This window comes from Fringilla coelebs (assembly GCF_963513975.1).
Source record: "Fringilla coelebs genome assembly, chromosome: 6".
In the NCBI taxonomy this organism is placed as follows: Eukaryota; Metazoa; Chordata; class Aves; order Passeriformes; family Fringillidae; genus Fringilla; species Fringilla coelebs.
The window spans coordinates 49272751-49416390 of NC_140034.1; the positions used below are offsets into that span (position 1 = coordinate 49272751).

General features: G+C 41.1%; 3 protein-coding genes across 5 annotated transcripts; 2 read left to right on the forward strand and 1 right to left on the reverse strand.

Annotated features, from left to right (window-relative positions):
- Nucleotides 1–431: 431 nt before the first annotated feature.
- NUCB2 (nucleobindin 2) lies at nt 432–24019 on the reverse strand. Its single transcript, XM_084208556.1, has 13 exons — nt 23837–24019; nt 13783–13926; nt 13059–13166; nt 12230–12356; nt 9735–9838; nt 7973–8158; nt 7267–7357; nt 5661–5719; nt 4432–4524; nt 3341–3430; nt 2648–2818; nt 2258–2339; nt 432–580 (listed from the first exon to the last, which is right to left on the reverse strand). The coding sequence occupies exons 2-13, from the start codon at nt 13924–13926 to the stop codon at nt 468–470; spliced, it is 1368 nt and encodes a 455-aa protein (XP_084064682.1). The 5' UTR covers nt 23837–24019; the 3' UTR covers nt 432–467.
- A 17323-nt stretch (nt 24020–41342) lies between these two features.
- On the forward strand, nt 41343–90601 carry PIK3C2A (phosphatidylinositol-4-phosphate 3-kinase catalytic subunit type 2 alpha). 3 transcript variants are annotated; one of them, XM_084208419.1, is made up of 33 exons: nt 41343–41430; nt 52832–54006; nt 59452–59558; nt 61137–61294; nt 64175–64295; nt 64938–65049; nt 65611–65690; nt 65799–65862; nt 68152–68295; nt 70295–70337; nt 70426–70639; nt 70740–70862; nt 72277–72444; nt 74680–74788; nt 75526–75668; nt 76299–76487; nt 76943–77036; nt 77288–77382; nt 77714–77894; nt 78435–78539; nt 79548–79640; nt 79891–80020; nt 81450–81586; nt 82224–82393; nt 82660–82816; nt 83236–83345; nt 84530–84737; nt 86533–86657; nt 87054–87171; nt 87264–87345; nt 87768–87877; nt 88111–88236; nt 88799–90601. In XM_084208419.1, the coding sequence occupies exons 2-33, from the start codon at nt 52897–52899 to the stop codon at nt 88979–88981; spliced, it is 5109 nt and encodes a 1702-aa protein (XP_084064545.1). In that variant the 5' UTR covers nt 41343–41430; nt 52832–52896; the 3' UTR covers nt 88982–90601. The 3 variants fall into 3 exon arrangements, with proteins under 3 accessions (XP_084064545.1, XP_084064547.1, XP_084064546.1); XM_084208421.1 differs by having other exon boundaries at nt 59458–59558; XM_084208420.1 differs by lacking the exon at nt 41343–41430 and adding an exon at nt 46390–46463.
- Nucleotides 90602–91992: 1391 nt separating this feature from the next.
- On the forward strand, nt 91993–95990 carry RPS13 (ribosomal protein S13). Its single transcript, XM_084207403.1, has 6 exons — nt 91993–92082; nt 92334–92382; nt 93692–93770; nt 94635–94804; nt 95155–95255; nt 95913–95990. The coding sequence occupies exons 1-6, from the start codon at nt 92060–92062 to the stop codon at nt 95944–95946; spliced, it is 456 nt and encodes a 151-aa protein (XP_084063529.1). The 5' UTR covers nt 91993–92059; the 3' UTR covers nt 95947–95990.
- Nucleotides 95991–143640: the final 47650 nt, after the last annotated feature.

Sequence of the window (143640 nt, forward strand, 5' to 3'; positions counted from 1 at the left end):
GCCTTTATCTATGGTCTTTGTTTCCCCATCTTTTGCTTTTGAGCATTTCTGGAAAGAGTTTCTACATCAAACTAGACCTAACTTAACATCCAGGCCTGTTCCCTGTTTCCTCTCTGAGAAGATCCTGATTCATGCCTAAACACAGAATGGCAGACATCCCCCCCTTCTTTGTGAGGGGAGGGTTCAACAGCTCAGTCCCCTGGCCATAAAAACCTTTAGTATTAATGGTTTCCTTATTTTCCTTCTCTGTTATAGCCTCTACCTGATCCCTTTGTGTTTCTTACCGATGCATTTGAGAGAAAATTAATTTAACTTAAAAATCAAATCTGACTGATACTTCATCTCTAACATTCCTGATGATTTTACACTCTGAGGGAAAAAGTTCATGTTTCACTCTGATTTCCTGTTCCCCCCCCACCCCTCCCTCCCCAAATAATAAAGATGCTATAAAGTTGAGGCACAAGTGGTTAAGGGTGAACTGGATCAGTTCTGACAGCTGGTTCTTGGACGTGTCCTGGTGGTAAAGGCTGATCTCCTCCTGCTGGGTGCTGTGGTGCATCTGCAGCTTTGTGTTCAGCAGCTGGAAAACAAGCAGAGAACCCTTTGTAACATCTCAGTAAATTCGCCCCAAATGTGAAAATTCTCTAAATGGAAGTTTCTAGCATAGGGACACTCAAACAAAACCTTGTATTTCCTGGTTCATAAGTGAAATTTAGAATTTTTGGGATTGAGACCCAACAGACTGCACTATTAGTCAGTGCTACCTCTTAGATTACAAATTGTTTCTGCTTTCTGTGAAATATTCTCACATAACACATTGTTCTTTCTGAAATAAATCATGTTTTTATGAGACCTTTAATTCCAATATGGGAAGCTTGAAAAAGAAATAATTAACAACTTGCTCCTGTATGTTCCTCCTCAGTGCATCAGTACTTACAATGTTCTCCATTTGCCTACATTTGAGTAATACTAATTTTCATAGTTTGATGAAGATTTCAGCTCCATTTCTGGATTTTTTTTTTCCTCAAATTCCTCTTAGTAGCTGCAGTGGCCTAGAGATTTAAAGCAGTGTCTACTTGGACATCCTTGATTCCGTGAATGAGTTCTGGCTAATATAATGAATTCTCATGACACCTAATTAAATGACTTTGCAGAATGATTTTACATAAAAGAATACATGTGTTAAGAACAGTATCTGCTCCACTATTGCCAGTGTTGAAAGACGTATCATCTGCAATTACACACAATGGTTTTACTGAAGGTGAGGGGAATTTAGGCTCTGGGAATGAAGGATCATAAAATGAAGTTACCTTCAGGCAGTTTTAAAGCAAATAAAAGGCAGAATTAAATAGGTTCTGAAATCTCCTCACTTCCCTTCACAGAACGGAGTGGGCAGAATTTCAGGGTACCCAACAAGATAAGCTGTAATCACTGAACACAGCTCCTGAGGTTTGAAATCCCACTGCTGGCCCTGCAGGAGCTGTTAAGAGCTCCTAGTTCTCAAAAAGCTGCCTAGATAGACCTAAAGCTTCTATTTGACATCAAGGTCAAGAAGTTCTCGAGCTTCACTGATGATGTCAGCACATGAACATGGAAGCCAATAAAGCCAGCATAGTTTCAGCCTTCCAGAAAAGGCTGATTTAGGATGCATGGGGCAGCAGAGTCCCTTCAAAGCATAAAGGAAACCTGGGCAATCTGCTGTGGTGAAGAAGTGCTAATATATAAGTGACTTTTGCTGCCACCAGTGATGAAATGCAGTGATTTTTTTTATGCCACTGCCTTCTCCTGAGGGTGTTGAAGCCTTGGGCAGTATGAATGACCAATTGCTAACTTCTTGTGTCATGCTACATCCAGTTGCTGCCAAATTGGCCACTGAGGATTTTAAATGCTTTGATTTGTTCTGCAGCCTGAGACTGCAATGCAGCTGTAGAGCATGGGACCTTGTCTTTTCTATGTCCCTGTTCTTCCCTGGAAGCTCTAGATCTCTGTATTTCAGACTAATACAACACAATCCTCCTTCTCTGCCAGTTAGATGCCTTGTGCTAGGACTCTGGTTTCTTACTACAGACTTAAAAGCAGTGAGCTTTCAGGAGTACTTAGTGCTTACTTCCCTCTGAAAAATACGTTAGTGAACCTCTCTCCAGAGGTCCTTAAAGCTGCATTAAGTTAATAATTTTAACAGCAAATATGGAGGTAATGACTTTTACGTTGTAAATCTTATTTTCAAGTTTGCGTATCTACACAGAAAATCACGTACGGGGTTGGATTTTCAGTTCTCCACCCGGCCCTGCAGGAGGACTTCCTTGCTGTAGTTTCTTTTGTTCCATCTGTTTTACAACCTGGTGAAAAATAAAATACAGCAGTTGAAAAACTTGAATTTGCCAGCTTTCTCTGATGTGACATAAATGAATACACCTAAACCAAATGTTGCAGTTATGTAAGGTCTTTCTTAGTGGGTGTAGTGCTGAGTTGCTTTAATTTGGAACACCAGGCTATGTTTTGCTGTGGTACCATCAGTTTACAATTCAGCCTGGGACTCATATGAGAAATCAAGGTAGATCTCCAGAGCTGGGAATTGTGGAGAGCCGTTACACATAGAAGGACAGAGAAAAGAGGAAACAGATATATGCTGTCCTCACACATGTACCTGCTGAAGCTCTTGTTTCTGAGCCTGAAGCTGATCGTGCTGCCTCTGTAGCTCTTCCTTCTGTTTCTGAAGTTCTTCTGCCTTCTTTCTAAGTTCATCTTCCTGCTGGGAAATGTGATTTTCAAATTCCTTCAGCTCATCCTCAGTGAAGAGCTGCTGTTGATCTAATGTCTGCAAGAAAATACATACCAGCATGAATACTGAGCCAGGAAAGCATGGGGTTTTTTTCATTATTTTCTTATTGAAATTCTTGCACGGTTCACTAAAAAACCCTCAGAACAAAATAGTCAGACATGACACTGTGTATACTCAATGAAAACAGCCATTTCTCAGCTATTTTCTCAACAAAGCTCTACTAGGAATTTAGATGCAGGAGAAAAATATCCTCTTTCTTCCAGCTGAGCTCTTATCTTTCCTTTGAAGTGATTCATAAACAAAATGTGCATTTCCATTTGAAAAGCACGTGTGAAAAGCCCTTCCGAATCCCCAGGGTGGCGCCAGACCTTTTCCATTTGTGGAATTCACATCTGCATTACATTTAGGCAGCTGAATGCTACCTTCAGCTGAGGGGCTTAACAACACACATACCAGAGCAGAGCTGAAAAAACCAAAGGTCACAGACATGCCGTTTGGTTTCCTGCTCAAGTGCTGGTAATGGTGCTGCATGTTGTACTTGGAACACATTTTCATTACCTCCCAGCTATCTGGCTCCAAAAATTCCTTCTTCTCTGTAGCTCGAAGGAACTCTTCCAAAGTCACTAGCCGGTCCTTGTTGATGTCAACCTATTTGAAGCAAAAAATTAAGCTCAAGCTAAAGGACAGGTTTTGGAGAAGTTAATGTTTCTATTTCATCAATCAAAGATAACCATTTTTCATTGTTTATATGGCCCATTTTTGAGGGAGTGCCCAGAACATTTTCTGAAAACTCCTCTCACAAGCTTATGTATCTTAACAAAAATAGAACTACAAAGTAATTCCTGACATTTTACTTCAAAATTCACTGGCTTTATTGGAAACACTTGTGCTCACAGTCCAAACACTAATAGTGGAATGCATGATTTTTTTTTGAGAAAGATGTTTTGTAGCTTTCTGGTAACTACTCTGACTCACAGTTACAAAATTATCTCCACCGTTGGAGGGGGAGGTTTTGAAAAACAAAAGTCCCACCCAATTGAATTGTGCTGGAATCCTTTAAGGTGAAGGGAGGAAATGCTTCCCTTTATGACTAATAGATGACCAGGCTTGTTCTGTTCCTCAAGTTTAAGGAATACAGAAATACTATGGGTGGAAAACACAATGGTTCAACACACCCCCTCTCCATTCCTGTGTCTCCTGAGCTGAAAACCCATCAGACCCAGACCCACTGTCACAGGTGATGGCTTGAGCTCTGAACCCCCTTTTAAAGGCACAAAGCTGAGCTGTATGAAAGAGAACATTGCTCTACTCCCTCTTCTCACACCTGAATCTTACTCATCTGCCAAATACCAAAGCAAATTTAGAGTCTTCCTCATTTGACACACAACTCACAAGGAATTTCTGTTGAATCTCAGTATCTGCAAACAACCAAGGCTATAGAACAATCCCTTCTCTGGAAGTCCTTAAATGAAAACTAGTCAGCAGGCATTACATCAGAACATAGGGACAGGGTTTGAGAACTCTAACTTGGCATAATCCCAGCACAAGCAGCTCTCAATGTGACAGGACATCCCTTTCTGCTGCATTTGGACAACACTTCATGGCAGGAGAACTGTATTTTGTGAACACAGAAGGGAATCAGCCCCCACCTCATTCATTACATGTTCTCTCATTCTCAGCCTTTCTTCTTCCATTTCAACCATGTCATCCTCTTCATTCTTGGGATCATAAACTTTTTCTAACTGAAATTTAAAATTAGTACATGTCAGTTTGAAGAAAAAACTGCTCATTCAAATGGCAGAGCATATCTGGAAAAGTGGTGTGAGATGTTCTCTGTGTGTGCAATTTTCCTCTTTCAGCACAGTATTTAAGCAACAAGTGAGCCTTTCTTTCCTAAGAATGAAGTTTTCAGTTAATTCATGTGGTCTGTTACAATTCAGTGCTGTGGATGTCACAGTCAAGTTGACCTCAGTGTGCAAAGTCTGATCCTACATTTGATTCAAAGCAGGCAGAGGCTCCATGTGGTTTCTGGAATGGGAGAGAGTGGCTTTTTCACCAGGGCATGCAGCTGACCCCAGAAGCATTCAGAGTATCACAAGACAAATTCAGTGCCAAATTTAATGGTTCACTTCTCTTCTTGCACAATGTCTTCCTGGAGAGTTCATGCTTATGTGGTTGTACTTGGCTTTCTCAGGCATTGAGCTTCACTTGTCCAGCCACAGGTAAGTTTAAGGCTCCAGACTATTAGTTTTTACACTACAAAACTATAAAACAGTGAGACCCCTGTAAAAAAGTACTGCACTGTATCGTCACTGTAGTGAAGGGGATTATCGCAAATTATTGTACCAGAGTTAAATTTTCAGACAACAAACCAAGGCTCAAAGAAACTACGAGCCTGTCTACTTTATCAGATGTACATGTGCTTCAAACTAGCTAGACATAAAATATATTGTATTTCTGTAGCCATTTCTACAGTGCTGTCCCTGAGCCAGGCACACAAGTGTGATCCTTTTTCTCATCAGACTTGTTGATGAACACCCATTGAGCACAGGTGCCCAGCTTTAGAACCTTTACCAGGCTGCATCTAGGGAGAGCAGCTCTCTACATTGCAATTTACACAGGTAATACCTATCCTGCAGATTAGTTATAGAATCTCCAGCAAGCCTGGGGCAGAAAAATACATGAGCACCAGATTTCTGATGTCTGACTCCTATTCTTCAACTACTTTATTTTGCCTGCTTTTTACACTTTTGTAGAAATATTAAGGATGCATTAAACTTGACATGAATACTCTATTTTGTAGTCCAAAGCTGCCAAATATCCTTGGGAAAAACAGACATCCCTGTAACACTCAACTGAGAGAAGATAATTTTTTTACCTCTTTAGTAAATAGCGCTTCCAATTCTTGCTCATCCAGGAAACCATCATTATTGACATCTACAAAAAGAAGTTTTAAAAATACAAAGTCATAGACGTAATAGATCTCCAGGAGTTAAGGATCAGTGTACACATTTAACAAGAAGCTGGTTACAGAGGTTGTTTCTACTGTTTAGGCTTTTTAGCAGGCATTGTCTGGAGTGTCACTTGTGGTTGGTTGGACAAGTCTGCAGCAATCTCTCTACTTTTTAGATTAGCAACTGAAATAGGTCACCACAGGATTGCGCAGACTTCAACTGCCAAAAAATATTGCTGAGAACAAGTTGTCCCCATTTAACCACTAAATTTGTAATTAGACTCAGGAGCAAGCAACAAGATTCTGCAGAAGAACTTTAACTGACAACATGACTCCTTAAAAACTTAAAGAATTACATGAAAATCTATATAAACATGCAGCACTTGAGATATGTGTAAGATGACTTTTCATGACAAATGCAGAGAGGAGAATACTTGATAATTAATGATCCATCTTTTATCCTACATTGTGCTCTGAATACTGTTACATTACCTCTGAAATTAAAAGAAAATATCCATTTCAAATTATTACCCAGTATTTTTGTGTAATTGCATCAAAGTTTTCTATACACGAAGCTCTAAGGCAACAGGTGATTTCAGCTGTTTTTGTTTGGTAAGTTTTGCACAAACAAGCTACCAAAAAATTTCAGAAAGCTATCTTTCAAAATCTCCTGCTAGAAAGAAGAGAGAAGATTTAATAACTCTAACTAAATGATCGTTAAGGAACCAAACCATTCTATGATTCTGTAATAATAGCATGCTTATTATAAGTTATAAACTGAGATAAAAGTTTGGGCTCAAACTAGAACACTTTTCTTTAGCTGAATCATCATCTTTGAGATTAGTCAAATTCTATGTACTGCTCAACTCTTTGCAGCCTAGTGCCAGGCAGGATCTACTTAGGGGCCCTTTATGATGAAGCATTTACCAATATCAGAACATAAAGTTTTGATAAAGTTGGTGACATCATGAGGTGTAAAGCAAGGTGTTCATTGACATGCATCCTTATCACTGCTACTGCTTGTTGTTTCTAGCTGCCCATTCCTCAGAAATCTAGGGGCAGGGTTAGAGGGTTTTTGTTTTATCAAGGGAATATTGCAATTTCTGAAGAGTCTTGGCCCTTCTATCACCACTCCAAAGATTGGGGGCATCTGGTTCTTATCTGCAGAGATGATGAGAAAGCAGGCTTTGCCCCTACACAAATCTTTGAGGATTTATTCCCAGTACCTACTGTGCAAGCAAAGTTGTAGATATGGACAGCCCATACTTCCCCAAGGAATCCCTACTGGGTTTTGCCTGTATGATTTTAGGAGTACTTCAACAAAATTCTGAACGTTTTTAAATTTTAAACTCCGTTTCAAACATTGCATGAAATTTACAAACAGTAACAAATATTTTCTCCTCGGCACTATTCAGATTCATTCAAGTTGCTTGAGGTGTAAGACTTCATCCTAACACATGACAAACTTGTCCTCAGCAGAATGTAACAAAGTCACTTCACTTGTTCATGAAATTAAAACTAAACCTCTTACCGTGCAATTTGAAAAATGTTTTGGGGTCAAATTCATTAGGATCTAGTCCATCTGCTTCTTCCCACACCTCTTTCAGTTGATCTTTGCTTCCCTATAGATTGGTTACAAAGAAAAACTATTCAAAAGACAATTTAGTGTAATTTCCCTGCATTACCTTTGCATTATGGTTTCTCTGAAAGGATTGCTTTATTTGCTGATTAGTCATGTGGCAAATGGAATCACTGGCATTTTCTTTCCTTCCCTTTTGGTCAAGTCTAATACTTTCATTAGACAGAAAGGCCCAGGGAAAGAGGGAGTGTAAAGGAAATGCATATTTTGTGGAAAGGAACACCTCTAATGACCAGTCGTGGCCACACAGCCCCATCTAGAAACAATAGCTGAAGGGAGCTGAATTATTTTACCTTTCCTAGAGCAAATGTTCCTTGCAGGCCAGGCACACCATGCAGGCATCCCTACAGTTTTGAATACTGTTCTGGCTTCTACCTTATGAATTTCTGTGTCTGTATAAGAATTCTGGCAGCAAATAACACATCTGTACAGAAAGAATGGGAGTTTATACAGTGGGGTTTGTCACGCTCTCAGCAGTGTGCCCATGTCAGTAAGAGGAGGCAAATGATGAGAACAAACCAAATACACCCTTCAGTGTATGAGCTTTTTCTCTCTGGACAGGAAAGCTCACACTCAGTCAAGTAAGAACAGGCCTTACAGGATGGTGAACTTTAGGGTGATCTCCATGTTTTTTCTTCATCTCCTCAAATTTGGATTCTTCTCTCTTCCTCTTTTCTTCATCCAGTGTTTTTAAATACTCTCTCCTCTCATGTTCTTTCATCATCTCGTATTTCTTAAACTCCTCATGGCGAGTCTTATCGTAGTTTTCCAGGTCACTTGTAGCCTAAAAATAGGGATGTGTGCAGACAGATGATTATGTAACATAATCTGACATTAAAACCACTGTATTGTTCAGATCTGTGGGCAAGGCTGGCCATGTTGCCATTCAGGGTAGACTGGCTGGGGCTGCCTTTCACATGACAGTGATGCAGAAACATTTCTCCTCCCTTGGTCATTTTCACAGAAGTTAATTTCTAATGGTTCATCTGTTGGACAATTTTTGCAATTACATGGTTCTGTAAGAAGGCTTCAAGGTGTCCTTTCTCATCAGTGAGTAATAAATGAACTCAAGTTAATCAAGTCCTACACTAACAGTTCCATTAAGTCCTTGATCATTTCAGAATAAGAACATTTGTAGCTTATTCTACAGTTTAATGACAAATTGGACTTAGTTTGCAGCAGCTTAATACAGATTAAATTTAAAAGCCCCAAACAATTAAATAGAGAGAAAGTCTTCTCTCATACCCTTTCTGACAAGTTCTTGTATAGAGTTTAAAGTTGTGTTATTTTCATACAGGCCAAAGTATCAAAGGATGTTTTGGTAGTGCTTTTCAAAGTAACATGTTTTCACCTGATACTGTCTCTCTATTATTTACATTTTACTTTTCAGATCCACTGTATGTTGTAAAAAACAATTCCAAAGCTAAGACCACCTTAAGTATCCATTACACCCTGTCAGTATCTTGGTTGAGAAATGAGAAGACAAAACAATACAATATGTTATGAAAATGAACTGCTCTGTTAAGGGTATGCTTCTCCAAGCCAACCAGAATTTTCCCAGAAGAGATGTTTAGAAAAATTGTAATATCTCTATAAAAAATAATTCTACAGAAAATGGAGATAAAATCTTCCACGGGTAAAAAAGTTATGCACAAATTATCTTTCCATTTATTTTGAAAGTATAAAAACTATTCAAATTCTCATATCAGACATGCAGTGCTCTCTAAAGTATATCTGAGACATTCTTCCCCCTGGGAAGTCTATTTTTCTCTAGTAGTTGAAAAAAGCCATGCCCTGCTCAGCTTAACTGCATCCCCTGAATAAACCCCACACACCTGTGACTGATACTGAATCTGCTGACCAGACACTGAATGCCATCCCCAGTATAAGCAACTTCTAATATTGCTGTCTCAAATTCTACTCTGCTGTGGTTTTGCAGCTTGATGTATATACAGGAGATAACAAAATTCATATGGCTAGGCTAGGGATGATTATTTACATCATTCTGTGAGAGTCCTATATCATTTAGAAACAGAAATCAGAAAAAAACATTTGGGAAAAATGCACCCCTATCTCACCTGTATTAAATTTAAAGGCTCTCAGAAAGGTGTGTTTTATTCCCAAAGTTGCTTGTACTGGCATAAAAAAGGTGACATCCCAAAATTTATGGACTCTTCTGCATCATGCACACTGTCAGCAGTTTTCAAGTGTGCATGAAGATAACTGACTTTTCTCTGAAAATGAAAACTGCATGTCATTTATAAAATGTGGTGTATAGGAAAGGACTTCCCTTTACCAGAGGTAAAAAGCATAATAATTAAAACTCCAACCCCCACAGCAGTTCAAATCTGGCAACTCACTGCTTTGATCAGCATGTCCAAGTCTTTAGGTTCAAAGGTGTCAGGATTCTGATGGTTCAGGTGCTCAAACTGCTTAAGGAGAGCCTGATGGTCTATACCAGTGTCTGGAAGAACAAGGTATACATGTAAAACATAAAAATAAATTTGAAATCCCAAAAAATCAATAAGTCTTTCATATGGGAGCTTATGCCTTGTAAGTACCTGAGGTTCCCTGAGGACTGAATAATTTTTTCATTGTTGGAGGAAACTACAGTAACATATCTAAAGCTGCTTTTCCTGGAGCAGGTTGACAAACTTGATGGCAATTTATTGGCACTATATTCCTACTAACTTGATGTAGTGCCATCAAGTTTGATGGCAAACTTGATGGCACTACATTCCTTCTGATGGGTCAGTGTTGCATTGCACCCAAACATTTTACATGCACAAATTACAGTTTCTGTTTCAGCAAGAGGAAGTATGATCAATTTGAGCTTTACAAACTAAAAAAAAAAAAAAAAATTATTCTCTTTTATATAAATGAGATAGTTGACATTACCTAAGCTGCATACTTTTCCTGCATGGGAACTGCTTTGGAAGTTTTGCAAATGACACATCTGGCCAAAGATTTATGTGTGTAAAATTGTATCAAATCAAATAAGCAGATGTTAAAATTTCACTTAGAAAAAAGAGAAGTGCAAGACAGTGGAGAGTCAAGTATTGGGTCTAAAAGCTGGAAACATTTTCTCTTCCTTGTGACAGGAGTGATACCCACCAATATCAACACACAATGCATTAAAACTAAACACATTTCTACCACAGCTTCTCTAGCTGTAACCATGGTCTCTGAACACGAATGCTTACTCTCTTATGCTTTGATATGTTAAGTACAACAGTAGTGACAAGCTGTTACTAGATTGCTTAGCAAAGAATATTTTATTGTTTAAAAACAAATTGGAAAACACATTTTTGAATATACTGTTTTTTCACAAACTCTCTGCTTTACAATCAATGCTGTGTTTGTATTAACACAAAACAGCAAACACTGGCCAGGGCAGATTTCAGCCATCATTCCTCCCTGGTGAGATCATCATTTCTGTTTAAATATATGTGCCTTTGTCTGTGTTTGAAACATTTTCAGAAGCATAGTAATAGCACTAAAAAAAAACCAGCCTCCAAACCCATTTTTCTCAATTTCTTACATTAAGGGGAAAAGATTATTTCTATTTGACACTATTTACTTGCCCCATTACTGTATGATCCGAGACTCAACTCCTAACATTCTTCTGGCCTGTACTGATCAGTCAAGGAGCTTGGTGAAAATGTTTACAAACACATCTGGATGAGGACTGAATTTATGCTGAATATAATCACAGGTCTAGTTGTCTGGAATTTTTTAACCTGATCCAGCTGAGAGGAAAGAAAAGAGAAGGGGTTTGTGTGCCTTTTTTTTTTCTTTTGTAGATCAGACAGAACTAAGATACTAAATGGTGTTATAGGGAAAAGATTACAAGAGCAAATAAAAGGAAATCAAACCACTCTGCCTGTTGCTATTTTAATGCTCTTTGTGCATATTCCAAGATGTTGTCTAGATGTGCAGATGCAGCTGTATCTTATAGTTAATCTGGCCATACTTGCATATGATGTGAAGCACTCATGGGCAAAGCTGACTATAGACTTTGCAAAGTCTTACATCTTAGTACTCATCTGAATATTCTGAGCTGCAATAATCTGTTCCCAAATGTAAGATCTCACACGGTAAGATCTGAGGTGCTGGGGGCAATTCTTTTTCTAAAGCACACTCTGTTAGTTACTATTGATTTATGTAGGCAGAGGGGATAGAAGTAATCAGTCCATTAAACTTCACAATACCTAAAACAACTGTGTACACACCCAGGTATCATTAGCTGCTGTCACCTAGCTGTGAATGTCACCATGATGTCACTGGACTGCTTGTCTGCAACAGGAACAACACCCCCATAAACATTTTTTTGCCACATCTAAATTAGCTTAACCTGCAAGACAGATCCTAATTCTAGGAGTATTTTATTTGATGCTTTATGTGTTCAATTCCTTGGGATCCCCCTTGAAAACTTGCAAACATCTTACAACAATAAAATACTGACCAACAAATTCATTTTCTACCCCCTAAGGATGTGAAATACTGTGTCATGGCTCTTCTCTTACACACAGTCCTACTATGTTACTGGTTCTCTGCGAGTAATCTATGAACTGATGCATTACAAAAATAAGAGGCTAAAAATAAGAGGTAGAAGTATCTGAAAAAATCCACTGACAAACAAGTTCAGTAATTTATAAAACAGAGATGGCTTTTCTCTTCTCGCCAGTTTCCTATAAAGACAAGTCTTTAATGGCTCCAGGCCAGCTCAGAAAGGACACTCACTCTCAGTTTAGTCATTACTGGTGACAACAAACAATGCACAACTGCTGGACTTTGACATTTCTCTAAAACAATTCCATCTGTTAACTCACCTAAATAAATTCTGTACTCTTACCTTGAACAGAATCCATTTTAGCTTTAATTAGCATTCTTAATCTTGCTACCTCTTGTCTTTTTAGTTCATCCAGGCGTGTTCTCACATGGTGGCTTACTAAATCAAGCTCTCTGCTTAGCTTTCCACTCTGTCAAAAACCAAAAAAGTCATACATAAACACTGGAAGAAAGAAGCCTTTAGGATTCCCATTAGACATAAACTGCAAAACAGCAGACTAGTGGCAGTCTCTGGCAATACTGTAGCCCACACTCTAAGAATCTCAACATTTTTTCAAAGAGCAGATTCAAATTTTTTATGCCTATGGTTATGGAAACAGAGAGAAATCCTAAAAGCTTTCAGAAGAGAGAATTTCTCATTATCTTGCTCCTCCAAAGAGCCAGACCATGACCTTGAAGGAGCAATGCCTAATAATATGTGACAAATTTCCTGATCAAATATTCTCAACTGAGTTCAGAAGAACTGTGAGAAGCCCACAAAGGGCCTCATCCTCTCAAGGCTGTTAGGCTTGAGGGAAGGTACAAGGCAGCAGCAGCCACTGATGTGTTCTGCAAGAACCTGGAAATGGAGAGGAATCTCCAAGGCTGACCTTAGATACAGCACAGAAAGAAAAGCTGCCAACAGCAGCATGAGGGATTAAAGGAAACACAAAAGGCAGGATGTCCTCCTAAAGTCTGTCACTTTAGACTGTTTCCTACTCATCCCTTCCTAAATTTCTAGCTCCTGAAGGGGCAATTCACAAGAGCCACAGGAAGAAAGAATACAACATACATGGCTCATGATTATGTATTTAATTAACCTCAATTTAACTCTTTTTTTTTTTTGAACCTACCTTTATTTCTTCTATGTCAGCAGTCTGGAGTTTCTCCCTGAAATGCTTATCAGTTTCCAAGACATCTATTACTTGCCTGAGATACTCATCATAATAAAGTCCTGTATCCTTCAAAAGAAAAAAAAAAAAAAAAAGAAATTCAGGAAAGACTGACAATAAGTTAATTAGTTTTGTTTAAATACAGTTATTAAACTGTCACTCCAATCTTAGCAACACAGGCAATATGCTGTCTTACATATCTTTGTGTTTTCAGATTTGCATCATTGCCCTATAGCAATTTATGATCCATTTGTTTCAGCAACTGACAAGGAAGAGGAGAAAAGTGATTAGGAATCCTTGCAATACATAAGCATCTGCCATGTTAATATAGTGTGTAGCTTTTTTAAAACAGTGCAATTCATTTGTTACTTTTCTATTTGAAACACTGAGCTGGGATCAGTGAGTGCAATTTCCTAAGGCACCACCCAATCACTTGAAGTAAATCTCTGTGGAACAGTTCTGTGCTTCCTGTTGTAAGCTGGGAATTCCTTCCATGTGCCAGCTCACCTTTAACAGCTCATTGAAAAAAAAATAGAGAACAAATTTAAACAGAACATCCCCACAGTGATGGCACACACACTGACAATACTATTGGGGAATATTAGTTTCTTTCTAAAGGAGTTTGCTATATCCAGATTACTAACAATTAGGATAAACAATCTCAGATCAGTTGCTTTATACTTACTGGATTTTCTACCTTCTCTCCTTCTACAGGGCCTTCTGCTTTGACTTTTGTCTTATCTATGTCTATAGGTACAGCTTCCAAGGCCATTAGGAGACATGTCATCAGCAGAAGACACTGCTGGGGCAGGACAGATAACCACTTCATCTGAAATGAGACCAGGTCACAAAAATTAACATACATCATGTTAACCTGCTGTACTGAGGAAATTTTTTTTACATTCTTTCATAGATACCAGTAATAACCTACTTTTCTCACCATGTCCTGCTCTCGAGGAACACAAAAACTCAAGGAAGTAATACAGCCTTAATTTCTGAAGGCCATTCTTAGGCAAACAGATTTCCTGAGATTGGCTTCCACTTGTGTGCCAAACCTAAGCTGTAAATGGTGAGGGGTTTGTAACCTGCTGAGGTCTTATCAATAACAGATGGCAACACCTATTTAGGATGTTCAAGTCTCACATAACTAATACTGACATTCCTACTTGGATCATGCCTTTGCTGAATTTATTGGCCAACTCCTAAAGATCATTTAGGGACATTGAATCAGATTTTAGTGTAGTAATGCCAGTGGACTTTATGTTTCAATACTGCAATACTTTGCCTAATTTGGAGTCAAGATCCCCTCCAAAATTTATTTGCAGGAAAAATATTTTATAATCCATGTTATATCCATATTTCAGGTGGGTAGAGATTCCTGAAAAGTGGTATTCACATGGCCTGAAATTGTTGCTGAGGCTGGGGCTTTATTAAGATGGTTTCCTCTACCCTTTCTTTAGTGTCTTATAGGTGGAGCTAACTCACACAAGCTCTTGAGACAATCTGGCCAGTTCAGACTGTGACACTCCACTATCTATGGATATTCTATTGGAAGTTTGAGCAAACTCTAGTGTTACATTGGTAATATAAATCACCTCCTAGGAGGTGAAAGTTGCCAGTCAGTGTCTGTCTAAAATTAGCTTAGATATGCTAAAGAAAAAGACATAATATTGAAGAAATGTGCAGTCAAATAAATCAAAAGTACACCTGCTACAAGAGGAATTTCTGTACAAGTGCTTTAGCAAGTCATGCGAGGAATTCTGTCAAAAGTATTTATGTCCACCACCAACAAATCTCTTTTTAGTGGGAGGGGAGAGAGGGACAAACTAGTTATGGTGTCAGTGCCAGTTTTCCTGGCTGCATGATCTGGTACTTGACAGAGATGCATTGCTTTTGCTTGGGTTCAGCTGCCCTTTACTATGGCAATAAATGTTGATAGTGGTACACACTTAATATTAAGCATTGTTGACACCCTTTATTCCCCCTTATTCAACTGCTAGAAAAATAAAAGCACTCTTATACCAAAAAAAAGAAAGGCACATTCAAGATGTCTAGAGATATTATTTCTTTTGTTGGGGATGAGGAAGTAGCTGGAGATAAGAGTATATCCACCTATCCATCTATTGTTTTATATGTCAAAGGCTCAAGAATTACAAAAAATCTGTAAATTCTTTAAACTGTTTTTTCTTAATCACATCTTCAGCAAAAGGAGCCTAAATGGATTATGCTCTACAAATACGTGTTACTTGCATTTTTAAAAATAACTAATATCTGACCATTACTAGATGTGATAGCAGGAGCTGCCACACTGAGCATTTGAAATTGGATGTCAGCACTACTGTCAGACTTAGAAATCTGACTAGCCTTGCCTAGGTTATGCCCTTAAAACAAGCAAACAAACACACAAAGAAACCAGATCCAGACTGATTTGCTGGAACTGGTAAGTTAATTTCTGTACCCCTGCACAAACTGTTGGCTTGCAGGGACTTACAAAGCTGATGAGTGAAAAGGTTGGTTATTCACTACTGCTTTTAAAAATGCCAAAGTTCCAGTATGTTGGGTGTTTTTATTTACAGAATATTGTTGTATAAATGCTGTGCCTAGGTTTGTAATTTCAACAGGATTTAATCACAGGAGATTATGATAATAACTAACAAATACTAGGTCTTCAAGTCTCCTAATCTTGATGTAGATGTCAAGACTCAGATTATTTCTTGGTACTACAGGTAAAACAAAAACCCACCTAATCCACCTGGTTGAAGTTCTTGCAGAGTATGAATGGGGCTGTCTAGTAATATCTAAGTGAAAGGATGTAAGCATACTTCAAGTCTAGGAAATGCATGTGAAACAAAAATAATAAACCTCAAAATACTTATCAAGTATATAATAATTATATATATAAATATATATATACACTCTCAGCATTTTGCAAAACATTTTTAAAAGGTTATGTATGTTTGAAGTATTCATTTTAAAACAGTATTCACTGATAATACTAAAAATCTGGAACCTGATAGATGGGTATTTTTCCAACCAAAATATTTTCATATATACAAAATTACAGTAATAAAAATAATTTAGTATTATTATACACTGCTCTAGTTATGTGTGTAAACAGTGTTTTAGAAAATCATTATGAGGCTAGGAAATGAGCATGCTGAAGCCCATCAGGTGATGGCAGGGAAGGACAGAAAGCCAGAACCTCAGGTGCTTCCCACAGGTCTGGCACTGACTCATTCTTTAGTGCTAAAGCCAACACTTTCACAATGACACCTGGTCTTTGATCCACTTTAAAGACATCTCTTAAAGCTCCTGACCTACAACTTCTAGTGACATGAACAACTGTGCAGACAAGGATTGCCAGTTTACGTTGAAGGGGGCACACTTGGATTTTTCAGACCTTTTCTTGGCTCCTGAGGAGCACTGACAGATAAAATGTCCATGCTGAGCTGAAGCAACAGAGATATCAGTAACCATGCTGGTCTGCCAAACCCCATGTGAGGGAGCACTAATCACTCCAGATTTGGGCTGGGCAGCTGGAGCTGTGTCATCTTGAAGTACCTCTGCAGTATCAGCAGAGTTAATCTATCAAAAGGCCTAATCAAACCAAGTTCCACTGGCTCTGCTGACATTCTGTGGAATTTGTGCTCATGGGCAATGGGGGTTTTTTTAAGCTTTGTAATTACAAGCTGTCATACATCATGGGAAAACTGGATGACACCACAGAATGTTCTTCACATCTATGTGATGTAATAGGCTGCTCAGAAGACTTAATCAGGCAATTTTGCTTCAGGTTGTGCAGTGGATGTTTATATTGTAGCTTTTTTGATTAAAAAAGCCAAATAATTTCACACATAATGGGAAGAATTAACAGCAGAGGAGTCTCCAAAATGGGTAAGTAAACAATATCTCTGTCATCACAGCTGACTTAGCAGACAACTCTGCCTAACACAGCATTTCCCACAGTATTTTGAGGAACCCAACTGTGATGTAACAAGTAAATTGGAAATACATTTATTAGAATAAAAAACAATTACCTAGTGAAGACAGAGTTACTGTATTTAGGTATCTACTAGTCCAAGCCTATGCTCACCAAAATCTCCTTAAGAAAAGCAGGTGACTAAGACATGAGTCAACCTTTAGAGTGTGCCAGGGTCACCTGAGTCACTGGGCACATTATACTCTGACGTGTACTAAAAGAGAGAAACCAGGCCCATTGCAAAATCTAACATTAATCACCTGCCAGAAAAACTCAGCACAATTCTCAAATTCAGCAACTGTAGGGAAGAGTGAGAAAAGGCTGGATGAGAAGAAAAGTGGGAGTTCCCCTTTCTGTTCCTCCAAGTGAGTTCATTCTACTCTCAGCCCGCTACCAGCTGCTTTTAAGAGTTCTGGACTTTTGCAAACCCGTTCCTGGATGCCCATCCCTTCCCAGGCATTTAGAGTGCATCCATGTCAGGGAAGCGGCTTTCTTCTGTACCAGAGCCACCAAGTGAGCAATCACAGGGGGTGCTGCAGAAGAGGAGCAGTGTCACTTTGCTCACTGCCATCAGCAATATGTAATGTACACTATACACCCCCCTGCCCTGCCATGTTATTATTATTATTCATACTTCTGTAAGCTTTAATAGAAATATAAACTGGATCTGCCCAGCTGACTACTTTCTCAAAGACAGATGGAGAGAGTTAATGTTACAATTGTCATCTGGAAATTAAGAGATTTCAGTCAAAGAGAGGTAGTCTGCCTAGATGTAAAGGTAGCATAACTGTAATCTGCTGATATGAGAAGTCAATCTTATCTTTACAAGAGGGATAAACAAACATTCCCACTTGTAGTACATAAAGGGAGCTAATCATAAAAGTATTGTAGTTTATAAGCAAAGCCAATATCCTAAGCTTTCAGGAAAAAGGAAAAATAACTTCTCCAAGTACTTAAAAAAAAACAGAGTGAGAGCTAAAAGAATGAGACAGTCAGCAGAAAACAGGGCCACCAATGTACTTGCATGAACAGAAAAATACAACTGGAAAAGCTGCAGGCTGCCTGTCAGCAATCTTGATTATTTGTTAATCACAAATTCCTATCAACATCAGGATTGAACACTTGAATTATTAAGAGCTACAGGCTTTGAGAGGTAACTTCAAAATGCTACTTTTAAAGTTTGTTCTAGCAACAGTAACACAAGCTGCTAAACACCTACTTTATACAGCTGTCAGGTGTTCTAATACAAACCCAAAAATTACTTTTTATTAATATAGCACCCATTGCCTAGAAAACAGCATCATGCAGGTACTGGTATTTCCATCACCTTCCCAGCAAAGCACAAGTATTTTCAAAGAAGTAACACCCAGTGTCAAAGTTTCTAAAACTGCAATAGGCAAAATGATATAGTAAAACCAGGATGCAGTGTCCGCACATGTAGAAGCTCAGTGGATGGTTATGATGCAAGACAGCACAACACTGTAAATGTCACATCACACATTTGCACTTGCCAAACCCATGTGTACAATGATGGGCAATGAAAACATAAATCTGGACTCACATAATGCACAATAAACCTACCCATTCAGAGATTTCACATATGCCTGCTCTATCTGATATGGAAGTAATTAAACCTGTGTGAGACACAGTGCAGATGTGCAGGATAACAGTAATGTTCTCTACAGTCATGACCATAATGTGACTTTCTATTTTTATGCTGTACACTGGAGAAATGAATAATCTTCACAGGTATTGCTGAATTTAAAAAAAAAAAAAAAAAAAGCCAGGAAATAGATAAAATATTTCTACTGATTTTTATTTTTCTAAGAATATTCCATCCTCAGTACTGGAATGAAATGTAAAGTATTCCCTCATCAGTCTGCTCCAGTCACCTAGAATCTTCAATTGGTTTTCACCTCTCTGAAACAGCAATATACCTGTCCATGTATCAGTTTAAATAGAAAATGTTTCATTCCATAGGCTTTTTCCATTTCTTTAAAATTTATTTGCAAATCTATTAATTGATCCACTTACAGAACCCTAAAAACTACATTAAATTTTGAAATTAGGCAGAAACACATTCTTCTGCCATATTCTGTTTGGAAACACCAGTGTTAGTTCCCCCAGTCTTTTTCAGGAGCACTTGCTGCACAGACACCTAAGCTATCATGCCTAAGCAGGGTATGAAAATCCATGAACCAACAGTTATTGCATCTTCCTCACACTGTTAGTCCAATGAGTTAATCTGGCATAAGCACAGCTGACATGTGGCAGCAATTTTGAGAAGCAAGTGGAAAAACCTGTTTGCACTCACTCTGTTAAGGTATAAACCTCTGGCTGTGCTGAGGGTTGGTCTCTGCACTTGGCCACCAGTCCCCCACACTGGGTTTGTCCCTTGGAGACATGAGCAGGAAATGATATGCCAAGGGAAATGGCTACAAGCAAGAGTTTTCCCCACACAAGTGAATGTTCCAAACACAAGAACACCTGCACCCTTCCCTATTGCTATATAATTATATATATATATAAAGTTTCATTATCCTTTAAGTATTTTTCTTTTCTCTTCTGTCAATGCTGTTCACTAACTGTATGATTCAGATGTTGCTTTTTTTTCCCCTGGCCAATATGCAACAGGTTTCACACTGGTCATGCTGTCCTAATCTTTTGTTAGAGCACATCCCACTCAGTTCTCTGCACCAGGAGACCTTCCTTATTTTTACAAGAACCATTTTAATCTTGTGTGGAAATAGTTCTTTATTAAACAGTATTATTTAAGTACATAAAGGCAGCAGAATCCTTTTTTCCCCCATCCTGTTTACTTGACTTAAATTCTTTTCAGTTGTATTTGTTACCTTTGCACTGCACTCAAGCTGCTTAATTCTCTTTACAACTAAAAGCTGGCTGATAGAACAGCTGCTTTTTTCAGCTTCCCAGAAAACACAGCATGCCTCAACTGTGCCTAGTACAACATTTGCTGAAAGAACCTCCTTTTAAAAAACGCACTTCAGCTGTTTTAATAAATGAGTCATCCTATAGTAACACAAACTATGAATGCTCGAGTGGGAAAGAGCAATTTTATGTTCAAACCACACATAGTATAGGATAATATCATAAAACAACACAAGTGTGTCCAGAAAGAAAGATGGCAAAGAAGCAAATTGTATGGCTAATGCTACACACATGCATAGCTCTGTCCTAAGTGAAGCCTGAAGACTTTTCTTCTTGTTGCAATGCTAATGGTTCAATTTAAAAACCTGTGTGCACACACAAATATATATACATATTTATAATATTACCTGCCTCCAAGGAGTTTTCTTGTCCTTGCTTCAAAAAATTAAATACCTCTGTCTAGAAAGCTACCTTACTAATGGAAGAATGTTGAAATATTAGCCTTGTTTTTCAAAGCAACTTGCTTGGTTTTAATTCTTTCCAACAAGGTTGCTTCATAAAAAGATTTATGAGGCCAATAGTCAAGCAAAAACTTGTACTGAATTCAATGTATACTTTATAAAAATCTTATCAGCTTCAAAAGGAAATGAAAAAAAAGAATACTGCTACAACTATAGCTTCCTGCACTCTAATTTCAGTTCCTACACAGAACATAATACAACAGTACACTTGGAGTCTCATAAATTCATTTTTCATAAATGCAAATGGCAATATTGTCAGTGCTGACGTAAAAAGCAACCTCAAATGTGCTACTACATGCAAACAATGAATTAGCTTTAACTCATACTCAAATCAAAAAGTATTTCAATTATTCTAACAATGTGCATTTTGCTCTAGTCAACCTCAAGTGATGATGCTACAGTAAGCCTTGAATGCCCCAGGAGTCCAAGGTACCTTTTTCCCCCCTTTGAAGAAAAAATACAAAATAATTATCCAGAATAAATCTAGATGTAATGATGTGGAGCCAGATTTAAAAATACTTAGGCACTTAAAGACCTCTGCTAAGGAGATTGATGTTTACAATTTGCTAATTCCCATTGATTTCTACTAGCTTAGAAACAAAAACACGTATCAACATCCTATTCTACTTTTATAAAGACAAGCAGGACAAATGCAGTCATGAAAAGGGACTACACTTCTCTTGAATTACCTATGTTGAAGAATAACATTTACAACTGAGTATGATTTAAATGGTTTTAATGAAAGGTAGTTTCTTTTGCCCTTCCAATTGTCAAATCACACACATAAGGAACCTGACTTTTGACTGAATACATTTGGCTTGGCATTAGCACCTGGTCATGTCTTTCTCTACATAAAAGCACACCCCTGTGCAAAGGGCTCGTGTCTGGTGTCTGCTCCTTATTGACAGCAACTTCAGAGGGATCTTTTCTGCATACTGAGCAATCAACACTGGGAGCACAAAGCCTCACTAGATCAAATACCTCCACACAAGTGCTCAAGTCATAGGAAGCCCTGATAGTGGCTTCAAACTTCCCAGTAAATGATTTTATCTTTCTTATGTAAAGCGCACTTGTTTAGTCAGCACAGCTCTCAAACTCCTGCGTCAATATTTCCACACCTCTGACAGTTAAGTCAATATATTCTACATTTTTTATTACCTGAGAGAACTACTGCTCTCCACTTTCATTGCTGCAATTTCAGTTAGGTATGTATAATGGGGGGAGGCACAGTTTTTGACAGAAAATCTTCAATTTGGCTTATATGAACAGAAAGTTTAGGTCAGCAGCACTACCAGTACTGCAGAGCCAAGGAATAAAAACTTTGCCTTCGTATTATTAAAAAATAAGTACTGTTGTTGTTGCTGCTTGGTTTTATTTGCCCAGTGGGGTTTTCTGAATATAACTTCAGACACCAAATAATGGGATCTCAGGCAGTGTGATAACAAACTTAATATCAGATGCCTTTGCAACCAATTGTTAATGTAAGTTTTAAGCAGACCCAACAGGCAATATGAATTTATAATTTTATTTCCCCCTTTTCTTTGTTTGTCTTGGTTAGAAGTTAATGAAATTCACATTGCTCTACATCAACACAATTTGTTTAAACTTATGTTGGTTTTTTTTAACAGAATTGTCTTTCTTATTCTGAAATAAAATGCTGCCATCATCCTGGAGATTACAGAAGCAAGTAAAAGGGAAAATAGATGATGACAGTTAGGAGGCAATGAATGTAACCAGGTTAGTAATCTGTGGCCCATGGTGGATGTAGCACTGTGACTGTGCAAGATGATTGCAGAGTAAATGACAGTGAGAAACATAACAGGATCTTAAGTGCTCACAGAAATGTGGGCTTCTCCCATAAACTTTCTGTGAGTTTTTAGCAGAGGTCCATAAAGGTTACAACAAAACCTGGTTTCAAAGTCTTTGAGTGGCTCCTATCCAGTCTCTACAGTAGGAATCTTCCCTGTGCTGCTTTGTTTGGTTGACAGGGACAGTCACTTCAGAATTCAGAGTAGACGTGCACTAATATTGAGTCAGCTACAGGACTTGAAACTGAGAGAAAACAAAATGACAGAAAACCACAAACCTCCACACTGAACTTGATACCATGAGTGTAGAGGCATTTCACTGTTGATACTGTGATGGTTTCATGTTGAAACTACTGGATGTTATCTTTCCTTAGCAAATCCTTGTAAGTCAAACAACAAAGGCTTTTTTCTCCTACGGGCTTACTAAATAATGTTGCCAAATGCAATCTCTTTTGAAAGCCTTAGCCGTGTTCATTTCAGCAAAAAACATTATCTCTCTACAGCCATGTCCACTTTTGGAGTTGTATCTGAGTGCAGCAGCCAGCCTGGCACTGGAGTACCTCCCAGAGCTCCTCCGGGGGGTACCAGAGTAACAGCACAGTAAGATGTGCTCAGCTCTGGGACAGGAGGGACAGCGACCTGCTGGAGTCAGTCAAGAGGAAGCCACCAAGCTGACCGGAGGATGGGGCACCTCGCCTCCAAGGAAAGGCTGAGAGTGGGGATTGTTCAGCTTGGAAAAGAGAGGGCTTCAGGGTGACCTAATGGCAGCTTTTCACTACATAAAAGCAGCCTTCAGGAAAGATGAAGACCGGCTATTTAAAAGAGCATGTAGTAACAGCACAACGGGGAATGGCTTCAAACTGAAAGACAGTAGGTTTAGTTTAGATATTAGGAAAACTTCTTTCCTGGGAGGGTGGTGAGGCCCTGGCACAGAGGCATGCCCAGAGAAGCTGTGCATGCCCCATCCCTGGCAGTGTTCAAGGCCACGCTGGATGGGGCTCTGAGCAGCCTGGGATAGTGGAAGGTGTCCCCGCTCATGGCACAAAATTATCACCAAGGTCCTTCCAACCCAAACCGTTCTTCGACTCTAGACAGTAATGCTCGAGAGCTGTGCCCTTTCTAGTGAAACCCGTCGAGTCTCCCGCTCAAGTTTTCCCTGCGGTTGTGCAATTACGAGCCGCTCCACATTTCTGCCACTGCTGCAGCTGCCGCCGCTGCCAGCTCCGCTTTCATTTCTGCCGGCGCTCTACAGCCCGCCGTCACCTCCCGCACAGCCGCGGGCCAGACGGGGGGACGAGCGGAGGGGACACGGGCACACAGCCCCGCACCTGGAGCCGCCTTCCCGGCGGGAAAACTTCAGCTGCGTCCCGCTCCCGCCCGGCAGCCCCGAGCCCCGCGATTCCCCCGCCAACCCCGCGTCCCAGCCTGGCCGGCGGGAGCGCGCCGCGACCCCCGCGTCCCGCCGCGACCCTGACAGCGGCTGCCCCGCCGCCAGGCCTCCGCCCGCGCCGCCGCCGGGGGCACAGGGACGGGCGGCGCTACCTTTGGGTCCCTCTGCGGCAGGAGAGGAGCCGCTGCTGCTCGAGGGCGAGGTGCGCGCCGATGGCGGGTACGATGCGGGCGGTCCGGCGGGCGCGCCGCGGCTGCGGCTCCGGCTGCGGCTCCGGCTGGGCTCGGCGCGGCTCGGTGCGACAGCCCCGCGGCGGCCCCGCGCCCGTTGCCATGGGCACAGCGCCCGCCCCCCGGCGCGCGCCCATTGGCCCGCGCCGACCGGCGGCGGCCGTCGCGGAGCGCCCCGATTGGGCGGCGCGGGCCCCGCCTCGCCGTGACGCGCGCTCCGCGGAGCGGGGAACGTGGCGGCCCCGTGGGGCGGGGCCCGCGCGCGCCGCTGGCGTCACCGGCGGGGCGGGGGGCGGGACTCGGCGTGAGGGCGGTGGCGGGCGTGAGGGCGGCAGCGGGCCGTGCGCCTGTCCTGCTCCGTGCCGTGCTCTCCGTGCCCCTGGGCCTCGGTGACAGCTCGCTCCCTGTCCCCAGCAGCGTTCTCTGCAAAGCTGTTCGCTGCGCCGGGCACTGCCCCGTGTCCGGTCGTGGGCTGCCGTGTGGGAATTTGAAAATGAGTTCCCAGGCGTCCTTCCCCGGGACTGCTCCTTCCTGTTCCTAACTCTTTTCGCTCATTTGAGCTTTAGCTGTGTTCAGACCTGGTGTTTGCTTCCCTTTAGAGGACAAAATTCTTGGCCCCCGTGCAGGTTTAACAGTTTAGGAAATCGTATTCGACGTTTGCATTTGTTAATGCTTGGTGTAAGCTTGGGGTTTGATTTGTGGATTTCCATTCCCACCTGGTTTCAAGGTGTGGTACCTGGCGGGTTTGGCTGTTATTTTCTGTGGACATTGAGCATTTATTCAGCACTTAAAGGACTCAAAAATACAATTTTTTCTTAGTGGACAGGTAAGTACTAGCTGTTGCAGCAAATGCACGGCACTTCCTATAAAATAGTGATTTCTGGAGTAAGCATAAATTCTACTTGTAACCTCTTATGCTATCTCAGTACTGTAAGCCTGTACTCCTCTTTAAAGAGATGCACTAATGTACAAATCATGCAAAACTTTTATCACTGTGCATTTTATTTCTGTTACTCTGACTTACAAGATAAGTATGTACAGGGTAAGGTTTGGGCTTTTTTTTTTAGGAAACTATTGCAATAGTTTATACAATTTAGAGATAAAAATAAATTATTGAGGGATTTGCTCAGCCTAGGGAAGAAACTGAAAACTTCCACGGGGTTGAGGATTAATTATAATGAGGGCAAAGTGGTGCTTGAAACTGTAGCTTCTGCAGGTGAGAATAAAATGGGGATGTTAGCTGACTGTGGTGACATCTGTGGTTACAAAGCTGTTAAAGCAATAGGGCTGGCACTTCTTGGAGCTTTTCCTTTCTCTCACAGAGATACTGCTCTAGGTTAGAAACCCGTTTTCCTACCCTGCAGTTCACTGTAGAAACAGAGTTTTGTGGTGGTTTAGCATTCTTTTCTAATTTGTGCCCAGATGTGGGAGCAGGGGAGGCTGGTGGGGATTGAGGGCCCCTCTCCTGGGGCTCGCTGTTTGCACGGAAGGCCGTCCCTTGGGCACAGGGACTGTTCCCCAGGAGCCTCCTCAGCCTTTGGGGTCCCCTCAACAGCACATCAAGTGTGCCCTCACTCTCTGCTCATATGAAGAACAAAGTTTCTCCCTGTTTTGTGGCCTCCTGTTTACCCATTCCTGCTTTGCAGGAAGAGCCAGAGGCAGTGCCTGTACTGGAGCCTTCCCACAGGTTTCCAGGGAGAACCTGTCCTCCTCAGACAACTGCCAGAAGGTGGCTGGGAGGCACAGAAGGATGAGGTGACATCATCTGTGAGGACAAGCTTCGGTGGGACCAACGTGAGCCTTGCCTGGAGGCGGGGAGTGTCCTCATGGGACAAGGGAAGAGCAGTGAGGGCCATTTACTGCAATTTTAGCAAGGCCTGTGACACAGCCCCCCATGGTATCCAAGTGGGTTTGGCACAGACAGGAGAATGAGACTCCTGTGCAATGGGCCTTGTGCTCAGCAGCACAAATCCTTCATTAGTATTCTATCCTCTATTGGGTATTGATTTCTCACTGCTCATGCTAATTAGTCCATAATTTTAGTCTTTTTAGTATCCTTTTCCTCCATTAGGGACTTTCCAACACTGAGTCTTTGTCAGATTTTCTTTATGCTTTGATTTCTGCAAAACATCTGTGTAGTCTATAAATTCTGTTCTGGTCACAGCACTGTGCCTGGCAGAGTTCAAGAAGCATTTGGACAATGCTCTCAGGCACATGGTGTGACTCCTGGGGATGGTGCTGTGCAGGCCCAGCAACTGGACTCCATGATCCTTGTGGGTCCCTTCCAACTCGCTTATTTCGTGTTTCTGTGTTTGTATCCAATTTAAACAATCCTTCACTCTCTCCCTTGCTCAATGAAGCATATCAGGGTCATGTGCTGGCTAGAAGTGGTTTAAGACTAGCATGCTGCTCATAATTAATATACTGATTATGACTGATTAAAACAATTAATTAAAAATTGATTAGAAAATTTGTAATTTTCAACAAGCACACATGGCCACTGAGGTGCAGGTGTGCAAAGGGTTGGTGTGGTGCACATGTGTTCATGTCCAGGCAGAGGGTGGGTGTGGTGAGAATCAGGGCAGCTGTGAGTTGGTTTCCCTGGAGCTGCAGCTGTTTTCCAGCTAGCTGTCTCCTCTGAAATGGCTGGGATTGCTCATCCTGAAGAGAAGGCTCCATGGAGATCTTAGAGCACCTTCTAGTACCTAAACGACCTACAGGAAGTCTGGAGAGAGACTTTTTACAAGGTCAGGTAGTCATAGGACAAGGGATATTTGTTATAAGCTGGAGGAGGGTCAATTTGGATTTGAAAGAATGTGTAAGGGTTTTTTTTATTCTATGATTTTGTTGCTTTAGAAACAAGTAGACAACAGCTGGAAGATTTAATTTCCGTTTTCTTCTCACACGCCCCATGCTGTTGTCAAGCCTGCTGCTTGGACTGGAGGAGATTTCCATCGTAGCTTTGACTGTTTCAGGGTTGTTTTGATCCCCTCTCAATCACAAGCTGATAGTTGTGCCACTTATTTTTCTCTCTCCGAATACTTACATGGTTTTTTCATGTCAGGCTGGAAACGCCTTTAACTGAAGGGTGGAAAACCTCTGGTTAGGTGCATCCCCAGCTTTCTGGGGCTGTGTCAATGACCCCTCTGACAATGGGGATTCTTGAACTATGCTGAGGCACATGGAAAATAAGGAGGTGATTGGTGGTGGCCAAACAAATTGGCGATTCACCAGAGCACATCATGCCTGAAAAATTTGCTTTAGAAACACAGAAGGACATGTGTTCAGAGAAACAGGCATGATGTTCCCTCCAAAATAAGAGGGAACTGAGAGTTAGGGCTAGAACTGAGGTAGGACCTATAGTATATTTGGAGGTAAGGAGTAAAGTTGAGGGAGAACTGTTCTGAAGGTGTAGAAAAGTATTAATACTGGTACAGGACACAAGGATAATTTCAGACTTGAAGCCACATGAAAAAGTCAGAAAAAGAAGGCAGAAGAGGAGTGATACTTTGTGTAAGAAGGAGGTAAGACATCTAAGTTGTTCTGATCAATTTTGGCACTTTTAACTGAAGAGAGGGTGCATTGAAAATGAGATAACAAACAGCAAGAAAAACAAGAAGTAAAAGATACATTTCCTGCTGTGGTTGCAGCAGGAAGTGTATCACAACAATTTTTTGGCTTCTCATTTCCAGTAATGGAAACATTTTTTAGAAGTAGAACAAAAGGCTATATGTGGTAACATATAGTGCATGTGTATCACACAAATCTCACATGCAAAAAGAAATAATATAAGGGTCTCATTAAAGGAGAGTGTAGCACTTGATTCCTGATGCAGTTTTTATTTGATTTCTCATGCAAGTCAATATTTTATTACTCTTTTTTTTCAATTTATTTACAGTTTATAAGTGCCCCTTTCATCATAAAGCAAATAAGTAGCATCTGAATATTTGGCAGAGGCTAAGCATCCATCAGATATTTACGAGATTGTGGTAGTAATATTTTAAAATGCCTTTTAAAATTATACCAGGTTCTTTCTAGTCATAGCTTTATGCATGTGATTATCACCCAGTTATTGATGGGCAAAAAGGGGCAGTCAGCATGTGGGCTTATTTTTGTGATGTTTAGGGGTTTGGGTAAGTTTATTTACTATTATTTTTTATAAACCTTGGACTAATGGCAGGGGGAGTCAGCAGTGGTATTTCCTAGGAATTTATACCTGGCCTCTGTGCTTCAATGTTATAATAAAATTCCCAAAGGGGCTACAAAATTATGTGAGAAAGTTTGCTGATGACTTAGAATTAAGGAATTGCTTAGAGGAACCACAAGGAAAGAAAACCTTTTTCTTCATATCTGCAGAGTATCTCATGATATTCAGTAGCTGGGTGGTGAAGCAGTAAATGATATGTCAGTAATGTAAACTGACTTGCCTTGAGGAAAAGGCAGCCTTGGCTTTTTTAATCTATTCCTCTTTTTGCTCAGATTGTGTATGTGGAATAAAAAGGTTCTATGGTATTGTTAGTGCAAGGCTTAGTGGAGATCAAAATAGCAAGTGCTAGGAATAATGGAATTGCTAGGAAAATAATAGAATATCATGAAAGGAATTGTTACATTGCAGCATAAATCCATTGTATATCTGTATGGTAAGTATGATATGCAGGTCTATTCCCATGAAGAGTGGCATGCCGGAAGAAAAGAGAAATGGTCACAATTTGTCATAACAAGAAAAAAAAACAATGAAATCCTGTGGCAGATTCAGTGGTACATGCTGAACATTGGTCCCTGTCTTTCCTTGCATGTTGAAATTTCTCAACTCTCCTGCTCTGTGAAGACTTATCCCCCCTTTTGGGCTGGATTGCAAATCAGAATTAAAGTATAAGCTTGTTAACTGCTATGTGAGGAAAGATGAGGTGGAATCTGATGTATCTTTAAGAGATTAAAGTTCAGGGCACACTTTTCCTATGTGTATTGTGAAAGGTACCGTTCTGCTCTTTAAGCACTGTGGATGAAAACTGCCATTGCCTTTCATTGGCATGAATTGTACAAGCCAAAAGTCTGCCTTTCCCTTTAGGTTTTTAAACATACACCCTCTGTAAAATAAGAAAAGGGAGGATTCAAACCAGGATTCATGGCCTTTCATTTTTCTGCCCCTCAGAGCTGTTTGAGCAGAAGTGGCTCTCACTCCCCAGTCCCCTCCCTGTCTGAGTCATTTTCCCCTGCTGCGCTTCCATGGGGAATGAAGTGCTGAAGACTGAATCTTTGAGTCAGAGGGTAGTAAGAGTATTTTGGTCTGGAAGCCATTTCCCCAGCCTTTCTAGACTGTCCCTAGACTTCTAGCATGAAGTCCTTATGTCCACTGTTTCATCCCATTGTGCTGAAACATGCCTGTTTGTGGACATCTGTAGACCAGAGCTGACAATATCGACAGTTTTGGAAAATTGAAAACAAAATACCCAAAATATATCTGTGTGCTCACTGGAACAATAAGTTATAGACTGGATATGGTTTTGTTTCTCACACTGAAAAAAAAGAGCAGTATAGCAGTATTTACTAAAAAGTATTGTTGGTGTCCCTGTTGGACCATAACACTATCTTATTCCTGAAAAACTTGCTGAGGAAATTTGAATGTTACAAGAATGGGAGGATATGGTTGTAAGCTCTGCTCCATCCTGTGTTATTTTGGACCCTGGCCATCAGGAAACATTTAGTCTATCTCAGACATGAAACACTTTCTCTTCAGAAGTAGTATTACGAGCAAGATGTGTAAATAATCTGTGACAAGCAGCAACTTTGTTACAGAAAGGGACATCATCCCAACTTTTCCTTTCTTTGATGAAATTTTAAAGGGAGATTTCTACAAATGATGTGCCAGAGGGGAATTTGCAAGGTTTGCATTGACCTACATAAACCCTAGTTGAACATAAAAGCAGATTAAAAGTTGTTGTGCTCTGCTTCTGTCACCCTTTGTACTTTATCAACCACTGATCTTTATTGTTTGTTAATTCAGATATGTTTAATGCAGCATTGCAAATATTTTTCGTCATGTCCTAAAGTATTCATAAAAATAAGGCTGGGTGAGAATATTTGAAAGAGCAATGTTTGTAATTTTCTTGTCTCTGCACAGCTGTGTGTCTAGCAAGTGGAAACACAGGCTTCTCTGTGCTGCTAGGAATGGAAATAAATCATAATGCAAACTCTTTCAAAAGAAATTATGTATCCCAAAGTATCTCAGATCAGGAAAACATTTTGTTGCACAGCTTGAATTATAGTTCAAAAGATGGATTCTATATAGACACTTGCTTTTGTATCTTAACTAGTTATTTTACTGAATGTATCTAATTTGGATGAAAAGTTATATGGTTGATCTGATCAATTCCTGCCATGGGTGGGTGGAGGGGAAACAGGAAGAGGACAGTTTGAAGCAAAGGGAGCAGAAAACCTTGTGGAGGAAGAAGACCAAGATTTCCACATAATCCTATGACTAATTATTCTCGAGAATATATTTTTGCAGAAGCAGGAATGCAATATGATATCAAAGGCAAAGTAATACCTTTGAAATAATTTTGGAAGCCCGTCATCAAATCAACTGTGCAACTAAATGACCATCACATTATAATTATTCAGACACTCTTTCTTAAAGGCAGTTTTAGTATGAAATATTTTATGGTGGTTAGTGTTCATACTTATTCTGTGCAACAGAGAAATGCTAAGCCAAGGTTTCCATAGATTGTGAAGCAGGGAAGTTCTTCCGGACTGTGGAGCAGCAACAACACTGGAAATAAAAAGCCAGTCAAATTTCAACTTGTTGATACAACTTAGAAGTGAAAAAGCTGCCCTGTGAACCAGCAGCTAAGAACTTCCTAGAATTGGTTAGCCACTTGCTGCCTGCTTTTCTGGTGTTGATGTTGGATTAAAGGTAGCTAATGCTGCCTTTCTTTATGGTATTTGCTGCAATTGCTGCAGTGTTTGCAGTCATGGGATGTAGTGGAGATGGAAATGAGGGACAGACTGAGTTATAAAACACATCAGGACAACAGCAGTTCTTCTGTTCTTTATTCTTCTGTTCCTAACAGTTCTTCTGGACCTTATTTTCTTTGCTGAGGTCATCTCCTGGCCTCATTCCCACATCCTTCCATATTTTATATCCTCCTCCAATAAAAGTGCAACATATGAAGTAAAAGCTTTTATCAGGCTATCTGAAAGTGCTCTGCAATTGTTCCTTCTTGTAAAAGTGTTATCAGACTCTACAGGCTATAGGTGTATAATTGCATTTTAGAAACAGGGTAGGCTCAGTTGTCTCATCACAAGGAAGGCCTGTCTCACAACAGTCCCTTTTCATCTCTCCATGTAAGCCTCTTCCCAAAACTTCTCATCCAAAGGAACACAGGCACACCCTGCAAGTCCTCCTGAAGAGTCATTCTTCCCCAGCCTACCCAACAAATTATGTGGTCTGCATGCTGAATGGATTGCTTTACTTGCACAGATGGAAACAAATACTGCTTCCTGAGTTATTTTAAAATTGATACCATTTTCTGAGCTTTTAAGGAACTTTACCCCTTGAAATGCCTGCACAGATTTTTCTCAGATATTCAGTCTTAAGGTTTTATCATCTGGCCAAGGCAAAACTCTCTTCACATTAACGACTGCAGGCACTGCGTCCCTCATAGGACTCAAATTTGGGGGCAGAACTGATGTCTTGCATCAAAATATTCTGATTTGTGTACCACTATGGGAGAGTAGTAGACAGCAGTCAAGTTATTGAATTATTTCAGAGTTTTCAAAGCAAGAAGATATCATTGTCAGATTCTTTTAAATCCTCCCTCACTACAACAGTCTGAAACATTCATTTCCAGTGCTAATGATCACAGTTTAAACATGGGTTTTAAAAAAAAGCTTTCAATACAAGCTTTACCTCTGTCATCACATCTGTCTGCCTTTTGCCATTAGGAGGCAGTGTATTTATCTTTGAAGTCCTGTGTTTGCAAAGGTGCCAGTCATGCTCTATTAGTCCTCTCTAATCTCCATGTGTGCACTTAGGTGAGAGTGTAACACAATATTTGTTCTTTAATTTTAAATTTGTGGTTTCTAATGAGTTCCAGGGTTTTAGTCTGTTTTCTTCCTAAACACCTTGGGCTGGGTCCCTGAAACTGTATATGGTGACATAATCTATCAGGCTTATTTGAGTTTCCTTAACCTATATGCTTATTTAAGAAAGGGGGAAAGGGCAGCTGTAGAAGAATGTTATTCACTAACTCCAAAAGGTTAGTGAATTCTCTGAATTTTGGTGTCTGAAAAGAAATTAAACCATTATTAGTATTTGTAAAGTAACTTAGTGTTAAAAGGGACTTTCTGGAAATAATCTCATAATTATGGTAAAGCCTGTGGTAAGCTGGATACTCCAGTTCTGGTCTTAACCACATCCCACCATGTGGCCTGATTTTCAGTGGCTGAAAATACTCCAGGGCTTGCTGGAAATCCCCTTTATTCAGGGGTTGGATGTCATGTCAATAAATTGTATTGTGGTACACACTGTCACAGAAACCCTTCCTTCCTTCCTTCCTTACTTACTTCCTTCCTCGCTTCCTTCCTCCCTCTCTCCCTTCCTCCCATTCCAGGCTCCCAGGGATGTTTTACTCATCCTTGAGATCACCCCTGTTAATTTCAGTGCAAATAGAACATGAGTTGAGTAAAGCTTAATTTCCACCAAAATCAGATTAAAGAAGGATTCTTTAAATGCTTTCAGTGTAAGCTCTCTACAGCTGTCAAGCTATCTGTCCTTTTCCTCAGAAAACTGTGCAGTGGCTGCAGAGCTTATGAAATTGTGATATGAGAAAAAATAAGGATGTAGAAGTGGTATAATTGAGAATAGGATTTTTAGCCTGATTGTTCCAAGTTGTAGGATTTGTGATACCAATCAATTTATTAAAAAAAAAAAAAAGAACCCCATCTGTTTCCAATCTGTACTTTCCCCCTTTAGTGAAAGCTGTGTGCATCCTCAAAAATATCCAGGGAATTCTCTAAAAGGCTGGGAATGTTTCATATATTTTCAGAGTTGAAAAAAGTGTACTTCTGTCTGTCCTTAGAACAAGCTGTTAAAGTATCTCTCAACCTAAGAGAGAGGTCAGGGATGATCAGTGTATTCTCTGCTGCTTCAGGAAAATGTAGTTAATCTTTATTCTGGTTTTAAATATTACAATGACTACCAGGTTTTAGAAAAATTCTCGCTTAAACCTTGTGGATTTTCAAGGTTTTTAATATTACATGGGAGGTGGGCATTTTATATCATAACCTAATGACCAGGAGTTGGACTTGTTTTTAATGATGTGAGACTAAGGAGGACAGGATGCCCTTGCTAACAGAGAATGAATAAATAGCTGGAGGATGTAACTTTTCATTAATGTGGTATTTTAATGTGTAGCTTCCATGGGTTAAGTATTCAGGCAGGTACCTTTGGGGATGCCAAAACACTGCAAGTGGATCCATCCACTACTTTTTGTGGAATAAGGCAAAGATAGTTTTGTTCTTTTTATGCTACTCTTTCAGTGAAAAAAGAGCACAACTTCCATTGATTTAAACACAAAACCAAGATCATGCTTGATGATGTGATTCCTGACTTGGATAATGAATTTCTGCTCTCCCAAAAGACTAGGCAGTATTCTAGTAGAAGTAACATTTGAAGGTGACATATACACAATTTAATTTTTTTTTTCTGAAAAGCCTGGGATTTAGTTAAAACAAGGTAGCTAAAACTGATTTGATTTAAAGGCTTCTAAGAGTTGTTAGACCACTCTGTACTTTCACCACATACACACATAATCTTGAATACTTGCTTCAGTGTGGCAAACTAGGTACCATAGAATCATAGAATGGTTTGGGCTGGAATGGACCTTAAAAATCATCTAACTCCAACCCCCTGTCATGGGCAGAGACACCTTCCATTAGACCAGGCTGCTCTATCCCACCTGGCCTTAAATACTTCCAGGAATGGGACATCCACAGCTTCTCTGGGCAGCATGTGCTAGTGCCTCACCACCCTCACAGTAAAAAGTTTTTTCCTAATACCTAATCTAAACCTACTCTCTTTCAGCTTGAAGGTATGCTATCATGGGCAGAATTAGCCAATACTGTGGTTTCATTCCCTTATCCATATCCTCTTACACATCCTTCAGCTACTCTTCAGTATTTATCTCAAGCAAAGGACCATTACTATTTAATGCAGTGCATTTATGTTTGGAAAAGAAGTAATCTTCCTAACATTAATATTTCCAAATGCTTCAGTATTGTCTGTGTTCTTAGGAAAGGGCTGTATTTCTCCACAGCCTGATGTGTCACTGCTTCATTGCAGGAGGATGACCGTGGAGCCCAAGAAGGTTATATGACGGGTGATTTCTCTGGCACCCTAGAAGATCAGAAGGGACATTCCCAGTGTGCTCTGCACACCCACACTTGGCTGTTCCAGCTCAATCCAGATGGAGTTCCTGCTACACTTGGTGGAAGTGTTCTGTTGGATGGCGTATCCACAAAGATGGGGTTTGTAACAAGGCCAGAACTCTGTGGTACATTCATCAGCTGTTGCCCCTCCCTTGAAGTTTCTCAGTGAGCTGTGCACACATGACCGCACACTGCTTTTTTCCCCTCCCACGCACACAAACTCTGTGGTAAGTTGTTCAGTGAGTTGTGACATGTATTAATGCTGTTGGCCTCTGATGTTATTTGGTTCCTTTTTCTGGGGGCTGACCACAGCAATCCTATCTGAAAAGTTTTCCACCAAACTCAGATCATTTTCATTAAAGCTCTCTCCAGTTTAGTCCCTCAAGCATGGGTGTCTTTCTACTCATGAATGCAAGCAGCAGAGGAAAGCAATAAATCCCTTTGAATAATGTGCCAGTGCTCCACTGTTACATAACTGTCATCCCTAAGTAGAAGATGCCTATTTAGCAACTAAAGAATACTGGCAAGGATTTAAGGCATTTAAAAATAATTTTGCTGCTTCCAGAATTTGGATCATTGACCCTTAACCTGAAAACTGGTTTTACAAATGTCCTCCAGCGAACACATTGTGTACTTAACTTCCCCTATGAAAAGTACAAAAAAATTGTATACCAAAATACAAGGATTAAGAGCCAGAGCCATGACATATTTAGCCTTGGACAGGGATATGAAAACACCTTGATGAATGTACTTGGCAGGATAATTTAAATTTGCCATATACACTGTGTGACTACAAGTAAAAGCATAACATAAGGAATGGTTCAATACTTTTTTAATACTAGAATATTTCCATGGGCTTGCAATGCTTAAAGAACTGAAGTTTTTTTACTGAGGAACATAGGGTAGCTAGAAGGAGTTCATGCAATTAGTTTGTACCAGAAAGGAAAAAACAGATTTTGTTGGGAAGGGCTTTGATCTTTCATGGAGCTCCAGGAATATGGGCAGCTGGGAGAAGACCTTATAACCCCTTTCTTAGCCTGTGGAAATCTCCCTCCTGTGTAGGACTCCTACTGGTAGTGCTGGTTGGTTTGTTTGAACTTCTCGATATGGGATAATTCAAGTGAGTACTCAATATGAAGCTTTATCATCCTCTGCCTTTGGATGTCTGATTAAGCATGACAGGTTGTGATTGGGATTTTAAATACTAGCAGGCTTCCCAATTGCCTCAATTATCTTTGCCCCAGGAATGATTGCTATTTCCAGGCACGCATCCTGTTGCCCACAGTTTCTCACACAGGTTTTTCTGGCACCTTTCTTACAGTAATAGCCCTCAGCACAGCACACTACAGACTACAAACTGTCCCACAGTACCTCCTGAGTACACTGCAGCATTGACACACTTTTTGCATGCATTTTCTAACTCTTCTGCTTGCAGTCTATTTTAGGAATATTCAGAAATTTCATTTTTTAAAAGATTTATTTAAAATTATAGCAGTCGTCCATACTGCTTAGAGCACATTCTATCCAAAAAGCATTTCTTACAGTTTCTTCTCTGTGTAAATAAACCATCTGCAAAAGGGAGTTTATGAAAATTTAAAAGAAAAAAACCTCCAAAACTATAACAAACTATTTACAGTAAAACAATTTTAGTGACATGCAAAATTATTTCTGTTCAGGTCCCTGTTCTAGTGACTCTTCTGGACATAACTTGCCTGCAAAACTATGGGTAAATATGAAAAATATTAATTTCAAATGTATGCCCTGTTATGTCTTTTTGTAGAGAATATTGCCTAAACCATATGAGACATATCTTAGCTTCTGTGCCAAGATCTCTAGTAATATTTTGGCTTGTAATGCCTAAATTCTCATTTCCTGAAGCAAGACCTGGGTCCTAAGAAATTAACCCAAGAGAACATTTTACTTGCACTTGAAACCACCAGGAGTTGTTTTTGTGATTTTTACTTTAGAACAGATGAACATAGAACAGAACTTGCTTCTTATATTTAGTCTTCAAATATGGAACTCATATGTAAAGCCAGCTGAAGTTATTGTTTAGATTTTGAGAGCCATATGCAGACTTTAGACATGCTGCAAACACATGCAAGCTGTTGCATGACAATGAAACAACAAAAACAAAACCACAGCCTAATTTTTTTTTCAGTCATTACTTACACTGATATCCCTTTTCTCCCTGAGAGAAATCCATAGGGAAGTATTAATAAGAACATGCTGTTGGCTAAACGTCTTCAGATGCAAGCAATAACCTTTTAACCTTGGATAAGCACTAAAAAAAAGAAAAGTGAGTAGTAATAATAGAGTTCAAAATGACCAAGAAAAGGCATTACAAGCCTAAGATAGGAAATTATAGTGAATTTTCAGAGGGTGTCATTTTTAAAGTAATACAATCTTCTGTTTTCATGCAGAGTAAAATAGAACCTGTCTCCCTCTGCTGGTCTTCAGAGAAAAAAAAAGTTTATAGATACTAAAAAACCCCTGACTGCAATTTTGATACAAATTACTAGTTATTCCAAAATTAGCTCTTAAAACTTGTTGCCTTTAAATATTTAGAGGTCACCTTGAGGCTATCAGTGTCTTGATTACCTAAGGATTGGTAGATTTTTTTAGTGTTTAGTGTGGTTAGGCTTAGTTTCTCAGCATATTTAACATGATTTAAGAAAATATAACAAGATAAATATAATAAGATAAAAGCTGTTCTTTCTTTAATTCAAACATCACTGAATCTAGCAGCTATGCTAAGAGCAGCCTCCTACTGAACTTGTAGATGTAGTTGTATCATTTTCTTTTCCTGCATGGTCTGAGTCGGTCTACTTTCAAATCCAAACTTTTTGTTGCAGTCCACACCCCAGTGAACAAAATCCCAGGAATTTCCACGCTGCACAAAGTGGGCATGGGTTTTTTATCATGTTCTGGTACATGGCATGGATTCTGCGAAGAGGTCTTTGTCCTTGGTAGGATATGCTCTGTCTTCCCATTGTCACAGGAAGCACATTTGTCCTTTAAATAATCCCTGTGCTCCTACTAACAATTTGTCATTTACAGAAAGGACCCTCTAACAATGGACATCAAGTTTATTCCTTCCAGTTAGTTAAAGGTAAGCAGCAATTCCAGTAGCTCAAGGCACTCACCTATTAAGTTTGGGGGGCACATAAATGCATTTTTTGTTCAGAAGAAAATTAAGGGCATTTTGGCTTTAAAGTGATTGGTTTTGGTTTGTTGGGGTTTTTTTTATGAGGGTGTTTGGTTTTTTGGGTTTTGTGTGTTTTGGTTTTGTTTCGTTTTTTACTTCCCCTGTGTTATAGTCACCACAACGCATTTGTTAAGCTTTGTTATGTGTAGGCGTCCTTTTGATCTTGCTATATTTCAGGCTTCCTTGTATCCTGGATATTGTTTAAAAAAGCATCTACCAGTGACAGATTGTCATATTTCCAGTTACTACCAGTGTCAATTTTGTTAGTTACACAAGCTGATTTGGTCTTTACATATGCTGTGTGTCAGTTCTTTTGGGATGTTTGACTATCAGCATAGCAAGCACCGCACTTACTCTCTCCAAATATTTAACCAAATTCTCTCATTTATTCTGTCTGTGGTATGCAATTTAAATTGTCATTAAAATGTTATGTAATAAATTGTAGAGGTTTTTTACAAGACATAGCTTTACCAAGTGAGAATATCATAGTTTTATCTCCTGAAAACCATCTGGGCAACTGTGGCATTTGGTCTGTGTATCACAGAGAAGACACACAGGAACAAGACAGTGAGGCTGCTGAGACATGCACTTTGTGCAGTGCTTTTACATAGGCACATTAGTAACTTCCTGTATGAGAAATACTTTAAAGCTGGCATCATTTCTGCATGTGGGAATGGCTAACTTGTAATCATCCATTCCTAAGCAGGTCTGCAGGCTATGCCATTGTTCCCTTCTCGACTCAGCTCTCTCTAGGGAATAGTGTCACTTTGCCTGGAAGCTGAGCTTCCAAGGCTAACCAGTTGTCTTTCTTGAAGGAGATCTCCTGTGGCTGCCCAGCTGTGGAGAGGCTATGCGGCATTTGACACACAAATGCTGTTTCTAAAACTGGCTGGTACCACTTCCCAAGTGCACCTGATAATTGGTATTGGGTAATGTGGATGTAGCTGAGAAACAATGAAAGCAGAGGCAAAAGTGCTTGTGTTGGAGTTGCTCTGCAGTGCAGCGTGCTGGCCTGTATCACAAATAGTGTGGCCAGCAGGATTAGGACAGTGATTGTCCCCCTGGAGCCCACACGGGTGAGATGGCACCTTGAATCCTGTGCCCAGTTCTGAGCCCCTCAATTCAGGAAAGACATTGAGGCGCTGCAGCTAGTCCAGAGAAGGGTGAGGAAGTTGGTGAAGGGTCTGGGGAACAGCTGAGGGAGTGGGGTTGTTTAACCTGGAGAAAAGGAGGCTCAGGGGAGACCTTATTGCTGTCTACAATGCTGAAAGGAGGTTGTAGCTAGGTGAGGGTGGGTCTCTTCTCTCAGCAACGGGACAAGAGGAAATGGCCTGGAGTTGTGCCAGGGGAAGTTTAGGCTGGACATCAGGAATAATTTCTTCACTGAAAGTGTTGTTGGGCACTGGAAGTGACTGCCCAGAGAGGTGGTGGAATCACCATCCCTGGAGGCATTCAAGTGCCATGCCTGGCCATGGCAGAGTGCCATGGTCTAGTTGACAGCGTGGTGTTCGATCAAAGGTTGGGCTCAGTGATCTTGGACGTATTTTCCAACTGTAATGATTCTGTGACTCTGGGAAAGCAAAGGAAGAATAGCACACTCAGTTTGTATTCAGTGTGATAATATGAAATCAGTGCCTATTTAACATGAAGTACCTTCAGAATACCTTGCAAAAATGAGATAGTGCTAAAAAGGATGGGCTTAAATTATTTTTTTAAAATAACTAATAGCAAGAAAATTTGTTGACAAGAAGGAAATCATTTCCAAGTAAAGGCATAGACAGTTCTTACAGTTAGAGTGACACTGATAGACAGGCTTGATAATAGTTTAAAATTCTTCACTAATCCACGGAATGAACCAAGTAATCTTTCCTATCTCAACTAGAAGGATTCATATTTGACCTACTGTCACATATTATGTAATTACATGGTGGATGTTGGTCAGTCAAATAGCCATGATCATGGAATCATGGAATCATAAAATGGCTTAGGTTGGAAGGGACCTTAAAGATACCTCATTCCAACATGATCTTGTTGAAACTGTTGGGTGTGGCAACTGCCTTTTGTTCAGACTAAGCAGGTTAATGCTCCTTTACTTAGCAATGGATGAAACACTGACAAATGGTTATCCCAGCACTAAGCCCTGTGGCCAGTGAGTCATAGGTGCAATTGGGAGCAGTTTAATGTGACCTGTGCGTGAAGGGGAAAGCAGCACAAACACCATGGAACTGGTTTGCAGCAGGATCCAGCAGAAAGACATTGTGCCTCTGTAAAGCATCATTTATGTGGGTCACTAATTGCTCCAAGTACAGGTCTTTCCTGGCCAGGATCACCACAGGAGCCCAGCAGAGGAGGTGGCCAGGAGACACGACTGCCAGGACAAAAAGTCTAAAATGCAATCTGAAAAGAAGGTGGATTTGGACAGACCATCTGGAAAGGAGCCTTGAGCTTTCTTTTTTTGAGTAGATTTCTTCTACTGATGCCCCACTCTGATCAAAATCGGAGCAGAATTTGCTTATTGATTGTCAAAACAGGAATGGCATTAGAAAGGATTGATTTCTACTCCTAATAAGAGTCAGCGTGAAAAATTCCTGATGGCTTAGATCACAAGGGTAGTAAGAACTCTGGGAATTTTTTGTAATCTATGAAATTACAGTCATGTCTGTGATGATTCTCCAGGAACACATTTTGTGTCAGTCTTCCAACTCCCCATTTTGCTCATCTTGAAGTCACCTGCAAGGGCTTTCATTGACCTTAATGGTGTCAAGTCAAGACCTATCCAATAGAAAATGCTTAGATACTAAAATGATGGTTATATATATCCACAGTGAACATGTGACTGCCAGCAATGTATTCCTGACTAATTTTTGATAGTTCATTTATATTGTAGCTTCTAAACTGATGTGTCTTCTTTTCATGTGTCTTCTATGCTTCATTAAGTGTTTGTATTTTTCGGAATTTCAGTGTGCTAAAAGTGCAGAATAAAGTACCAATAGGCATGAACGGAATACTTCTCTTATTTTAAGTAATCCTTGAGGGGATGGAATATAAAGTTATTCCCTCTGGAATTCTTTTACATCCACATTAAAAATAATACTGCTACGTTTAAATGTCCACGACAGCTTTTAATGTGATCTTATGAAAGGCCCATTGTCTAAACTTTGTATGAAATCCCACATGCAATACTTTAGGGCATACCCAAAGCATTTCGTTCTTTTGAAGCTATTGTGAAGGTCAAACCAAAATATTTGGTCTTTCTGAAACGTCTTGGTATGTCAGGAAGGTTGGAATTGACAACAGGAATCTGCCCTTGCCGGCCAAGTAGTTTCTGAAGTTAGTTAAGCAAAATTCTCTGTTGCTCCAAACCACCGGGGTCGCAAGCGCCGGAGGTGTTCATCCCTGCAGCCCAGCCCCGTGCTGGGGGCTCCCCGGCTTCCCCAGCGTCACCGCCGCGTCCCGGCCCTTCCCCCGCTGCCGGCGGCTGAGGAAGTCCATTGTGTCCGCGGCGCGGCTCCAGCCCCCCCGACGGACGTTTCTGGTCCGTTGGGCAAGTTCCCAGTCATGCCGAGCATTCTTGGGAAGATCGGGCGATAAGGGGGGGAAATGACGGAGAGTCACCCCAGCGCCACCCGGCCCCGCGGCCCCCCCACGGCCGCCCCGGCGGGACGGGCTCCCTGTGCGGGCCGGGGCGCGGCGGCAGCGGCGGCGGCGGTGCGTGCTCAGGTGAGGCGGCCCCGGGGCCGGGCCCGGCGCAGCGCCCGCCCCGCCCCGCTCCGCCCCCGCGGCCGGGCGGAAGTGAGCGCAGCGCGGCGGATCGGGGGGAGCTGCCCGCAGCCTGGAGCGCTCCCGCCGGGAGCAGCAGGGACGAGGGGAAATGGCCGAGGTAGGCGCCGGGACCCCGAGGGTCGGGGCGAGCTGCGGGCCCCGCGCCGTCCCGGCCCGCCCTGGCGGGGGCCGCTCGCTCCGCTCCCCGCCGTGCCCCGCTTCGCCCGCCCCTCCCGGGGGTCGCCGCCACCTTCGGCCTCCGGGCGCTGCCGCCGCCGGCGCGGCCCTGACGCGGCCCCGGTGCTGCCCGCGCTGCCGGGCGGCACCTGCGAGCGGCGGGCCCGGGCCCGGGGCAGCGCTGTCCGCACGGCCCTCCCGTCCCGTCCCGTCCCGCGGCTCTGCCGGGCGGCGGCGGCGCTGCCTGCGGGAAGCGCTTCCAGCCTGGAACTGCGCGTCTGGAGCGCTGGAGCGGCGCCGCTCGGGGCGCGGAGCCGTCCGGAGCTGCTGCCCGCGCTCCGCAGGTGCCCGAGGTGCTTTTTGGACCCGGGGGTGAAGTCTCCGGGGTGGCGGGGAGCTGTCACCGGCACGGAGCTCGCGGCTCGGGAGGTGCCCGGCGTAGGGGGCACCTTGGCGGTCGCTGCAGAGACCCAGCAGGTTTACGTTTCCTTTTTGTTCATCACCTTGTTGGCTTTGGACAGGGTTCGCGTGTCCCGGGTTGATGCGTTGCTGTGGTTCCAGAAAAATAGGATGTTTACAAAGCTCATCCCTAAACAGCTCTGCTGTTTCCTCCGGGAGCTTTGCCGATATTTCTAGTGATACATGGAAGTTTGAGAGTGCTTTGCTGTTCTTGGCTCCGTCTAGTTTATTATTCTGTATCAACACAATAAAAAAGGTATTCCTGCACCTTTGTTAGCACAAGTAACCTCCCACTTCGACTATGCTGTTGTTGGGGAAGGATGTGGTAGCAAGGTGCAGTCAAAAGCATTTGGAAGAAAAGGAGATTCTGGTGGTTTTTCTACTCTTTGTATTACTTACTACAAGCCTGAAACTAGAGCATAGCACAGTTAAACTGATTTGGAGTAGGGGAAAGATGCAGAAGTTTTAACTGATAACATTGCATGTTTAATGCATATCTTTTCCCAAAGGGAACTGAAAATGTAAGAAAAAAATGTCTGATGTTTGTACAAGATGTTGTGCAATACTTTCTTTGAATATGAGCTGTGTTCAGGAGTAGTAGTGATGGGTGATTTATGAAGAATCCAAAGGGGAAGCAGAAATGGGGCAGGGGAAATGAAATCAGACAAAAGTATTTTTTTATGTGGCTTTGTTGGCTTTGAAGGCAGTTGTGTGCTTCATTTTCCCAACGCTGAGAGTGGTCCTGTAAAAAATTTTATGTATCTGGGAGAAAGAGAAATTGCTTAAATTGGCCTCACTTGGCACATTTGTGGGAGGGGGAGAAAGGGATTATTATTCCCACCAAGTTCTGTTTGTTTTTTGGGGTTGTGTTTGTTCTTTTGTAAAAGCAAGTTGGAGCAAAACTGGTAAGAACAAGGGGACAGTGAAAGAAAGCTGTGTAGAAGATAAAGGCAGAGGGAGAGAATTCAGGCAGAAATGACAAATACTGGAAGTTAAATGACCTTTTGGGGAGAGGATAACAAACCAGACAAGCAATAGATTGTTTTAGAGTCTCATCTTCTTAAATGGTGTGCTGTATTTGAATATTAATTTACGTCTCTTAGAGATGCTTGTTTATGAAAAATACAAAGGAGATCTCAGGAAATATTTAATATTTTGATTGATTTAATAAAATAGATTTGTCTTCATTACAGTGCATTAGTACTGTGATTTATGTACTTGAGATTCCTCTTTCCTGTGGAACCTCAGCTACTGCTGTCATCTCTGAGAACTCAAACATAAAGCTTCATGAGGACATATCATCATTGAATGGAAATTGATGATTTAGTGATTTTTATCTGATTTGAGTCACTCTCTGTGCACTAACAAAGAGAATTGAACCCCTTAAATGGAAAATGATGCATTTCAAAATGTCAAGTAAAAAAAAAATTACTTTCTTATTCTGTGTTCCTTTATTTCTTGCTTCTCAAACCAAATTGAAACTGGTGATATTTCTTACTCATTGTTGCTGCTGTATTTGCTGCCTAGCTGGAGACACTTGGATTAAAATGTTGTTTAAGGAATAAAAATACTGAGGTGATGTTTTGGAAGGCTTTTTGTTGTTGTTGTCTTAGGCTTTGATGTTGGACCAAAACCAGACGGTATGGGGTTATTTAGAAAAATGAATGCTAGATTTGAATTTTATTAGAGCAGGATTGCATGTTGTTTGTCTTTTAAACTCTTGAACAATCTTAAGGCTGCCTTATGGGAGCTTCAAAAATTGCAGTGAAGTAGCACTGGTGGGTAGGCCAGTTGAAGTCCAACACTGTAAAATTGATAAAATATAACATCAGCCTTAAAGACATTCAGTTAAAGATCTTCTAGGTTTTTGTTTTAGAAGTCTTGTCTTTTAGTGTCTGCAGTCAGTACAGAAATTATTTGGTGTTTATTTGTTTTCAGGATAATACAACAGGTTTAAAAATGAGAGAGCGATACAGAAATGTAAGTTGTTTGCTTTATGGATGTGTAACTGTGTAAACATATAGTTCTATTTTAAGTAGAAGATGTGGATGTGTAATTAATTACCAGAACCAGGGTTCAGTCTTTATCATCAATGAAATTAGTCATCTAATACAGCATCATCCAGCACCCTTGTAGGTGAGGAGGTTGGTGTGATGTAACTTTGTGAGAATGGTGAAGTTTTTTCCTGACTGGACAGGGAAGGGAAGGAGGAAGTGTTTCAAAGTGTGCCAGTAATAATAAACCTCACTTAAACTATAAAAATTTTAGAATGAAATGCTTTCGTCAGTGCTCACATAAAAAAAAAGTTATGAGAAGCATTACTTCAATTTTTACAAAGTTACCTTTATAGAAATGCAGCCTGAAAGTATTTCCTTAGATTAAGCTGTCCGAGTGATGGTCACTTCAGAGGGAAGAAATGCAAGTAGAATGGAGAAGGTATGTCTGCATGTTTCATATAACTTGTAATTTGGAGATACAAACAAAACATCACTTACAAAAATCCAGCCACAACTTGCAGTGAGGACCTTGTGGTGGTTGTGCTAGGAGAATGTCACTGGTTCAGATCTGGAGGTTGTTTAGTGCATGGTGACCCAGAGGAAATAATTGAGGTTGTAGGCTTCAGTGTTGTAGTTGATGTTTGTAAGGGACTGATCAAGAACAGGTCATCAATAACTGATCTGATCTTCTGTTTAGGTTGGAGTCACAGCAGAGGAACAGAGTGTGGTGACAGTGCTGTTATAAGGTGGGAGCTGGAAGTTTATCTGAGTTCAGCATCCACCTGAACAAATTCCTGATGAAAAAGTTTGTCAAGAGTCTTCATCTTAGAGAAGTTACCTCAGGATTCAGGAAGTACTTGAGTGCCAAATTAGTAGAGACTAGGAGGGTATTTTGAGGAAGTGTTTGTGTTGGTTTAGCTTTTTCCTATTTGCATTTCCAAAGCCACCTTTAGAGACAAGATAAGGATGAGATGAACCTTTGGTCTGAATGTAGCCACCCTGTTCAGTTCTCTCTGTGTACTGTAAAAAAAACCAAACCCAAACAAACCCTGTAATTGTTGAATCAATACGTGTGATAAGCATTTAGTATTTTCTAATGGATAAAGCCCAGAGGTACACGTGAATGGTGCATTTCTTCTGTCAATTAGTAATCAGCAATTCTGCTCGATCTCCTGTGAATATGAGGTGTGTGACTAAGAGGCATCTGCTGGTTATATCTGAAACTGTGCAAGTTTCCTGCCTGAGGGGAAACTCAGCTGCTGAAGCAAGTGGTGGAAATAATCTGGCTACTGCAGCAGAATTGCATTAGGTTAGACTGGTAGGGTGATGCTAATACAGTGATACAGAGTTAAGTCTGGGCCACAGCTGGTGTCAAAGTTGTGTTTTTGATGATGTTTTGTTGAAGGTGTATATTGTGCACTGCTACACAGCGAGTAAAATAGGATCTCTGTGGGGGAGGGTTGTTTTCATCTCCCTGTGCTAACAGCCTCTTGCATCATGAGCCTCCTGCATTTTGCTGTGCTTTCAATGTTTTGTGACATTAGGAGGATATCTGCAGGGCTTACTTCAGGCCCATGATTTAGGAAGAATTGGGATTTTAACATGGTTCTCTCCCTGTGTTGCAGAATATTACAGAAGTATATGGAAGGTGTTTGGGCATCTCTGTTGTAGTAATTAAAGCAGACAGCACAGATGTTTTTTTCTTCTTTCTCTGTTCTACCTACACTAGACACTTTCTGTGGTTTTGATAAAATTGGATATGTAGTTTTAAATGTTGTCTGTCTTCAGTTTAGTTCCACTGGGATCAGGATTAATGCAAGTATTAGTTTATCTACATGTTCCAGGTAATTTGTTATGCTTTACTGGGGTCAGGCCCCACACTGCATGAATAACTAAGGTCCCTTCCAGCTTTAATTGTTCCATGAAAGTGATATTCCAGAATAAAATTACTTTGCAAGTCAGGAATTACTGCACCAATTATTCAGCTGGGGAATCAAAATATTTGGGACAATGACCTCACTTAAAGAATAGGAAAAAGCCTTCCCTTAAGCCAGCAGCTAATGTTGATTCTGTGTGAAAGTTTGTATGGCCTGGGTGTTTTCAAGTAGCCTTTGAAAGGAGGGATTGGTGGAGGGATTGTGTACGTCAGAGTGACGTGGAGAAAAGCACCACTTAAAAGGTGTCTGTAGAGCAAGGGAACCAGTACAAAGGTTTTAAAAGCAGACTTTTGAAACAGGAGGAGTGGAATTGAAAGCATTATTCTGTAAGGAGAAACATTGCAACAGAACTAGAATTCCTAGCCTTTGTCAAACAATGAGGGTAATAAATTTGGCTGTAAGGCATGGAAAAAACTATCTTGGCCAAGTGCATCGGAATGAGACAGCCTGGGATGCCATCAGTTTCATTCTTGCTCTTTTCTGGTACCTGCATCTAGAAAATACTGGGCAGAAACAGAATAGGAGGATGCTGTTAAAGAGCTGAGAACAGGATAGTGAGAAATACAGGGATGCAAAGTTTGGTGAGTAGTTCTACAGCTGATGAAACCCCTACCACGCTTCCTTTGATTTGTGTCTTCTGCTGATTGGCTTTAAGGACTTCTTGCCTTGATTCAATAATTTGTAAAGTTTATCCTGCTGATCAATCTGCAGTGTCCAGTTATATGGGCTCATGCTGCAGTTTTCTTTGAGCTGTGACACCCAGTATTCTTGGCAGGGTCAGGGTTTGGTTTTTTTTTTAATGAAACTTACATGGAATTCTATTATCTTTATGACCCCCATCTCTTACCAGACCTAAGTGGAGTGGTGGTTAGGTTCAAAATTTGAGGGGAGGAGTATAATAGCAGAAATGTGGTGAGTAAGCTTGCAAACCTGCTGTACCAAATCTGCATGTACCCACATCTACTGATGGATGGGCTTGCAGTGGCTGGTGCAGACCATTGCAGGGAAGAGTGTGGCCATGGGAAACACATGATCTGTGAGTATCTGTAGCTGCCCTCACTGAGATCTGGCTGGAATATCATTACAGATCCATCCATGCTTTGTGTCTCTTGAAACATTGATCAAAACCTGAAGATTCAAATTTAGCAAGACCTACAAAGTGTGCCACATCTACTAATGATCCTCTGCACGGTGTCTTGGGTGAAAATTGATTTCAGTAGTTCATAAATTTTTATAACCAGTGAAACAGCTGGGGTTGGATTTTTCAAGGGATTTGTTGCTGATGTTGAAAGACCTTAAAGGCTGAGACTTCCTGTTCTAGTGCTAAAAACATCCTATTCTTGCCTAGCCCTTGAGATCAAAGGTTTTGTGATGAAATTGTACTTCTTAGGTGTAAATGAAATTTCAAAATCAGACTGAAGAGCTGCACCAAATAATTCAGATCATAAATACCTAAGCAGGAACTTAAGTTCCTGCTTAGGTATTTATGACCTGAATTATTTGAGCAAAACAAATGAAATGAGTATTGGTTCAGGGTTTGCCCCTAATTAAAAACTGCAGCTGTATTTGAGCTAGTGAAGTTGTCTTTGAAGGCTCTGTAGATATGAGCTGAAACAAAATGGATTCAATTTTCTGGTTAACTGTGTTAATCTCATTTGTAAGGAGGCACTTGCTAATTTTAATAAAATGTCTGGATTAGAGAAGCTACCAAGTTTTTAATGGAAAGATAGTGTGATAGAACTGTATAGCTTTAAGACTGACCTTTCAGAACTGTTTGTTATTGGGAAAACCCCCAGTTTAAACCCAACATTATTTAAAAAGAATAACAGCTTTACTTCAAGAAGTCATGTCATGAGTATGTGCTCAGTTTTTTTCAGTTTGTAGCAATCTGAATGCATCTGGCAGAGAGGGCTTCTGAACATCAAAGTTCCTCTGACTTTTTTGTTTCTTTTTTTGCTAAGGAGTTTTCCTGCTGTGGCAAATGTCTGGCTATGAATTCCTTTGTAGATGATTAATATTTTCCACAGTATATTATTGCTGTCATATTTTGCTAAGTTTTCCCTGGTTTCCCATAAAACTGCTACTGTCTCTGGTATGCAGGCAAGATTTGTTAATTCCTAAGTTAGCTATGATCCAATGTGAGGCAAATGCTTCAAACATTTTTATTTTTGGTTTCTTTAATGGCAAAATAACCTCAAAGTTACTTTGAAAATTGCACTTGTTTTGAGGAAGCGCTGGCTACTCTATGCCAGGGCCTTACTTTATAAGGAATGCAGGAAATGGCCTGACTTGTTATCATTGCTTCTGTATTTAGTGCTTGGACTCCAGGGAATTCATGTGCACTGATTTCTGATAGCTATAAAGTACTTCTTGTGAAGAAATTAGCAAATAATATGTTCTGTGCTTGCGTAGAACAAATTATAAATAGGGTATTACAAGCCTTGGGTGCGTTAGAAAAGAAAGCTGTGCAACTCATCTGGAATAGAGAAGAATGGTGACATGTACATGAGCAGATGGTGAGATTACCTCTGCTTAAGGTAAAACGATTTATGTCTGCTGAAGTCATCCCTTGCTCATTAAGATAGGGAACTAATTTTGATTTTGGGAATCTTTGTCCTGGTAGAGATGTAATGTCCTGTACTGGTTCCCTGAAGCTTCTTACCAGAAAACTATAAATTCCTTATTGGAAAGAAATTTCTTCCTGCTTTCATTTCATATATGTGCTAGACTAGTGCATATCTATTTTTTTTTTTTTTTTTAATTTAAGCCTAAGTGAAAATCTGTTTTACAATTCAGTTCCATTCCATGTAGAGGCTTTGTTCTGAAGGAAATGGTCCGGCATCTTGCAGTTTTGTCGTTCTTGAGTATTAATAAGTTTTCTTGCTGTTTTTTGTTTTTTTTTAAAGAGTATTTTACTCATCTGAAAGAATGAGTGATGTGCAATACTCACAATTGCATGACAATGCACAGGTACTTGAGTGATCAGATTAACTTTAGGCTCTAAACACATTTATATAAAATTGTTGCCAGGGAAGTGTTGCTCTTGCAGAAACTCTGCTAGACCAGAGCCAAAGGGATCTGCAGACTCCTGTCACATCACAGCTGGCTGAGAAGGAAAAGACTGCTCCAAATTAGTGAAATGTGACTGCAAGAGACATTACCCTTGGTCAGGGCCGTAGATAAGTGTGGTTGAGGTTTTAGACCCACTTTTAAAGGAAGCAGGTGAGGTTCTGCTAGAGCAGTGGAAATGTGGTGACTTCACCCAAATACGCATGCGTCTCTTTAATTTCAAAATTAGGGGACAAGTAGGTAGTGAAGGGGATTGTTTTATCTCTTCTGAATTTCTGTTATAATCTCTTTAATTGCTTCTGGCTTTCCTTTAAAAATAAATGAAATGTTTCTCACATTCTTAGAGTGCTTGGCAAGAGGAGCGCTCTTGAAGGTGAACAGATTGACAGCTGAAAACTGATTATTACTGTTACTTAAAATAGTGTGCAGCAGTTCAGATGAGAGCAGTCCTAGCTCTGTAAAGATCACTTCTGGGTCTTCAGTGACCTCCAGTTGTTGCAAACTTCTGGTGAGTTCCTATAGCTCTGTCAGTAATGGTTCAAGATTCCAGGATTTGAATTGAAACTTACTTTTCTGAGTGTTGAGGAGTTCCCTGCTGCTAGATGATCCTGATGGAATTTGCCCTTCTCTTCATAAATGTTGGAGAAGTTTAAATTCTGCTCACTCTCTGCCTTTGAACTTAAATGGCTGCAAAGTAAGAGGTTCAAAGGGAAGCTAAACTTATGTGAAAAAGTTAACTAATGCTGCATGGTTAGCATTTAAAAGGAGGTCTATCAGTATTTTAATCCTGCTTATGCCTAGGGAGCTTTTCTTCTGATGTGTTATATGAATTTACTGCTTAGAACTGGCATGCAGGATGAAGTTTCGCCAAAACTATTGCAATTTCATGAGATTTTTTGTATCAGGTTTTTTTTTAATGTCAAGCTGTTTGAAAAAACCTGCAGTCTGCTTATGAAATTTGATAGACATTTATGCACTGACTTTAGGAGTTTCCCAAGGACAGGACTTAAATACAGCAATCATATTATGTGTATGTATGCTGTTGAGGCTGTCTTACAAAGAATAAGGCTGAAATTCAATTTTTCAGATAACCACTAACAATAACCTTCTATCTTGAGTGCTGGAAGTCACTGGATTTGTCAGTGCAAGTGTGCTGTCATAAACTGACCAAAATACAGCACTGTAATGTGAAATTGTGAGATAAACAAGCAGTTACTGCATGATTGGGATTCTCTAGATGTTGTGAACGAAGGTGCTGTGGTGGCTGTGCACCATGTTTCTGAGAGCTGAGGAATGTGTGTTTATCTGTAGTTGTGACTTCGTGGAACAGTGACTCTTCTTGTGACCAGGAGACTGCTTGGTGATATGGATATCAAAGCCATTGATTTCAGCAGAAAAATAAGGCTTTTTTTTTTCTTTTAAGAGCTGGCTGTTGTTTTTATATAAATACTTTGAAGATCATATGATTTTTCTTTTCATCTGCTAAAGAAAAAAATCACTTGTAATTATTAAGCAGCACCTGAACGGATTGATAATCTTGTAAGTTGTAGCCCAAGCAGTTCTGAATGGTTTTGGAAAGTATGATTCTATTTTATTTTTTTTGAATAAAGTTCAGGAAAAAGTCCAGCTGCTCTTTAGAATCCTTAGGAAACAGCAAGACACTGAAAACTGTAAACTGCACTTACCTCAGGCTGCTGCTTTTGGAAAAGCCAAGTAGGAATTCTTGAGAGAACTTTGTAAGTCAGGGTGTTCTTGCATCTAGGAATCTGACATAGCAGTTTAAACCAGCTGTAAGTTAATGAAGAGATTAAAGCCAGCTTAGCTTTCTAGACAGTCTGAGAAGGTGGTGTCAAGTATATGAGACTTCTTATTAGGGTATTATCTGTGGCTGTAGGCTTAGACCATCTGCAAAATTCTCAGTACATCTTCAGGAGAAGTTTTAGTATGTTTGTCCTGCTAACAGGAGCCTGGTAAATAATTTGTGCCAGTAATGGGACCAGAGACCTACGTTGTCTGTAAAGGAACCCAGCCAAGTAGTTTTGGGTTTTTAAAATTTATTTCCTGATTATGTTTTATGCTGAGCTCTGTAGATAGGCAGCAGACAGGACAAGACTTCTTCCTAATGGCAATATTTATGGCTTTAATGGGTGTCAAACTCTGCAGCTTCTTATACTGTACAGAAGAGGCTCTGGTGTCCATTTTTTTCTGTAGACTTCATCTTTGTTGAATATTTGCATTATTATCCTGTGGCTTGATTCATACCTGTAACTTCCAAAGCTCCTCTGTAAGACTTTATGCCCCAGGACTTGAGTTGTGTGGTTTTCAGGGTTTTATAATTCTGTTAGTCTGTCACTGCTTCAGTCTTTCTGAAGACATCCTCTTTTGTGTAAATCTTGTCTTGGTAATTGTAGCATCATTTCTGATTTAATTTTGCTTTGTGAAGGGTTTCACTTGGATTTGTCTTCAGACTGAGCTGAAATGTATAGAACCTCTTATAAAGATGTCTGTCCTTCACACTATAAGCCATTGAAATGAAGTAGATAAAACAAAAGCTTGGCCAGACTTAAAGAATTTAAAGAATCTGTTGTAAATCTGCTAAGAATCTTGCTGTCTGTGTGGGGAGTCCAGAGAAATACAGTTACTTTGTTTGAAGCACATCTCACTGGTTTGATTCAAGGAGGGGAAAAAAAAAGCCCTGTCTAAAATCCAAACCTTTCCTAATGGGTGTGAATTGAAAGAGAACATAAAGAATTTTGAGTTATCTGCCTTATTTGCTGCAGAGAATTCTTAATTTGTAGATTACTGCATGATTTAAACGCTGAATGATTTCCATGTATAAGGCTCATCTAGTTCGGTGCAACCGTGTTTTAATGAGGATTGCTGATTATGTAAGCCTCCTAGCAGAAACTCATTATTCCTGATTTTTATCTTGCTGTTCAGTGTGCATACGGGCTGTTGCTGGAAGACATCTTATCTCCTGAGCTCAGACCCTGCTGTGTGCAAAAAGCTGCAGAATAAAATAGATATAATGCTGAAAAATAACACAGTTCTTGTGGTAATCTCTTGCAATATTATTTTAATAAAGAGGCTGCATAGATATTGATTGTGGTGAATATGGGAAGTTGTATCATAGTCCTAAACACAAGACTGGAGTTGGAGAAATGTAAAATACCATTTTCTTGGTGGTGGCCTTAAGCAAAAGTGACCTTTTGGAGTTTCTTTCCTTACCTAGTAGTGAATGACACTTCCTGTAAAGGGCTGCTAAAGAGATTAGTCAATGAGCAGCTGTACTTAAATAGCTTATTTTGCTTGTCCAAGAAATATAACTTCATAGATATTATTTTTCTTGTTAAGAGGGTAAAGTACAATATTTTCCAAAGGAAGAGAGGTCCTTCAGTGTCATTATGACTGTTACAATCATGGTACAGCAGTTTGAAAGGTCTGGTTTTGTAATCTAGTGAAGTAAGGTGGAAGTCCTCTTGATAATGTGCTTTATCAATGCTATATTTGTATAGTTTTTAGAATGACTTCTACTCCCAAGATTGCACCTGTGTAATTGCTCAAGTCTGAAAACCGCTACGTACCTGAAGGTGCCCTTTGTGTGTCTTGGGTCTAGTGGTGCAAAAAGTAGCCAAGTGTTACTAGCACCAGTGGGCAGAGTAAGAAAAATAAATGGGTCTTGCATAATTCAGTGACCGTGAATTTATTCGTGTGGCTTCTTTTTATCTTTGACACCCCCTCCCCTCAAATAAACAAAAATTGGCCTCTTCATCCGTGTTTTCTGAAGGACACGTGCAACTCTGTCAGCTGGTGGTGTGTGACAGTAGTTGTCCATGTATGATTTGTTGCATGTGTTTCTAATGGTTCATTTCCTTTTCAGGTCTGCTAAATCCGCTCTGAAGCCAAGGGTGGACAACCAGCGCAAGGGAAGTGTTGCTGCTTTACATGGACATCTGCTCCTGCGGCATGGCCCAGATATCCAGCAGCAATGGATTCAAACAGCGCTCCTCACCTTCTCTGTCAGCCCCAAGGTCAAAAGATGTGGACAAAGAGGAGGCACTGCAGATGGAAGCTGAGGCTTTAGCCAAGATGCAGAAAGAGAGAGGTATAGCTGGTAATAAACAAACCTTTCATTCTTTAAGCAGCCCCAGACAAAAAGCACAGACTCATAGCAAGCAGGACCATGATCTCATGGTGTTTCCAGAGGCTGATGCCAAGAGCATGGAAGATAAACTAAGTACCATTGACATAGACAAGCTTACTCATGCTGAACTAGAGAAACTGCTGCTGGATGACAATTTTGAATCTAGTAAAGTACCTACGTTACCAGCAAGTCCTATTTTGAGCCCATCTGTGTCTTCACAATTTTATCTTGGGCCCATGGGTCAGAGGAGACAGTGGACACCTGGAATACCAGCACCTGTGACATGCACTTTACCTGCTATTTACACCTCAGCTTCTTACACGAAACAGACTGGTGTATTTCAGAATGGATTCCATCCAAGTATGTCATCCTATCCCCCTAGAGAGCCTATTTATCTTGGTCTTCCTAGACAGTCACAATACATTTCCTACCCCCTGGCAGCTACCCCACCTTTCCATCCACATGGAGGCCTACCTTTATACCCTCCAGTACTCACACCAGAAATGGCAAAAGTATTTGACAAAATTGCAAGCACTTCAGAGTTCCTGAGGAATGGGAAGTCGAGCACCGACCTAGAAATGACTTCCATAAAGTCTGCAGTGTCCAGCCTGCCCGCCCCGGAGAGCTGTGGGGATGTCAGTAAATTTGACTGGCTGGATTTGGATCCTCTGAGTAAACCAAAAGTAGACACTGTGGAGGCTCTAAACAAGGCAGAGGGTGATGGAGAGCGGCCTTCAAGTATGACTGCTGAAGATCCGTGGGATGCTGTTCTGTTGGAAGAAAAGCTGTTACTAAATTGTCATCTGGAAAGAAAGGTTAATGGGAAATCTTCAGGAGCCACAGTCACAAGGAGTCAGTCCTTAAACATGAGAACAACTCAGCTTGCAAAGTTACAGGGCCAAACATCACAGGTATGTCAATCAGTATCTTGAAATTGCAGTATAACAGTTAAGATTAATGACTGTATTTAAAGACACTTTAAGGTCTGTTATGTATTTTATGTGTATTACTTGGCTTGAGCAGTGACCAGATAATGTGATGTTCTGGCATATGTATTAGTGCTATTCAGAAAATTGAACAATACTACTGAATTATCTCCCAAAATACCTTTGCCCTTGTGTAATCCATCCATATTTACTGGGGAGATTGCTGGTTTTCAACTCAACACTCCCGTAAGAAATAGAAATAATACTCAGCACAATAAAGTGTCTAAATCATATTGATAAATATTGCAATTTTATGAGCAATTCACATGATACTGTGAAATAAAAAGGTGTCAAGCTAAACACTGAAACTTTTATCTTGCCTTTTACAAGACCACAGTAATTTTCTTTAGCGGGTAGAAAGCTTTCCTTCTGTGTAGAAAGGCCAGACAGAACTTTTGGTTTTGTGCTGGGTGGTGGAGTGGCTGTTGGGTCAGAAACACTGTACTGCTTTAGGGGAAGGCAAACTTTGTCTGATGTTACTTTTATCAGGCAGAGCAAAAAGGTGTTTGAGAGATTCTTCTCTAGGATCACTTCAACGAAACATTCAAAACCAAACTCTCAACAGGGGCTTTATTTATGGCACTCCTGTTATTGAACATGAAGCACATGCAGTTTGTGTCAAAAGCAAACTGTGCAGCAGGTGATCAATACTGTCACAGTCTCACCTGCTTGATACACCCCATTAGGGCATCCTATTTTCCCAAGTCCAGTAAAAGAACTGTAGGTTATTTAACTTTTCCTATACATTTAATTCTTTCTGTGATAATTCCACCAAAAAAAAAAAAAAAAAGGCAAACCACATTTGTGTTTCAAAATATTAGTCAGCTCACTAGAAAGTGGATATGAATACTTCTGGGTTTTGGGGTTTTTTTTGGAGGCGTGCAAAGACTAAAAGAGAAGTTTTCAGTGGAAAAGCCAGCACCGTGACAAGTGTGATAATGGCCAAAGAAATTGTATTTGTAGAAACTGGTTAGAAAATGGGAATTGAACAATTTGTTTGCTTTGGAGACTTTGGTTTACAGCTGTTTTAAATCTTAGGTGTTGTTTTTCTAGGTGTTTTTAATAGGCTAGGGACATGCCATAAAAAAACAACTGTTATCACTCAAGGATATTTTCCAAATAATTCCTTATATCTTCCCTCCCCACCCCCAAACTGGAGGAAGTTCTTTTCTCAGAAATAGGAATATTTACTAGACTGTAGCCTAAAGGGCTGTCTAAATTTCCATGAGAGTGAAATTTTTGGCCCCTCATTTGAATGATTTCCTGTTTTTTCTGGATTAGGTGTCAGGATTCTGGCAAAACTTCAATAGAAGGCCAGTGGAGAAGGAATAAAAACCACCCTGAAACCCAAAAATTCCATTTATCTCTGGTTTTGTGCCATGTGTACAGCTCTTGGGTCTGACTTAATTTGTTTCTCCCCGCTTGCTGTTGAGCTGTGATACTTTAACTCTGTTATTTAGTAGTATTTGGAGAGGCGTGTAAATATGGGCTCTACAGCAGTTTGCTTCTCAGTTTGCTTTGTCACCTGGTGATGTGTTTGTCAGTTTTTCAGTGCTGGTTGGTTGGCTGTAATTAACTCCTGACTAATAACTGGGCTACAGTGGATCAGTGCTTCTCAGGTGGTGTCTGTAGGAAGTAATGTTTGACTGTGGCTAAATGAAATCTGGCTTTATACATTCCAGGTTTTTTCAAGAATGTGGGATTTCAAAGGGTCTTTCCTGTTGATAAGGTCCAGTCTCCTGCTATTTGCATGTCATGTACTGACTACTGGTTCATAAATGAAGTTCAAGGTCTGCCTTCACATGTGGTCTTTTCTTCCTGCCACTTTTGATTTAAAGGCTGTTCCAGCTCCTCCTCATCAGTCATCTGATTTTCAGCAGAACACATTTGTTACCAGCTCTTAGCAAATGTTCTTCTTTCAGGATAGAACAGCAGGTACTTAAGATGAAAGAATCATCTTGATATTTACCTCAACATGTTACAAGAGATGGTGACTTTCTGTCAGCTTTCACTGCAAGCTCTGTGTGAGAGCTTCTCTTTGCTTTTTTTTTTCTTTTTGAAGATGACTTATGAGAATTTTAGCTCTCTGTGTGAGAGCACAGGGTACCTCGTGCCTTGTACATCAGCAATAAACCCTCATGACAGGCAGGGCCATCCTGCTTGGTGCTCTTTTATTTATGATAGCACCACAACATCAGTTCTGTAGGCAATTAATTTTTAAGTCACCGTCTTTTTCAAACAAGTTCTTAATTTGTAGCAGACTTCTGCAGTGAATGCCCAATTGGAGGTTTGAGATTTACTTTCCACTTGTGCTCCTCCAGTCTTGTTTTGACATCACACTCCAGTTCTAGCCTGTGTTATGAAGGTAGGTGATGATACAAGACTGTGAGTTACCAGGGCTGTTTCTGCTGAGTTATTAAAGAAATAAATACATTTAAAGATGAGTCTCTCAATCAGATATCCTTGAAATATAACCTAGATAGTCTTTCTTTTGCCTATCCTGTGTTTCTACTTTATTTTCTAGTTGAAATAATTTTCTACATGGTATAATAAGAAGCTGAGTTATGTAGCCTCTATTTTTTGGTGGTTTTCTTGTATTTTACCCAATTTACCCCAGGTTCTTATGTTTTTCAAAGTATATTTTTTAAGTCTTATATCTTAACAAGTTGGGATCATTGTCCCCAAACTATTCCTGAAAAACTCAGTCTTGCTGCCCCTTTAGAAAAAGATATTTTGATTCTAGCAAAGCTTATGACTATCTGTTTAATGCCTGAGTCAATAGGTTGCTTTGTTTTGGTGAAGTATCTATTTGTATCTATTCTTATTTTTGCCTATTTTATCTATATATTCATATTTGAAGTAACTATACATTTAGTGTTTCCCCTTAAATACTTCAGTGTTTGTCACTCATTTCTGAAAGCAGAGGCATAACACATCATTTTATCTTTTTTCATTTGTGGTTTTCTCTTGCTTTCCACAGAGCCGCTGAGTATTGTGACTTTGTATACTCATGGAATTTTATTTAACTTGACTTTTGTTAGTTTATTGGGGTTTGGGTTTGTTTGTCATTGTTCAGATTAATTGTATTTACAGATCACTTCTATTTTTGCAGCCTGTGCTGACATGAACTATTTATCTCATTTGGCCTGAAGTCTTTTCTTTCAAGTTATTTCCTGTTTGACTGATAGCTTTTGCACCTCCTAGATTGGCCCAAGTGCAAGTTAAAGAAATTAAAATACTACTTGTTGCTCAAAACCCATCTGAGTCCATTGGGTTTAAATAGAATTCTTAGTTTTTCAGAGCTTGTTGTCTTGAAAATATTTTCCCAAAAGTGATGAAAAGTTAATGTTCAAGTTCAGCTAAGGAGGTGTTTGCTGTTCTTAATTTTCCACCAGGAGGTCTTTCCCATCATTACATATTTTTAATAACATGAGGTTTCTCTCCTTAGCCAAGTGTGACCCTGAGGTGAACCATGGTTAACCAAATCTGTTTTTTTCTTTGCTCATTAGATTAGAATTTATTATTTACCCTGGCTAAGCTTTCATGTGTTGACATGCCTTGCTAGTTCCCCAAGCTTTGAATTTAACCTGCAAATTTTTCTGTAAGGAATTAAAAAGTGTCACACAGTGGTGTTTCATCACTGATGTGACTTTATTTAAGTAGGCCCCCTGTTTAATGCTTTCATCCTATTTGTAGTATTCCTTAAAGAGTTTTTAAATAGAATTTAGCATCTGTACATGCAGCTTCTTGAGTGGCTGAGATTGGTGTTGAGTGCCAGCCAGCAGGTGATTACCCTCCATGGTTATTGGCCTTTCCCTGGGTATGTTCCCTGCCTCTTTCCTTGTGATTTTGGTGGGGATGGTGTGCAAGTGCTCAGAGGGTGTGTTTACTAGATACAGTTGCACAGGTTAGCAGGTATCATGAGGTTGCCCGGTATTTTTATGCGATAGAACTTGTCTGAGATGTTACAATAGAAGAACCTGATTAAATGTAAGGAATTATGCATGCTCCTGCAGCTCAAGTTTTGTAGCTTTACAGCTTCCTGTTCTAAATGTCTCCTGTGGTATGGCTAATCCTCAATTACACAGAATTTGCCCTTTTGACTGATCAGTGCTCATGCAACCAGTATTTTAGCTGAAATAATTAGGTTTAAGTGCAATTCAGGTGGCAATTATAGGTTGTATCTCTTCCAAGTTTATGCTGTACAGCTTAAAGAAGTTAATTTGAAGGGGAAAAAGTTCTTAAAGGAAAAGACCTGACAGTATGAGGCTCTCTCAGATTTGACCCCTTTTCTGAGAGTCTAATTTAACTACATTGTCTGATAGACTCTAATGAAATTAGCTGACTACTTGGGCTAATAATAAATAACCCGCATACTTGTTAAGTAGTTAATCACTACTTCAAATATGAATAAATTGTGGTGATTTTCAGAAAAACCGTAGTGCAGTTTGCTTTTTCCTGGCCTTGTGGTTGGATTAAAGGTTTCTATAAGCATTATAAAATCTTGGGGTGAAAGATGTAACTGGTCATGTCACTTATTCCAGGGAGGATTTGGCAGGAGCTTCACAAATCCTTCAGGCTAGGGGTGGCTGCTATACTATGGACAGCTGAGTTCTACTGATTATTCCAACTTTTCTCTGCTTTTTGCTCACTCCAGCTTTTGTGTGGATGTGTTGGGAATTGTATCAGAAAAGAGATACAGATTTAAAATCTGCTGCAGTTCTGTGTTTGTTGTTTTGGTTTTTTAAGTTTATTAGAGTTTGCTGTTTGAAACTGCAGCTCTCTCTTAGCAGTTGCTTTTTGAATTGGAGACCTTAAAGATTGTGGTTTACAGTTTTGGGAGGTGATGGGAGCATTCGGCATACAGGATAAAAACAGTGGTAAGTTGATTCCATGGGGTTTGTTGTAAGTTTCATGTTCTGAATACTATTTTCTTCCAGTGTTGGACTTGTATTTTCCTGCTTTGTAGGGAGAGAGAATCATGGGCACCAGTGATATGTAGTGGTTCTTTCTGGAACTACACTGAAACTGAATTGCAGAACTGGAGGAAAAATAGGGGTTTTTCCATCTGTGGTTCAGCTGAATTTAGCCAAATCCAAATGCAAGAGGTCACTGCTGAGAGCTCAGGAACTGCTTGCAACTTAGTATTAACTGATAATGATGCTGGCGAATAAATGACCTGCTGTCAACGAGTCACTGCTCCAGTGAATCTATACTTTTCAAGTAGTAGTGATACATGGTTTTCTCCATGTAGAAATAGACATAAAACTAATAGTAAACCTCAGGCTCATGAAAATCTATCATCTGCATGTGGCTTTGCTGGCTTTAGGAATATGTTTGCAGCTATTTAAATCCTGTATTATCTTTGAGTTGCAGAAAGACAATGGGACCACTGGCACGCTGACAGAAAACGTGCTTCTCCAAGCAATTGAAGGGCAGAATCAAGAGCTGTCAGCTTTTTCTGAAGCAGTTACAAAGTAAGAAATGGCTGAATATGAATTAACTTTCAGAAGAGGAAAAAAAAAAAGCTAAATGATTCATTTACAGTTAGCTTGACAGGAGCAGTCCTATTTTTTTTTTTTCTTGATGGGATAGATTTCAGTATGTATCCTTTTTCCTTTTCTTACCTCAGTTTTTCCTGGTTTTGTCCTGGTTTGTTTATTTTTTTTTTTCAAGAATGCAACTGAATTGTTAAGATCTTCAGTACTAAGATTATTATATTATCATATGTCCTCTTTCTTATTTTGGTCTGAAAGAGTTTAAAGAGTTTGAAGTCTTTTTTTTTTTTTTCTTGTTAGCTGAGACACCTCAAAATGTCCTATCACTCTGTGAATTCCCAACCTTTAAATGCTTTTATTTTTGTTGCTTCCACAACTAGAATTCTCTAACATAAAGCCTTTAAACTTGTCTCTGCTTTGATCCCTAAAGATCAAGTGAAGTTTCTTAAAGATTGTGTGGGATTTTTTTTCTTACTACCACAATTTAATGAGATTAGTTTTTTTGGTGTTTTTCTTACTACAAACTACTCTTGCCTTTTTTACTTTTGAGATCAAAATTAAAGAAATAATTGGAGGAAATAGAGATCTTTGAATCTCAATGATAGCATCTATTTTTTTTTAAAGCAGGACTGTTTATGAAAAGAAAACTCAAAAAAACAATGAAAATTCATATATATGGGAAACTTACTGATGATGATTAGGACAAAGCTCACATAGGATAGGCCTGTTGCAACACTTTCTGGTTAAATCTAATTGTTACCCTTTCTGTTAAGACCCAGTGTTTAAAATACTGATGGACTTTCAACTGGACAGCTCTTGCTGGAGCATCTTGCTGTTGTCCAGAATCGAGATGATGAAATAAATTATCCTTACAGAGTAGTTCTGTTCTTAATTCCTATAGTATTACTTTAATATTGGCAGAAGTTTAAGGTTAAATTATTTTATCCATGTGAAATAGTAGAAGATTGAAAGCAGCTTTCCAAGGATGGTTTATTCACTTGTAGGTAAACAAGGTTCTATACTGCTTGGGTACTAAATAAAAGCCTTTGCCTCAATTAAGGCCTCCTCCTCACATTCCATAGCTTGGAATAACTACCTTCTGCATGGTATCTAAGTTCAGATTAGACTTCTAAAAGTTGAAATGTGTGAAGAGGCTTGTTGTTTTTTTGGGTTTTTTTTAGGTTTCTTTTGTTGTTTTTTTTAAACTAACTTTTATAAAATGCTGTGGATTACCTTTTTAAGAACTGTTTTAGAGCTTAACTTCTGCAGAAGTTGGATATGTCCTGTAAGAATTGACCTATTAAGTATTTTAAGCTATGTGGAAAACCTGCCTAATTATACACTTAAGATTTTTTTCCTGTCTAACTACTAGTTGTATAATTATTGTGGGCAATGTCCTGTTGAGAGTAGAAAAATTAAATGGTGTTTTGCACATGCAGTTTAAGTAGAGAGCCAAAGGTAGTCTTTACTGTTCTGCTTTGTTGTTATTACCATGTTATTTTCCTTTAGTCTTGGACTTCTCCATTGCAATGTTTTTTAAACCTTCTCTTCTTCCAGACTGAGGACCAAGTTTCCTTATACTGATCAGCAAACAAACCCAGGTTTTGTGCTGAGTCCAATCATGCTGCAAAGAAATATAAATGGGGAGAGTGCCAGTATCAAGGTTTCAATAGAAATCGAAGAATTCCAGCAACCAGTAACTTTCACATGTGATGGTATGTTCCTGCTTCTTGAGTTGGAGTTTGCTTGGGAATGACTGTACACTCAGCCCAGGACAATGCCTTTCAGTTTTTGTAGTCCCTGGGTCTCAGGGGCAGGAGTTCAGGAGCTGTTTGTGGGAAATGTGGAAAAGGGAACTGAGCAAAGGACTATTTCTGGGTCAGTGCCTCCATCAGAAAATATTTAGAAGTTAACAAACTGAAATATTGACTCTAAAAAAGGAAAGTCCAGCAAACCTCGTCTGTCCATAGCTGGATAGAATAAAACAGTGTTTCAAGACTTTTTACTTTATAGTATTGAGGGGATAATGACACTAGGACTGAGATTTTTAATGTTTAATTATTTATTTCAACACTCTAACATATTTTTAAACAAATTTTTGTAGGCTATCTGAAAATTCAGGCAAACTGCTGCTGGAGAATAGGAATAAACACTAAAACTATACTTGCCTTCAATACATGCTTATGAACACAAACACTAAAATAATACTGTTGCATGTGCCACAACTGGCTGTCCCAGTTTTGTGGGTAACCAGGAATATTGGTTTGGGGTGGACCTTTGAGGTTTGCCTGGTTGTACTACATAAATTCAGATTCTCTGTGCAGTCTTGACTGCACAGTGGTTTTATTTGTAACTGCATGCTGTCAACTTCTGGCAGTTCAGGCTGATAAAATAACTGGGAATAAACTTTTTTGCCTTTATACTTCTGTCACTTGTGAGGGTTATCATTTGGATCTCAACTTCTCACAGTGTAGATGCTTCAGAGCTGGTTGTTCTCAAAAGATCTGGAGTTTTTCTGTTACTCACATGAACTTGGTGCTGTGTTGGAAAAACAAGCTCCCAGTGCATCAGGGTTTTCATTCTATATTAATTTGCTGGATCTTACATTTATTCTGTGGTGACTTAATAATCTTTTGTTAAGAAAAGAGGTGGATTGTTGTAAATATAGCCTAGGAAGGGTTTCTGCACTTAATCCTTAAGACTATGCTTTGCTGATGTTACAGTCTTAATCCTGTCCTACAGAAGGCTTTGGTAGGGTAACCAAAATGTTAGGGCTTCAGCCCTTTATTTCTAGTATTTTTTGTGACTGGCTTGGAATGTGTTTTGTGTTCTAACCCAACCTGCTTTCTTCTTTGCACTTTCTACTCCCTTTTTGCTGAAACTAATCACAGTTAAACTACTTGTCTTCCATAGCTGGTGAAGGGTGGTTATGTGACTAGTAATGAGGATATTTCAAGTTATTCTCTACCTTCAGTTCCTTCTCTTCTTGGTCAAATTGTTACATACCTTGGCATCCTGATGCTAGAGCTGCTTTCATTCAGTGTGGCTTTCAGTCTTGCTCAGAAGGAGCTGCAGCCTCTCAGTGCTCTGACAGCTGTTTGTAGAAGGGACTCAGGAGGGAAATGGATGAACTTTAAAGCTTATTTGGATTCATTTTGCATTCATTTGTTAGACTTTGCATGGAGGTTTGCTCTGTCTGAGCAAACATTGTGTGTCAGCAAGAAATTAATGTCTTTGAATAAGATGTAGGGCAGGGGAAAGGTGGTAACTTTGTAGTTTTCACAGAGCTGGCAGACCTTTGGCAGTGCAGCCTGTGACTACTGCACAGAAACTATCCCTGCATGAACTATCACTATTTCTTTATCAGCTCCCAGATATATTCTCTGCTGAAGGTAGTACAGCCGTTTCACCCAATAAGAAGTTAAACAGTCTTAATGACTTCAAGTGTTTCTGAATTCATACTTCCCATCATTGCTTGTTCTTGAATTTCACACAGTCATTCTTCATATGTGCTCATATACATCTGTGCTTGTAATAATCAATCATTTGTTAATGAGATGAAGCACATGTGTTATCTTATGGAAAATATTGTGGCATTCCCTCTCTGTAGCTACCATAGTAGTAATTTTTCTATCTTTAAAAAAAATTGAGAAAATCAGGAAGGTCCCTGGAGTGGGAAAAAACCCCTGCTGTGAAGGTACTGGCAAAATATAAAATTGCTTTTATACAACAGGTTTTTGACAGAATTTTGAGGCACTTTGATATTATTTGCAAATGATTTGATTGAGATAATCAGAAACTAGGTAGGGAGGGCTACAGAGCATTTTGTACTTAAGCATTTGTTTCATTCAAACTTAACTGTATTTTTAGTCGGTGACAGCTGGTGGCTGTGGGGGAATGGATTTTGGGTTTGACTGGGATTATCTTTTTGCTCTGTAAATACTGGATGGAAGAGAGACTATTTTCCAAAAAGCATTTGGAGCCTGATGCAAAAGTACTGGTAGCTAAGAGTTGCATTTTGCAAAGGCTTGGTGATGCTTACTGAGATCTGCTCTGTACTAACTAGAAACATCCCTGGGCAAATGGAAAGGAAAAAGGGGATAAGGACTTTGAGTAGGATTTGGCTCAGCTGCAGCTGATATTCAGTTCCTCAAAAGCCAAACAAAGAGAGGAGTTCAATCTCCAAGTCTTCAGATAGTGTTTTTTAAACTGAAACTGCCTCTGGGATCACTTACCTATTTGCAGTCCTTGCTAAATAGGGCAAATTTATAATAAAATAAAAAAAAAAAAGAAAATATCTATCCTCAGTCCTGCAGACTGTGTTTGTACTTCTGGTTAAGTGACTACACTGCATCCTAATTTTTAAAGATTTTTTTGGGCTTTTTGTAATGGCAGTCAAATTTCATGAGAGACCTTTGTGGGAGAAAAGTGAAGATGTCAGACAATGAAATTTAGGTGATAATAGAAATATCAAAGTCTTCTCTACAAGTATAAAAATCAATTTCATTAAATAGCCACAATTTGTGAGTGAACAGTAGTTAATATCACTCGCTATAGATTTGTATTTAACTTTTAGATATAATTTCTTTAAACAGTGAGTTCCCCTGTTGAGCTTATAATAATGCAGGCACTTTGCTGGGTGCATGATGACTTGAATGAAGTGGACATTGGCAGCTATATCCTGAAAGTCTGTGGCCAAGAAGAAGTTTTACAGAAGTAAGCAAACTCTTTTTCATTAATACTTAATTTCATGATTTTTTGTGACACAGTTACTGTAAAGTCTATCTCTAGTGATTAAATGTGTGAAAGAAACCTTAAAAATGTAAGGGAGTCACTCTGCGCAAAGTTCAGAAGTTTTTGGAGTTGCTCTGGGATACAACAAAGCAGGTTGTCATCAATTCTGTTCTAATGCAGATGCATGTTTCTAGAGCATTTCTGTATTGTAGCTTTTGACCACGCTTCAAATCTCAGAGACTGAAAAAAAAATAAACTGTTTTCTAATAAACTGGGGGAGTTGTGGTTTCTAATAAACTGGGAGTTGTGTTTGTTTCTTGGTTTGATTTTTGGTTTGGTTTTTTTGTTGTAATTTTTCTCCAAAACCAAATGTTTAAAAGGCCCCATTCTGGGTTTAGAATATTTGGTTTCAGTGTTAACCACTGTGGTTAAGAGCTTTAGCATGAGTACAGATATCTGCAATAGTGTATAAAAACTTGTGCAGAAGTAAAAATCAGGCCAAGGATGGTATGAAGGTTGATTCACCATTTCCTTACTTCACGGCAACAGGTTGCCTGGAATATTTGGTGTGATTTTTGGGCAAGCACTGCTTTGGGTGTGACTGTGCTTGCTTTTGTTTCTCAGCAAGCACTGCATAGGAAGTCACGAGTACATCCAGAGCTGCCGGAAGTGGGACACGGACATCAGCCTGCAGCTCCTGACCCGCAGCGGGATGTGCAGCGACCTGGCACGGACAGTGAGTGCTCCTGGTCTGCAGGGGACTGCTGGGCACAGGCTCTGACCTCCTGGTGTGATTGACAAATTAGCATGCCTGCCTGCTGCGGGAAATGCTATCCTCTTATCCTGCCAGGAAGTGAAATACATTACTGAAATTTTCATAAGGCAAATTACATAAATATGGGTAATGCCTCTTCCTACAACTAAGTATTTTATACCTGGAAAAGGTATGCTAGCAGTGGGACTAAACTTGGGACTCGAAAAAGAAGGAACAAATTTAGAGTTAAATAAAAGTTAGGAGCAGTTTTTGACAAGAGTTTAATTATGTATCAGACCATCAAAGAGGAAGGAAGGAGTAGCTGGTATCTGCATTGCTGGGCACTTGATGGCTGTTTCTTCCCTCTGTCCCCATGTGTACACATTTCACAGGCTATTAAGTAGTTATTTCTTTTTCCCATTGAAGAGATCACCTTACATGTTTCCCCTTCAACACCCCAGGTGTTAGTAATTAATTTTCTAAAACAGTCTGTATGTTATAGAAGGGTGTGAACTTGACTTAGTACCTCATATTTTATTGCAGGAAGATGATGACAGGACGCCTGTACATCTAACCAAACACCTCTACAAAGTAGAAAAGCCTTTCAGAGAACCTATCATAAGGTAGTGTTTTGTGGTTATTTTAATAATCAAGTGCTGATCACCACTGAATTCCTGACCAAGGTGGTGTTCTGTTCTGTTCTTGTGTCCAAGAGCTTTTATTTCTTGCAGGTCTTCCATTGAAGAGCTTCTTGAGGTGTATCACAAGCAAGTTAACATAGCCCTTAAGAATGAGGTAAGATTTATTGCTGAACCAAAAGTAGCATGACCAAAGTCACTGGTGAGATAGCTGGCAAAAAGACTTGCAGGTTTTCTTGGGGAAACTGTGAGCAAGCTGTCAAATGTGAAATTATGGGTATTTAGATTTCTGTTCTTCTTTTCTTCCTGGCTTTTCTTGCAAACCATTTATTACCTGATAATCACAACCAGAAATGTATCTTCCAAGTCCTGGGGTGCAAAATAATCTCTGCCCCAAACATGCTGAAAGAGGTTAATTCAGGAGAATAGGGAAGAGGCCTGAATTCTGACTATGGCTGTTGTTGACTGCCATGAAGGATGTATTTACTAACAGATCAAAATCTGCATGATAGAGAGCAGGAATGGTTGTGTGCAATGGGAGTTAGAACTGAAGCATGTTTGGAACATACAAGGAGGTTCTACACAAAGCATAATGATTTTTTATTCTGCATTATTCAATTAATTTAAAATATCCTGTAAGAAAATGTGTCTGTATGACAGGTAGCTTAAAGCAGCTTGGATATTGAATAGTTTAGAGTAATATGCCATCTGCAAAAGCTTATGGATATAACCTGCTCATTTCTCAAAGGAGAAGCTGCTTTTAACTGCTGATGGTAATGTAACTTGGAGTCTTAAATGCTTAAACACTAGATAACTGTGTTTTTTAACCAGTCTTGAAATGAATTGCTTAATTGCAATACTTTTCATTTCCACTATGTTTGTTTGCCTCTCCAGGAATGCAGGCCTGAACAAGCTGCTGTCTGCTATTTCCATACTCCCTTCATATTATTTAATTCCCTTGGTGGTGATTCACCATGTTTTCAAGGGTAGTTTTGAACACAACTTTTTTGTAGAAGAGTGAACTGTTACTGCTCCCTCCCATGATGGTGCTTTTGTTGCTTTGCTCTTGCAGCTGCTGCAGCTTCTTTGTTTAGCTGTGATTTCACAGGCTGAGATGAGGAATGCAAAACATCTTGGTTCATATTTGTGTTCTACCCTTTGTTGAGCTTGTAGGAAATTGAGCTTTTTGAGGTTGGGAGATGTAGTTTGTAGGTGGTGATGATTAGGTCCAAATAGCAGCAGTTCTGCATTTGAATTTTTTACTTCATGAAGTGAATTCCTTTACATATTCAGGAGCTGAAGGTTGCTAATCCAAGTGAAGAAGGGTAGTCCATAAATAATTTGCACGTGGGCTTTGATTTCACATTGTTCAATATTCTGAAAATTATCAATTGTCTTTTTATTGAGATTTGAGAGCCTGTGAGGAAAATAGGAGTAGAAATTTCTCTTTCCATGTCACAAAGAAGCTGTTACCTTCAATTTGTTAGCTTTGGAAGAATGGCTTAAATATTTACAGTGTCTTCTGACTTCTGTGGCTATTTTCTTACCAGAACAGTTAATCGTTGCCAGGTAGCTCTCAATTTAAAAATTTCTGATTCAAATTACTTCTTGGCTATCCATTTGTAGGAAGGCCACAAGTATATGTCTGGGAATCAATTTACATCTCAGTGAGAGAATTTTGCAATAGCTATTCCTCTTACTTAGTTGTAAGTGCTCAGAAGTTATTGTGAAAGAAACCTTCTTTAAAAAGTAAACTATTATTTTGAAGCAAGTATTTTAATTTTCTACATGTGTTCTTTAAAATTGGGTGAAGACTTTCCTTACATTAAAAAACAAACCCCAGGAAACCTAGGATAATTCAGATTTCACTCGAGTGGCTTTACTTCTTTTGAAAGAGTAGAAGGAAGAGAATATTAGGAGCAGCTCAACTTTGTCTTAAGTACCCTTTAAAAGTAAATTAAAAGTGAAGTAAAAAAGATTAGTTCCATCCTAGAAGCAGTACTGTAGTGTAAGTAGTCGAAGTGTCAGTGTAACTTCAACCTGTGGGCTGAAATTGAAACACTGCTTCTTTAGCATTGTTTTCTCACACTAATTGGATATTCTTTTTTGAATTGCACTTTCTTTTTAGTTCATGAAGGAAATTGAGCTTAGTATCTCATTAGAAAATAATTGTTTGCCAACAGTTTAATAAAAAAATGCTTGGGAACCTCCTAATATTTCCTGGCACCCCATTCCAGGATCTGTCCTACTGTATTTTTGGCATTCATAAGGAAATTCTCAATATTGAGGTTTTTCTTTATTCCAATCATTACACCAGAGTTTAATATAATGGAGATGTGCATCTCATAGTGATGTTTTCTTGGCAATTCATTAAAAAACATTAAAGCAATACTGGGTTTCACAATTGTGATCAGATCAATGTGTTCTCTCATACATTCCTTATTAGAACCAGCATAAAGCAGTAGATCATGTAATTAAGACTGTCAGAAAAATCTGTTCTACATTGGATTGTGTAGAGACTCCTGCAATAACGGAATCAGTGAAGAAGCTCAGGAGGGCTGTTAATCTCCCAAGGATTAAAAATGCTGAGGTAAACTTTCACTCTATAAATTGCATGTTTTAACAGATAAATTTTATTTTGCAGTCTTTAGTAGCTGGAAATACCAGCAACAGTTCTATCAGGGTTCTGTTGGCATTTTTTGTTGGGTTTTATATATTTTTTTATGTATTTTACTTGACATCTTCCATTTATTTTGACATCTCTCTGCTGCATTAATAGCTTGCTTTGGGAGTATTTTCCTTTTCTAAATAGTGACTGTTTAAAAACTGGTTTTAAAGTATTGTTTTCTGGTTCTGTAACTAGAAACTTGTGTCACAGCAGATGCCACTAAATCTGACTGAGGGGAACTGACAGGAGCTCATGCTGTCTAAAATTAATGCAGTTATGCTTTAAAGGAGGAATTGGCATCATTTATTTTCCTAGTAGTGTTTGTGACTAGCAATAGCATCTTAAAACTCTTAACTGTTCATGCTCCTGCATTCCTGAGCATAAGGACAAACCCAAAATCTCTCAAACAGAATTTCGTGATGCAACTGCCTTATAATGAATGGTTCAGTTGAGCAGGACAGTCTCAAGTCATGTTGTCAAAAACAGTCATTAAGTGGAGAAGTGTGCAAATAAAAAAGCTAAATAATCTTACAATGCTATTTCTGTTGTCCTGCTGCCTTACCAGAGTGGCAACTCACGTGATGCTCTATTTGCTTTTGGCTTCATCAGTTCAGTGATGTGTTTGTAATACTGAGCAGAAGACAGATAAATATAGTTGTCACAAGAACTAAAATTCTTACAGGGAGGTGCAGAAGACATTAAGACAACATAGTGAAATACAGCATATAAATATTTTTTCAATGTTTGCTTTTTGGTGGGAGAAAGGTGTAGAAATAATTAGATTACAGCGTACAAACAGCTCCCAAAAATAACATTGCTCCAGTAGAATTTGAAAAAGGTGGGATTTTATGAATAAAACCCTGTGATTATTTTATAATGGACATTGATCTACACAATAATGTGTAGGAAGGCATGTAGGACTGCTTTCAGAAACAAAAATGCCATAAGTATTGGAGACTGTTGCATTGTAATCTTTTGTAAGCTATTGTTGATTTTATTTTTTTCAAAGTAATCTTTGTGATTGGAAGAAGTGACCGTGTTTTTGTAAGGATGTGAAATTTTCTCATAATCTAACTTTAGGTTGAAGATGCTCAATTAGTACACTAGAAGTGTAAGGAGAGCTTTCATCTTCTGCAGCGCTCGTGGCAAACTTTGTAGGAAGTTAGGAATTCACTGGGGTTTGATTTTAAACCACTAGCTTAGTTTTCATTAAAAATTTTAGTTTTATCAGGACTTGAATTGGGCATGAAACACTTCCTGATTAGAAGGGAGTGAATTCCCATGATTTGTTTGTCACCTCTTGGTTCCAGTGTTGTCTTTGTTGAGACTAGACATTGCTGTGATGTTGCATCATGTTGAGACTTCCATTTTAGCAGACCAAGAAGCAAACAGAGATAGTAAAAGTAATAGTCCTTACTGTCCATTTTCTCAGTTGTTTAATATTTTTTTAATTTGGTAAATTTATAACTGTGCCAGCAAAAGGTACCTTACCAAATGCCACAAACAAAACAGCAAAAAAAAAAAGCTGTTTAAAGCTGTTCAGATTAAATTACTGGTCAATAAGCTAATGACTTCTGCTTTCATCCATAACAGCCCTGAGCAAGTTTTATCTCTGCCTAGAGAAGTTAGATTAGCCTGGGTAATATTCCAATGTACTTTCTGGAATTCATATAAAGAATGTCAAAGCAGTTGACTTGACAAAAAAATGAGCTTTTGAACTTGGTGAATAGTTGCTGCATCATATGGAAATTGTGACGCTGTTAGTTAACTCTTGAGGAACTTTGAGTGAAAAGATGTGTTACATAAACTTAAATATGAACCTAATTCAGATAGTTCAGAATTTCTGTATAAGATACTTAATAGCCATGGAAAACCAATATGGATTTTCAGTATTGAAATTTCCTCTGACTTTATTGTATAGGTATCCTTAAAATGTGGTGATGACAATAGCAAGAGCCCCTCTGGTGAGTAAAGTTCTTCAATTTTTATTTAAAAACTGTTTTGAGGTGGCTAATTTAGGAAGAAGTGCATTCAAAATGAATTATCATTTAGGTTCCCTGCGGCCTGAACACCCTCTGAAAGTGAGTATAGACCAGTTAACAAGAGCAGTTGAGGCCCTTCTGCAGCTCCACACAAATTCCTGTAGCAGTTCAGCAGTAATTTCTCCAGAAGAGAGTAAGAGTACCAAGGAAGCTTGGACTGCTACAGAACATCTCCAGTTCACAATATTTGCTGCTCATGGAATTTCTTCTGGTTGGGTGTCAAAGTAAGTGACTTACTTATTGTAAAATTCCTCCTCTTATATATATATATTTAATATTTGTATGGGTTTTTATGTTTTTATGTTTAAATTTTTCCTTGTCCAGTTATGAAAAATACTACTTGATTTGTTCTCTGACTCATAATGGGAAAGATCTCTTCAAACCTGTTCAGTCCAAGAAGGTTGGCACATACAAGAACTTCTTCTACTTGATTAAGTGGGATGAACTGTAAGTGACTTTAATCTGTTAAAACTCAATAAAATGTTTTCTTTTAGCTAGCTGCTGAATGCTGTCATTCAAACAACTCTTGGCTCTAATTCCATTTCAAGCATCCAAAGAACAATTTGCTGATCAAAATCTGAAATATTTTTCCAAATGGTATTTCAGCACTCATGGTAAAAGGGGGAATGGAAATGCTGGACAGGTGTCAATGTGCCCTGTGCTAATGTGTTTGTAGCATAAAATTACAGGGAGATGGGAAGATGGTAGCATTCCTTGCAATGGGAATGGTTTGTGCTGCTGTAAGAGGGATTAAAGAATGAAGCTTGCTTGTATGTACTGCTCAATTTATGTAAATGGAGAGGAAAAGCAATGTCTCACTTTTATTAACATGAATGCTGAATCAGTTTTTATTCCAAATACAAAGGGTAGAAAGGAAGAAGGAAGGGCATACAGAGAAAAGACAGAGAGATCATGGCAGGTGGTATCTGCTAACTGAAGGAGGAATATTTTTCATTATTTGTGCACAGCTTAATCTCTGCCACTTGAGTTATCAGGCAGCCTGTCATAGCTGAGGCATCATGTGAGCTCCATGGTGCCCCATATCTACTCTCCTGACTGTTTTTAAAGGTCAGAGATAGACCCTAAGGAATACCCTAAAAGTTTGTGGTGAACAAATTATTTCAGATCAGCACTGAGAGTTTCTAGAACACCTGCCTTCAGAGAGTACTCCTCTGAGAGTACTTTTTTTTCTTCTGGTGATGCAGGGGATTAATTGTCACATCTTTTGCTGGCAGGTACTAGTGTATTGCAGTGAAAGGTCTGCTAGATTGCTCAAAAGCTGTTGGCAGCAGTGTAGTGCTTTATAATGCAATTGTCAAATCAAGCTAAACATTTTTAGGCAGTAAAAACAGCATAAACAGAAGTGGAAGCTTGAATAGCTCAGTGATGTGTATACTCCTCAGCTGCTTGTTTTATGGGTTTTGTTCTATTTAGAATTTAACTTTTAGTAGTTCTCGATTCTTTCATTTGGATGGGAAACTATTGGCAGCTGACCCTTTCAATCTGAAAAATTAGGAGGTGGCTAACATGGAATTCTGTGTGCCCTTCCTAGTGAGTGGAGTGGGAAAACTGGTTATGCTGGATAGTCAATTCTGTGCAGGGAGTGTGATTTAACAGACAGAGATTAAAAGGGTTGTTCCAAATCTGACTATAGTGCAGGAGTGTAATTTAGCAGGTTTTACTAACCATTGGTGTGGGAGATGGAGTGAAATATGATTGCATGGATATTTAGCACTTGTTCTTCAATGTTAATTGACTTTTTGAAAGCAAGAGGCATAAATGGATTATATGGATAAGCCTGTAACTTACTAACTGCTGCCTTTTTTCTAATTGACTGATTTTTAATACTTTTATTTTATAGAATAATTTTCCCCATCCAGATTTCACAGTTGCCTTTGGAATCAGTCTTACGTCTGACTTTGTTTGGAATCTTAAATCAAAGTAGTGGGAGTTCCCCTGACTCAAATAAGCAGAGAAAGGGCCCAGAGAATTTGGGTCAGGTTTCTCTACCTCTGTTTGATTTTAGGCGGTAAGTATCCAAACCATGGGTAAGATTATCAATATGATTTGCTCTGTGTAGAGCTTCCTCCACACCCATAACTATAGAAATTGACTCTCTGATATTGAATATAGTAGGCCATGATAAAAGTAGGAATTGTAAACTATACTGATTCAGAAAAAATACATTTCATTAAAGAGAGGACAAAACGTTGTCTTGTGTTGTAGGATTTCCATCTAACTAGATGAAAAAAGCTTCGCTGCTGGAATATTGTTGAATATTGCTTGGATGATTATACCCCAGAATATTCTAAAATTATTCCTTTTGATTTAGAGCTGGATTTATTTGAAACAATTAAAATAAAGGGATAATTAGCAAGTGTGTTAAACTTGTGGCATGTTTCTAGTTTGAACTGACTTTCCTTCAAATACAGCTGCTGGATGCTGTTACATGTTTTTCACTAAGAATGAAAAGCCTGCTGTAACTTCCCTAAGCTGAGTGTTTCTGGATTGGTTCAAGTTGCTTTGTTCTTCCAAGTTTGATTACAAAGCTCATTCCAAAACACTTATCACTGGGGCAGCTACTCAGTGAGACATTAACCAGTAGGCTGGAACCACAGTGCCCAAATTAGACATCGTGGTGCAGAAGTGATCACACCACTGTAAAACAGCCTCTACATTCATACTTAAGGTTTCCTATTTTTGTGTGCTGCTGACTTCCAGGTCCTACTGGGAGTTTAAATTGTCAAGCAAGGCTGCAGAAAGGCAGCCAGGTCTTTCCTGGACAGTTACTGCTGTCTATTGCTTGTGCCTGTTTCGTGTGCTTTGTGTCCTCTGATTCTGGGTTTGAGTTTACTTGCTCTGCTTTCTCTTTTGTCTGGTGATGATTCCAACAGCTTGAGGGTGTCACAGAGTTTAGGATTTCCAGCATTGTAAAGATGGCCTGCAGCTGCTTTCAGTCTCCACCAAAGCCTGGATTTCTTTTCACAAACGATGCTTATTTCAACCTTCTGTTTAAATGCTGCATTTCAGTCTCCTATCTAAATACCACATTTCACAGTATTTGAAAACACAGCTTTTTATTTGAATTGCAAATTTATCTTGTGTTCATGGTGTTCTCATAGGAGTTAGTTTGGGGAGAAAACTGTATTTTCTTTTTATGCAGAGCACTACAATGGTGTGTGTTGTGCCGGAGCTTGCTGAGTGGCCTGTATGTAAGAGCTGTAGAGATGCTTCGTGGTCTAACCCACTTGTAGTCCACATAAATTAAATCCAGACCTAGGTAATTAAAACTGGTAGCCAAATACTCCATTTACAGCTGAAAATAGCATCAGTGTCAGGCAGGAGCTGCAACTCGAAACTAACTGAAATATGGGGAGAACAAAACTGGTCATGTATATGTTTTGGAAGAATCCATGGCCAAGTTAGAATTCCTTCTGCTGAAGTGCATGTGGAGTGGCTTAAGTCATCATTACTTGTAGATGAGACAGAAGGCTGTGGCAACTGTATTAAATTGGAGAATTATTAAAAAGAATAAGCTGTTCAGTTGTGCTTTACTGGCATGATTTGGTCATTTTTATTGGCATGACAAGCTCCTAGTTAATCAATATTTACATATAACAACCTGTTCTTTATTTGAAATACTTATAAACCCTAAAATGTCTTGCAAAATATACTTAAGCCTTGGCCTTTAAGCAGTCTTTTGAGCAACATTTTGATTTTGAAAGACTGATAGTTTTCTGTACCTAACATTCAACACTTAATTGATTTATGAAGTGTCTTCAGTTGTGCCCTACTACAGCTGGAAATGGTTTTAATGTTGGGAATACACTGGCAAATGCAAATGTCATTTTATATGCCCTTGCAGAATCTGGTAATGTGAGAAGTCCAAGCAAATGGTGATGCCTGTAAGATTCATATGCCTGAGTCTTTTTTCTAGAAGCTAAGAAAGAGAGGGGGTTTGTGTGTGTGTGTGTGTGTGTGTGTGTGTGTGTGTGTGTGTGTATTTTCAGTTTTTCTCAGAGGCAAAAGTATTCCTTTTCTGACTTAAAGAACAGGGAGCACCTAATTTATCTGTGTCAACTAAATCAACACTGAACTTTTTCTTTGGCCTTTTCCACCTAAAAGCTGTGTGCATCCCTTTAAAGGACTTAAAGTACAGATGACAGCCAGTGAAACTCAGTAAATTAATTTCAACTAAACAACTAATATTTTGGTGAAGCAAACAGGCTGTGATGCTAATAACCTGTACATGTTCTTTTCTCAGATTGTTAACTAGTGGGACAAAGCTGTTGCAACTGTGGACCACATCACATCCACATCATGTGTCAGGGATGACCAGTAAGAAAGGAAATATGGACAGAATAGTATTGCAGGTTGTACTTAATTTTGATTTACTCTGTGCTCTGTTTGAATATTGTGATTTGTAAGTCCTATTAGGTGAATGTTTTGGGGAGAGGGAAAGTACTGTTCATTAATATTTGAAAGTCAGTATAGAACAGTGATTACTAAACTGTAAGGGCAAAGAATGGGAAGCTCCTGGAAGTCTCTGCAAATCTGTTTTTGAATAACTGTCTGGAAGTAAGAGAAATCAGAAGTGCTTTGGCATGTCATGCTGGCAGGACTGGGAGAGAATGTTTTTGAAAGCAATCCATAGAAACGTGTGCCGAGATGGAAGTGGTCTGGACACCAGCAGGAGCAATTCCAGCTCCTTTACGGAACACAAGCACTTATCTTTCTCAATTCAATCTTCTCTCCAAAGAGAAGGTGCCTTACTAGGCATGGCCCAAAACATGGCCTGAGTGGGTGGTTGGGTGGAAACCACTGGTGTGGGTTTGAACACCTCTGGTTATCTCTGCTCTAAGCATTCTCACTTCTCTTCTGAGGAGTGTTCCAGCCACTGCGTTGTGCAATAACACAGCTGTACATTTAGGAGCTGTAGTCATGTAGAAGAATTGAGATGGAAAAAAATACTCAGCAAACAGTATCTGAGGACTGTTTCACTTGTAGAACTAAAGATTTCAGATACTCAAACATCTGAGATTGCTGGAAGGGTGAGCTTTGTCTACTTCAGGACTTGCATCATCTATCTTTTTTTTTTTTTTTTTTTCAGATTGATTTCCCATCCCATACTTTTGATATTGAATATAAAATTCCTCAAGCTGCAAAGACTACTGTGCATCATTCTGTAGAAACATTAGAAAAACCATTGAGAGAACGTCTCCTTGCCATTCTCTCCAAGGATAGCACCATTGGGTATGTTCATCTCCTCTTCAGAAAGAGCTGGGCTCTTTTTGCACATGACAATTTGTAACTAGGGCATGGAATGCTTATATATTCTTGAGTTTCTGTTAATTTTTTTTAATATATCTTGAAGACCTGTAGAGACTGAAACAAGAGATTGAATTAAATGTGTGAAATCATGGTACTACCTGACTTGAATTTCCTTCTGTTTTCCTTGGCTGGTGCTGTTAGTTTTTTGCTACAAGACTGCTGCCCCTTTGCCTGCCTGTTATAGTCACCTGTTCCTACTTGGCAGTTTCTCAGTTCCAGGGTGTTCCAGCAGTGGCTGTTCATGTGCCATGGGAGCTTTTCTGTCAGCTTTTCCTACTCATCTGCACCAAACATTAATGGTTTTGGTTTATTTCAGATTATACTAAAACTTATTTTTGTCCTGCCCAAATTATAAATTTGAACAAATGTTTCCTTAATGTTTGAGGCTTTATTTGGCTTCTTATTTTGACTTTTGTGGAGGAAAGAGTAATTTCAATGTAATTCCATTTTGTTTGTTAAATTATCTGTCTGAATACAACAATCAGGGGCATTGGGGTTATTCAGGTGATGGTTTGTGATGTGCATTATCAACTGAAATGCTCTTGTCTGCAGGCTGTCGAAAGAAGATAAAGAATTTTTGTGGGAGAAGAGACATTATTGTCATAGCCATCCTAATAGCCTACCAAAAATACTGGTTAGTGCCCCTCACTGGGACTGGGCAAGTCTTCCAGAAATATATTCATTACTTCAGAGGTGGCCTCCTTTATCACCCTTAGCTGCACTGGAACTACTTGATTCAAAGTAAGAAAACTGTAGTAAAATCTCTTGTGTTTTGTTCAGCATTAAATGACTCTTCTTTGGTAGAAGATCCTGGAATGGTGTTCTGTGGGAAAATACTGCTGAATTTCTTGCAGAAAAAGTTAAATGTTTTTAAAATTTTAAAGAACCCCATGCTTACTTTATTGATGTATGTTTAACCAAGTCATGTAGTGAAAGCACAGCAACTGTGGTTGGGGTTCTGAAGTTTAACATGCAACAGGACAGGAGTTTATACAGCCAGCATTTTGAGAGGGTTTGAGTGTGCTTGTCCTAAACATGCACATGTGGTTGCATCTTAGGTGATGAAGGGCCTTGTAGGTCCCTTATTGAGCTTTTAAAGACTTTGTGATTGCTTTTCTATCTAGCTGATCTCAAAAAAAGAAAAAAATCCTACATGTACAGAGAAAACTTGATGTGGGTTTGTGGTGACTTTCTAGGTTTGCTGATCAGGAAGTACGAAATACAGCTGTGAGCTGGATAGAGACATTGAGTGATGACGAGTTAACAGATTTCCTCCCTCAGTTTGTGCAGGTGAGACTTTCTGCCTACACAGAGGTTTGAATTTTTCTGGCTCTTGAAAACCCAAAGGAATTGCTTCTGACCAGTAGCAGAAGTGCAGTTGTGTGCCTCTAACTGTAATGCACAGTAGGGGAAACAATTTAATAAATAATCTCTTTGTGACTGTCCAAAGTATTTGTGGTAACTCTGTGCATTAGTCACAGAATATGTCTTAATCATGAATTAAGTGCAGACCTGATTTATGTAATTTCCATTGTATTTAGGCATTGAAGTATGAAACCTACCTTGACAGTGCTCTTGTGAAATTTCTTTTGGCTCGGGCACTGGGAAGCATTCGGATTGCGCACTACCTGTACTGGTAAGGGGTTCTTTGTTCATTGCTCGTGTAATGTGTGTGCCACAAGATTAATATTTCAGATAAAAAGGTCCTTCTTAACATCATCATTTAATAACATAACAAAGGTTGTTATGAATGGTGATTATACAGAATGTAGATCCTGGTTGTCGGTTTGTTTTTTTTAATGAAAGATAGTGCCATTACAAAGCACAAACTTCTTGTTTTTTCTATCCTTTATATCAGTAACTTCTGACATACATAGTACTGATTCACTAAACTATTTTTATGTCTTAATATTGCATTGTTTGCTGTATTTTTCATAGGAAAATTTAACTTATATCCTTTATTTCAGGCTTCTTAAGGATACACTGTATGATACAAAGTTTGGTGTAAGGTATGAGCAAATTCTGGGAGCTTTTCTTTCAGTCTGTGGAAAAAGGCTGAGGGAAGAGCTGGAGAAGCAGACCAGGCTAGTGCAGCTCTTTGGAATGGTAGCAGAAAGAGTAAAGCAAATGAGTGGATCTGCTCGGCAGGTGTGTATATTTTTTAATTCAAAACAAATCCACTTAATTGTCTTTTTAGTCTAAATTCAAAATGTTATGTAAATGTATAGGAAGTTTTATGAATCTATTGCTCTGCAAAGTTTGATGAAGTTGATGCTCTTGTCAAGTTTGTCACCTAAAACATATGGTGGTGAGGTGGTAGGGCAAGAAAGTATAGGATGGTTTCTGTGTATGATCAACTGGAAATTAGTTTAAACCTATTACTGCTGAAGAATGATCTCATCATGCAAAGGAATGGGATATCTGTTTTTGTGCTGATGATAGAACATAGAGTTTGGTAGAGTGGGATGCTGTCATCTGGTTCAGTCAAAAAAAACCCCACAAACATGTGTGATGAGTGTTACATTGCTAAGCTTAGGTATTTGTCATAGCTAAACCAGGAGCTGTAGTTTCTAGCATTGCTTTGACATTGAGGAGTTGAAATAGTGCCTTCAGGGTAACTTTGTCCAGAAGTTTTCTGTAGATGATTCAATAAGGAAAATGTCAGCTGAATTTTCTTTCTGTCTGCAGGCTGCCTTGCAAAATGGCATGGAGCGTGTGCAGTTATTTTTCTTGAAGAACAAATGCCGTTTGCCTCTCAATCCCAGTCTTGTGGCAAAAGAGTTAAATATTAAGGTACTGCACATTCAGGGTTTCAAAACCCTTTTGTAAAAATTTCATCTAGGTACAGCTTTTACAAATGAAAAGGACCAAGTGCTTGATGGCTCTTTATGCTGTGGAGATGGGGTTTAATCAAAAACACTGATTGAATAAGGCAGCAAAATTCGGTGAGCAGAGATAAAATGTGTGCAAATACAGTGTAAAACCAACAAGGGCACTTGTGTTAAAAAGCATAGACATATATCTGTAATAACTTACTACATCTTCAGACCCTGTCTCCTGAGACCAGCAATTCTGAAAGTGCATGAAAATGTCCTGTGTGCATTAGTAATCAAAAGAGGAAATTGACCACGCATATAAAGTTCAAGCAGCGAGTAACTACTGTGAAACACGTGAAACTACCTGATACTGATTGTGTTCAGATATGCTGGAGAGGGAGGCAGTAGCTTTATTTAATTGTGAAGGTCCAGCAAGTAATAATGTAGGAGAAGCAGGTAAATTATTTTTCCAGAACTCTGCAAGGTTTGACAATATCTGTTCAACCACAGTCTTGATTATATCATCACGCATGACTGAAAACCTAAAGGTTTGCTAACGCTTGAACTAATCCTGTCTTTGAGAGACAGCTCATCTCATTTTCCTTCTCTACTGTAACTATTAAATCATGAGCAGGGACTTGAAAGCAGATAAATGAGAAGGTACTGTGAAACACACAAATGCACATTTTTAATACATCTTCTAGGTTTCAAGAAAAAGCTGCTGATAAAATATTTATTCATGTTTTATTCACTCTTCAGAATGTTTGAAACATCACTGTGCAGCACTGTTGGCTTTTGTACAAGAATTCAACAAATAACAGCCAAAGGGCTTGTTATTCAAAGGAAGCACGTATTCACCACAATGGAAATGTTAAAAGTCTGAATGGACACATTGTGTGTCAAACCTGCTTGTTGTCAGAATGTCTTGTTTTCTGGGCTTGCAGGAATAGTCCTTTCTGACCATTGACATTAAATCTACTTGCAGGCCTGTTCTTTCTTCAGCTCCAATGCAGTACCACTCAAAGTTGCACTGATAAATGCAGACCCACTGGGAGAAGAAATTAATGTGATGTTTAAGGTAGGTCTTATTATGTGTATTGGAGAAAATAAAGAAGTTGAATGATGATCACTATTTCATTGGTATCAATTAATTTTATCATAGACCAATAAGCTTAGTTATTCCAGGAGTTTGCTCCTGTGTATCTAGAAAGCAACAAGTGAACAGTTCATAAAACATAAAAATCTACCACATGTGAAAGTTTAATTGTAGCCTGTTTCTCTTTCAAGTTTGTTGTGTCACTGGTTAACTTTTTATTTTTCTATTTAAGGTTGGAGAAGATCTGAGACAAGATATGTTGGCTTTACAAATGATTAAGATCATGGATAAGATCTGGCTGCAGGAGGGACTGGATCTAAGGATGGTTATCTTCAAGTGTCTCTCAACTGGAAAAGACCGAGGTGCTAAACCAGATATTGCTTTTCATCTTTGCTTCCCCCCTTCAATTTCTTGTCACACTGATAATGAAAAACCTCTGGGCAGAAGGTGCCAAGGAACAGTTCCACTGCAAGGAACTTCAGTACTTGAGAGTATAATAAGTTAGATTGTTCTGAATTTCCTGATGGCTGAGTGGCATCCAGATTTGTTTTTTTGAGCGTTTTGTTGTCACTGAACAGTGGGACAAACAAATACAGTGATAAAAATCCAGGTTGCTCTTACTGCAACACAAGGAAATAATGTTGTTACAGCAATCCTTATTCTGAAAGTTTAATTATGGTGAAAGTATTCCAATGCGAACCAAAATGCTGAAGTATTTGGAATCTGCTGCAGTTGAGTCAGGGAGTATCATTCTGGTACTGAAACGTGCAAAAAGAAGAAAAATTTGAACCAGCCCTCGACACGCACGCACACTGTCTGTCCCCCAGCATTTGTGTCATATTCTGGTGAAAGTTCCTTGGCAATATGAACTTGTCTCTGGGGCTTGAAAGTAGGTCACAGAACTCTGAGTGCAAATACTGTGCCCTGCACCTTGAACAAGCTTTTTGCTAGAGCTAGCTAGTAGAAACCAAAGACATTTAAGATGATAAACAATAAATTAAATATTTCTTTATTCAGATGGACAGCATGACTAAAACTCTTAAATACATGGAAAAGATGGAAATTTAGTTTGGCAAAACTAAGCAAAAAGCTTCTATTTATGTAAGACTTGCTTTTTAGAGAAACAGATGGCTTTTCCTCCTACTCTGAATGATGACTTGATTTATGTAGCTTTTTTTTTCTTGTTGCTAATATTAGTGTCCTTAAAGTACTCAAAAGATTGAAGGGGAAGAGTCAAATGGATGTAAATTACAGATGTACCTTTAGTGGCTCTTGCCAAAACAGAAGTAAAATTCTGTTAATCAACTAAATGTTTTCCTTTTATGATTTAGCTGTACAAATATTTTTAGTAAATTACTTCTCCAAAGTAAGGCCACATATGAAGTCCACTGTCTGGTCTGTTTCAATACTTGACAATAAAGATAAAGTTACTAGATTAATTCACTATCAGTGTGTGGGAATTCCCTGCATCAAAGTATTTTGCCCAATTTAGAGTAAAAGTTTGTGTGGTAGAAACTAATTATTCAAAGTATAACTTAAGTATATATTGTAGCAACTGTAACTAGTTGTAGTGAAGTAATCTAAGTTGGATTGCTACATGTTTCATGGTTTACTTTGTAACATAGTCTGTGGAAATGCTTAGGGGACTAATAGAATTTTTTTTACACAGAACCAGGATCTCAAGGAGGTTGGTCTAAAACTGTAAGATTCATCATTGTTAGGAATGAATAATAAAAATGCAGAATTACTTAAGGAGATGGCTAAATACACTTTATTTTATTCTATATCAAGGCATGGTAGAGCTTGTTCCTGCTTCAGATACACTTAGGAAAATTCAAGTGGAATATGGAGTGACAGGTTCTTTTAAGGACAAGCCTCTGGCTGAATGGTTGCGGAAGTATAATCCTACAGAGGAGGAGTATGAAAAGGTAACTTTTCAGCACTGTTTTTTGTTTTTAGGATCTTATAAAAGGGCTAAGTGCAATCTGATGAAAGAATGACATTCATATTCCAGGTCTTCCATTGAAACGTTTGGTTTGTGTCTTTAAGAAACTTAATTTTTTTCTATACTTGAAAAAGAGCAAATTAAAATTCCCCCCCCCCCCCCATAAATAGGAGCCAGGTGGATTCTCAGGATTCTCATCAAGAGTTTTTATTGGATATAGAAAAAATGTACGTAAAATTTAAGAAGGCTGCTCTTAATTGTAGTTAGGAGCAGCGGCCTCTACTTGTACATGTGAGATTCAAAAATTAACATCCTTTTTTGTACTATAATGCCATTACAATACATTGGAAATACAAGTCTTGTACCCTTTTCTTTGCTAACTCCTATTTTCTCTTTCATTTATGTTAAAAATCAAATAAAATAACCATTTTTGCTGGAAAGTGGGATATCAAGAGATTTTGGCAAAGGTAACTGTTTGAAGAACAGTATTTGGGGAAAAAAAGGAAGTTTTTTTTTGCCTGGGTTGGATTTTGCACTCATTGAGGTTGACTATTGAATACGTGAATTACGTTTTTCCGCTGATATTTGACCTCAATTCACTTCTTTTCTCTCCCTCCCAGGCTTCAGAGAACTTCATCTACTCTTGTGCAGGATGCTGTGTAGCCACTTATGTCCTGGGAATCTGTGACCGCCACAATGATAACATAATGCTCCGGAACACCGGGCATATGTTCCACATCGACTTCGGGAAGTTTTTGGGACATGCACAAATGTTTGGTAGCTTTAAAAGGTATTTTCTGTACCTAAGCAATGTAGAGACTGAAGTGATTTTCTTTCCAAGTGCTGCTCTGGGGATCTGCTGTAGGTCCAGTACCATGTCAATGTGCTGTGTACCCTGGGCCAGCATTTGGAAGAGGAGCCCAATCCAAACCCATGAAATGGCATTAATGGAATATTTAATATCATTACCTCAGGATGGGGATGGAGGGCAGCAGGAAGCACATGACAATGAAGAGACCTTATGATGAACTCATGAATTCTGTGCTTTTTGAACAGGGATCGAGCTCCTTTTGTGCTGACATCAGATATGGCTTATGTCATTAATGGTGGGGAAAAACCCACAATTCGCTTTCAGCTGTTTGTGGATCTCTGTTGCCAAGCTTACAACTTGATAAGGAAACATGCCAGCCTCTTCCTTAACCTACTTTCATTGGTAATCATTTTTCATATTCAATTGAATTGATAGATCTGTCATGCTGGGTTGTATTAAAAACTATGCTTTTTATGCTGCAGAAATTCATAATGCATGCCTTTTTTAAAAGCCAGAAACATCTGATCTACTTTTTGGGAAAGCTTCATTTGGAATCTTTTAAGCTTTTTTACTGCCCACCTCTTTCTTGAAAATTTAAAAATAATGTACTACCACAAATAGCACTGCAAAGAGTTTTTAACTGTTTTTAATTCAGCAGAAATAGTGAATAACAGCTGATTATAAGTAATTGGTGTCTATTGCTGTTAGTATTAAGCAAATTAGTGCAGCTACAAATGAATTTGAGGGTCTCAGTCTTAATCGTTTCAGTATAAAATCATATTTGGTTTATTGCATTAAAACTAAATTTCAATTTCTTGTAGATGCTTTCTTCTGGTCTACCAGAACTAAGTGGGGTTCAGGATTTGAAGTATGTCCAGGATGCTCTCCAGCCCCAAACAACAGATGCAGAAGCCACCATTTTCTTTACAAGGTACTGGATAAGGGAAAACTAAAATATCTCTCAGTTTCATCTTCTTAATGGTAGATTTCTGTTAGGGAAAAACCTATTAGGGATGGTCACAAAGTCTGTGCAAGTTGAACAGTTACACTGTACTCATGAAAGATCAGTTAACTACATAAGTAAGATCAATTAATTCTGTGTAAGAGTCATGCTTGTGCTAAAGTACCTTGCCTAGATTTTAGGGGTGACCTGGTGTGAAATATAATTAAAGTGCTGAGAGTAAATAATTCTGTCTGGCTGTTTAACAGTTACATTTTGAATACATCCTAAATTATTTAATAGCAGAGTATATGATGGAAAGCATGGTGAAGAAGTTCTCTTGGAGAAGTGCTTTTGCACACTGGGGAGGGAGGGATGATGACCCACTGTAAGTGGAGGAGTGCATACAGTGTAACTGAGATGTTGCAATGTGTTATAAAAGTGTTACTGTACTTCAGATACACAGGAGAAACTGCAGTGGTGTGCATGCAACTTAGAATCATGGAAAAGTTTAGGCAGGAAGGGACTTTTGAAGGCCATCTAAGACCAATCCTCCTGCACTGAGCAGGGACATCTACAACTAGATGAATTTCCTCAGAGATGTATCCTGGCATCTTCAACCTCTCTGGGCAACCTGTTCCACCACTCTTACTGTAAAAAAATTTTTCTTTCTTATATCTAATCTGAATCTGTCCTCATACACTTTATCCCTTGTCCTCTTGCAGCAGGTGCTGCTAAAGAGTTTGTCCCCATCTTTTGTATAAGTTCCCATTAAGCAGGAATGGCCTCCCCATGAAAGGCCACAATAAGATCTCCCCAGAGCCTTCTCCAGTCTGAGCAATCCCCATTCTCTCAGACTGTTCTCACAGGAGAGGTGTTCATCCTTCTGATAATTCCTGTGGCCCTCCTCTGGAGCTGCTGCAAGAGGTCCATGTCTTGCCAGGGCTCCAAAGTTGGATGCGTGTCTGGAAAGCCTTCATGTCTTCACTAAAAACCTGTTCCAAATTTGGATACTGAGTCTTCTATTAAATGTTGATATGATACTATTTATATAGCCCAATGATCACTCAAAAACCTTTTCTTTGTCAGTAAGAAATAGGGTTTATTTTTCTTCAGCTTGAGTCTGATGAATTGACAGAACCTTTTTCGTGTGTTTTGATGTTTCCGTTTTCTAGGCTGATCGAATCCAGTCTGGGGAGTGTTGCCACAAAGTTCAATTTCTTCATTCACAACTTGGCTCAGCTGCGTTTCTCAGGTCTGCCTTCTAATGATGAGCCCATCCTGTCGTTTTCTGCTAAAACCTATTCTCTCAAACAAGACGGCCGAATCAAACAAGTGTCCGTGTTCACGTATCAGAAGAGATACAACCCAGATAAACACTACGTAAGTACCTGGGAGCTGTTTCCACTCAGGGAGGATAAGGGAGTATTTTCTTCCAACAAGACACAGGGAAGGGACAGGGACAGCTGACCAAAACTAGCCAGAGGGGTATTCCACAGTGTATAATGTCACTGTCAGCAATAAAAGGCAGGTGTAGAGGAAGAAAGCAGGAGATGTGAGAGGGTTGTCTTCCAAGGTGGCTGTTTGGGAGCTGGCTGAGCATGGATCTGCCTGTGGGCTGTGGCGATTGTCTTGCGTCACCTTCCCTCCCCAGAAGTGTCTTCATCTCAGCCCACAGATCTCTTCTCACTCTTGCTCTTGTTCTCCCCACTGTCCCACTGGTGAGGGGGTGGGAGTGAGCAAGCAGCTGTGTGGGTGCTGAGCTGCTGGCCAGGGTAAACCAGCAACAGCGCTTCTAGAGTACAGACTGGCATTTCTAGCATCCCATAATATCTTGCAAAATGAAAACACCTCTTGAAAAGCATCTAGAAGGAAATAGAAAGGGCAGAAGTAGTGTTGGTGGAGATTATTTTAAAATACAGAAATTTGAGTCATGCTGATGGACTTTTATGTAGCTGCCTTCTGTAAAATGGCTCCTTCCTGAGTAGGAAGTAAAGTAAGTAAAATGAGACACTCTGGTTTTGGTCTGACCTTCCATTAAAGTTTGATTTGTTCCTCCTAAGTAAAAGCATTGTTTCCTCTACTAATGCACTTACACTCTTAGTCTTACTAGAGGCACCTAGCACTGCAATTTGCCCTCAGGATTTTAATAGACCTGAGTTACACTTTGAGACTTAATGTTTGAATTCCTATGCAGATGTGCAACCTTCTTCAAATTTTTTTAGTTGTTTTATTTCTCTACTGCTGTTTGCTGGGCTGGAGTAATCAGATCAAGTTACATTGTCCTGAACTTTTGTATAACGTGAGCTATATTGACTGATGCAAATGTACATCTCTTTCCAAGCTGTGTTTGCTGTAAATGTCTTAATCTGGTAGGACACCAGCAAGGGAAAGCAGAACAAATCTGACTAATGCTGGAAGTCAAGAGCTTTGTAGTGAATCACTGTATAATAAATGTATTTGAGTATCCTGGTCCAAGCCAAAACAGCCTCGCCTCTTCCAGGAAATTGTTAGGATGGTCTAGATTCTGTCTAGATTTTTAAAGTTAAATTATATGTTAAAAGTGTAACTCCTCTGCCCATAAAATGAGGATGCTGAACTGAATTTTCTGTGCAGCTCTCAAACTTCATTTCCCTTGAATAATGTGAATGTATCCTGTGACTGTACTCACAATACTTTGAAAAATTATTTTTGTATAGTGCAGTGCACTTGCATCCACCCACAAAATTATCACTTTAAAAGTGGAATCCTTTAGAATCAGGAGGGAATTAAATTGAAAAAAATACACCTGAAAGGTTCTTTTGTAGTTCTGGCCCCACAGATACATGTCTCAATCCTGCACTAGTGTTAACATTTTGTATACCTGGTATGGACTTCCAGTGAGGCTTCAAAGGGAGATTGTGCACAGTTCAGCCTTACCTACCTTCATCATCACCCTTCATTTGTCCACTGTGGATCTAGCTTGTGGGAAGACCATGTGATGTTACTTTGCATCTTAAACTACTTAGAATTCTAACTCTACTATGAAATGCGAGTGTTGGAATAAGGGATATAGTAATGGGATATGTATTCAGGAGAAGAATTACTACAGAAGAGTTGATTGTGAAGAAAAATTATATTGTTAAGTCATTTTATAATGTTTTTATATCAACTACTTTTATTTTTGTGTTTTGGGCAGATCTATGTAGTAAGAGTTTTGAGAGAAGGGCAAGTTGAGCCAACATTTGTCTTCCGAACATTTGATGAGTTCCAGGAGCTCCACAACAAACTTGGCATTCTCTTTCCTCTTTGGAAGTTACCAGGGTATGTTCCTAACTCACTCATCACTATTACCAAAGCAACAAAACTGCTCCCAGCTGGGTGGGGGAAGAAATAGCTTAAAATGGAGACAAAACTTCTGAGAGGCAAACTAGACCTCAAAGCTGGCAATTAAAGGAAAAAGCAGTTGTCTCTCAGTTTTAAGGAGGAGATCCAGAGGAGCATCTCAGTGTTGTGGTCTGTGGGTCATATCAAATATAATAATTACCTATAAATATTTCCTTGCCTTTCTGGAGTGTCATAACCTATGCTGAGTTTCCACTCTGGATTGGCCAAAAAAAACCCAGATGTCAGCACATCAGGATGGAAATGACAATGGAATCCCACTGTACTTACTTCTGATAAAGTAACTGAAAACTCTGTGTTGTTCTTTTCATGTAGCTTTCCTAATAAGATGGTTCTGGGAAGAACACATATCAAAGATGTAGCAGCCAAAAGAAAAGTGGAGCTCAACAGCTACATACAGAGCCTGATGAACAGTTCTCCAGAGGTAGCAGAAGTGAGTACACATAATTTATATCAAATGCAAGTTTTCGAGTTTTGGTGCTTTTTAACTCTTAAACTAACATGTAACTTTTCTTCCAAATTTAGTGTGATCTTGTTTATACTTTTTTCCATCCATTACTTCGTGATGACAAAGTGGAAGGAATAGATGGAATAGCCAGACCTGCAGGTAAGACATGTTTATAAATTGAATTATATAGTTTGACACATTTACACCGTGAATCTTTGAAATGTTTTTTACTTAACTGTAGTTTTCTCTCATTGAAAGCTGCATCAACTATCTTTTCAAATGTGCCTACATACAATTTCAAGGACATGCATACCAAAAATTGCAATAATGTGTGTGATCACTTGGGCTTGTTTATGGCTTGCTTGAATTATTCAGGTTTTCACTCCAAACCTCCAGGCTGGTTCTTGCAAGAGAATGCAAAAACCTTTAAAGCCTGTAGCCTTTCCATTGTTAGAGAGCTAGAAATAAAATCAGGAACTGAACTTGGTCAAAGGCTTGTTTGTTGCCATATGTGATAAGTCAGTATAGTAGTGATGAAAATGTACCAGTATTACAGAAGAAATAATTGTCTGTTGTTTCAGATACAAGTCCATCGAGTCCTACCTCAGGCAAAGTGGGAGGAGAAGTGAAGCTATCCATATCCTATAGAAATAGCACTCTATTTGTCATGGTGATGCACATCAAAGACCTGGTAAGGGGAGATACTGCACTCACTGCCAAAAACTTTCCATTTTCTCAGTTACCATCTTGACTTAGATTGATGCAGGAATTGTGAAACTCTCTCTTTTCTTCTAAATTTTCCAACTGCCTACTTAATTAACTGCTGCTTTTGATTAACTTGATTACAAAGTCTACGCTCTTGGAAATAAATATGCAGTTAGGCCCTAATTAGTTTTCTAACTTGTCTTGTTTCCTTGGCTGTAGGTTACAGAAGATGGTGCAGATCCAAATCCCTATGTGAAAACCTATTTACTTCCAGACACGCACAAAACATCCAAACGCAAAACCAAAATCTCCCGGAAGACAAGAAACCCAACTTTCAATGAAATGGCAAGTGAAATTTTATGTGATAACTTCCTATAGCTTACTATAATCTCTTATTCCAAGCAGTAATTAAAATAGTACTGCTTTACACTAAAAATAGTCTCAAAAATACATAATATGTATAAATGGAAAAGGAACTGTTTCCAAAAACTTTGTGCCCTGATTAAATATAAAGCATCTTATAGCATAAGATCTTCTAAAACATCTTAGTGGGTCAGTGTGCTATTACAAGGAAGCAGAAATTTCTCAGACTGAGGACTGATGTGGAGAAGGTAAGGAATCTTAAACTAAAACTCCCCCTGCCCTGGATTCACTGACTCATGATGTGGAGAAGAATTAATTCAGAAGTCTTGGTGTGTAAATAGTACTTCAGTCATTTTAAACGCTTAACATTTGGAGCACAAAATAAAACAGGGATGTCCTTCAGCCCATTGTCTGAGAAAGGGATGTGCTGAATGGTCACAGTGTGTAGCTCAGACATCTGTCGGTGGCTAGGCAGGCAGAAGAGAGGGCAGTCTGGGTAATTTCTTTTGGCTAACCAGAAAATTCTTGACTTCTCACCTCCCAGCTCGTGTACAGCGGATACAGCATGGAGACTCTGAAACAGAGGGAGCTGCAGTTAAGTGTGCTCAGTGCAGAATCGTTACGGGAGAACTTCTTCCTAGGTGGAATTACACTCCCACTGAAGGACTTCAACTTGAGCAAGGAGACTGTTAACTGGTATCGACTGACTGCTGCACCCTACCTGTGAACTCAGTCAGACCAGAACAGTTGTATTCACTTGTGCTTTGTGCATCTTCCTACTTGAAGATAACCTGTACATCTGAAAACAAGAGACTCTTCATTTCAACAGATATGTTGGACCAATGTTCAGGTAGCCTAATTTGGAGGATTGCAAAAAAACCTGGTTTATACCCATGTGATGTTATCAAAGCATCGCTTGTAAGCATTTAAGAGTTGTGGGTAAAGGAAGGTGTTTTTAAGCCATCAGTGAAGGTGAGATGAGCAGTTTGACCATGCTGGTTGGTTGAACCATAACTCAATCATTAGGCCTATGGATGCGGTGCATTTTTGCTTTTAATTTGTTGTCACTGTTGTGTCACCCATGACACAATGCTGGAGAACATCAAAGAAATTGCATATTTTAGGATTACATTCCCACTACTAATGAGACATCACAGAAACAGCGACAGGTAAACTTTTGGTGTCAGCACACACACCTGTAGAAATGAAGGTTGAAGGGCTGGAAAAATTCCTTAAAAACATTTAATTCCATATTTATGCTTCTCTGAGACTTATTGGAGTGCGTGCCAATAGTGGAAGTTGTAAATAATGGTGCCTTATAATTCAAATGCTTCTCTTTTACCTCATTTCTGGTATTTAAATATGTATACATATTAACTTTGAGCTCCTTATACAGGGGGAACATTCTCATATTTGATACCTTGCAGGTCCTACTGGAAGCCTTTTCCCAGTATGTGTTATTTACAAATAGCATCACTTATACTAATCTTCACAATTTGATCAACTTAAATAAGTTTTTTTTTCTACTCCATTTTCTACCCGTGGTCTCCAAAAATTGAATGAAGACTGGCTGAATGTGGTGCTGTAGGAAATGTACTCAGCTTCTCAGTGGAGGTTTTTGTTGTAATTTCTAGAACTTTTCAATACTGCAGTGATTAAGTGTGGAACAGATTCAAACACTAATCCAAAGTGGCATTTGCATCTGTGCTTCCAGGGAAAGGGTGGCCGCTAATTGAAAAGCACCACTGCTAGCCGAATTGCAGGCCAGAAATTAGTTCATATTAACAGCTTTGAGAGAGGAACTTGGCTGGGTTTTTTTTTCCTTTAGCAGTTCACAGCAATACTGTTTCTCACTCCCAGTAACAACTACTCCCACTAAACTACTTCATTTCAAAGAATATTAGATTTTAATATATTGTGACAGAGGAGTGCAAATGTCACTGTCTCCCATTTGTACCACTGGTTACTTAATTAGGCCTTTCTGCACTACAGGTGTCACCTTTTTGTTCATCTATTTGGGATTTAGGATGTTTATGTTCTGTGTAAAGAAAGCTCTAAAGTTGCACACTTCTTTAGTACAAAATCGTGAAGCAAACTTTTAAAGTGAAATATGCAACTATGAATGAGGACACAATACAGGGAAAGCCTTCTGTCTACCCAACACTAAAAACCTATTTTATAAACCAATCTTCCCCTGCTACTGACCAATCTCTCTTCAATACAGAAGAGAGAAGTAAACTTGAATCTCCTGGTGCCTAAATGATTCATGGTCCAATTTCATAGGAATTATTGCAATTAAAAAGCTAATGATACCTTGAATGTTAGAAACTGGGCCAATACTAATGGGCGCTAACAAATCCCAGTTGTAGTAGGCATCCTCTGCATATTTTTCATTTAGTATATAGCCTGTAAATAATAAACTATATAACTAACTAGATATATTTCCTGCTCACTTGATGCTTTTGAGACTTACTCCATTCCATCATTAGAATCACAAGTCACTTAAACACAGGAAAGTAGACTACTGTTTTTGTGAAACGTTCCATTGTGAAATAAAATGAAAGCAATATGGACTGCCTTTTTTGCAGTTTGTTATTAAAGCACAGTGTCTTACAGCACAAAGTACAATTAAACTAAAATCATTTAAAAATTATTTGCAGTTTTAACAGTTGTCTGGACTGAAAACAAAAAAAAGTATAGTACTGTATTATTGTTAGCACATGTCCTGACTTCTGATTTATTCTTCTTCATAGCTTAACTCATTTTGTGCCTTTCCCTTCTTTTTCAAAATCGTCACTGGCTGGAGCTTTTTATGGTCATGGATTTCATGTTGTCTATGGGATCTGGCCTCGGCCTCTCCTCACGTGTAGAGGACCAGCACCAAGTTTGCACCTCTTTGCACTATTCTCAATTACGAAAAAACTGATTGTTGCAATAAGAATTTTACCGTGCTACATAGAAAAACCAAGATGGATGTGAAAGAGGGAAATATTTGATTGGGATGGAATATACCAGTATGCTAAGTAGCTTGAAAATGTAGTTTTAACAGCTTTTTATATCTTGTTTAATGGATAAGAAAAAAAAAAATCTTTTATGCACCGTTTGACCTGCAGCCAGTGTAATTGTCCCTCCAGACCTTGTGTTGGTATCCGAGAGCAGCAGCTTGCGCTAGGACCTCTTCCTCTACTAACCTCCAACTTTGCACTGAACTTTTTATTACTGCCTTTGTACGACAGCTGCCTGTCTCTGGACGCATGTGCGATCTTTGGTAAACGCTCTTTTCTCTATTTTTTACAACTGTAGGGTTGTGTAGGACCCCCCGTCACCCGCCTTAAGGCCGGGGCTCCCCCGGGGCCCGCCGCGTCCCCCTCGCCGGGCGCTCCCTGAGGGGGCACCGCGCCGGGGGGACCGGCGGGTAGCGAGAGCAGGACGCCTCCCTCCGTCGTATCTCTGAGAACCAAATACTTGCATTAAACCATAATAAAGATGTCCAATATGGCCCCGCGTGGGGCGCGTTCGCTGTGACTCCGTAACTCTCCTGTACGTACATTAAACACTATTCTGGAATAAAACCCAGCGCCTGGCCGGCTCTCTGTTGGGGCGGGGCGGCAGGGGGGGGGGCGGGGCGGCAGAGGGGGGGGCGGGGCGGCAGTGGGGCGGGCGGGGGCGGGGCGGCAGAGGGGGCGCGCGTGGCGCGGCCCGGTCGCCGTTGATTGGCTGTCACGGGCAGGGGGCGGGGCCGCTACTTCCTGCGGAAGCGCGCGTGCGCGGCCGTTCCTTCTGCTCGCTCCGCTCTGCCGCCATCATGGGTCGCATGCACGCTCCGGGGTGAGCCGCGGGGCCGGGCTGGCGTTGCGCCTGGGGGGGCGCCTCGGGGCTGCTCTGGTGGGCCGGAGAGCGCCGAGAACCGGGTCGGGGGCGGGAAGGGGGCTGCGGGAGCGCTCCGGCGCGTGTGGGGATGGCGACGGAGGCGGGCGGCCGTGTGGACATGGCGGCGGGGTGTGGGAGGCTCGGGCCGCGGCCGAGAGGCCGAGTCCCTCAGCTCGGGCGCTGAGTGTGTGATGTGCTTCTTCCCGCAGAAAGGGCCTGTCCCAGTCGGCCTTGCCCTACAGGCGCAGCGTGCCCACGGTGAGTACTTTCCTCAGAGCCTTCCCCAGAGCCTTCCCCGCCCCGTGCGCGCTCCGGGACCCACAGCGCGGCTCGCAGTGCCCGCGGAGGGAAAGAAAACGAGACCTGTAATGTTTGGCGTCATCACTTTCAAATTGTGGCCTATGTAAATGCTTCCTTGGCTTGTGATGGAGCAAGCTTCCTACACAGGTCTCCCTCTGTGGAAGCATTCAAAATCCACCTGGATGCGCTCCTCTATAATCAGCTCTAGATGACTTTGCGCTGGGGAGGGGTTGTTTTAGATGATCTCCAGAAGTCCCTCAGCCCTGAAAATTGCGTGGTTCTGAGATGATCCGTAGTATACTGAGGAAGCAAGTGTTTTTTCCTAGCCAGATGGTTTATTTGGCAAAGAAGTCTTGTTTTGTCTTCTGTTTAAGTATTTCTTCAGATACTTCGAGTCTGTAGGCTGGTAATTCCTGGAGATTAAATCATTGTTTTCACACTCGAATTTGCAGTTGTGGAATAAATCGATTGCCTTCAAAAATACTTAGAACCAATTTGGTGGTCGTGGGATGAAAAGAGGTGGTTCTGGTGTGCTCTTAGTTCTTGCAAGGGTACTTCCACTTTAGGAAGGCTTTCTCTGTCCTCCTTTGCAAGATCATTTCTTGGAGGATCGCTTTGTTGGCAGAAAGAACAATTTGTGGTGCATGTGGAAAAGCATGGAGTAAAAAACAGTGAAATGAGAACATGAACACAAAATCTGAAATTAAATAGATACAATTAAAAATAAGGTAATACGAAGGTGCTTGAAGTCCTACTGATGGTTAAACAATTCAATAACAATTAGGATGAACAAATGCTATATTGTTTTTTTAAAACTCCTGTGGGGATTTTTTTGCTTAGTTTTATTTAGATTCTTTCCTAAATGGTGATCTTTAGAGCAGTTCTATGTTTATTTTTGCTGTGCTTTTCTGTTTCATACTGCGACAGTACTAAAAAGTAAAAAAAAAAAATCAGGAATTTCTGTAGCTCATGGCAAGTCAGGATAATGTAACTTGTTGCTGTTGTTTTCTCATTAATAATCATGGAAGCAGTAGCTTTATCTCTATTGTTTAACTCAAATTAATGGAAAAGGCATAGTCCTATCTTGGCAGTTTCATGTAATTTCTTTATCATTAAAAGTGCAATTTCAGTTCTTGATTGTTTTTTCAAGCATTACAAAGCATCTTTTTCTAACATTTATTAAAAGTTTTAATGTAGCTTGCCTGTGCCTCTGTGTTAAGCAGTTGTTTAACAGTTTGGCTTTTTTTTTTTTTCTAATTTTCTTTAGTGGCTGAAACTTACTTCTGATGATGTAAAGGAACAGATCTACAAGTTGGCTAAAAAAGGCCTGACTCCCTCCCAAATTGGTAAGGATTATAAACCACTCCTGAATGGGGACAAGCCCACATTTTTCTGACTCTAATAGTGTAATTGTTCCTTCAACCTGTAGTAAATAAGGTGCTGAGAGAACACCACAGCATTTCCAGTGTACCTGTGTTCACTGTGGATACCACTGAGAGTCCTGGGATAATATCCTGCCACTGAGACATTATGTGTGTTGTTCTTGCAGGGAGCCTATTTGGTGAGCTGGGGGGTTGTTTCTGGTTTTTCCCCAAGTGGAAGACTTGAGGCATCTGTTTCATCTTATAGCCCGTCCTTAGGAATGGCCACTAATAAGTGTTAGAGGGAAGTTTGGTGTGCCCAGTTTCCTGGAGGAAATTTTCCAATACCAGGAGCCCTGTGGGGCAGCTGCACCATGGACTGGTTCTGGGGTTTGAACCCTTCCAGAGCTGAAGTGTTTGCATGACACAGGCCATGAGCTGTGTGTATGCAGTGTAAGTAGGTGCTGTGTAAATGAATGTTTATTATTACTGTAATCCTGAAAGCAATATTAATTCCATATAAAGGGATCCAGAGAATGATTGAATATGTTGCTTTAATGAGTCCTATTGAAAATTTTCCAGTAGTATCGGCAGAGATGAGCACCTCATGTGTTACCTGTCTAAGCATGATGGGAGAGTCAGTTGTCTTTTAGGTGTTCCCAGATAAAGTGTTTCAGCTTTTATAAGCTGTATTTTGCTCACTCATTAGTTGCCATTTCTTCAGTTGCCATTAGAAAGGTTTGTAACTTGGAGAGGATCTTTTTTTGGGTAACTTGTAATGTAAGGTCAGTTTCACAACATTGTTGGTGTAAGTTTCTTTTCAGTGTAAGATGTACCTGTTTGTTTCAGGTGTGATCCTGAGGGATTCCCACGGTGTTGCCCAGGTTCGCTTTGTTACTGGCAACAAGATTCTGAGAATCCTGAAATCAAAGGGACTGGCTCCTGACCTCCCAGAGGATCTTTATCACCTGATCAAGAAAGCAGTTGCTGTTCGCAAGCATCTTGAGAGAAACAGAAAGGTGAGTGCTCCTTTAATTAGATAACTCAGTGTCTGTGATTTTAAATTACACAGTAGTTCAGGTACAGCTTGACAAAGCAGAGGCTCCTGGTGTGATGTTAGCTCCCTTCTGAGTAAACTCAGGTTGGGGAGGCACTTCGAGCAAGGAGAATGGTCTTTGAAAAGGATTGTGAAAGCAGTGTTTAAACCATGTGTTTCTGGTCCCACTCTGACTGTACTGAAGCATTGGTAGTGGAAATGTCAAGTCTTTAGCAGTAGCTGTGGATTATTTGCTTTAAACTCATCTGAATTCTGTATTGAGAAGTGCAAGTGGTTGTGATGTTGGGGTTGTAATGTAACTTTGTTTCCCAGGACAAAGATGCCAAGTTCCGTCTGATTCTTATCGAGAGCAGGATCCATAGGCTGGCTCGCTACTACAAAACCAAGAGAGTGCTGCCACCCAACTGGAAGTAGTAAGTCTTCTCCTGCATTCCTCTTGGCACTGAAGACTGCAAGGTCTTGTAAACTGTGCTGGGCTGTTACTCAGAGGGTGAGGAGTGCATTGTGATAGCTGTGTATCACACACCAGGCAGCAGAGAACAAATATTTTCATAATTAATCAGCTGAAAAATCCATGAAACTTACACCTGGGTAAAGTGTTGTAACTCTTGGATAAAAATCATGGTCCCAACAAATGAAGTCACTACTAAGGTGATTTTTATAACACTTTCAACTGCTGTGTTCGTTCTCAGGTACTTTTAAAGTTAATGTAACTTTCAAAGCTTAGTGAGCTTAGTAGCTGTGACAAAAAGGAAAGTAGCTTGTAGCTTTTCTCTAGGAGAGGTAACCACCATAGAATTCCCACAAATGTTAGGATTAGCCTTGCTTCCCCAAGGAGACTCAAGAGCAGCTAGCCTGGTTTTTGAATATATGGGTTTGTGCTGTCACCCTAGGATTTTTATTATAAAAGGAAGAGTGAAATCTTAGGTCATAAAAATTTTTAAATAGTGATTTAGCTACTGGTAGTAGTTAACTGATAGTTAAAACTTCTAACTGAAGCATTGTTTTTGATAAGTAGTTTGAAAAACTGCCTCTGTAATTAATATTTCTCTATTTTCCTCTCTTTTTAGTGAATCATCAACAGCTTCTGCCCTGGTCGCATAAGAGCTGGCTGTGACTAACTGAAAGAATAAATTTTCGTTACCCGAGTTTGTGTTGTCTCTTAAGTGGTTGGTGTGTTAGAGGCTTCTGTTTGTTTTAGGAAGCTGCATGTGAACAGGACGTTTTCCAGGTGGAGCAGGCATGTGGGCATGTGGTTTCCATATTGCTGTCCTGCAGTATCAAATCTGGGTCGGGCTTGTTGCAGTGCTACACCAGCTGGATGTTGGTGTCTGTGCTTAAACTGGTTTGGTTTTTTATTACCTGAGAGCCTCAAGTTAATGAAGTGTCCTGTTCATTCACTGTAAATGCATTTTATTCATGTGCCTCACACATGAGGGGCTGTGCCTCTTGTGTCCTGCAGAACTGGGGGAGAAAGCAGGGACAGCAGAAAGATGTAGAAATACAGGAATTGCAGGACTGGTTATGGAGGACGTGAGGGGTTAAATCAGAATTGGAGAGGTTAATTAATTCATCACAGCTCACATGGAGCTGTTGCTTGTGCAGAGAGCTTAAGCAGACCTCAGCCAGCTCCTGGCAGTAATTTGCTGTCATTTGTAAGTAATTTTAAGAGTAATCTTTGAGATTTGGGTAAATGTGGACAGCAGTTTTAGCTGCTCTCAGATGTTGTGTCTTTACTGAAATAGTTTTCCCTAAACCCTAAGAGCGGGAGTTATTGGATAGTCATTGCTGCCAGTGTTGTGTCTCCAGATTTCTGATAGCTTTACCTGAAGTAATTTTTATTTTTCTGCTGAAGAAACAGAAAACATAAAGAAAAAAGTTTTCTCCTTTTCTAGGAGAAAATTATAAATGGAATTACTCTGAGTTGTTGGGACTTGCTTTTAAGTGTGGGTGGACTACTTGACTTTCATCACCTTGAGAAGTTGAATAAATTGATCCAAGCCATGTCATTTTTGTACACTGTAGTAGCTACTCCCTAGATCATAACTAGCAGGCCCTGGATTTCGCAGAAGAACGGGATTGCCCTGGCAAATCGCACAGCTAAATACAGCCCTGTGATTGGGAGGCCGCGCCCCAAGCTCTGCTCCGGTTGAGGCCGCTCTCCGTCGGAGCAGCCCGGGCCGCGCTCCCCTCGCTGCCCTGCCGAGCGCTGCGTGCAAGTGCAGAACGCCGCCGCGAGGGGGCGCCCGCAGCCGGGAGCGCTGCAGCTCCGCGGGCCGAGCAGCGCCGCCTGCGGGGCCGCTCCCGGCCTGGGAACAGCGAGGGTTTCCGAGCTGCCAGCTGCTCCTGCGGCTTTGGGAGCTGGCTGGAGCTGAAGGTGTTTTCCTGAGGATGGAAGAAGAGGCGTGCACCATATCTCTTGCTGAGGAATGGTAATGGTGTTACAATTGTACTGTTATGTTCAGAGTTCTGCTTATATTGCTAAAGATTCTGTACTTCCTGTAAATCATACAGGCCATTTTAGGTAAATTGTCCTCAGTAGGATTAATCATAAAATCAGCATGGCCTGTATTGAAAGGAACATTAAAGATTACCCAGTTCTACCCCCCCTGCCTTGGGCAGGAACAACTCAGAGCCCCATCCGGTCTGGTCTTGAACACTTCCAGGTATGGGGCAGCCAAACCTCCCTGGGGAGGCTGTTCCAATGCCTCACCACTCTCATAAGAAAGAATTTGTTCCTAATACCTAACCTAAACTTCCCCTCTGCGTTTGGACCTATTACTCCTTGTCCTATTACCACAGCTCCTGACAAAGTATCCCTTTCCAGCTTCCCTGGAGTCCCCTTCAGTACCAGAAGGCTGTTGTGAGGTTTGCACACAGCCTCTTCTCCAGACTGAAAAACCCCAGCTCCCATCCTGTCTTCGTAGGGGAGCTGCTCCAGTCCTCTTCACCGGCTTCATGGCCCTCCTCTGGATCTGCTCCAATCATTCCACATTCACCCTGGGGACCCCAGGGCTGGATGCAGTGCTCCAGGTGGGGTCTCACTGGAGCAGAGCAGAGGGGCAGAATCCCCTGCCTTGACCTGCTGGTGCTGTTGTTGCAGCCCAGGGATTTTCCATCCCTTACCCTTTGGATTGCCACAGCCACAGCAGGAGTTGGGCTCACTAGCCCCAGGGCTGTCTGCTGGCAGCTGCTGTGGGAGCAGTGGGGCCAAGCTCTGGCAGTGGTTAATCCCCCCTGGAACGTGTGAAACTGAGCATTGTGTCAGAGGGATGTGCTCCAGGAGGAAAATGGTGACTTGGAAGCATCAGGTGAGTTTATTTGTGCTACAGGGCTGTGAAACTCTCTCAGGTAGTCTGCTAACTGTTCTGCCATGATCTGAGCACCAGGACTGCCCTGGGCAGCTAAAGACTGGTGAACCAGCTGCCCAGAAGACCTAGTGGAGTCTTCCACTCTCTGAAAAGGTACAGTAACTTCTCTTGTCTGAAGAGATGTGGTAATGGGGATAAACCGAGAGATGCTCAAAATTGATTTTTTTTTTTTTAAGGGCTAGCACAAACTGGCTTCCCTGTCCCTTAGCACTAAGGGTGTTCTCAGACTTTGGGTCCCACTGCCCTCTTGCTTTCTCCTGTCATTGTCACGTGCATTATGGCTTCCCTTGCCTTGATTTAACCCTCAGAATATACTAGTTTGCCTTATACCCAGCTGCAATGTACAAATTCCCAGCTTTGCCTTTTTCTCCAGTGGCACTTTTTGCTCTCCCAGCAGGTACAAATCTGAACAATGATTTTTTTTTTTTTCCTATCCCAGTGTGAGCTTTTTCCTGCTTTTTGCTGGGGCACACATCAGAAAGGAACTCTCAGCCTCTATCACTTCCAGAGGAGTAGCCCCCTTTTTTGCAAATCCGTCAAGTCAATTTTCTTCCTTTCCTTTGGGTAACCTGAGTTTAGCCCACCCTGATTTGGGTCAGCTAGGGCAGTGCTCAAATGTATGAATAGACCTTCATGTTTTCTTCTCTCCAGCCTGGAATGGTAAGTCCAGAAAGGTCTTTGGTTGAATCAATACATGCCATGAGCAGTTTCTACCTCTATTTCTAGGAAAGCATTTCAAAGGTGACTGTTAAGTATGAAAAGGATTAACCTTGACAGGGATTTAAGGGAAAGCTTTGATTCAGTCGTGGGCAGAAGACTCTCTTAGTGCTAGATATCTCTTTATTCTGAAGGCTTTGGTGATGTGTGACTGGTTCTGTTGTGGAGGCAAATAAACCATCTTTTACCCCTGAATTTTTCTGATTGACAGTTCCTGTTTACAGGTACCTCTGTGGGGAAAACACCTTAGTAATTTATTTCAGGTAAGGAGACTTGAACACCAGTTACTCTGCTGTTAATTCATTGCCACTGCTGGAAACCATTTCTTTAGCTGAAAAGAGGCAAAAAAAGTCAGCCAAGCTACAGCAGTGACAATCAGAAAAGGCAAGAAATTACGTGGATTTATAAAGGTAGAGCTGCAAGTATGTGCTGCTTTGTTTTTTCTTAAAAACAATTTGTTTCCAGTTGCATTTTCTGCCACTGTGCATTTTAATTTTCAGCTCAAAAATAATTGTTTGCAAGTTAATACAAAATAGCAAAGAATGAATGAAAAGTGCGCCGTGGTTTTTTCCGAGTGATGCTGTGTGTGTCACTTTCTCCCACTGTTTTCAGTGTCACTTACAGATCATGAAACACAGTGTAGTTAAAAAGCACCTCACGTGTTTCTCGGGGCTCACGGCCGGTTTCTTTCCCCGTCCCCATTTAAATAAAGAGCAGTAGAGCCTCTGGAATTCACCAAAGGCAGGTCCTGTGCACGCCGGGCTCTGGGATAGCTGGAGATTCTGGCTTAAGCTAATGCTGCTTCACGTTCATGCAGCTGTTTTGTTCTCCTTTCAATGCTGGGATCAAACTCGTGAAAAAATGCGGCTGTTGCTGGGAAGTCCCTTCAATAACTCGGCACATTTGCATGATAATAGGTGGCTGTGCCCTGGTAACCTCCCTCCTTGGCCAGCACATATCTTGGCAGCAGGAAATGCTTCCACAGGGCTTGCTGCTAAGGCTGTGCCCGTGAATGTCCTTTTCTTGCTTCCAAGGATTTCTGGACATAGTTGCCGTTGGATAAATGAAGGCTTCCCTCTTTTTCTCTCCCCCCTCTCCTGCTTGCTTTCAGGATAAATTTTGCCTCTGTTTGGAAATGTGTAACCTTTGTGATGAACAGTGGCCCTGATCAGTGGGAGTGCTTTCCTCCGGCCTCGGGATTTATTAGCGATGTTACCCGGCACAGATGCAGCCCTAGCTGGAGCTGAGTTGATCAGGAAGGATAATGATAATGGCACGGCAATATGTATGGGATGTGAGGCTAACCTACACATTGTACAGTGTGCCACAGGGCCTGGTGGCTATGGAAGGACTGGCAGCCCCTTTCTGGAGCCTCCCTCAGTGTTTGGGGCAAAGGAAGTGAAGCTCAGCCCCTTACCTCAGCCCCTGAGCTGAAATACTGGGTGGCAGGTAATTATGTCGGCTGTGCCTGAGGCTAGAGGTGTACCTACATTAAAAGATCACCTGAGTTTTCTAGTGACTGCTGGTTTTACAGGCTGATATTTTATTCCCTTTGAGGCTGCTCACTCAAGACCCCTTTTCAGGTCAGAATTCTCCTTCTTCAGAGCCAGGAAGGGGCTTTCAAGTTTAGTGCAGCTGTCAGGGATCAATCTCTTTTACTGCTCCTTCAAGTTCTTTCTGATGCAGATGAATAATTTCCGCAGATCCCGAGTCCTGTGTTATTCCGGAGTGGGAAGAGGGTGACTGGTGTTTTGAACTGTAGAAGCTGTTGACTGACTGGGTGAAGAAACCAGTGACAGCCATTAAAAATTAATCAGATTAAATGAACTTGGAAAGGATCTGAATCTAAGGGGAGCAGTTCTGATGGTGAAGGCATTTGCAAGGAAGGGGATGGAAATCTCTTTCAGTACAATATATTTTAGTGGACATGGGGGCACACTGAAAGCTTTTGTCAAATACAGGCTATAAAGGAAATGGTTTCCTCATAAGGTCTTTTTTTCCTGCTGCTTTGATGTTACAGAAAAACTGTAGCATCTGCCTTTTTTCTTCTTTTTTTTTTTTTTTTTTGTAGGTCCATCCCATCTTGCTCAGCTCTGCTGGCCTTGGCAAAACTAGGACTATAAATTGATCAATTCTCAGAAACTGCTGATGGAGCAATATCTATTATATTGGGTATTCCATTTACACCTCCAACTTATGCTACAGATTTCTCCTTACACTTCACCTAGGTAGTTGTTCCTGATAACTTTCTTCAGCAGTAGCTTCAGGTCTGGATTCTCTTTTGGTTTAGTATTCTCTTATTTTCAGTACTGTATCTGACCAGCAATACAAGAATAATATTTTGAAATGATATTTAGGTAGCCTCAATCAAGCTAGGATCTCAAAACCATACATGATTAATAAATAAAGCCCTTACTAACAAATAACATTCCTGTAATGTGCAAGGAGGTGACGGTTTCAGTGGTCCCAAATTCTTTGTGTGTTTGGTAATGAACTGGGAATAGACAGTTTCTGGAGAGTGTTTAGTTTTCTGGAATTCACCAAATGCGAGTGTTGCAAATGTGATGCTGCAGAAACACCATTTCACTGATGTCCAGCTCTTATGTAGTAGTTTTGACCCATAAATTAGGTGGTTTGTGTGAAAATAGAGTAGACATCTCCCAGCTTTGCAGGGTGACAGAGGCATAAAGCAGTGAAAGGATTTGCTTGGGGCAGCAGGAGAGCTTGGCAGCAGCTCCAAGTCCTGGGTCCCAGTCTGGTGTCCTGCCTGTGATAGTTGCACTTTAACCAGAGCTGGGTGTTTATATGTAAATAGCCTGTGTGGGCAGTGGTGCAGAGCAGAGCATGGAGGCGGCTCACAGAGGCTTTTTGGGACACAGACCAAGGCACTGACTCCTGGCACAGGATCCCAGAGTGTGTCTGGGTGGACAGCAGTTGCAATAATCCCTCTTTGCACTGATGGAGGTACAAGGCTTAGAGGGGAGGGAACCCTTCCCCAACCTCTTCCTGCCCAGGGTGGGGGGGTTGGCTGGACCTTCCTTCCTTAAAGGAGCATCAGGGAAATGGAGCCAGCTTTGTCTCTGAGATTTGTCCATTGGATTGTGCTCTTGGACACATAACTCAATTCTTCCGTCAGCTCAAAGCAGATTGTGATCTGGTCTCCTGCTATTAGCTTGCCTTTCTGTGTCTGGCAAATTTGGATGTAGGGAAGGAGGACATAAAAAGCAGGAAAATTAAGGAGCTTGGCCCTGTTGTACAGTTGAGACACTGTCACTTCTCAGATTTGAAATGTCTTCATTTACAAGTTCTGTGGTAAATTCCTGCACAATATTCACCTCAATTAGGCTGCCAAATATGCAGGATTTTCCTTACAGTACAGGTAAATTCTGTTTCAGTGATGTCTAGAAACTGTCTCCTCTTCTTAACAAAGATCAGTCCCTTCTGCAGCTGTTTAATAAAACTCTGAGAGCTGCAAACCAGTCACGTAAAAAATTCTGTTTCATGGAATGATTCCTGTCAGCCTTGTTTCTGATTCAGAGATCCAACTAATAGGGTTAAATCGGAGCAGTTTAAAGGAACAATGTTATTTAAGCAAAGCAATCATGTCCTGCTGCAGCATTGTTTGGTATTAAACAGCAATTAGATTTGTCTGCCCAACAAAATTGCAAAGCTCCTCTGAAAGCAGCTGTAATCGGAAATGTCACACTGCAGATCCCAGTGATAGATAGGGTCAAACAAAACACAGGCTTTGGCTGCAGTTCCTCCATTGATGGGTAATCCCATGGCATGCAGCAGTTTAGGGCTGTTTATGTAGCTTGCAGTTTAGGTTGGGATTATTCCTTCCACTGTGCCCTCCAAACTCGTTTTTCTCTCCAGTGTGTCACCAACAGCCGGGTTAAACTGGAGAGTTCTGCCCCCTCACTCGCTCTGTAGTGCAGGTCAAGTGACATGGCATTTGGGATGGTGAGCCTGAGGTTTACCCAGCAGTGCTGGATATAACAGCACACGCATTGTACTCCATTCTGATGTCTTTGCTCACCCTGGAAGCACAAGGAACTGAGCAGCAGTTTTGGGAAGCTGCAGAGGTGGGTCCTGCAAGAGCCAGCCCCAACAGTAAAGCAGATGTGCTGAAGTGCTGATTTAGAGGGGTGTTTCCACAGACACTTTACCGGATTTGGTTCAGCAGCCTGCATGAGAACTTCCACAAGGGACACTTTGTGGATTGCACAAATCTCTGTCTCCAAGACTTGCGCAAATTTGTGAGAATTTTTGCTTAAAAACACCCCTAGAACATGTTGAATGTGTGTCAGCCAGTGTTAAAAAGCAGAACTTTCATTAGGCACAATACCCTAAGTAATAATCCTTCCTCTAAGCATCCTAATTTTTAATCCTTAAACATTTGTGTTAGAAATGTGTTAGAAGTAACAGAAAGGTGTGTTAGCATCAGACTACAGAGTAGGTGCAAGTACATGGTGTGGGTAAAAGAGCTGGTCATGGGTATATTTTTAGTCTTAATATTTCCCCTCCTGTGAGCTGGGAGAGAGTAGGAAATTGCCTCTTGCTGTGTATTTTTGTGGAAGATATGTGAAGAAGTGTTAAGGTGTGGTTGTCCTGGAGGTCTGCAGCAGTGTTTTTATGGCCACAAAAACCAGCAATAGACCATGGATGAGATTGTTCTGGGTATTTATTTCAAACAGTGGGGTTTTTTCTGCTCCCTAGTCCCTATGTACTTCTGCACTTATCAAAGCACTAAAACCCATCAGGGAGTGTGTTCAAATGCCTGGAGTCCTGATGTGTGTTATTTGTAACTTCCTCTGATCTCTGCCAGTTAGATGTAGGTGGGGTAGTCTGAGTGCTGTCTCTTCCACCACTTCCCCTCCAAGATGGTGTATCCTGGTGATCTGCTAAAGATTCCACACTTCCATGGCTGGAAAAAGTGCCAAGCCTCATTTGTGTTCATTTGGGTTTCAATTTGCTTTAGGGATGAGGATCTCAGGAAGAACAATGACTCTGTATCTGTGCACTGTGGATATATTCCCTGTTCATCAGGTGTGTGGCTGTTTCCTGCTATCTGACCCTCCTGCCACAGGCGCTTTTGGCACCACTGTTTGCCACCACCCAGCGAAGGGGGCCCAGAAGTTCTCCCAGCGGCAGTGTAGGGTGCAGTTTACCCTTTGAGCAACGTTGGTGTAGCAGCCTGCTGCTGCTGGAATTGCAATGCAGTCTGGAGCTGCAGGTGCAGCTCGGTGTGCAGGCAGCAGGTGTGACCCAAGGATGCAGGAAGGAGAGCCAGAAGAGGATCCCAGCAGCACGTGTGTCTGTTAAATGCTCTTTGCTGTCATGCTGCCTGCTGGGTCAGCTCTGCCTGGCAGCTGGCTCAGGGCAGCACAGAAGTGAGTGGGTGTGTGGGTCATGCAGCTCACACCGTGCTGGGGGAGGCTTGGCGCTTGAGCAGCCTTCCCTCCATGCCTGCCTGGTGCCACCAACCCAGCAAATCTGGGAAACTGTGTGTGAGATGGCTGCTGCCACCAATGCCTTTTCTAGGAGACTCTCTTCCCCTCCCTGCTCTGTGACCCACATAGGTCTGGATAAAAAGGGGGACAGCCAAGAGAAAGAAGCTTTGGCACAGAGACATTGCTCAGCATGGATACAGGCCACAGCCCAAGCAGCCCAGTGAGGGGCAAGTCAAACAGAAAATTAGGATAATTAGTTTTATGTGTGCCAGTGTTGTAGTTCCTCTCGGAGGGACCCCAAACTTCTTAGAAGAGTAGTTTTTTCCCTTTTAATTATTGTTCAAATGTTTCTTCCCTCAGTCTTGAATTAATCTGAGCGCTTTTCATAGGTTAATCTGCCTCTTCGCCCTTGAGGGTAATTGAGCAGTCACTGGGTTTGCATTTTTTTCTCTTTATCTTTCAAATGTCTGTAAGACATTGTCTGTTTTTAAAATTAATTAAAACCCCCCTATAGTTCTTTTACAGTTCAAATTTGCTACAAAAGCAAGATTCAAATTGCACCATTCTCTATGGAGAACGATGAGTGTGTTATGTAGGGGTGCAGTTCCTGTTCTTGATGTAATAACTCTGGTAACAAAGACACCTTTCTTCAGGGTACCTTCCTTCAATTACCCTTTTATTTTTCTTTCTTTGCTAATGTTAATAATTCAGAATGTGGAAGCCAAGTCTTAAAGGGAGATCAATGCTTTGTGCCCCGACATTTTGAATTTCAGTTCCTTTGGTACATGCAGTCCCTCGTGTGTGTTTGGGCTCTAACCCTGGAGCATTAAGCCAGGAGAGGACAGTACTGTGAGTCAAGGCCTCGGAGCAGTTTGTCTTCACCTTTTAGAATTGTTTATCCAATCTCCTGGGAAAGCCTTTTAGTACAGCGCTGTGTTTTATAGTGCCTGCTTTTCCTGTTAAGTAAGGAGTACTTAGGGAAGGCAAAGGGAGCGCTGGGTTTTGCACAACAGTAATTACTTCAGGCTTCAATACCAGGGACCTTTTGACCTCATGCCACTCAGGCTGATTCTGTCATGTTTAATCCCTCATGCCCCATCCGTCCCTGTGAGCCTGCAGAGGTGTCCTGTTCTTTGCCCTGAGCCAAAGAGCTTCTGATACTTACATATAAACAACGCCTCAAAGGTAAAATTCATGCGCTGTTTCGCTTCAAATTATGCACTGGAGCCTTCAGGAATTGCTCTCAAGCTTTGAGGAGAAGCTATGCTTTTGTTGGGAGGGTGTGATAGCTGGTGGTTAAAGCCTGAGAAAGGCTGAGATTAGGGATTGTTTCTCTTCTGCTCCTGCCCTGCAGATTTGCCCGGAGCTGGTTGCTAATTGCTGAGCCTTTGGAATCAGTTTAACATTTTGGCTACATGTTTTTGTTTCCTCAGGGCTGGCTCTGCCCAAATAGCACAATTTAGTCATTGTTGAGTTTTCAGATTGAATGCTCCATGCAGGTGTGGGTACCCAGTGGCTTCTTTTCTGGTTGTTCAAATCAGGCAGTTTTGTTAGCCGCTGTTTTTTGTTTCTTCATAAATTCTGGGTGTAGAAGTACAGGCACAAACAAGCAGAGTGTTAATTAAGAGTCTTTTTGGCCTTATTACTTAGTTTGTCCTTGGATTGGCCCACTCTTAATTACTACCCGGTTACTATTGCTATTATTCTTGTTTAATGAGATAATCCAAATAATCTCATTTCAGTTTCACAGATCATTAGATCCAACACACTTATTAATAAGGCATTTGTGAGCTCTTTATGTCCACTCAGCTGTTTTCAGTCCTTCTCTTATCCTCTATGAGGGAGGGAAAGGATGTGCTACAAAGCTGGATATGTTTCCTCAAAGCATTAGCACCTGCCTCTATACGTTGTTTGAACAGCTGCTTCTTTTTGTTAACTGCAGTAATAAAAACGTTGTACATCTTGGACAGGGGTGTTGACTGTGCCAGTGAGGAGTGGCTCTGGCAAAGAGGGAGCTTCTGCCTCCTCTCTCCTGCCAGGAAGGGTCACCTTTCCCAGCCAGGCAGGAAGGGGCAGCAGGTGTGGGGCTGGTATTTACAACAGTGACAATTCTCTAAAGAATTGAAATGAACAAGTGCGTGTAGCCGTGCTTTTGGGCCAACAATGGGAAAACCCCAGTTTTTGCACACACATGTGTGGATAAAATGCAAAGGGTAACACACACTTCACTGCTTTGGGGAGAGGGAACCTCTGGCTCTGGAGGATGTGAGCTCTCCTGGTCGTGTCAGTGACTTTGTCTCAGGGGTTCAGAACCAGGCGCACATTGCTGCCTCAGAACTGTGATCCAGCAGAGAAGTAGCAAAAGGAAAAGGGTTAAAATAATCAACCTCGTGTAGTTGTTAGAGCTGAAGTTCCGCCTTTCTGTGAGACTCTTCTCCCTGCTGTGTCACCCACGTGTGCCTGTGACAGAGATGGAAGGAGAGCTGCTAGAAAGGACTGGGGCTGGAGGTCTCATCTGCGTGTGGCACAGGCCGCGGCCCATGGCTCTCTTAAGCCTGGAACTTGCTGCGAAGGCAAGATCGAAAGGCTGCTGTGAAGGCAAGATCGAAAGCTGCTCGGAGCAGGTGATGATTTCTCAGTGCCCAGTGAAGCTGTTCTTTGTGGGAGGGAGGATTCCATCTGCTCCACTCACGGTCACCGCGGGCCTGCCCTCACCCCTGCACGGCTGGCAAGTCCGGCCAGGCCGCTGCCTTAGCCTGCACTCACATGCAAAAGTCTTGAGCCTGATTAAGTGTTAACTCTTTGTAAGGAAATGTGCCTCGAGGCTACAGCGGGGATAACCCGGGCTGTGGATTTCTCATGTGATCCCAGCCCTGCTTAAGCAGATTTAGCTGTCTCCTCCTCAAGGCCTCTCCCTACCCCTCTGCCCTCCTCTGGGTGTCAGCAGGGTGCTGAGCTGGACCGAGAGACAATAGAGTTTGAGAAGGAAAAATACAAATCATAAAGCAAGTGTGGGGTTGTTTGTTTGATTTTTAAAAAGAAATTCAAAGTCTTTTCTCTGATCTGTTTTCCCACATTGCTGCACAAACAGCTCTGTCGGGAAGTGGAGCGAAGGCAGGAGCAGCTCTCTGCCTCAGAAGCGACAGGCATTGCATAAGGTTTGTGTTTGTGTCTGGTGGCAGGGCCAGCAACAACGCTGAGCTAATGCCATCTGTGCGGGTGCTGCGGGGCTGTCACCGGGGCTGTCACCGGGGCCGTGCCAGGGCGGCTGGCTGTGGGGCTGTCACCGGGGCTGTCACCGGGGCCGTGCCAGGGCGGCTGGCTGTGGGGCTGTCACTGGGGCTGTCACCAGGGCCGTGCCAGGGCGGCTGGCTGTGGGGCTGTCACTGGGGCTGTCACCAGGGCCGTGCCAGGGCGGCTGGCTGTGGGGCTGTCACTGGGGCTGTCACCGGGGCCGTGTCAGGGCGGCTGGCTGTGGGGCTGTCACTGGGGCTGTCACCGGGGCTGTGCCAGGGCAGCTGGCTGTGGGGCTGTCACTGGGGCTGTCACCGGGGCCGTGCCAGGGCGGCTGTCACTGGGGCTGTCACCGAGGCCGTGCCAGGGCGGCTGGCTGTGGGGCTGTCACCGAGGCCGTGCCAGGGCGGCTGGCTGTGGGGCTGTCACCGAGGCTGTCACTGGGGCTGTCACCAGGGCCGTGCCAGGGCGGCTGGCTGTGGGGCTGTCACCAGGGCCGTGCCAGGGCAGCTGGCTGTGGGGCTGTCACTGGGGCTGTCACCGGGGCTGTGCCAGGGCAGCTGGCTGTGAGGCTGTCACTGGGGCTGTCACCAGGGCCGTGCCAGGGCAGCTGGCTGCGGGGCTGTGCCCAGTGTCACCCAGCGCTGCTGCCCAGCACAACAGTGCTGTGTGCCAGCACTGCTGAGCGCTCCGAGCCAGCCGCCTGTGCCCGCTGCAGGCTGAGCAGAGCTGCTGGCTCTCCTTACGTACCCTTGGAGAGCAGGGAATGAGTTTAAGGATGGATAATCCAGGCTAACTCTACAGTGGAAACAAGTGCATTACCTCACATATCACCCAAGTCTTCTCCTGCCTTCCCAAACCTCCGGCTCCCCCGTCCTTCAGCAGCAGCCGATATTCTCCTGGCACGGACTAGAGCAGGGAAAATTAATTGTGCTGTAATGACAACTCCCCTCTCAGACCATGGCCTTCTGCTCGGTGTAAATGAAGGGCAATCTGTGGCCTATCAATAGACTGTTTCCTTTGGGGAAACAGCCTCACACTTCTCAGATTTCCCTTTACACTACTGACTGTTGGCATCTTTTCCTACCTCAAGATCTGCTACATTGCTGCAAAGGGTTTTTTTCTCTTTAATTAATTTCTTTCAGCTCTGTCAGGATAGAGGGTAATTAAATGCTTCAGTATCTTGTCATAAAAATGCCACTTTTCAGAGGAATTGTCTTAATGAGCCTGTTTTTCAGTATAGCAGAGGCTCATCTATTAGTCCAGTGTATATTTTTAGAGCATGGCATTAGCCAGAAAAGCCCATTAGATCGTTATACAAGTGGCTGAATCAGCAAACTGTATCTGCTGCTATTCTGTCAAAGCAATAACGTTAACATTATCAAAGTGATTAAAAGCCATTCATTCATTTTGCATCTGGGTTGACAAGTTCATTCCTGCAGAGGCGCACAGTGCGAAGCTGGGAGAAAGGAAAACTAAAAGCTCATCATCTCCCTCAACCTGAAGATCTCCCAGTGTGTGACAGATGCAATCAAAACATGACAATTGAGTGGAACACCGGACGCCTGTGTTCTGTCACACGGTGGGTTGTCACTGACAAAGCAAAATCAGCCTTAGCCTGGGACCCTTTTTAAGGATTTGCATCTTTTTGTGGCCAAAAAAAGCCGTGTGTGCTGGAACAGGGCAGGGTTTCCACCACAGAAACTCTTGTCCTTCAGCTCTGGGTCATCCTCCTGGAGTTTCAGAGCAATAGTGGGCTGCTGGCCTTTCCTCTGGGCTTGTTGCAGGTGTGTTGGGCCAGTGGCTTCCCTGGATCTCCCCCTCAGGAGCCATGGGCTGCCGACTCCAGCTTCAATTCTTGGCCTTGGCTGGGCTGTTTGTCCAGTGTTTATACAGAGAGCAGAAGCAATGGGAGGATGAACAAGTGTTGGCATCACTGTCATGACCTTTCTGGAAAAGCTGAGTAGACAGAAAGCTTTGATTCCTGGGGACTGCCTGGGGAAGCTGCTCAATCAACTTGCAAAAGGTGCAGCATATCCAAATCCTTCCCATGGAGAGGGCACAATCCAATGGTAAAGGGCATGGGAGCTGCAAGAGCAGACCCTGAGGCTGAATTGAGCTTTTGGCCAGAGTGAGAGATTTGCATGTAAAGGCCTCTGATTTCTGCTAACAAATATAAAGCAGCTTCGGGTTCTGCAGGTCAAATGGTGCATCAAGGAAGGAAAAGACAGAGGAGAAGAAGGGCAAGCTGTCACTTGGTAAAAATCCACCACCTGCTTCCATCAGTGATCCCACCTACCCAGCTCTGGTCAGTACCTGAATGTGCTGTATTGCATTAAAAAGCAAACCAATGAGTTATCACACTGGGGTGCATACCCTGCAGCTGAGGGTTTTTTTCCATGTTGTGGATTGTCTAAATTCTTTTGATGGCAGAGTGACCCTTTATTAGGGATTCATTGCAATGCCATGAGCCTCCTGTGGCAAAGTGTCACCAACACTGTGTTTCTGTTTGAAATGAGTGTCTTGTGATTGCACCTGCATCACTGTGAGTGTCAGACTTGCATGCTCTGTGAGCTTTTGCATGCCTGTCCAGGGGATATTTGCCTTTTTGATGGTTGCTGTCCATGCTGCACTCAAATTAGTCTTTCCTACCATTGTGAAGAAAACCGACTTTTTTTTTTTTTTTAATCTGCAAATAAGAAAAAAGCAGCAAAACTGATGGTTTATGCTTTTCCAGGGGAGAATTCCTCCAGTATCAGTGATACTCCTCCAGGGCATCAGTGATATTCTCAGAGCCATGAAAATGAAAAAAAAATCCATTTGAACTCTGGATGATTTAGGCAGTTTAGTTATCAAATTTAACTGCAGTTTTGGTTTCCCTTTTCTATTTCAACTTTGTAGCCACTTGGTCTCCTGCTCGTTGAATTTGTGCCTTCATCATACTCTTCAATTCAAGAAAATGAATGCATTTAGCAGTTTGTCTCCATAGCCTGCTAATATGAACATGCCTGGGAAACTAATTTTTTTTATAAATGGTGAATTCAAATTGTCAGGTAACTGTGAGTTGATAGAAACAATGGTGTTTCATTTTGAGGAGTGGATTTGAATTTCTGAAAGGCATTTAAAACGGCACAGAAAGGCTGTTAGGTTCAGCCTGATAAAGGTACCTCGGTAGAAAAGTTCAGAAAAGAGAATTGCAAAAGCAGAGCTCTCTGTGCAAAGTCCTGGCGATGACAGAGACATGAGGATGAACACCTGAATATTTCATATCCTGTAAGACAAACTTAATGATCTGCTGTTGCTTTTTGTCTGTTTTATCTATCAAAAGTGTGGGCACCCATTTTTATCGGTGGGTGCTTTGTGGATACCCTTATCCCGCTGGATTGTATTGGCTAAGCTGTGCGGAGAGCATTCCCTTGGAGCGTCTGCCACAAGAGAGCAGTGTTGCTGTGATAAGCTGGCTGAGTGTGCCTCGGGTAGTGGAACCCTTCCATCAGAATACTGCACGCTGAAATGCTGCAAGAGAAATTCAAATGCAGCACAACAAATCTTCTGGGAGCTCAGCAGGATTAAGGGATAAAAATAATGAATGGGGCCTAATTTCTGGTATTGAGATTTGAGTTTCTTAAAGGCATCATTGATATGACTGTTGGCTCTGGAAAATTTCAAGGAGCTGAAAATTTCATCATACTGCTGATAATCTAAATATGTTTTTTCCTCTTTTTTTCCCCTCCAGTGTGACTCCATTGAAAACAGCGCTGTTTAGTTGGTCTCTCTGAGAGAGCAATCTGGCCGTGTGTGTATTTGGGTAGGGTGGCCTACAGGAAAGATGGAGAGGATTATTTAGAAGGGCATCTAGTGACAGGACAGCAGGGAATGGCTTCAAACTGAAAGAGCAGGTTTAAATTATATGTTAGGAAAATTTTCTTTGCTGTGAGGGTGGTGAGGCCGTGGCACAGGTTGCCCAGAGAAGCTGTGCATGCCCCATCCCTGGCAGTGTTCAAGGCCAGGATGGATGGAGCTCTGACCATCCTGGGATAGAGGGAGGTGTCCCTGCCCATGGCAGGGGCTTGGAACAGGATAATCTTTAAGGTCCCTTCCAACCCAGGCCATTCTATGATTTCCAGAGCTGACTCCAAGCTCTGTGGAGCCATGGGAATTCTCTGGGGATATTGAATGCTGGGTAAGGCTCTATAGCACCCAGATTCATCTTTAAGCAGATAACCCAGTGTGCTGAGCTCTGTGCTTTTGGAGAAGCAAAAATCTACTGCTCTGTTGCAGATGCCAAAATCCCAGTTATATGAAACAATTGTTAGATTCACTGCACCTATACTTTCCTGGTTGGAGACCAGAGGTGCAGCAGTACTTGAAACATATGACTGCCAATTTCTCCTCAAAAAAAGAAAAATATTAAACTTTTTTGTTGAGAAGCTGGTATGGATTAGCCTGGAAATAATTAACCTTAATTTGTGTGCAGCTTGTTAATGAAAATCTGTCTCAATATTACAAATTAGAACTGCTTTTAGTCTTGATCAAATTACTGATTTTCACTGCAATGTATTAAAAACATTTTTTCTGTCAATAAAAGCCAATACTAAATTTTTTAAAGCATGTGCCTGATAGCTCTTGACTTGAAAGCCTGGACTCTGATTTTGAAACTGCCACTTCACTGTGTGGCTGTCAATGATCTGTTTCCATGTGATGGAGAACTTGCTATCTAAAAATGACATGGCAAGTATGTGTCAAATCGAGATCCTACAGAAGCCAGGCTCAGGCTTAAGAAAGCAGGATGGATTACTCTGAAGACAAGATGTGTTTAAAGGACAAAAGGATGTAAATGGGGAGAAGTTGCTAGGGGGTTTAAAAAAAAAATAGAGATGAAAAATGATCCAGTCATAGAGCAACATTTTAAGCTTGAAGTAAGTGGAAGAGTGATAGTAGACTGCACTCTCTTTTGGTGCCATAAAATGCTGAACTTAGCAGAAATGGATCAGCAGATAATTTGTTCCATTTGGAGGAGACCAAAAGCAGTTGGGTGAGAGGAGAGCATGGCTGTACTACATCAGAGTATAGTGGTCTAGACAGGTTGCTGGCCTTTCTCCAAGGAAGGGGTAGCAGAAATGCATATGACAAGTTTATGATTACTTTTCTCCTGCTTTACCCATAATTTAAAAAAAGACAAATAGGGAGAGGGGTTCACAGTGTGCAGTGCCTTGTAGGTGAGAATGGGAGCTGGGATAAAGTCTATCTGAACTGATTAGCCAAATTAGTGCACTTGCTAAAGTAGCCAAAACTGAGCTTCATTTTCACTAAAAATAGTTCTCTTATCTAAATATGTCATGTACCCACTATGCCTTCCACTTCCGAAATGCTATCGCAGCTGCAGTGTCCTGCATCCTAAATTTAGAACCATTCATGCTACTGAATTTTCCAGTACAGTAGATGGATGCAGCAGCTTTTTTTGAAACTAAAAAATAGAAAAGGTTAAGAATAACATCATGCAGAGTCGCCATAGTGAAATATCTGGGCTTCATCTTTGGTAGCCATTAGTGTCTTCAGTTCTCTAAGTAATGATGATACAAAATGTGTGGGCATTTTAGTGCCTGAATTATCAGAGATGGTTCTGTTTTTTTTCTAGAATGCTGATGAGTGCCCTTGACACCCCTTTTGTGAAACAGTGTATTTGACTGCAATCTGTGAGTCACACAGGGCATGAACTGTACTGGCTGCTTATTGCTGTAAGTCAAATTTGAATGTGAAATATATCCCTAATATGCAGCAAGATGAGACAAAGGACTGCAGAGCTTTATGGATCTATAGCTTTCCATGAGCTCTCACAAACAGAGGTTGTTTGGGATTTGTTTGGTTTTTGTTGTTGGGTTTTTTTTCACAGGTACATGCAGAAACAAGGTCACAAAATCTTTTTTTTTCTCCTGCTCACATACAGTTGTCAGCACAACAGCCCACATTATATCTGATGGCCAGTGTATACTTTAGGACTTTACAGAATACTTTTCACTAAATCCAGGTTGAATGAAAAGTGTATGCTATTTAATAGTTTCTGTTATTAAATGGTTGGAAACCCTTTCTTGATGTTCTGTCTAATCAAAATTTCTTTGGGAGATACAAAACCCCACTTTGTTGACAGAGTAGGTGGGTAAGCTTTTATGTTTAGATTAAGCTTTTATGTTTAGATTAGTTATAAGGTTGTTCATCAGCTGACAAACTGAGCAGAGTTCTTGAAACAGCCTGAATTGCAGTTAGATGTAGTAAAATGCATACGAAATGTTGTGTTTGTTTGTGTTTTGCCAGTTCTTGCCAGATTACCACCTTAAAAATATGGCAGTGTTACGCTTGAGTGTAAATTATGACTTCACAAAAGAAAGTTGGTTTTTTTGTGTCCGGCCAAAGATGCAGAAATCATGAGAGACTAGTAGATTAACAGTAAATCTCCTGATTTCCTGTAATCTTTACAGCTTTTTCCCTTTTGGAAACTCTATAAATTCTAGATACTGAGAATAAAGTTCTTAAATTGGATTCCTAAAGTGACTTAGAACATAAAAATCCAATTGGGGGGGGGGGGGGGGTGGAGAAAAAAGGTGTTTTCTGACAGTGTGAGCATCAAAATGCAGCTCCTCATGGTGGCCAGGCCAAAGCAGTCTTTAGACTCAACTCTGTGAGCAGTGCTCAAAGTGGATTTCATGCTCACACGTCCTCCTTTGTGTTGGTGAAAAGAGAGGCTCCTGCCCAATGCCGGGCGGCGGGGCTGGGATGCCATTCCCAAAGTGGGCTGGCTGCGAGTCTGCTGCTCTCCCTGCACTGCCTGCTCTCTGAGAGAGACAATTTTGTTGTCATCTGCAATTTCAGTGCTTTTCAGAGAGCTGCAATTCCTTCAGAGGGAGGTTGTTGCCATAAAAGTGATCCTTACAGGGAGTAGGAGTAAGAGCTTGCAGGTGGGTTGGTGTTTCAGTCACCTGGGATTGTGTCGGGCTCCTGCAACAGCTGGCTTGTTTGAGGGCTTTTTAAAAAATCAGACTTTTGTCTTTTTTTTTTTTTAAGTATTTCTTCTAATTCTTCATTTAAGAAGGGAGATCTAGGGTGAGCATCCTCCTTAGGAAGTAATGAATTTTGCATCTTAAGCCAAGTTGTTCTTTTCAGAACTGGACCTCATGACAATTTGCTTTTGGAGGGACCAGATAGGTTTGATGCCTGTCTGAACTCTGCCATTATCTTCTGAATCTCCAGGTGTAACCTCTGACCCTTCTCTGAGGCATCTCTTTGCTGACAAACCTGAAATCCCAGTTGTTAGCTACCTCACCCGGCTTGTTTTCAATTCTAATTCCTCAGCTTTCGGGTGAGCCAGTAAAACCTAGGTCCCTTTGGCTGTTTTCAGCTGAGGAGGGCACACTGCCATTTTCCAGCAAGTTGGCATTCCCAGCAAGCTCTGTTTTGTAATCACCCAGGCTAGCACTCTGGAAAACAGATTTGACCATTTCTTTCTTAGCAAACAACTCAATTTCTCACCACAATTACCTCGAACAGTTATGTGGCACAGCTATGGCAATCATTAGGAACGTTCATTATTGCCTTCTTTATCGTGCTTGCCTTTAGTCACACATTAAATACACGTTGCTCTCTGAAACTCTGCAGCTCTCTTTGTGCATTGTGTGACCCCATACCTGGACCTTTAATCAGGCTGTGGGAGTGCTCCTGTATCACACTTCCTGAGGTGATGAATAGGGCTCTGTAAGAGAAAGTGACTCAGGATCAAAGATTAATAATCACCCTTTCATTGTTGCTTTTGCCATTTTTCCATTTCATAATAAAAGGCATTAAATTTGAGGGGAGGGAAAGTAGAATTTTAGGCAGTGTAATTTATGTCACACTGTATTTTTAGATTCTTTAAGTATTTTAGTCAAAAAGCTAAAGGTTGCTAGAGTGTGAACTGTGGGATATCTGCTCACAACTGGCTCAGAGGCTGTTTACAGCAGAATGTTCTTGCTCCCAAAGGCAGATCCAGAGCTGAACTTTTTGCAGAGGTTTGAGGTGAGATTTGGTTCAGATTATGATTTGCTGTTACAGCAGCTACATGCCCCTGCTGAAATCAGAGCTTCCTTTTGCTAAGTGGCTCATATCAATTAAGAGGCAGATTCACAATATGTAGAAAAAAGACAGAACAAGAGTGCAAGAAAGGAAACATTATTTTCCTTTGTATATTTGTAAGATGACAACTGTGCCTGAAACTTTATGAAATATTTGGGAACTGAACTCAGATGTTCCAGGCCAGTGTTCAATCATAAGATATCCTTCCTCTGGTTTGTGGCAAAGCTGGGTTGAGAGCAGAGTGAAATAAATCCTGGAGCTACTCTTCTTGTGTTTGGCAGCTCTTCTATGAGCTTCTGTCTGTATGTGCTTCCCTTTGCCCTTGCTTCCCATTCCCATACACTGCTGCAAAATTTCGGTCCTTCAGTAACAAAGATGTTCCAAAAAAAGGTCAAGTGACAGGTGATGTAAAGGTCTCTGTCTGGCCTTTCACCCTGCCAGAAAGTTTTCAAGTAAAATGCAAACCTAAGGGGTTTTATTAAACTTTGCTTTCTGCTGTGTTAGAATAGTTCTTAGAAATAGAGTAATTTTGGCTGCTCCCTTGTAGAACTCAATTCTGAATTGGATATTGGTAGCTTTCATGCTTCATTATGTATTTAATACTTTTCTCCATATTCCCCCTCACACCCTTTTCCTTCTAGCAGCCTTGAGTCATGGGATTAGGCCAGCCTGCCAGATTTTGACTGAAAATAAAATGCTTACAGTTCTCCTGAGGGTGATTAGGGTCTCAGGAGTGTGAACCTAAGGCTGGAAAACACCAAGGATCAGAAAACAAAGACTTTTTAAAAATCAAAATATTTCTAAGCTGCTACTGTTGGTTGTAGGGACTGACCCAGGTCTGAAGATGCAGGTTGGTAATACTGTGTTGTATGTCCCATCTCAAAACAATGCCCAAAATGCAGGGATGTGTGCTGGGCTGTGACTCCTTTATTTCATAACACCAGAGGCTTCACAGGCATTGGTCTTTGCTGGCAAATGCCTTCAACACGGAGTTCTCTGTGCTGAGCCTGCCCTGGCTGCTTGTCCTTTATGCAGCAGCTCCAGCAGGGTGGGAGAAGGAGCAGGAGAGGTGCAAGGAGCAGCCTGGGTGTGGTGTCTTTACTTTCCTATGCACAGCTGATAAAGCCAAATTGCAAATTGTGTCAGCCACAGGGGAGGGAAGCTTAGGCTAGACCAGCCCCTGGCGTTTGTATAAAAATGAGTGTGTTCAGGGAGCAAATGCAGGCTGTGCCTCATGCCAAAGCAGTGGAAATATCTTTTTCCTAGATATCTTTTTTCCTGGATATCTTTTTAGTTGAGTAATAAAGGCAACCTCAGGTGAATGGTTTCTGTGTCCATTCATCTAACATACATATTTCAAGATTTACTCTTGTGGGAAGTTTTACCTGCTTTAATAATGTCCCTTTTATTGTTGTCTTCTGTCATTTTTCACTGAGAGCAGCGTGTCAGGATAATGGGAATTGGGGTTTGGATTGTATTGTACATATCAGTGGGAATTATGAACATGCATCAGAGGGAAAACTTCAAAATGTTGGAAACAAAGGTATTCTTGATCTCCAGTGCATAAAAATTGCATTGTGTTTAATTTAGGCAGTCATCTCACACTGTCCTCACATCCTCACAGTATCAGCGAGGGACAAACTTTTCTTTCAAATTTCCCAGCCTAAATCCAGAGTAGCTGTGCTGGAAGTGTGTGAAACTTGACCTAGAATCTCTGCTAGTGTTGCATCTCCATTAGCACAGTATGTGCTGTATATGACAGGAGCTATAGGGTAACAACCTTGCTACAGGGGAGCTTTGCTTAGAAAGGTTTTAGAAGGTATTAGTCTTATCTCCTGCTGCTGATTTTCCCAGAGACTAGTATCATGGATTGTTGAGGAATACCCTGAATGCATTTCATAGAGGTCAGCAGGTAAACTAACTTAATTTCAATAAATTAGCTTAGATAAGCAAGAACAGCAGGCAGTATTCTTTGCTGACCTTGGAGCTGATAAGTATGGAAACTATGTATTCATTGTAACCCAGAATGAATTATCACCATCACCATTAAGGAAGTAGTAAGATCTTGGAAAGACATTTTGGGGTAGTCAGCAGTAGGCATAGTGATTGACACAGTTACCCATGTCAGGTGTCCCTATAGATTGATATACACACCCCAAAACCAGGCTTTGTGTTACGTGTCCCCTTGAGTTGGTGACAGCCTCTTTGGTTTGAGAACATGACAATACATCTTCTCCCCAGGGCCCCTCAGCAAGCCCTGTTCCTTGTGCCAGGGGTTTCAAGGAGATGCAAGGGGTGCACGTGCAGGTAGGACACTCTGCACTGCACGGGTTTGCACTTCAGCAGAGGGGGAGCTGGGGGCTTGGAGCATTAGGACAGCTATGCCAGGGCAGTCTCCTCCCAAACCCAGGTGCCAGGACTCTTGACTTCTAAGGGAAGCAGACAAATCAGAGGTATGCAATGAGATTTGATGGTGTGCTCATGTTCTGCTGAGAAGAGGGGTGAACTCCAGGATCCTAAAGTTGTGGTAGAGACCCACATGTGAAACAGGCACCACGGCTGTTATCCTGTCAGCCTGTCTCACCGAGAGGGAGGGTGTTTTTCTGATGGCTATGTGAGCCCTCTTTTGCCAGTCAATCTGCATACCCACTAGAAGTGTTTTGCTGTGGCAGTTTCCTGGAAGAGCGAAGTGCTTCTGTTGCACAGAAATCCTTGAACCTCCTTGTCTCACAGCATGCAGTACTTTATTTTTCCAGGAACTTCTTTACGAGTGTGTCTGCGCTGCAGCTATCAATCAGCTGCTTGGCTCTGATCTCACCTCTCCCTCCCTTACTCAGAGGGGGTGTGTGGAGTCCTAAAATTTGCTTGACAAAGGCAAAATCACTGCTGGCCATGGCAAGGAGTTTGCAGACTGAAAACATTGTTGAGATTTTCACTGGGCCCAGCTCCTGCATAACTGCTGAGAGCCCATGGCAAAGAGCTGCTGGCCAGTGTTGGTGCATGTTAGTGAGACTGGACCATGAGCTGTAGCTCCATGGCATACTGCCACTTTATTCTCTCTCTGTAAGGCCTGATCAAACCACATTCCTTAGTCATCCGATTTGCATGCCAAATTTTTTCACATTAAGGCTGTTTTCTGTTGGCTCATTAGAAGCTGCACTTCAGAACCTACTTGTTTAAGGAAAAGAGGATATAAAAATTAAAACTAGTAGCAAATCAGGCTTTCTGGGCTCTTCTCTATAAGGGTCAGTGTGTTCCTTTGAAAACAGACATTGTGAACTTTGGGCCTAGGAAACTGGGAAAGATGCCAGTACAGGATAGAATGAAGATTAATTCAGGCAGCTCCGAGGCAAGTTTCCATATTTCCTTTCCAGGATGTCAATATGCTAAGATTATTTATGAATTTATATAGGATATTGTTATAAAGGCTGCCAACAAAGACTCTCCCTCTTAACCTAAACTGTAGCAGTTCTAATGTTTCAGTGTGAGGCTTCTCCTGCACAGAGCTGCTACTGTGCTGAGCAGTGTTCCTGTGAAGAGAATACATTTCTGAAGGGATTACACTGAAATCACCCAACTTGTTTCCCTTTAGGCTTAAGTGAGATTTAAATTTTGGCTTGTGGATGTGAAAAACAAACACATTGATTTGCTGAATTGCTTCCTGTTCCCAGGAAGCACTTTCAAATAAAGATAAAATTCTTTTAACGCTCTTTTGCTCACACACCTCAGTGCATAGGGGTGAGCTCCTATGAACTGAGACAAAGCTGCCAAATTAGGATAAATATTAGCACCTCACACGTACCATGGCCCAGTTTTCTACGGATGCTCCAGTTTTTTCCATTGTAGCCAATTATGTTTGAAACTAGCAGTTTGTCCCAGTTTCACTAAAATAACACCTGACGTTTATGAAGGGCCTATTATCACGAGTTTCCCCAGCATTTTACAAATGACAAAAATATCCCTTCATACCTGGGCAACCCGGTGGGAGATGGAGGTGGCAATTGGAAATGAAATTACAGAGAAAATAATAGCGATAAGAAAAGACAAAGTGCAGAACTTTGAATTGTTAGAATTAATGAATAAGTTTGAATCTACTTGCCTGAGATCAAATTTTACTCTGCCTGAGATCAAATATTGAGTTAAAATCTAGAAAAGCAGAAAATGTAAAGATTTGTTCTTTTTTCTGTCAGAAATACCTTTGATTTCAGGAGAAAAAAACCCAGTGAGCATTGCCAGGATTCCCTGTGGATTTCTATTACATCTCCTAGTAAAAACACATTGTTCTAATGCCTTTTGACTATGGGATTTCTTCACTTTTGGTCGATTTTATCAGCTTAATAAGAAAGCTACTGTTCTGTCTTTATTTGGCAGACTGTGTCTGCCAAATGAAAGTTCCTCACAAATTAATTAAAGATTATTTCCTGCTTTGCCTGGCATTCCTCAGTAATAATGCCATTTTTTTCAGAATTCATGCATGACCTTCTCAGTGAAGCTCTGTCGTGCACAAAAAACACCGAAAGCTTGTCATAAGTGTATCTTAGACTCAGTGCTATTCAACACTACACAGTTCCATTTCTTATTTTCTTTATTCATTGGTGAGACAGGATAATTTTCTTTATTCCTTGGTGAGACAGGATAATGCTTAATCCTATCAACAGCCTCATATTTGTGATGTGCTGGCATCTTTTCTAGGTATTGTGCTCTGTCAATTATTACAGAGGCTATTAGAGAGATGTGTATAGGACATTTCAAACTGTTGAGCTGGCAAATGTTTACTCCAAGTGGCTTTTGATTCCTAAGAAAATCCCAAGGGGATTTGAATTGGTCTTTTGCTCTTTGCCTTGCATGTTAATTTTCTGTTGTGTTTTTTTTTGGCAGGGGTATACTAAACACTTATGCCAATAATATTCTTTAAAAATGCCACCAAATGTAAATCAGACTGTTTTGTAAAGCACAAACTTCACAAACAGTCCACAGTGTACCCCTTCTTTTACAGCTAAATTTCTCTCCTACACACAGAGGAATAGTGTTACCCCAGAGATACTAGCAGTTGTAGGTGGCCTTAATTCAGCTATAAAAGCTGCATGTAATTCTTTTCAGCCTGAGATTTGAAATCTCATTCAGTGGAAATGATAAGGCAGGTTGCAGAAGGCCATCAAGCAGGTGGGTTCCCTTTCCAGGAGAAACAGCAGAGATATTGCTTGTTTCAAAGCTCCTCCCCACTTTGCAGAACTTCCCAAGTGTGCAAGCAGGTTTTTAGGATGTGGAAGACTGTTACTTAGAATGAATTCATTTTTCTCTTCCCTTTTCCACCTTCAGGCCTGGGAAATACTTTTCTTTGTGGAGGATCTGTGAGCCCCCCCACCCCTTCCTAGAAAGGCTGGTTGATGTTGCACCCTGTGCAGAATGAGCCATGTATTGCTCCTTGGCTCAGAGGCTCTGCGTTGTTCTGCATCTACCCCTGGGTCCTGAGACCCACCAAAACCTGCTGAAGTGGCCTGCCACTGGACAGTTTTTGTTTGAAGAGTTGGAGGTGGAAGGCAGTGAAGCCAGACAGAAAGGTGCCCCAGGCAGGAAGAACAGGACATTGGCCTTAGGCACACTCAGGAGGCTGCTTTTGCTTTGAATGTCGACTTACCCTTTGGACAAGTTACTTTCCATCTCTTTTCTTGCTTTTTGTCTCTCCTGTTTTTTTATACTCTTCCAAATAGGATTGATCTCCCAGCACATGTTTTCATGGCACATTGTCAGTAGCACCTTGGGTGCAATTAAGGTCTCTGTGGTCACTGTAGCCTGCTCAGTTTGCCTGCTGCTAGGAATTGTGGATGCATTGCCACCCCTGAAAATATTTTTTCCCTTCTCCCTCTTTTTCAAAGATTGCTGGGTGTCTGGGAAACAGACTGGGGATAGAGAAAGGCTGCTTTTAAAAATATTTTTTCCTTTCTTGCTTTGTAATATATTTCTATTCTGTGTGGCAAAAGAGCTCTGACGTGTCTGTGGCTGCCACAGCTCTGCCGGCTCATGCTCTCCTCAGCCACGGAAGCCACACAGGAGCATGTGTGCTGGCTAATGTGTAACTACCTTTGTTCTGCTGTTGTTCTCTCTGAGGCTTGGCTCTTTTTTTTCCCCAGGACTTCAGTTGGTTGGTTTTTTTTATTTTGAAATGTAGGGCCTGTTGGATCATTGCATCCAGCCTTCTGCTGTCGCAGGTGCAACGGCATTCAGTCTCTCCCCCAAACCTGACAAGTTCTGTCCTAAAACTGCTTACAATGACTTCCACTGGAATGTTGTTATGAAACTTGCACATCTCACACTTGGAAGTATTATTAGTTTGCCTGTGCTGGTGCAGCCAGGATAGCAGAGGGCCATATGGAAGATGCAGCATGTCACACAGGGAAGTTTTTCTAGTGGGCTTATTTCCCTGCTTCCCTGAAAGCCACCAAGTAAGCCCACAAAATATTCTGTCATTTTGCCAATGTATCCACCTAAGATATGGATTGCTTTTCACATTCCTATCTGGTAAACTATGTTATCAAAGCTTTGTAGAATAGACTGCAGATAGCAATTGTACATTTTGCAACTGCATTGTTTTTGGAAGATGCTTCAAAGTATGGGTCAAGACTGAAGGCAGGATTTACTTCAGGTCAGGTTAGGGGAGGAAGGAAGGGGATAGGTGGGAAGAGAGAAATGTTTGAGTGTTTCACATCACCTGCAAGGACTGAGAAAAGCCAAACTAGAGGCTTGGGAAAAGAACAGCAAGGGGTTTTTTTTATTTGCAGATAAATAGGAGATGCCGTTTAGCTCCTCAAATCTTTTCATTGTTGCTGTGCTGCTAGCAAGGGCACTTTGGCCATGTGGGACTGGTGACAAGCTGGAGCTGTGCCCTCAGCTTGCCTCAGCTGCAGATTGCACAGATCCTCCTCAGTCGTGTGCCCTTGCTCCTGGTAATAACAACACATCTGGGTTTTCAGACTGTCTGAATAAACTGACATGCTCTCACAGCAGGAGTATAGCTCTTCACCAAGCAAGCTGCTAAATTAATTTAGTTACATTGAGATTTCAGTGTGTGAGCAAAACCTTAGTAGATGCTCATGCTTAAACTTTTCTAGAAAACATTGCCTGTGACTGTGGGTATGCAACACTTTTCCTTGTTTCTTGAAGAAGCCTTTCAGAACTCATTTCTTAAGGGAACAGGAATGCAGGAATTTGATCAACAAGTTTTCTGACACTGATCTGCTGCCTCTTTAGGTGACAGCTACTTTCACTGTGAGACTTTCCTGCAGGAGTCAAAAGCAGGTACTAGAAATTATGTTCTTGCTTAGGCAAATGTCAAAACAAGAGAACTTTTAAATTGTAGAACAAATTCAGGACATGTAAAACTGGCAAAATCCAAAGAATGCTGGAGATCTGTCCTGCTCCTTATTGTGTTAGGGAGGAGCTTCATTTCTCCTTACCTGTCTGAAAGCCCTTTCCTCAGTTTTCACAGTGTACCTGCTCTTTGCTTTCAGGGCATCAGGCACCCCAGGTGAGACATGATTACAGGTATTTGCACTTCTTGTGCCAATATATTGCATTAATCACCAGGGACAGCTGAGCTTGTGTTTGAACATGAGGAGGCTGCATCATTAAAAGCACCCACAAGAATGACCTCTGAACACAGAACCACAGCATGTGTCAGCCCCAGAAGATGCTTTCAATCACCATATTCAATCACAGGTGCTCACATTGCCCAAAATTCAGAGGAATTGAACTGAGTAATCTTCAGGGTGTGCAAAATAGGTGTGAAGTTCCAAAATTCCTGCCCCATTTTCCACAGCCCTGACCACTCGTGTTTAATTGGTTAACTGCCTCCAGTTTGATCCTTCTGTGAACTCAGGTCAGTAATGTGATTAATTAACATTACTTAGAAGGGTTTGAAACTTATATTAATATTACTTAGAAGGGTGGAATGTGCTGTGTGTCACGTGCTAGTGCTACTAGTGATGTTAGACACTGGTGTATTCTGAACAGATTCAGGACAAACCAAACTGCCTTTTATTGAAACAGACAAATATGTCACATTGCTTTGTGCCTCTGCCTATCCATGTAACCACTCTGATGTTCTCTCTAGAGTTTCTGTATGCTTACAAAATGCTTTAAGAGATGTGCTTTTAACACACCCTTTTGACAGTGGTCAACATGTTCCCACCCCCCCAAGGCATTAAAGTGAAGGAGGTGGTTATGGTTTAATTCATATCTCGTTTTTCAGGAGAACTTTGCATATGAGATTTTCTGTAAAATGTCAAGAATACTTTAATTTACAGTGTAATTCAGCATTAATTATTCACAAGGAATTGTATATTTGTGCCAGCTGTAAAGCACAATTGCAGTTGTGCATTGAATGCAGAGATAATGCACTTGAGAACAGTATTGGTCTGTTACAGTAATTTATCCTGGGTATTTGGAATGCTGGAGTATCCTGGTTATCTGAACACATGGCTTTTATTCTGGACTGATGCAAAATTAATTACAATTCCTGATGTTGTATGTGCAGCTGTTTTCCCTGAAGAAGAAGAAAATCCCACTGGGGCAAAAACTTAAAACAAACACCAAAAGATCAGGGAATTGGTGCTTGTGTTTGCAAGAATCTGAGTAATTTCACAAGTAGAACAAGAATCAAAATCTTTAATGGTCTGATTGCTAAAACCAGTAACTCCAAGAGGAAATCATTAGACATGACCTTCTTGCAAACAGGAATTAATAAATGTAATCTTAGGCTACAACACATTTTAATTAACGTAATGCCTATTTCTGAGAGATGCTGGTTTCTATAAATACTATCTGCATATAGAGTACTGCTAAGGAAATTGTTATAATCTGGGATTTCAGTCATGTTTCTTCTGGACAATTTTTTTTGCTTTTAATTTTTTTTTTCCTTCAGTCCCCCCACTGACCCCTTATTAGATTATATTTCAGCCAAACTAGTTACTATGCCTGGCTAATGAGAAAAACTGGCATTAAACTTCCAAGCTGGCTAATTTAATAAAAAGAATGTAACAATAATGTGGGTTCTTCTCTGTCCAGGAGGCTGCCATGAACCACTGACAGTTTGATTTTTTGTTTGTACATTGGCATTGATGTATATAAACACAAACTATACCCTCCCCTGTGTCCCAAGATGCAGTAGAGGCCATGTATGAGGAAAGTAAAAAGTAGAAATGACCACCACTGACAGATGTAGGAGAGATGAACTAATGGGCAGAAAGGTGTGAGATATTAAAAACCAAGGTTTTGCCTTTTCTGACTTCTCATTTATTGTGCACAGCATGATGTAGAATTACTGTCTGGGCAACAGTTAGTTAATGTGGAAAGAAGGATTACTTAATCCCAGAATCTTTATTTTGCCTGATCTTTCTCTTTTCCTACTAAAATCTGGTTTTATGAAGTCTTGGATTTCCTTTACAATTACTGGGACTACTTTTTATCATCATTAGTGCTCCATAAGATTTTATTAACAGTGATAAAGCAACTATCACAGTGTACAAAGAAAAAAAAATACAGTTTAAGAAAATTAACATTTGAATTTTTTTTTTGATAGACATTTGTTTAGTTTAAAAAGGTTACAGCATCTGTAACAGGTACAATGGCGCTGCAACAATGAGCAGGGGAGTCACATCAACAAGCAGGCAGCACATGGAAGCATGAGGTCATCCTGTTTGTGTGCTCATGGAATCTGTTGTACCAGAGACTGTCAGAAAGCTCTGAGAAATTTCTGAATTTCTGATTCACAACGCTGATCCTCCAGGATGAAACAGGGCCACGCAAGGAACTAGAGGTGACTTCAGTTCTTCCCAGCGAGGGTGGTGAGGCACTGGAACAGGGAAGTTGTGGATGTCCCATCCCTGGAAGTGTTCAAGGTCAGGTTGGATGGGACTTTCAGCTATCTGGTCTAGTGGGAGGTGTCCCTGCCCATGGTGGGAGGGTTGGAATGAGATGGTCTTTAAGGTCCCTTCCAACCCAGACCATTCTATTGCTACTTAATCTTGTTTATTCTCCAAGTAGTTCTTTGAGATGTGATGTGGGATTGCCTCATATGGGGAAAATATGGGTGACATGGGGTGAAACAAGAGAAGAGAGAAAGTTCCTCAACTTTTCCTTTGTCCCTGGCCATCAGTGTGGATTCAGTGGGAAGGAAGCACACTTAGCCTTTCAACTGCACAGGACTGTGAACAGGGGCCTGGTGAAGTAAAACACCCTTCAAATGCACATGTTGATGAGCTGCAGTGGCTTTTCTGAACCAGTAATCTACACTACTTCATTCATTGTAAATGGCCCAATGTTTTGCATTTTGAGAGTGCATTTCAGTCAGAGCTTTACAAATACTCATTAAGCCCCGAAACACTGCTCTGGAATAGATGAATAAATTATATGGGGAAAGTAATCATTAGAAACCTTGTTGTTTTGTTGAATGGTGTACAGTTTTCATGTAACCCAGGACTTAAGTGCAGCAAGTCCTTGACACCTATTTTCACTTTCCTATATGAATATTCATTTGGCTTAAGTTAGCATTTCATCCCCACATCTTATCAGAATTAAAATTCATCCTCTTCTAATGAAAACTGTTCTGTTTCCCTGCCACAGACAATGGTTGGCATCAAATAAAATTGTCCTTTGTTCCCAAACTATGGTTAGAATTCAGTGGTTAATCAGATGCTGATAGCAAACACTCCGGGTTTCCTTTACATCCATGTGACAATACAAAAGACAATTGATATGTGGCTAGTGTAAGATTCACTCTGGACATTCCAGGCACACAGGGCTTTGTTAATACTCCAATTTACAGCTTGACAATGCGTGTTGCCTTAGTCATGTTTCTTGCCCCTAGTGTAAAAACTGTTCTGTTCTTTGAATTGTATCATAGATTTATCTTAAATACATGTATCTATGGATTTAACATTTTGTTAGTGCTACATTTTGTTCTTAAAATTCCTTTAGAGTGTTAAAATGAAAAGAAAGGATGCTCCCAGGGACATATGGTGGGTTATTAAATGGTTCCTTCTAAAAATCCAGCCTGAATCTGGTCCACTTTGTTAATCTCCAGATGTTTCCCATTGCATTAGTATCAATTTAAATGAAACAAGTTTAGTCGGGGTGCTCATAATAGGAAAAAAAATAACCATAATGGTATCATTTCTGCTACTTTTCTCAGTGAAGCTTTTATTTGAAAGGCTGGAGCTGTAGGTGCACTTGATCCTGCCATCAGGTCTTATTACATCAGAACTTAGATGTTCACAGAGCCAAGGGTAAGACCTGCAATATCCTAATTCATCTTGTAACTGCTTTATGAACTGTCTGTACAATACCTATTCTTCTTGGTTCAAAAGCCGTAAAATAATCTTAGAAAAGTAAATGTTCTCAAAACAGTTAAAACTGAAAATTGCAAAGCTGATTTCCCATGTACCAAAATAATTACGTACCAGAGTTTATATGATAAAATCATCAATACCAACAGCTGTTTTTCCAGCACTCCAGACGGATATAATTCTGATAAAATGTGGAATTTTAGCGTAATTTTATCAGGTTTGCCTTAACCCCAAAGGCAGGGGTCAAATGGAACAATGCCCTTCGGTTGAGGTTTTCCTTGTGAAATTCACCGAGGGTGGAGAGAATGGCCTGAAGTGTAAATGCTGGCTTCTTGTCAGTCTGGAAATGCCTCGGGCCACTTCTGCCACTACTACAGCAAAGCTGGCACTCGGGAATTAGCACATTCCCTACAGATTTGAATATAATAGGAGTAGTTGTGATAGTTTCTCAAAAAAGTCTTTGTTTTCACCGAGCCTTCACCAAACCTGAGCCAGAAATGTGTCATCAAAGCAGTCATTTATGTATTTAAAAAACGAGCGCTGTTTTCACGCTGTTGCCATGGGACAGCTACGGCAGGAAATGAGCAAAACACCCACATAATTATTGTTGACAGAATACAGTTTCAATTTTATCAACTGTAGCCACTATGTGATATGTTGTTAAGGCAGCCTTCAACATCTCAGTGAGTGAAATGCTGATTTGAGGAGTCTGCAGTGCCCAAAAGAAACGTACAATTGTTATGCTTGAAAACCAGAACACGTTAAAGACGTCTGCCTCACTGATATGATATGGGAGTAATTACTGCAAAGTCTCCAAGGAGCAATTAGAGTTGCTTTTTATTAAATTTTCATGTCTTGATTGACGTTGAAACTGATTGGATCAATATGTAAATACAGATTACAGCGATCTAATAAGATATTGAGAAAGATGATACTGTATAAAACATTCTGTGGCAAAACTCTACAACACTAAGAGAAAAACCCCATAAATTTATCATTTTGAAACTGCCTTGCTGTTGTTCTTGCTTTTGAATTTAATCTGCTTAGCTACTATTTAAATTAGATTTCAGAGGATGCTGTAATTAAGAAGGGGGATATAATTCATCATTTGTAGAGATCACATCCATTATGTATCTAAATAATATAAGTTATTTATAACAGTGTTGTATAACAACCTTAGAGAGCTTTAACCATTAATCAATAACAATGGAGAGATGTCAATGTGTAAAATTGAATCAGATAGAATAATATTCCAGTTTGACAAGTATCAGGCTATTCCTTACTGAAATACATAATTCTCTCTCTTGATTTGCTTAGCTGCTTACTTCACTGATTAAAAGGAAATCTATTTCAGGTGGGTTTTATTGACAAGAGCAACACATTTGTATGTATTTAAAAGATATATGGAATAGTCCTCCTCCTTCAGGGAAGGAAGGATCAAATAAGAAGGAATAACTTTTTGGAAGGTAATGCTGCAGTAAATGAAGCTGCTTTAGTTTCTTTTAATCTGTATAAAATAATGAAGTTTTTAAAGTATGAATTAACTCTTTATTGTTTATCTATTTTGACATGCACATTCTAACACACAGGAATGAAAAGGTGTGACACAGGTATAAGTGTGTTGAATTACTGAACAAGGTTTTGCTGACCTTGCTGACCTTTCGAGTGGTCAAGTGAGCTGAGGCCCTGGCTCCCTTTTGGTCTTTTCTGTGGAAGTCCACCTACACAAGTTCTAGGGAATGAAAAATATATGACATTTAGAAAAAAAGCATTTTCTTTATAACCTTGACTCAGCCCAGTTAGATTCAAGAGTTCTGCTCAAGAACCTGCAGAAGGTTCTTTTTCTTGTGCCTGTGTTTTTAAATTTCCTGTGCTGTTCTGCACTGTCAGAGATGGGTCTCCAGCTCCGTGTGACAGCGAGACAGGTCACAGGTATCAACACAGGGCCTTACTGCTGGGATAGTGACACTTCTGCTTGTCTTGGATTTGCAACTTAAACTCCAAACTCCAAAACTCTATATTTTTTTCTTTTTCTTTCAGGGAAAGAGACAATCTTTTCCTAGTTTTGTGTGATTATTTATTTATTTTTCCTCCTTAAGCCAAGAAAAATAAAGTTTTATTTTTATCTCACTGTGTTTTGGGCTAGGTGGAGATACAATCAGGCAAAGGAACACAGGAGGACATTCATGGAACTGTGCAATATTTGGGGATGGAGGAGCAGTTGAGTGATATCCCTCAGATTTTTTTCTTTTTTTTCAGTTTTGTTTAAAGCCTTCCTGTTACTATAGCTACTGTTTTTGTCATGCTTACATATAGATGGTTTATCGCATTGCCTTTGGAAACTGATTGCTGCTGCAAATCATTGAAGCAAGAAGTGGGAGGGGTACAGGTGTGTAACAGGAGACTATGGAAAGAAAACCACTGAAGGACCTGAGCCCAAGCATAGGAAGAAACAAAAACAGATGTGGAGTATTGTCAAGAAGGCACATGTGCTAGGATTGTAACAAAAAGCAGAAAGAAACTGGAGAGAAGTGGGATATTGGAAAGCTGTGATGAGGTATGTACACTCCATGTTGCCAGAAAAATGAGGGAGAATGATTAACCCTCAGCTACCTCCTTCTGGACCCAAGCAGATAATCAATATCTTAGATTCTTTTGCAAAGGGGTCTTTGACAAAGGATTTGGGAGACCACAATGGGAAGAGATTGCTCTGCCTGGCAAAGGCTTTTTCAGGAAGAGGACTGAGACCCTGGCAAGTTCCAAGCCTGCTGAGACAGTACCATCTCTGGAAAGGTAGGGCAGAAGATGCTAGAATGGAATCTCGTCTGGAGTCTTGTGTGGGGATTGCTGTTAGTATGCATAGAGGTGTGGTAACTGATCTACAGAGCAGCAGCAAGCTATTCATGGGTGTATTAAGAAAAATGAGGTGAAAATCTGTTTTATCTTTGACATACTCAAATTTGAAAACATCTTGTTCAACAGGTTAGTTTCTATTACTACTGTTGGGGACTCCAGGGTGAAGTGTTGGGTCTTCCAAAGCAAATGGAGAGACAGCTTAGGGAGAAGCCTGGAAAGTGAATTCAGAGGTCTTAAAATTCATTAGAAAAAATGTCCTAGTGAAAAGTCCTAGTGGGAATATGTGACACTCTGCTTACCCTAACTATGATATGTAGTTGCAAAAAATGGCAGTTGCCAAAAGGGCTGGAAAAAGGGTAATACCAGTCATGGAATGGTGGACTCAAAACTGGGGAAAAAAGCTTTGATGAGAATGAAGTGAGGTATCTCATATTGGGGAAAGAAATCCAATGCATAATTCCTGAGGAAACATCAGAAAATTGAAAAGTTTGATTTAAAATCTTGAAGATTTTTGTCTTAATGATCAGTGATGTTTATGTTTGCATTTGTCCCTTTTCTTAAAAAAGGATCTCTTCATACTCAGATGTCATGGGATGACAGGGAGTCCGTGTTCATAAATATGGAATTGACTTCAAGTGTCTGCTTTAAAACAAACCAAATGTTGATAGTCACAGGTACATCAGTATTCAAGAACTGAGGGTTTCTCAGCGCTGCCAGGCTTACAGTGTCCTTTGCCAAGAAAAAAAAAATAAAAAGAAAAATACCCTTTAAGTGTTCATTATAAAATGTAAGCTAAGTTTCTGGAAATTACCCTGTGACTTTGGCACATAATTATTGCTTTGTATTTCTCCCTTCTACAGACAACTTGAGCACTGTTCAGACATTTAACTATTGCCACCACTGTATGGGATGATAAGACTCATCATGACAAAATTATGAGTATTTGTTATTTAGTTTAATTTTTGATTACCAAATCAAAATCCTAGTGTGTGGATTCTAGGTGCTGGGTATGTAAATTATTGAGACTTTGTGAAATGCAAAAGAGAGAAAATGAAGAGGAGATGGGACTATGTTAAATATAGTAATCATAAAGCTTGTATGACAGGAAATTGTAAATTGACAGTAATTAGGGAATGCATTCATTCGTTTTTGCTATTGTGTGCATTTTTGTGCATTTCAGGGGACATGCGTAACTTGATTCTATGAATATAATTCTTTTGGGCAAATGGATATTCAGGTGAGAGAGGTAATTAGATATACTCAGATGCTTGCATCTAGAAGGTAAATCAGTAGGATGTCTTTACACACGAAGGACATTTGTAAGGAAAACAGAATTATTTTGAAGATATCTTCTGGATTTTGCAAAGGATACTTTCAGTGAGAATGTACTTTTGAAAACCGACGGTGGTTTGGAAAAGAAAACCTTTTAACTAAAGATAATGACCCTTTTTTTTACTCATAGCAGAGTTCAGCATGTTTTGGAAGGAGAAGTTTGGATTTGTTATGCAGCACCAGTGTTGCCTTCTCAATGTCATTTTCCCATCTGTCTTGCTCAGCAGTGTCACGGTCTGGGCTGGTGCCTGTGTGCAGTCTCCAGTCAGATCCTGCCGCACAGGGAGACAGAGAGCCTCCAAACTATTCTTGTACAATGTCATGCTCCACATCTTCCTCAAAGGAACTGTGGATACAATTTGAACTTGTTTATATTCTTTCCAGTGGCCAGGAAAATGAATAATTCCTTTTTCCGTATTTGGAATTCCTTCAACAATAGATTTGTCGTTATTTAATCTTTCTTATTTTATCAGCTATATTTATCTTTTGGTGCTCTTAGAATTCTGTTGCCTGACACAAGTTTTGTGGAAATTTAGGGAAACGTCTCAGTCTATTGCAAGGAAAATAGGCTCCAAAAATCTTACTTTGTCTAAAATTTGCCATCGCTTTCCTCAAAACACAAACTGCCCAGTATATGAAGTATAAAAGATGTTTCACTTAATGTCAGCACTCATAAAAAGGTAAAACACAATCTATTGGCAACAATACGTTTTCTGTTCTGCTCAAGATTTATTTGGCATTGTATTAAGATATATATATATATTAATTCTGTCCTGGAAATTGCTTAGGCTGGAAATGGGTGATGCCTTGCAGATGGTGTGCCAAATTTTTGTACAGATCTTGTGCCTCTTGCAGCCCTTCCTTCTGTCTAGCTCTCCTGACTTCTGTAGGTTGTGTGGTTCAACAGAAAGCACTCCAGATCAGGAACAAGTATGTGCTCTATATTTAGTCATGTCATCAGTAGTACCACTGTGCAAGTTGCTTATCTTTCTTAACTGTATCAGGGATTGTCCTTCCTCTCCTTGTAAATAGCAGAAATCTTTAAATTCAAGAGATTGCCATGAATTCTTCCTGTCAACTAGATAGCCACTTAATAAAGGTGCTCTTTGGTACCTGTCAGCTGATGACAATTTTTGATGTCCATCTATTTCTAAAAATCTTAACACTTTGAACTAGCATTTCTTTTCATAGAAATATAGACTAAAATGGATCTTGAGAGATCATCTTTTCATAGCTCCTGACCTGAGACTAAATATACTTCGAATTTCCCTGACTGAAATTTTGTCTGAGCCAGCCTTTAGAAATTAGTGATAAGGGAAATACCATGATATTCCTACTTAGGCTGCTTTACTGCTCATTACATTTGGGAAAATTTCTATGTATCATTGATCTTTAAATTTATCTTGGCATAAAGCAAGCTGTTTTCTACTCACTCTGACATGGATGAACAAGAAATAAAATTGATTGGTGTGTATTAAATCTCATCAACTATATTTTAGTTTCAAAATAATACAGTAGTGATCTTTTTGTTAACTTGTTTGCTTTCCCTACCCACTAAGGTAATGTTTGGTCTTAGACTTGAATCTTTTTAATTTGTTCCCTTCATGTTTTAAACAATCTTAAGACTTCAGACTGGGAAAAAAAATCTTTCTGCATGTTCAGTCTATTTCATTAGGTGCTTCTTCATCCTACAGCCTGACACTGGCTCTAGCTGTGCGTGGCCACTTTCTTTTCAAATTGATGAGTTCTGTTGGTACTGTTGCCCTGAGATGGCATTTCCCCATGCTGTCTGAGAATCCAATAGCTGAAGTTGTTTCCTAATTTGAACAAATATACCACAGTGATTCCTTAGTGTAATTCTTCCATAATCTGAAAAAGGGTTGGGGTTTTACAGTAACGGCATTGGAAATTTTCCAGGAACGTGGATTTGCCTAAAGTCTCCAAGATCTCTTCCCTATTTCCTCTATTGTGTGATTAATACACTCTTCTACCTCTAAGAATCAATGTATTAATTTCTGGTGTCTTAAGCACTTACCACTGCTAAAAGGGAATCACACTGCACAATCCTGAAGAACAATGTGCTTGCACAACCTATATTTCAGTATAATCAGATGATGAGCTGCTCTGAAATTGTCTTGCAAATTAATCCGTCTCACCATGAAACCTTTCATGATTTTAATTCTCAGCTGTTCCAAGCAGAGCTGGAAAATCATGCTAAAAGGCATAATACATGTTTTGCAGCTAAAGGGCATAATACAGTGTTTGCATTATGGCTTATAAGCTTTCTTAACCAGGATTTAATAATTCAGATTCATTACTCTTGAAATGCTCTGCCTCTGTCTGGCCTCGCACCTTTTATAAGTCGTGCTTATGCTTTATAAAATATAGAGGTCATGATGAGAAAGTCATTACTAGCAAGCTTTTCTATGCATTGTACCTCATTTAAGCTTCCTGAAATAGCAGCAGCTTTTGCCCTCTAAGATCATCAAATTCAGTTGTATTGAATTCTCTGAAAAATAGGAAATAGATCATTAGAGTACATACCATGCTGAAATCCAGCTGTGATTCTGTAACCTTCCAGGCACTGGATCTAATTGTGACTGAAGGAAATAATTTTTTTTTTTTTTGGTGATTCTCGTGTAGGGTGTCCAGCATTATTTGCAGATTCCTACTCCGTGTTTTGTTGACAAGTTATAGCATATATGAAGGGTTGAAAAAGTGCAGGGAAACAGGCAGACCTGAATGGTGTAAGGGGTGGGGGGTGTGTGTAATGGAAAAAAGAGGAAATGAGAGTATTGGGATGTTGCCACTGCCAGGGTGGAGCTGGGCTCTCAGGGCAAGGGCTGAAAAGAAATAGATGAGGTAGAAAGGATGTCCATATTCATGGAGTTTATTCTGGAAATAGCAAGGGCATGGAGTGGCAGGAAAAGAGTAATAGTTTTATGCTGAAAGAGAACAGGTCTGGAATATTTATTAGGATTAAATTCTTTACTATGAGGGTGGTGAATCACTGGCACAGGGTGCCCAGAGAAGTTGTGGATGCCCCACCCCTGGCAGTGTTCAGAGCCAGGCTGGATGGGGCTCTGAACAACCTGGGATAGCGAAAGGTGTCCCTGCCCTGCAGGGGGACTGGAATGAGGTGATCTTTAAGAACCTTTCCAACCCAAACCATTCTGTGATTCTCTGTTTCTGTGAAAGTGCAGACACAGATTTTGGCATACTTTAGAATGTATCACTGCTCTCCCAATTTAATGAAGTCATCAAAAAAAGTGTTCCCAGAGGATGCAGACAGAGCAAGGAACATTAGTGACACATTCCTATAAAGCTGTCAAAAGTGGGTTCAAACTTGCACTATTCAGGGGCCTCATGATGTCTCCCTGAATTACCCAGTTATCAACAAAGGGAGCCTCAAATATCCTAGCTTTTATTAGAACCTTGTTGAAGACTGTATTTCACTTGCTTTAGCTGAGTTCCTGATATTGTGGCCCTAAAGTTCTAATTTTACCCCAAATAGCTGCTTCCAGACAGTGCCTCTAGAGTGCAATGAATGACAGGTAATAGAAAAATGTCTGATATCAGCCAAGAGGACTGGAACTAGAGCCTGGAAAAAAAAAAAAAGGAACAGAAAAACCAGAAGAATCTGGTAATCTTACTAATGAATGATGCCTGGAGGCATTCTTCCTCCAGGGCTCTAAATCACAAACCTACCCCCTGATGAGGCCAACACAAGTCAGCTTGTGAACTTTTCTGAATCTAGACTAAGTTTTCATCTTGATCTTAATTTTGGAATAGAGCTCTACAAGTTACTGTAAGAAAATGGATTTCTCTGTAATTTGCAGGAGTATGTGATAATGCGCTAATGCCTCAGGCACCATGATGCATCAACTCAAGATTTGGTCATATGACAATGGTGACAAATTGAAACAGGGAGTTTCTAACTTGATATAATGGAAGTATTTTCACCACAGGCATATGGGAACTAGTTGCTAAGAGAGGCTGTTGCATTTCTGTCCTTGGAGTATTTTCACATCCTTACCTGGACAAAGGTCTGGGCCACTGGTCTAAAATCAGTGCTGACACTGCAGGAGGCTGCACTGGTGACCCCAGTCTCTTTCATTGCAAGAACTGAAGAAAATCTATGAAATGGGATCTGGGTTCACAACAAACAAAATAAAGTGATTCTTCATACACAGCTCAGGTAAAATGAGCATTAGGAACGCTTTGCTGCTGCAGGGTGATAGAAGTTATGTGGGCTCTAGTCTGGACAGATCACAGAAAAGATCCATTAGGAGTTAGAGATGCAAACAGCACCTTCTGAGCCTGTGGGTTCTGCAGGCAAGCACTGGATGCAGGTACTGGAGCTAAGGAAAGAAGCTGGGGAGCTGCCCATGACTGTCTGGCTCCTGTGCTCTTTCCTGGCACCTGCTCCTGTTGGGATATGAGACAGACAGACAATTAGGCTAAACAGACATTTTGTTTGAGCCAGCACAGATGCTTTTAGGACCCAAAATCCAAACCCCAATAATGTTTCTTCAATGAAGTTACTATTTGTTTGAGGTGGATGAGCCTATTTTGTCATGGTGGAGATAGAAGCTAAATGTAATGAGTTCTTGCAGCTGATGGAGCATGGAAGACTTGCTCCAGAGCATCATGGCAATGAGCGACTCCAGAGCAAGAGCTGGGCTTAATCTCTTCTGCACAAACCTAAACATGCAATGACACAAAGTAACTTCTATTTGATTGACTTGAAATTGCACTGGAACTGACATTATTGCGAGTTCTGTGATAACTCACACCTGAGCAGAATGACTCGGAATTTTTAGGGCTTCAGTGGTGGGTTTGACACTGACATCAGGCGCTGACCAAAGGTGCTCTGCGATTCCCCCTCCTCAAATGGTCAGGGGAGAGAAAATATAATGAAAGGCTTGTGGGAGAGATCCCTCACCAGTTACTGTCATGGGTAAAAGAGACTCAACTTGGAGACATTAATTTACTTTATTAACAATCTAATCAGAATAGTACATTGAGAAATAAAATCAAATCTTAAAAACACCTTCCCCTACAACCCATTCTTCAATTTTATTCCTTATGCTCTACCTCCTCCCTGTCAGTAGCACAGAGGGACGCGGAATGGGGGCTGAGGTCAGTTCATCACATGTTGCTTCTGCCACTCCTCCTCAGCAGGAGGACTCCTCACACTGCTCCAGCATCGGGTCCCTCCCCAGGAAGACAGTTTTCCATCCACTTATCCAGCTGAGTCCCTTCCCATGGGCTGCAGTTGTGCATGTGCACACAGCGTGGGTCCCTTCCACGGGGTGCGGTCCGTCCTTCAGGAACAGGCTGCTCCAGCGTGGGTCGCCCCCAGGGTGTCAGCAATCCTGCTCCACCATGGGCTCCTCTCTCCCTGGGTGTGCAGGTCCTGCTCCAGCAGAGGCTTTCTAGGTCACAGCCTCCCTCAGGCATCCGCTTGCTCTGGAGTGGAGTCCTTCACAGGCTGCAGGTGGATTGCTGCATCCCTGTGGTCCTCCATGGGCTGCAGGGGTACAGCTGCCTCACCATGCAGGGCTGTTGATCTCACATCTTCTCACTCATTCTCTGGTCCCAATTCCTCTTTCATGCTAACTTTTTCTCCCTTTAAAAATCCCTTATCAACACATTGGCCAGCATTGGGTCCATCGTGGATGGCATTGCCTCTGTTGGATGTAAGGCAAGCTTCTGATAGAAACCACTCCTGCAGCCTCCCCCCTCCCAAACTTTGCCATGGAAACCCAGTAAGGTTAAAAAAAAAAAAGGCAGCATTGAAGTTTTAATATTAGAAGTTTTAATCAAAATTCTGACTTAGGATAAAGGGCTACAAGATACTCTCTCCTGCTTTGTAACTGTGGATAAACTAAAATTCTGTGGATTGTTAATGACCATTGCTGGTTGTTAGGTGACACTAGTATAGTGTGTACATATACAGTACAGTATCTTCCACAAGAGTGGTTAAAAAGGGAAGTTACACAAAACTATCCTGATGCATCAGACCTGCAATGTTGTCTGAAACTGGCATGAAATAAAGCAAAGCCCGCTCTCTCCTGTCTGATGCTGTTTTTCTGGCCTCCTACTTTTTTCTGATGATTTATTTTGGTTATTTAAAAGGAAAAGCAAACATTATCATTTTCCCTGTACTGCAGCACTCTGCCCTCTTACACTCTCCTACTGCATGCTGGCACTCTCCCTCACCCCCACAGACGTCCTCAGTTGGTCTCCTTTGTTTTTCTTCACTAACCCGACCCCAGTCAGACTCACCTACCCTTTCCCACCCCTCTTTGCAGCCTGTCTTTCCCGTTTAACACTCTCCTTTCACGCCAAGCCTGCGAATGTCCCATTTCCTGCCTTTTGGATCCCTCTGTCTTCCCCTGTATGAGAACAGCACGAACCCCCAGAGCCATGCTTGGCTCCGCCACTGCTGCCCTCATCCAAAGAGGCATTTCTGCACCCTGGACCCCTCGGCTCTGTCAGTCCTGCTGCAACTCGCGCTTCGGCCAAGCCGAGGCGCTGGCCAGGACTCTCCACCTGGCACCCATCCCTGCTCTGCTGGCTGGCGCTAGGACAAGACTAAGAAACCTACGCTCTGCTGTAGGGCACACCACTCCTTGCTCGTCCCATCCACTTTGTCCCTCAACCACATTCTGACGACTGGAGCACTTCACTCTAGCTGGAGCATCCCCACACACCACACCAGCACCAGGAAGGGTCTGGTCCGGCTGGGAGCCGGCCCAGCCCCACTGAAATGCACCGAGCGGGCTCTCTCCCGACTTTTCTAGGTCATGGATGAGCACTGGGGCTGGCACACGTCCCTCCCGGTGCCGGTGACAGCTCTGCTTTCTCGGCCGGCTGCTGCCTGTGTGCGATGTTTTAACCTCGGTGCCCCGTACCCTGTGCCCGAGGTTCAAAGTCCCCGCGGCCTGTCTGTCCCTCCTCACCTGGCGCCGCGGGAGCGCGTCCCGGGGGCACGGCGGCAGCCAGGTGCGCTCACACCTGTACATCCCCCGCTCCGGGCGCGGCTCCCAGGGCTCCGGGAGCGGGCCACGGGACAATCCCGGTCCCTCCGCAGGGCGGAGAGCGCCCGCGGGGATGGATGTGCGGCTCCCGCCGCGCCGCGCTGCCCGCGGGGTGCCCGCCGGGGGCCGCTGCGCCGCGCCGGGGCCGGCAGCCCACGCGGGGCCGGGGGGCGGGCGCGGGGCAGCGGCGGACAAAGCCGGGCGGCAGCACGGCGGGCTCCCGCTCCCGCCGCCGTGCCCGCGGCCTCCCGAGGGGCGGGAGGTGTCGCCCCCCGCCCGCGCCGCGGTGGCGCTGCCGAGCAGAGCCGGGCGCCGGGCGCCGAGAGCCGGCCGCCCGCCCGCCCGCACCCCCGCCCCGGCCGGCGGCGCGCACGGCGAACATGGCGGCGGCGGTGGGGCGGGACACTCTACCTGAGCACTGGTCCTACGGCGTCTGCAGGGACGGGCGCGTCTTCTTCATCGAGTAAGGGGGAGCCGCGGGAGGGGCGCGGGGGCAGCGCGGCCCCGCCGCCGCCGCCCTCGCTAACAGGTGCATGTTTTCCGTTTCTCCCTCGCAGCGACCTGACCCGCAGCACCACTTGGCTGCATCCGCGCACCGGCGAGCCCGTCAACTCCGGCCACATGATCCGCTCAGGTGGGTGCCCGCGGCCGGCGCCCCCTCCTCGCCCCCGCCCCGCGGCCGGGAGGCTCCGCGGGCGAAGTTCTCACCCGTCCTTCCCGCTCTCTCTCTCTCTCTTTCCCCGTCCCCCGTGCCTTGCAGACCTGCCCCGCGGATGGGAGGAGGGCTTCTCGGAGGAGGGCGCCAGCTACTTCATCGAGTGAGTACCGGCTCCCGGCCCCGCGCCGACCACCCAGGGCCGGGGGGCGCTGCCGGCGCGGCCCCGGCCCCGGCCCGGCTCAGCCCGGCCGCCCCCGCACCGACCCCGCACGTCCGCGCTCATTAATGATCCGCGCCGGCCAGAGCGGCACCGGGCTGCGCCGTGCCAGCGGGAAAGTTGGCTCCCCCAGCCGCGCTCCGGCGGTGGTCAGCAACAGGTTTCCTTGGAGGCGGCACTTCAGTTTTTCCCTGTTTGTTTGGTTTTTTTTTGTGTGTGTGTTTGTTTGCGAGCTGGCTGCTCCCTCCGCCTCTCCGCTATTTACGGTGAGGTTTGCGGCAGGTGGAGCGTTGCCCTGCTGAGCGCCGGCCGAGGTGGAAGGTGAATGGCGGTTTTGTTATTTTAAATGGCTCGTGGCTGTGGACGCAGTCCCGGGAAGTTTTGCAAGTGAAAGGCTTCCAGTGTTTCTTCCCGGAGACTGGGCTGAGCGGATGAAGTTGACTTGCCAGGGCTGGTGGTGGCTGTCGGGATCTTTCATGTGGCGTTTCTTGTTCAGAGAGCAATTACAAGCAGGGATGTGCTGCTTATTGAGGTGCTTTCATTCTATGAGGCAAGCGTGTTGCAGTAAAGTAGGATAACTAAGAGAGCTTCTTTCAAACATCGCAGATATAAGGCTTTTACAAAGACAAACACCGATGTAAAAGTAGAGATTTAATCAAATGAGTAAAACTCTGATACATCTTGGATCTAGAGTCACGTGTCACGTGTGATGTCTTTGGGTCTTGCTTTGCAAATCTGAATGCCTGACAGATTTAATGGAACCAAGAGAAAAGGACTGGAAAATGCTCAGACTATCTCATTGCTCCGGTGCAGAACTCCCAGGTTGTTAAGCACTGCCCCAATAACTGCTGACAGCAGTGTCACAGTTGTCCCTATTGAAATGCCTGCAGAGTGTACCCCAAAATCTTTGGGTAACTTAAGTTTTTAGTAAGTATCAAACTTCCAAGCCATACTGGGCTGGGTGAAGGAGCAATTGACTGAAGGTATAACAAATGCCTCACATGTAGGATGTTTGTTAAATGAAATTCCAGATGACCCTAAAATGTCCTTTTTTTCACCTAAAGTGGAGGAAAAAAGTCATTCAGTCTTCATATGTGTGAGCCAGAGAATTCCTTACAGTGCTGGGCTGGGCAGATAGTTTAGCCCTTGACTCTTGAGGAGGTAGTAGCAAAGCATTGGAGAGCAGCTCAGTAACACTTAGAGCTGCCACCCTTTATCTATGGCCAGTGTGTTGAAAGGAAGGAAAAGAAGCTCTGCTGGTTGCACAGGCCAGAGATGGAACTCTAAAATGTCCAGTCTGTAAATGTACTGTAAACAGATCCTTTACATGGGTACATAAATTTCTAGGTGTAGGAATACATCTATTTGTTTTGCTGTCTTTTCCAGAAACTTACTAGTGCAATTTTACAACAGCTTAAATTCCTCTTCCCAACTGCTCTTTTTTGAAAACTCTCTTATCTTGTTTGCCAGGCGGTTGCAAAACTTTTAATTTCTGATCTATTGAATTCGAGTTCTGTGCAGTGCATTTTCATAACTTGTGCTAATAGTGCTCTTTACCTTGAGCTGGAACTGGTGCAGGAAATGAAATAAGGAATGGAGTGTGTATTTTACTGAGCAGTTTAATAAACTCAGTCATCTTTAGCCAAGCAAAGTTTTGTGAGGAGGCAAAGCAGTGTTTTAACATAAATCTGTTCAGTTGAACTGCTTGAGACCAAAGTTCCTCCTGATATTGAATACAATATTTAACTCTTCAGCAATGATACTTTCCCCAGCACTGCTCTAACCTCTCTGATTTCAGCTCAAAGGCTCCCTGAGCCTAGTGGAATTTCTCATTTTTTCTTCCATGAGCATACTGAGCTCTTGTTGGGCTCATGTAAACATCAGTATCCTTAGATGATGATTTCCATACCTCACTGCTCTGTTCATTCCTGCTGTGTTGCTTCCACGTGATGAGTTCTCAGCTTACAGAAAAGGTTACCGGCCCCTAAACGCATGGTTTCACATGTTCTACTATTAAATTCCATTTTCTGGCATTCCAGCCTTCAAAAGCCATGAACATTCCTGGATAACTACCCAGTCCTCTTTGTACTGGTGACAGTTCCAGTCTGGTGTTGTCAACAGAAATTTCACAAACACATTGTTACTCCTTGGATACTAATTTATTGAAGGGTGTCAGGAGGAACATTCCAAGTAACCCCTCCCCCTTGTGGTAATTTCCACAATTAATACAGCTATTGTAGTTTTACCACATTGGCCATTTAATGGATCTTGTTAAGTCTTATTTCTCTAATGAAATTAAAAGTATTACTAAGTATTATTATTATTGAAATAACTTCAAACATTTTATTTCAATATATACAGGCTAACTCCACTTACACAACTAATTTCTGGTACAGATGTCATAAAAATATTAGATAAAATATTGGATGTGAGTTGTCTTTGACGTAAAAATCTTATGAAATCCTATTTCCATTTACTTCCATGTCTTTATTGCTTCTTTTAATACTGTGGACAAACTTGAAACATCGTATAGTAAAACAAAGGTTTGAAACCTTAAAGTCATCATAAAGTCATCACCTTTCACTCATCATAAAGTGAAACAGAGGTTTATAAGGTGGTCAAGCTTCATATTAAAACCCAGTAAGTTTTTCTCCCCTTTCCACCTAACAGGAGTTTGTAAATTTCCTGAACTCCACTTCCATTGGATAGAAGCTTTCCAAATGAACGTGCTGTGGTTCAGAATGTTTTTGCTGTTCTGTGCTTGGGCAGCTGTCCTGTAGTGGAAGGGGTGTTGTTTCCCCTTTGGTTATTTACATGAGATGCTTGTCTGAAATCACATTCCCTCTTAGCCTTGTTTTGCTCAAGGAAGCAAGCCAGGTTCTTTGTGCAGCCCTTTAAGAAGGGCTCTCCATCTTCAATCAGTTTGATTCTCCTGAAGTTCTTCTCTGCACCTCTTGCAGTATGAAGTCATCTTTGTTGCATGTGAGTGAACAGAGTCCTCTGCTTTTGTGAGGCTTTCAAACAACAAAAGTGCTTTCTTGGCTTCAAAAATTTCTCAGTTTTCTGCATTTTAGGTTGTTTGCCTATTTAGGGAAGACACCCACACTGACAGCACATGTGAATGCTGCCAATTGACTGAAACATGCAGGTCTTTCTTTACTGCTTTAAATTTTAAGAACTGTAATTTATGTTAGGAGGCTACATTCCAGTTCTTCCCATTTATGCTCATCCACATCTTTGCAAATGAGTTTCTCTTTTCCAAATATTCCTCAGGTTTTCTTGATAGTGGCCAACCCTGTTAGGGCAGTGCTCTTATCCTAAAATCAGTAAATAAAACATGAAATAAGTAATGTATAAACTGATTCTTCCGGATCTCCATGTAGTAGTCTTTGAAAGTATCATGCTTGTCACATTTTTTGAGTGCTGAATGCAGCTTGCACCATGCTTTTCCATCTCTTTTTTTGTTTGTTTACTGATGTTTTTAAAATTCGTTGTGTTTGTGGGGCAAGTGCTTTATGGGAGAGTCCCTGCAGGAAGGTGGTTGTTGAGCATATGTGGAGCTGAATGAGCACTGGACAGCACTGGCTCTGGTTTGTTTCTGGTGGTTGGGTTGCTTATGTGAAATGTTCATTGTGGTTGGCAAACTCCTTGTGGGGAGGGAGATGGGACATGCAGGGAGGGCAGTGATGATGGTAAAGCAGTGCATGTATGCATTACAGTCCAGGTTTTTCTTTCCATTTGCTTCTCTTTTCCTGATTGTCCAAAAGACTTGGGGAAGTTGGAAAGCTTGGGAAGTGTGGAATGCTTTTTTACTACCTTCTTACAGAGTTCAAAAATTGAGGTGGCTGTTAGTGTGAAAGGATCTGTTCTTGCAGTGTTAGATACCTAACTGGCTTGTATTTAAGTATGTTAAAAATGTGTACTGGTGCTACAGAGGTTCTTTTTGAAAGCTGCAGTGGTATTGCACATCTGAAAGGTAATCATGTATTCAAATTGTAGCCTAAAATTAGGAACAAAAAAGTAGAAATCAGCACTTAAATATCTCAAGTTAACGTTTTATTTGTTTCTGAAGTCAGTTTCCAGTTCAACTTGGCCTCTTCTTTGGGTAACAAAGTGGATGTACAAGAAACAAACCCATGAAATTGGCACAGCAATAGTCAGTAACTGTTTGCAACTGTTATTCTTTAATTCTTGTATTTAGCCTGTGCTGTGTGTAGGAAATATGCATGGTATGTGTTTCAAGTGTTTGGAAATAGCAAAAGAGCAAAGCACACTGAACAGAAGTCTGCCTTTTTAGCTTTGGTTCTGCTGTGCCAGGCGGGTACATTCACTGAAAACCATGCAGGAGCTCCAGTTCACCCCAGTGGGCTACAGAGGATACCCACTTAATGATTATTTAATCACAGGAGCCCAAAGGGGAAGAGACCATCTGGATTATTGAGTTCAGTCCTTTCGATTACCTGAGAAGA

What these genes read in the sequence shown, in the direction of transcription:
- NUCB2 (XM_084208556.1), bottom strand. Translation starts at nt 13,926, where the DNA reads ATGAAGTGGTTATCTGTCCTGCCCCAGCAGTGTCTTCTGCTGATGACA. An exon ending in CTGACATAGAAGAAATAAAG is followed by an intron (nt 12,357 to 13,058) that starts GTAGGTTCAAAA and finishes GGTTTTTGACAG; the next exon opens with AGTGGAAAGCTAAGCAGAGA. An exon ending in TGGAGCCAGATAGCTGGGAG is followed by an intron (nt 2,819 to 3,340) that starts GTAATGAAAATG and finishes ATTTTCTTGCAG; the next exon opens with ACATTAGATCAACAGCAGCT.
- RPS13 (XM_084207403.1), top strand. Translation starts at nt 92,060, where the DNA reads ATGGGTCGCATGCACGCTCCGGG. An exon ending in ACAGGCGCAGCGTGCCCACG is followed by an intron (nt 92,383 to 93,691) that starts GTGAGTACTTTC and finishes AATTTTCTTTAG; the next exon opens with TGGCTGAAACTTACTTCTGA. An exon ending in CTGCCACCCAACTGGAAGTA is followed by an intron (nt 95,256 to 95,912) that starts GTAAGTCTTCTC and finishes CTCTCTTTTTAG; the next exon opens with TGAATCATCAACAGCTTCTG.
- PIK3C2A (XM_084208419.1), top strand. Translation starts at nt 52,897, where the DNA reads ATGGACATCTGCTCCTGCGGCATGGCCCAGATATCCAGCAGCAATGGA. An exon ending in TTTTCTGAAGCAGTTACAAA is followed by an intron (nt 59,559 to 61,136) that starts GTAAGAAATGGC and finishes CTCTTCTTCCAG; the next exon opens with ACTGAGGACCAAGTTTCCTT. An exon ending in CAGAGGAGGAGTATGAAAAG is followed by an intron (nt 81,587 to 82,223) that starts GTAACTTTTCAG and finishes TCTCCCTCCCAG; the next exon opens with GCTTCAGAGAACTTCATCTA.